This window comes from Idiotropiscis lumnitzeri, chromosome 2 (assembly GCF_059441095.1).
Source record: "Idiotropiscis lumnitzeri isolate Australia: NSW breed Sydney's pygmy pipehorse chromosome 2, RoL_Ilum_1.0, whole genome shotgun sequence".
Classification (NCBI taxonomy): domain Eukaryota; kingdom Metazoa; phylum Chordata; class Actinopteri; order Syngnathiformes; family Syngnathidae; genus Idiotropiscis; species Idiotropiscis lumnitzeri.
In genome coordinates, this window is record NC_142392.1 from 5,636,598 (window position 1) to 5,775,950 (window position 139,353).

The following is a 139,353-nucleotide window of genomic DNA, read 5'->3' on the forward strand; positions in this document are numbered from 1 at the left end:
TTTTTAAAAATAATCAGTCGTCTGTTTTTTTATTTTTTTTTCAATGACAGGGGAAAAATATTCTCCCCTTAAAAAACAAAGTAAAATACCAGAAAAAGGAAAAATCCATAAAACAAAAAAATACTCTGAAAATCAGAAATTAAAAAAAAGAAATAAAAATAATAAAAACAAAGCAAAGCCCCCCAAAATATTTTTTCTTCAAATGAATGCAATATCCTTCCATATTTAATAAAGTACTGCTAATTAAATTCTACTTTCCGCTGATTTAGTCTGAAAATACAAATAGTGTACGTTGGCTGAGTTTTGCACTCCATTACCCACAAAGCCCCGCGGCCGTTGGCCCCGCCCCCTCTCACCTCTCCTTCGCACTAGACGCGCTTCTGCGGGGCTCCTCAAGTCCACACAGAGCTACAGCAAGCCAAGAGGAGCGCTGCGCTTACAAAGAAAAGTTTCACCAAAGGAATGGCCAAGTGCGAGACGAGCGCTTTTCTTTCCCTCGCCACCATTATGCCGACGACAACACGCATGAGGATTTAAAAAAGGATCTACTCGAGTCCGCCAGCATTGCAACTTTGGAGGATTTTTCGCACTCTTTTGGGGATTTGTCGAGCAAAAAAAAAAACTTCTGGGGAGTCTTCAGCGAAAGTAAAAAAAAAAAAATGTATTCACCCACGCAGCCGCGCACCTTTGCGTGTTCCGTGGTGTTTTTCCTGCTCTTTTGGGGAACACTTTGCAGGACCGGGGCGAACGCAAGGACGTGTCCCGCGCCGTGCGCTTGTTCGGGGGATCTCGTGGACTGCAGTCGTCTGAAAAGAGGACAAATGCCAAAGTCTCTCCCGGAATGGACAGTTCAACTGTAAGTTTCTTTTTTAATTTCCCCTCCTTCCTTTTGTTTGAATTGAAAACTCGGTGAGTTTTCCACTCAATTGAGCAGTGGAGGGCGAGTTTGGCACTGAGATGATCCACATTCCTTTCCCAGTGAAAAGTGGCTGGCTTGGAAACCACATGAGGAGCAAACTATAGCAAAGTCTAACCTCTTTGTCCCTTTTATCTTATTCTGGCGAAACTTTTCAAAGCTCTCATTAATCTAAATCAGAATATGTTTAACAGATGTTTATTTATGGATGTGGGGCTCCTAGGGGCCACGGAATGTTTTTTTGTGTGTGTGTGTAAGGGAGAATCATTGTAAACTAATATTTTCGATGCACGTTTGGGATTATGTTTTATGAAGAAGAAAAAAATCCAGTTCTGTTGTCAAGTGTCAATATCGCAACATAAATCATATGGAGTGTTTTTTTTCCCAGCAGTGCGATCTGTTTCTCATTTGTTCACTTGGAAGCAGCCAAAAGAGCAAAGACAACTTTACTGGCAAGCAATGTTGCGCTGTACTTTACAGATAATTAATCTTACTGGATTTTTTTTTTTTTATTGATCCACATAAAGCCATCTTATTTTTTTTTTTATCAGCCCGCGTTTGGTTACATTTGATTCGAGGCCTTGCCCATTTGAATTCTTCAGGTTGAGAAGTCGCAGCTCTGGAAACTTTTACGTTTGCCAGAGAAAATAGACCAAGGCCACCTCGTAATCAAGACTGGCCTTCCAAAGGAAATAAAAGTTTTACATGGGGGAGGGGGGGTGAATTCTTTTCACTCTGGTATGCTAATTTACGAGTGGCTCTCCGGCACATCTTAAACCCCTTAAACTGGTGGGGCCCCTTTGTTTTCCAGCACCCCATTATTTCTGCTGAATTAGCAACACCAGAGCCATGGTACTGATTAAGGAGGGGCACGTAGGATTAGTTAGCAATAACACGGGGGGGAGGAGGAGAAAGGGAAAGCAGGCAAGAGGAGAAAGAAGAAGCCATGGAAACGTGGGAGGTTGCGTTCCAACATCGTCAAGATGCCCTGTTCCCTTTACAGACTTGAAAAGCGTATTAAACAGTGAGTGGTGACATGCACCGTCATCGACTTGTGCTCTCAGCATTCCCTAAATAGTACTCAAATGCGCAGTTTGTTTTGGTTTAGCCGGGGATTGAAACTCACGTTTCTAATTACAGGAACGCAAAAACTGTTATTTCAAGAAAAGAGTACTAAATGAGAATGCAACATTTATTTTGTTTTAATGAGGATAAAATAATTTTATAAATGTTGGGCAGTAGAAAGAAGGGATTGGATTTAACTATTGGGGAAACAATGAATTTTTTTTGTTTCAATTTAGTTGAAGCTGCTGATAAGCTAAATAGTTAGCTCAACAGCGCCCCTGCTGATCAGACACGAGTAGTGCGCTCCAATTCGCTTTCACGGCATGGCGATCCTCGCGAAATGACATTTCGTTCACTTTCCGACTTAACAAGCTCAAAAGTATCCTAATTATGACCACGCAGAAGCACGGAGCATATTTCACCCAATCATAGACTTGCTGCAGCGTTATCTCCGTCGGCAAACATTAATGACAGCTCTTTGACTGAGGTGTAACTCCTTCATTCGCTTTTCAGCTCCTGATAAGAGTGTCGAGTGGCGCGTCCTCGCATATTATGCAGGCCGCGGCCTGTATATGCTTTGTTATCTCGCCGTACTCGTCGGCCAGCTTTCTGAGGGAAGTGGAAGTGTCGAAGCTACCCGGGGTTTATCTAGGCCTTTGTGATAGGACACCTTTCTGGGCTGGAACTAAAACAACAACAACAATGCACAGCTGCGTTCTTTGAAAGGCTTTTTAACGGCAAAAGGGAAACACCAAAACCAGGCCGCCTGAAATGTCACCAGAGGTGTTCCAAACCTATGAAAGTGTCGCTTTTCCCGACATTGTGAATACAGGACTTAGGCTCCTCCCCCTCCTTCCAGTGTAACTTGATGGATTCCAGATGAGGGAGGCAGCACTGGGGGGAAGGGGAGGTGGAAAGAAAAAAGGGGGTCTGGCACCACGGTGTTGATCGTGCGCAGCCGCGTCAATAACTCGACGGCTTTATAGCGCACGAGGCCCCGTTTGGCAGGCTCCTCGCGCCGGTTTTCAGGCGCCTCTTCAAAACAAGGCCAGAAAAAAAAAAAAAGCAGCAAGACTCGCGCACCCCTACCTGACTCGCGGCCAAGTACAGCTCGAGTTAGGCTGGGACGAATATGAGCTCCAAAAAGAGGTCCCTGCCAAAATTAAGATCTCATGGGACGTAATTCCAGACTAAAAAATGGCAACCAGGTGGCCTGACTCGCTTCCCAGACAGTTGACTGCACACCTTTGTCGAGATTTTCCAGAAGGTACGACACGTTTGAGCTGTTGTCTCTATCGAACAACTCCAAACATGAGACAAGTCCTACCGTCCAAGTCCAAAAATCCATCGCCAGGTTTGGACTTTCTCGCGAGAGCAACGTCGTCCCGGAGTAGCGGCTCCGTTTGTTGCGTTTGGCCAGATGCGTCAGCTCGTCCTGGGGATGAGGCGAGCCGTTTGGCGTGCGCGTTCTCTCCTGTGTCAGAAAGACAGAAGGAAAAACATGAGCAGAATTAAGCCTTTTTCTTACTACGTCTTGGGCTCAAATGTGAAAGAGCGGCCAGTTTGCTCCGGCACATGGGAGACATTTCTGACAACACTTGAAAAGAGTGATCTGCTTCCTCTCTTCACAAGGTGTCCGTTTTATGATTTCTTCTGGCACATTTGTTCGGATCATAACGAGTACAACCCCCCCCTTACGAACTTTAAGCAGTACAGGGTTGATACCGGAACAATCCGATTGGACCGAGTGGCAACGTTGAGAAACTCCTGAACAGTGTTGCCATGGTTACCTTGCAAAAGTAACAGTTACTTTACCGATTACTTGCTTGAAAAGTAACTGATTACTTGATTCTAAAAGATAAATTTTAGAGTGGCATTCAGAAGATACCGACGACCTTGCTGAGCATAAAATGACACCCGAGAATAATTTTTCATTGGAAAAAAAATAACTTTTTATTAAAATTTTGGAATTCACTTAACACAAATGGGCTACTTGTTTTTAATTCAAAATAATAAAATTTCTATTTAAAAAAACATTTAACATTTATAACACAGAGCGATTAAATTTGAGCACCTACAGGCCACGCAATCCGGTAGCGTTACCGAAGCTAAATTTCACTCTGTTGACAGCACAGCGTCGAGCTCGCAACAAATATTTTTCTTTTTATCTGCAAAAACTCAAATAATAATGAGTGTATTTTCCAGCTTGGAAACGCAAACCTCTCTCCTTCCTCCATTGCCGTTTATGGACACGCGAATCGTCAATGCGCCGAAAACGATGACATCACTCCCTCGGGGAATGTGAATTTGAATACTCCTGCAATGCATTTCACGAGTTGCATAATATACATTTATTTGTTTCATGACTTTAGTGAGTACCCTCGTGCTATGAACAGGTGTCTTCTTGAATTTGATTATTCACAAACTATTCATTTGACAACACGTACATGACGAGAGAAGTATTTATTTAAATCTTGCCAATTCTTTCATGACGGCATCCTGCAGGCAGATAACTGCAACTGCCCGTGGCGATGGCCACATTCGGAACTGTTGATGTGACTTCCATGTGGAGGCAGATACATTCGACAAATGCTGAATCGCACAACACGGCGCAAATATTTCCTCGGAGAGATCTTCTATGTTTGCGCTGTTAATGCGCAGTGTAATTACATTTGTGTAGCGTCTGAGTAATATGGCCCGTGGTGTATACTTTTCCCTTATTTTTCTTCTCTCTCCCCCCTCTTCGCAGGGACCTGAGCCATAACAAATTGCAGGTGCTCGACAGCACTTTGTTTTCCAAACTGCGACATCTGAATGAAATGTAAGTGTGGCGGCTGCCGCTCGGAGCGTCCTAGAATAAACACACAACTTCTGTCACTGTCTTCGCCGTGCCGCATTTTTAACTGTCTTCTTTTTCCCTTTCACAGCAAGCTGAACCACAACGAACTGGACTCGGTACCTGATTTGGGGCCGTGCGCGTCGAACATCACCACACTGGTTCTGTAAGTAAAACCAGCGAGGGGGTGGGGGTGGGGGTTGGCGTGGGGTGTACTCGAGTACTCGGGGCTGTCACTTGTCGTGCTGCCTTTTTTTTTTTTGGCGGAGTCGGTTCCCAGACTGGGCAGTCGCAGACATGGCAGCTGGCCCCAGACAGGTCACATGGTCAAAAACAAATGCCAATGGAAATGTTTTGTTTCGTGGCTCCTGCTGCTGATGTATTTTTAACCCGCCAAGAAAGATGGGAATCTGTAATGGTGGCTATTCTGGACTAAACTGTTTCCATTATAAGCGGTCCAAACATGCATGCGGCAGTCAAGTCTGCTGGATTTAGAGCCCCTGTGAAGATCACCCCCCCCCCCCACCCACCAACTCTCTATTATCTCCAAGAGATACCAGGACGTGCTCTCTCGACAACAGGCGATAATATTGTGTGAAACCTCGACAATCTTCTTTTGCTTTCTTTGGCACGTCTCAGCGAACCAATCGGCGTGAAGTTATTTGGGAAGAATGTATCCGTCTCCCGGCTTGATGAAGAGTACGGCTCATCAAGCCCCGACACGAAGCCCTGCGGCCGCCGTGGGGCGTTCACTTGTCAATTTGTTTTCACGTTTATTGCTCCAAATGTCGCCTGCAGCTGTTCGTTTTCATCCGGTACAAAAAAAATAGACAGGATGGACTGTTTTTCAGATTTTCAGTTTGGGAGGAACATTTATGCTGCAGGGCCTACCACGATAGATTTGTCATTTTGAAACAACTACATTGGATTAAAATGGGAGGAAAGATCTCTATCGGAGTGTCGCGTTTCAATTGGAGTGTCGAGTTTCAATTGGAGTGTCGCGTTTCAATTTTTGGGCGGATCCTTTCAAGCCAAGTGCTGCAATCTCGTCAATTAGGGAAAATTATTTATTTCTTTATTCATTTTTAAATGCACTGCGGTACAGAAAATGGAAGGATGGAGTCTGTTTTTGTCTGGTGGGGGTGTGTGTGTGTGTGTTTAAAAACAACACTGTTGACCTTGAAAGTTGCTTATTGAGCCTGCAAATGAGCCTGCATTGTCAATCCAAACTGTTCGCATCTGGCGGTGGCAAGATCATACAGTAATTCTTTTCAAATGTGTTGAAAGCAAAATGAAATGCAAGAGCGACCACAAAGCAGAATAAAATAAATAAATCTCTCACTGGCGTTCTCACCGGCTGTGTTGCGTGACACCCTCTTCTTCAGATTCGGCTTTTTTTTTTCTCTTTCCCCTCCCTCTCTCTCCAGTGGAACATTTTTCCTGAATTTCTCTCCCTCCTTCAATTTCTATGAGCTGGGAGGGTAGTAAAGGAGGGGGGGGGAAGACCTCAGGGTATCAAATACCACCTATTCAAACAGCCAGTCAGACATAGCGGCAGCTCTCGTCGACATCCTTGACCCCGGCGCTTCGAGTAAAAACAAACGGCAATAAGCCAGCAGCTGGTAGTAATTGAGTCCTGATCATCTTAATTAATTGAACAATTTCCCAGGAATTTATGGAGGGGGTCTACCCCAGCCCCACTGAATCCCCAAGACCATGTTGCAACAAATGACCTGTCGATCGCAGGTCTGATTAGAAGTTCACGAGGCTCGGTACGCTTCCCTGGGGGGAAAAAGGAAAGCAGCTGAGGATGATTCTGGCCACCGGGTGAAACTTTTGTCATTTCATACTCTTCAAAACTGCAAAACTGATCATCTGTTAGCGTGAGATACGCGCCGGGAGGAACGTTTCGATGGCAAGTCCTGGTTTTCATTACAGGCGCCACTGCCGAGAGAGCGAGTCGTCGGATGACTCCTCAAAACTCAGTTCTGCTTCCAATAGGAAATGCCACACACACACACACACACACACAATCATAGACTGACAGTTTTAGCAAACGCAACCTCAGTCCTAAAGCGCTCCCAGCACTAAAAGTTGCAGCAACATGTACAATTGGAGCCCAGTTGTGCTACACTTTTAAAGAAAGTTTTAACCTGGATGTAGTGTGAGTAAAAAAAAAAAAAAAAGGACCACCAGTTGTGACTAACTTTAGCTTTCTTGTTTGACGTCAAAATTGTTAGCATCCTTTTTTGATTTTCTGGGTCAAAGACTCCCCCGTTGGAGGACGCAGATAACCCCGAGAGAGAAACTGGAAAGACTGGTTCTCTCGAGCCTCCTTCTCTCAGCGGCCGGTCAAAAGGGAACATGAAAAGTGAGATACAGGTGGTGTGTGGCGCTTTTGTTTCGGGGCCGGGGGCTGCGGGGTGTGCAAAGCCCGTTGCAAATCTCCCAACAAAGGAGCTGCCTGTGCAGTTTTATTGGTGACAATGATCCTTTTTTTTTTTTTTTTTTTTAAAGATCAGGATACGACCTAGTGTTTAGGAATCCGAGCTGGTCTAAATTCACAGTACATGCGACTCCAAATCTCCTCAGCATCTTGGAGCAGCTCTCTTGCACCCCACAAACTCTCCGGGCTGCCGTCCATCCCCGGGGCTCCTTGTTCGCCTGTTGCAAATCCTCCCCTCGGTGTGTTTATATCAAACCCAAAGACAAGAGCATTCCGATGGAAAGAAAATTTCAGAGTCCTACGTGGAGCATTGGCTGCTTTCGGCGCACTTGATGGAAACGTTCCCACAATTAAATATTAACGACACCACATCCCGAATTAAACTGACATTATAAAACTGTCCTCGCTTTACTTGCTTGAGGGGGATCAGAACGCTGGTCAAGCAAGGTGCATCTGGATGAGGGGGGGCGGGGGGGGGGGGGGGGTCTGCAAGCACAGCAATGAATACTGAAAACGAGGCCTGTAGTCTGGGACATTGACATTGGAGGGAATTCCTGCCCCGCCCCCCTTTTTCGCTCGCTCTGCAGCAGAGCGCGATGCACAAAGAGGGCACTGTACAGCCTCTGTTTATAACCGTGCAGTCGCTGCTCTGCAATTTAGGAGGCGTGCAGCTCAGGAAATTGCTGGCCTCTGCCAAGGCATGCTTTCACTGAGGGAATGGTATTCATCAGCCAAGTAATTGGCAGGTTACTTTTTTGTTTTTAATACCTTGTTAGTAATTACCTTATAAACAAAATAACACATCACTAAACAGAAGAGTTGTTTGGCGCTCCGGCATCGATCACATCGGGTAATTTGTGTCACATTGGGTGGTAGGCGTTCGCGCCGTCATTCTGGTTAATAACCGCCGGCTAATTGAGGAACTCCACTGTTTGTATTTGCGGGAACGCGAGACGTAGTCAAATAGGCAGGATTTTGGTCATTTATTGGAGCGATGGCGTGTGTATTTTCAGAGCAAACAACAGGTTCTCCAAGATCGCCACCGAGCAGCTCAGGCCCTTCCTCGCCCTGGAAACGCTCGACCTCAGCAACAACAACATCGTGGAAATCAAGGCCAACTCTTTCCCCGCGTTGACTCTCAAGAACTTGTGAGTTTTTTGCTCATATTGATTTTCATTTTTTTGGTCGTACGTGAAGCACACTGTATTTTCTTCCGCTCAGATTCCTCAACAGCAATCGCATCTCCTCGCTGGAGACAGGCTGCTTCACCAATCTGTCCAGCAGTCTTCAAGTTCTCCGACTCAACCGCAACCGGCTCTCATCTATCCCAGCCAAAATCTTCCAGCTGCCCAACTTGCAACACCTGTGAGATTCCCTTTTTTTTTTAACTTGACAAGTACAGGTTTGCGAACTGATTGTTCGGCGAATTATCTAAAGTCTTTCGGTGCGTGTTTCAGGGAGCTAAGTCGCAATCGAGTGCGCAGGGTGGAAGGTTTGACGTTCCACGGTCTGCAGGCCCTTCGTTCTCTGAAGATGCAGAGGAACGGCCTGACTCGCTTAATGGACGGGGCCTTCTGGGGTCTCGGCAATATGGAAGTCCTGTAAGCGCTTCAACGGATCGATCTGGGTTGTGTTCTTGAAACTGTTCCGAGCCGAGTTTTGCGTGCGGTCCCGCAGGCAGCTGGACTACAACAACCTGACGGAGGTGAGCAAGGGCTGGCTGTACGGCCTGCTGACTCTGCAGCAGCTCCACCTCGGCCACAACGCCATCAGCAGGATCCGGCCCGACGCCTGGGAGTTCTGCCAAAAACTCGGCGACCTGTGAGTCCGGCCCCTCGCTTAATTCCCTCATTCACTCCGTGAACTCCCAACACTTCTCTGTGTTGGCCTCTCCTCCTCTCTGGCACCCCCGCCTGCCCTTCCTCACACTGTAGCTCCTCCTGGCGCCAAGAACAGCGCACGCACAAATACACACAAACAAAGCACTGTCTCTTGTGTTTTACAAACAAAAGAACGCTACTTTTTAAACGGATTTTGCACTAGCCAGTCAGTCATCGCCCCCCCCCCCGACAAAAATATGAGGCAATTGCTCGATATTACATTGCCTTTGTTGTGACTGTTGTTTATAGCAGAAGTCTCTTTTTTTTTTTTTAGGTTGTTATTTTACACCGAAGGTGGTTGTTGTCATCCCCCCCCCCCCTTTTCCTCTCTTTTCACTCACTGTTATCACAAAGCGGCAAGTAAACATGCCGCCAGTCGGCTGGGAACATACCCAGATATCTGATTTGCTCTCGGCCTAGCATCCTATCAAGAAGCACCGCTGTTGCAAACTTTGATGTCGTCTCACTCACGTTAAATACGAGATAACAAAAAGTCAATTGCCTTAATGTGAAGAAACCGGAATGCGTTATGGGGGATTCTGTTCTCATGTCTGCGTCTTTTTTTTTTTTTTTTTTTTTTCTGCAGCAACCTCTCTTCCAACCATTTGTCCCGACTGGAAGAATCCAGCTTCGTCGGACTCAGCCTGCTAGACGAGCTTCACATCGGTAACAACCGCGTCAGTTTCATCGCCGACGGCGCATTTCGAGGGCTCTCCAGCCTGCAGACATTGTGAGTTACACATTTGGATTGAATATATATTTTTTTTAATACAATATTCAGGCTCAAAATTGTGCCGTAACCACAAAAAAATGTAAGGACTCGCTCCAGCAAGACTTTTTAAAATCTGTGTTCAACCCCCAATCTGCCCCCCCCGCCCCCTGTTTTTTTTTTTTTTGGATTGTTTTTTTTTTAATAATGTGTTTTTGTGTCTGCTTCGTTTGAAAAAGGGATCTCCGAGATAATGAAATCTCCTGGACCATAGAGGACATGAACGGGCCCTTCTCAGCGTTGGACAAACTGAAAAAAATGTCAGTTTGATCATGATTGGTCAAGTTTGGTGTTGAAATGTGATCAGGATTGATTTTTTTTTTTTTTTTTTTGCACAGATTTCTGCAAGGAAACCAAATCCGCTCAGTTACCAAGAAGTCTTTCTCTGGCCTCGATGCATTACAGCACCTGTGAGTCGCTAGTATTATCTACAAATCCAACTCATGGCAATTTTTTTCACCACAATGACCGACTTCTGTTTTTTCTCTGCAGAGACTTAAGCAATAACGCCATCATGTCCATCCAAGCAAATGCTTTCTCTCAGATGAAGAATCTACAAGAGCTGTAAGCTTTTTTTTTCCTTTCCTATTTAATCAACATAATTAAATCAATGGTAACCAGCCATATGCAGTTAATTCCAAACAAATTAAATATTTCTGGATTTTTTTTTTTTCCTCTCTCCAACCCCGGCAGGCGTCTCAACACCTCCAGCTTGCTGTGTGACTGCCAGCTCAAGTGGCTTCCAGTCTGGGTGGCAGAACAAACCTTCCTCCCCTGCATTAATGCCAGCTGCGCCCACCCGCAGATGCTGAAGGGCAGGAGCGTGTTCGCCGTCGGCCCCGAGGAGTTCGTGTGCGGTGAGCGAAGCGTTTACACTGGAGAGCAACTTTGCCCACACGCCGTCACGCCTCAAAAACAGCCATTTATACAGCCCCTTTTCCATTTATGAACTGACCCAGTTTGTTCAATATTTTCCCCTGACTCCTGGATGAGCAAATGAGTGCCGTGAAAGCAACCTGATGGAAATATACTAACCTTTCCGCCTACCGTTTTCTCCCCCCCCCCACCCCGAGATCCTCGCTTGCCCCCGTCTTCAGATTAACTCATTTAATCCCAGCCATTTTCACTAGAGGAAACCCCTCAATCCCAACGTTTTTCTGGATTTGGACTGATTTTGTGAGGTCAACAGAATATTCTGTTCTAATGCTATACAAGCACAGAGCTATGATGCAAAAAAAAAAAAAAAAACTAAGACGTATAAATACGTCTTTGGGAGGCGGGGACTACGTTTTTGAAAAGGTCTTTTGGATTGGATGAGTTAAAAACCAGATTAAAAACCTGAAACAGCAAATGAAATCCGTCCCGTTTCTCCCACAGATGATTTCCCAAAGCCGCAGATCACCATTCAGCCCGAGACCCAGTCGGCTCTGAAAGGAGCGAACGTGACATTCGTGTGCTCGGCCGCGAGCTCCAGTGACTCACCTATGACGTTCGCTTGGAAGAAAGACAACGAGGTCCTTAACGACGCCGAGATCCACAACCAGGCCCACTTGAGAGTGCAGGGAGGTTCCGGTGGCGAGACTGAGGTGACGGAGTATACAACCACCCTGCAGCTGCGTGATGTGCAATTCTCCAGCGAGGGAAAATACCAATGCGTCATCTCCAACCACTTTGGATCGTCTTACTCCACCAAGGCCAGGCTCACTGTTAATAGTAAGTCATCAAAGGTCAGCCGGGCCAGAACGTACAACAATCCAAATCTCCACCACGAATCTGATTTCATGTCAACTCCCGTATCCAGTGCTTCCTTCCTTCACCAAAATGCCGATGGACCTGAGTATCCGCGCCGGAGCGACTGCCAGGCTGGAATGCGCGGCAGTGGGTCACCCGTCGCCTCAGATTGCCTGGCAGAAGGACGGAGGCACCGACTTCCCCGCCGCCCGCGAACGGCGAATGCACGTGATGCCGGAGGACGACGTGTTCTTCATCATGGACGTCAAGACGGAGGACATCGGGGTTTACAGCTGCACCGCTCAGAACATTGCCGGGGCTATTTCCGCTAATGCTACGCTAACGGTTTTAGGTGAGAATGGAAAAAGGCGTTTTTGTGTTTTGAAATAGTTCCCCCCATCATCACGTTTTTATTTTCCATCCCTTTTGATAGAAACGCCATCTTTCCTGCGGCCCCTCATGGATCGCACGGTCGCCAAGGGCGAAACCGCCGTCCTCCAATGCATCGCCGGCGGTAGCCCCGCGCCGAGACTGAACTGGACTAAAGACGACAGCCCGTTGGTGGTGACTGAGCGCCATTTCTTCGCCGCTGCCAATCAGCTCCTCATCATCGTGGACGCCGCCGAGGCGGATGTCGGGAAGTACACCTGCGAGATGTCCAACGCTCTGGGCACTGAAAGGGGGAACATCAGACTGTCCGTCATACCGAATCCCAACTGCGACTCTGGAGTGCAAGGCGGGGTCGGGATTATGGGCGGAGCCGGCTCGGATGACGACGGCTGGACCACAGTGGGCATCGTCATTATCGCGGTGGTGTGCTGCGTAGTTGGCACCTCGCTCGTTTGGGTGGTGATCATCTACCACACTCGGAGGCGTAACGAGGACTGCAGTGTCACCAACACAGGTGCGTGTCGCAACCCTTTCTTTAAAAGCAATCAAATCGACGTAGCGTACATCTCAACAGATCACGATGACCAAACTATATGGACTTGTGCCTCAGATGAGACCAACCTGCCTGCAGACATCCCGAGCTACCTTTCCTCTCAAGGCACCCTGGCAGACCGCCAGGACGGCTACATCCCATCTGAGAGCGGCAGCAGTCATCAGTACATGGCGTCATCCATTAGCGGCTTCTACCTGCAGCCGAAAGACATGAACGGTACGCGACACCGCATCTGCTTTGAAGCTTAACTCGTTCACTGCCATTGACGGATTTAAAAGTCAATTAAAACTCATTCACATTCTGTGCAGGTCTTTGTCAGCTGGATACAGGAAGTGAAGGCGAGATGGAAGCAGCGTCCATTGATCCTCTTCTCTGCCATTACCAAGGTCCAATAAGCACGCTGCTTCGCCGGGACTTGTACCCCACTGAACTCTCTGAGGTCTACACAGGTCTGCTGGGCTTTTCACGTCACGTGCACCACAATATGTATTCAGCTTGATTCAAAAATGTCTTTTCTCATCATCAGGGTGTTCTGTTGACCCAAGACCAGTTTGCGCCGAGTCCTACAGTGGAAGCCTGACCAGGTCCAAAAGACGGGACTACCTACTCTCGGAGCCCTTTGAGCTATGCTCCTCTACGATCCTGATGCAGGTCCCCAATGCCGGCCTCCATCTTGGCCCCTCTCACCAGCAGACGGGCCGCCGGCCGTCCATGGAGGAGGCAGAAGCGGCCAACTATGGTCGACACGATGAGTGTCCTCCTCCGTATAACAGCTTCATGGGTAGTTGTCCCGCTGAAAAGCAACAACCTTCCTCAAGGTGTCCCACCTGGCTTCGACTCATTCATTTTTCTCATCTAGGCACATTCGGGAAGTCCCCCTGGAGGCCTCAGCAGGATTTGTACCCAGGATATGGCCCACCTCCATCGACGTGTAATAGCCCCCACGAAAACCCTTACGCGGCCGCCGACGCGGATTCGGACGGCGAGGGGGACGGTCGCAACAAGGACTCGGAATCGGAGCAGAGCCGCAGCGTTTACGAACTGCCTTTTGACAGCAACAGGACTGATGGTGTTTCTCAGAGCGGAACGCGCTGCTAGCTGAGTGACATTTTGCTCCTGTTTTTTCATGAAGAGACAACCAAATCATTTTGAAAATAATATTTCTACCTCACTGAATGGACTGAAAGACTCCTGAAATGTGCAACAAGTGAATGTAAAGGAGGACATTGCGACAAAATAGCGCAAGCATCTATACGAAGGCTTGCGCTTTTTGTAAAGGGCTTCAGTTTAATGAAATAGATAAATATAAACGTTTTATATAAATATTTTATATTTTGTAAAATTGTATATAAACAGATGACATTATTTTTGCTTAACGTCACGTATGGGAATGTTGCAGCCCTGCCAGTTCAGTTATTCCAGGTTTTTTTTTTTTTTTTTGTCATTTGCTTTCAATGAAGCAATGTTTTGCACATATGTAAACAAAATAAAAAACACATGAATGTGTGCTGCTACATTCACTGGATTGCGTTTTGTAGCGTCGCTTGCAAGGCGGCGTAGTGCTGGTTTTGGGAGTGCTTTTTTTTTTTTTTTTTCAGACCACCATGCAAGTAAGAGGTGTGTCAGCCCCCCCACTTAGCAACTATTTCAATGTTGGGTGGCATATTTTATTGCAATGTTATTTGCTGACTTGCAGCCGAAGAATTTATTTAAAAAAAAAAAAAAAAAGAGAGACGCTGTTTTGCTTTTTTTTTTTTTTTTTTTTTTAACAGCAGTAAGCTAAATGGTAGGAAACTGTTGAATAATTTTTTATTTTTTTTTTTTTTTTACCATTTCAAGTCATCCAAATAAAGTGATGACGTTTTTAAAAGGAACCAAAGCGATCTAAACGCTCCATTTTTAATGAATTAACATTTTAAAATTGTATTCGAAAATACAATTTCCGAATCGCTTCAAATAGTCGTGATGCAATTCATAGCAAGCAACATTCTGGACAATACTTAATTGCCTAGGACGTGCTTTGGTGTTATAACGCCTTAATTGCAACATCATGGCACCATGTAGCTTCGCCTCAGCTCGGCTTTGTTTGGCCAATGACTCATTCGCCTCCCACCCTCATCTGCCAGCCTCCCTCTTACTCTGCAGTTTGTTGTTTCAGGCCTCCCTCTTCTTCAATTGGGGCGAAGGGGAGGGGGGGGGGTGTTTGTGCACCGGGGGGGTGCTCCTTGTTGAAACTTGCTCTTAGAAATGGTCTTTCTGCTCCTTTGGTTCGTAACCACGGAGGAGAGCTTCTTCCCTCGAATCCAAGTCTTGGGTTCCCGTCTTAAATGCAGTCAAATGTTGTTTGCGTCTTCTCGATCTGTGTTTGGATTCGGCCAGTTTCGATGGAAATGTGCGCAAGATGTGCCGCTGCATGTCTCATTTAGCTCTCCTGCTCACGGTTTGTTGAAGTCCACCTGGCCTCGCTGGCTTGTGCGCCTTTTACCCCACTGGAAAGGAATGAGGGGAGTTTGTTGGAAGTCTTGCCAGGGCGTTGGGAAGGCGGCGATTAAGGCAAGATGCTGGCGAAAGCGTACACCCCCAACACCTGGGAAACATCTGCTGGCGGAGGAACACTCGAGAAGCGAGCCACACCAGAGTTTCACTGTTGAGAAGTGGAAGCCGACTCAGAGAGTGCAGAGCTTCGGGATACTAATTTGGCATTGTTGGCCCCCGAAATGGGTGGTCAGTCGAGCCAATCAGACGGCCGGAGAAAGTCATTTCGAGAGTCGGCGCCACGGCAAAGCCGCATTGCGATAAAGGGGGAAGTACACCACAAGACTGAAGGGGCGGTTAATCGTGAATATCACAGTTAATAAAACAAACAAACAACTGTTTCAGGGCCTTGTCCAAAATGAGTGATAGCTCTATTAAAAAGTCATTTGTGTGGACGTGGTTTGAGTCTGGAGTCTGCCAAGTTAACCTGGCCCCACAATTATGTCATTACATTGATTTTCTGCATTTATGGACCGGCTGTTCGGGTGAATCGGCGCTCTTTGATACAATGCGCGACCGCCTTTGCACACGACAAACTGCATGTTACAATTAGAAGGGCGGCCATAATGGTTTATTTGCTTGGCTGTAAAAGAAAAATTGAGAGTGTAGTAGTTGAAGGTCTTCTCTGTGCATTTTAAAAAGGGGGGAGGGGCAAGGGAAAACACGGTCCGGTCCTAAGGCTAGCCCTCATCTCGTCCACCAGCCAGGATGTGAACGCAAAACGCTCTCATGGCCAGACGCTGAATTTTTGCAGCTAATTTGTCTTTATGATTGCCAGATGTGGTGACACGCCGACAGATGTTGATGATATCAAATAGCTACAGGCGACTCGCACAAATGATTATTTCTCAGTTCTGACGCTGAGGAAATCTGCCGGGGGGGGGGGGGGGGGGGGACCTGCGCGTCTGACTTTTACGATCTCTGAGCTCGTTACGACATTCGCGAAAGGTTCTTTGGTGCTGAAATACAGATTTTGAAAAACGAGCCCCCCCCCCCCCCCCCCCAAAAAAAAAAAAAAACCCGAGCTGCCGGAATGCGAGGTCACGCTCACTTTGAGACCGAGCCGATGACGGATAAATCAGTGAAGATTTGTGTCATGTCCGCTCACGGTTTCGGTTTTGCCCCGTCGGAGACAAAAGCATTTGAACTATTCCGAGGTTATCGTCGAGCATGTGGGAAATCGCAGAAATAGCCCACACTCGGCGCAAACACCAGCTGACTTTCGGTGGAGCTTGGAAGCTCGAAGCCACACGAGTCCCACGGTCGTATAATATGTTCACACAAGTTGTCATCAGAGGGACTCGAGAAAAACCCCATCGGACCATCTCTTTTTCAATCCCCAACTCCAGCCACCGATCTTTGTATGATTAAAAGCACATACAAGGACTTTGCATCTCGCAGATGTTGCCATAAATCACCAGTTGGCCCCGCCTCTGCAACTGGCTGCCTGACAAAATGCTCCGCAATAATTCCGGCCCCCACCCCATCCTTCCAGTAAAGAAAAAAATAAAAAAAAACGAGGCAGACAAGAAAGAGGAAAAAGGCAGCGACTTCTCACCAGGCTGCTTGTAACTCTTTGACAACTATTGTAAAGTCGCAGTCATGTCAGCACAGGTGGAAAATTGGAGAACCATAAAACTCGAAAGAGGGGGAGGGGGGAGACAACTTTCTCTTTTCCAATAACGTCCGAAGCGCCCTGCTGAAAGTGTGCAGGCGAGGGGGTTAGGAGTTCGAGGGGGGGGGGCTTCTCTCTGTGACTAATTCCACACAAATCTGAGGAGCTAAATCACTTGTGCTGCCTGCGTGTCTGGATGGTCGTCACTAAACATAATGGCTGAGAATGAGTCCACGCTGTGAATCATAATACTCTCAAGGGCACCGAGGGAAAAGCGCTGTCTGTCCGCGCTTTCAAAAAAACTCCAGCGAGTCTTCATCCTGCTGCTTAAAAACCTAATATATAACGCTACCAAAACAAAGACGAGGATTTGGCGGCGGTTAGTGGACCCAAATACGGGAATAATTTTTTAATTAACTGCAGGCCAAAAGCATAAAGAGGAATGGGATGAATAGTGAAAAGAAATGTAGGAACTGAAGACAACCACGCTACTCAACAAGACACATGGGAACGGAAAGATGAGTGACTGACGCGAGCGAGCTTGAATGTCGACCTAAAACTTATCTCGACGCTCTCAAGTTTGGTTAAACCACACACAGTGGGCGAAAATGATTTTTTTTTGCCCTGCCTCAGCCTCTGACGTGGATTTTGGCCTGTTTTGCTGCCACTTCCCCCTCACCGTAATATCATTTTATTTTTATTTGTTTGTTTGCTTTAATTTGATGAAATTATTTTTCATATTTGGCGAACATCCTTTCAGGGAACGTACCGTTTATTGGTTGATTCATGCCGAAAGTCCCCACCAACTTTTAAGGGACAATATCATTTTTCATAACACGCTTAGCTCGGCCTGGGTAATTAACTATAAACTGGGATTATGATTGTATTTGTTTACGTATTACAAGTTTATTTTTTTAAATGTTGATTTGAACTATATTATGGAAGTTTTTAATGGGTTTTTTTTCATAATGATGTCATGGCACCATAATAAAGAGCAGTTCTTGTGCCCAATTTCCATGTTTCTTCCTTAGCGGGAGTTTTTGCCGTGCCTCTGTCACTAAGTGCGTGATTGTGTGGGGTTCACAGTTTAAAAAAAAAAAAAATCAAATTGACTTGACTGCATAGTGACCAATGGGACATGTTTGACGTCTTGTAAGATGATATGCGAGGCTGTAAAAACACGTATCCTCATGCACGCATTTCATCTATGGGGATGGCATTTCTTGCATTTACGAGACATTTCTGTGGTGCTGTAAATTTAAAAAAAAAAAATGTACAAATCGGCTTTATGGGAATAGCGTGTGTGTGTGTGCGTGAGAGAGGCTCCAAGTATGTTGTAGCTCTGTCAGTCAGAGCTCTGAATGGAACGCAGTCAGCTCTTGAGGTTTTCGGGGGCGTGTGTATTTAGAAGGGTTGGACCGAGGTGTGAGGCCTTGAAGTGATGAGATTGGGGATTTATGAGCAAGACACTGACAACAAAACACCCGAGGCCTCGCTGCCTGCCTGCACCTGGTGCAATTTAACAGTCTTTGTTTCACTCTCTCGGCGAGTTTTACTCCACTTTCTTTCAAATGTTTCAAACTGGGGGTTGGTATTTATGCAATGCAGTTATACTTTAAATGCCAAACCAACAAAACCACGAGATTTTCCACATGTTGTCCTTCTTAAATAGAAATTCCTCAAAAGATCAGAGATGCCAAAATATGAATAGTATACGTGTTCCATAACCAAATTAACCCTTTTGGAGCTAAACTTTAGACTTCTACAATGCAATTTCTGTATTTTATTATTTTTTTTCCATTTCAAAGCCACAGGAAAAGACACAAGGGTGTGAAAGGTGACCTTGCAGGTTTGGTTTTCACTCCAGGAGGTTCCCGCTCCCCCTGTCAACACGGTCATACTCTTCGGCCTCTCGCGTTCCTCGTGCGTTGAGACAACGCGGCTCGTTTAGCTCATTGGAGGAAAAAAAAATACATTTAATTTGAAATGAAAATGAACAAAAGCATTAGAACAAAATATCTCGCTTTGACACACCACAGTATTCAGAAAATAAAACATTAACAAGGTTTATTCATTTATTTATTTTTTTCAAGTTTGGCGGGCCGGATTAAAACGTTTCACGGGCCGCATATGGCCCCCGGGCCGTAGTTTGCCCACGCCTGCTTTAATTGGTGGTAGGTGTGCGATGACGACCATGTAACGCGAGCTCGAATGTGATTGGTTAATTCCGAACACATCAACATCAACAGGTTTGCGCAACCGCATCATTTCCGTCGTTTATTTTCACTTTCTTACAAGGTCACATTAATGGTGGTATGGGAAAACCTTTGAAATCATTTATTTTGGTCTCATTTCAAAAAAGAAAATGTGAAAAGATGTGTACATAAGCCAAGGTAAATAAAGCTGTTGGCCCTCTCAGTCATCAGTCGCCACCTGACCTATGACCCCTCGCAGAATCAACATTTGGCTAGTGGGTCACACGCTGGAATTGAGTGTGTGCTTGACCCCCCGAGACATGCAATTAAACTCCCATTGGCGAACAAACTGCGGCTGTTTGCGCTCGTCACAATACAGTAAAACATTTCGGCGGATAAATTGAGACAAAACGCGGCGTCAAACGAAGCGATCAGCGTTTAAAAGGTGGCTTTTCTTGAAAGCGAACATCTTTCTCAATCGGCTCGCTTCACGGAGCCTCCTCGCTAGCATAGTCCGTCACCCGCCACATGCGTCTTTGAAAAGGCGTAAGTGATGCTGTCTGTGGGAATGATGAGAAAAGCCTTGTGTTGACAACGCGCAAACAAACACAAAAGGTTTTTAATTTCAGGCCGAGTCGCCTGTCGACAGCTCAAACAAATGGAAGCAAAAGAAGGAATGAGGGGGCTGGGGAAGCGAGAGGAGAAAGACCAACATGACACGGTGCTAATCAAGCCTCCCTTCTTTAAAAAAAAAAAAAAAAGGACCATCTCGAGCCTTTTGTTGCTGACTGAGAGCTCTTTGTAGAGGCTCAAATCTGATAACAGGGTGTGAGTGTTTTCCTAAGTGAACCTCTCTGCTGTGTGTGCTCAGATCCGGAACGCATCAAATGGGGTTTGCGGTGCCTGCTGAGCCACGTTAAAGAAGCTATTATCGCCCCCCACCCGCCCCCCAAAAAAAGGCACATAAAAAAAATAATCGTCTTGTTCTGACACGGCAATTAACTCCTATTTGTCAAAGTAGGATTAGCGGCGTGTCCTTATCTGTGGCTCGTTTATTTTCAGTTGCTTGTTGTGATATTATTGCTTCAGTTTTCAAGAACTAATAGTTCGGAATGTGTATGAGTAAAATTAAACGTTGATGCATTCTCGTTGAGCAGGAAATTTTTTTTTTTTAATTTTTATTTAAGGCGTCGTTATCGCGCCGATACAAGCCTTATTTTAAGGTATCGGGTACTCGCGGGGGTTGCTGATACCAGTCACCGATACTTATGCCACAAATCAGCAGAAACGCCATTTTTGTCATTGTGTTGAATTCAATTTTACTCGTAGTCTGTGTCAAAAGTATTTAAAAAATGACCAGCACTGTTGAGACCGTTTCAACTATTTTGATCAATTACAGGAAGTTCAGCAAAAGTTTTTACGATTTTGAACTGAATTTGAGAACGACTAAAACATTCGGAAAATGTCCGTTTAAAAAAATTCAAAATTAAAATGAAACAATGACATTTATCAGACTTTGTGGTCTGGGTTTGATTTGCTTCAAACAATAAAATAGCAAAGACATGATATCAGCAGAGCATATATCAGAGCAGAAACATAATGGCTGTTTCAGAAGCCAAAATGTCAGCCCAGCTCCGTGAAAGAAACTGCTGAGAATCCAAAAGTAATCCGTCACAGATTTTGCATATCTGTGTTTTGGAGGGCCCACCCAGAAGAGCAATGCCAGCCCGTTTGCCTTATTTCCTCAACTTTTCTGCGCTGAGAAAGTACCGCACGCTCCATATGAGAACATGGTATCATCTTCCAAAAAAAATGAAAAATCCAAAAGATTCTCCCAAGTTTTTCCACCGAAGGTGCCAGCGGCCGCCTTGTGGTGTCTCCATCAGCGTCTCGTGTAATGTCTCGGGAGCGTTAGTGAAACATAAACAAGGCGCCGGCTCCACAAACGCTCCTTCTGAAATGGCGCGTTCCTTTTTTTGTAGACATTTGCATGCTTCTCGTCGGGTCCAATTCAATAAATACCCTTTTGAAGCCACGCACTATTTTTAAGCTCACTGCAACATGTGCGCCACGCTCGGAAGGGGGAAAGCACTCGTGATTTACGGTTCTCATCTGGTATGCGGGCTTTGAAGGAGACTCGCAGGGTTTCAAAGGGTTTAAATGAGCATGAGGCACAAATGCAGAATACAATAAGTTTGGAGGTAGAGATGGCGAGAAGGAGAAGGAAGAACGAAGGGAGGGAAGGAAGGAAAGAGGAGGAGGCCTGCCGAGGCTGCGTCTATCCCAGCCTGAATTACTATCATTATTGTAATGACTCGGTAATGTTTTCTTTCCTGGCCTAGTAATTGTTAGCAAGCCTGCTGTTCAGTCGCGCAGGTGGACAAATTGCTGCCGAGGATTACTTTCCATGATGGAGAGGGGAAACGTAATCGTTCACGGCGTTGAGGCGCAAAACGAGACTTTGGTGGCTTGTTGTGGGACAAATGTTGTGTTCGGGATTTTACTCATTGGCCACAACGTGCGCAGAAAGGGATTTGTTTATTTAATGACAGACCGAGTTAAAAAAAAAAAAAAAGAAAACAACTCGACATTTATAATGGGTCATAAAATCCATATTCCTTTGACAAATGTTGGGATAGGAAGGATTCAAAACGGAACAGGCCATTTTGACAAAAATAGAGCAGACTGTGAAGCCACTCTTTCTTGTTCTTTAATAACGTACATGGGGAAATGAATTGAGATTTAAATCGTATTCATTCTACGTAAGCACAAGGGACAAAAAAATGAGATGAAAATAATACGATTTTTTTTTTGTTAGAACTGGTGGCGAAATTAAAAATTAGAAGCAGTTTCGAAAGCCTAGTTATTTTTTTACTGATGGTTGTTGTTCCATTTGTTGTGTTTTAGAATTTGTACTATCATTGTGTCAAACGATTAATCGGTCAATATTAGCGCTGGAAAAAAAAATAATAATAAATTTAAAAAATGTTTTTTCATGATTTTTTTTAATTTTTACAATATAAGATTCAAATAATCTTCACAAGGCCCATCCCAAAAAAAAAATAAAAAATAAAAAATTAAAATGCCCTTTTTTTCACCATTAATCAGGCAATTAATTGGACATCAGAATTGTATTTTGCCAAATATCGGAATCGACATCAGCTTAAAAAATAAAAAATAAATAAATATTATTTTTGGTCCTTTTGAGTAAATAATTTTTGGAAGTATTCAAATTTGAATGCACATTATTTTCCCTGCGACATACGAACAAAACACGCCAAAGATCTCCTTATTATGTCTTTCCAGCTAATAAATGACATGTGGGTGAATGGACACCTTTTCAAACATTCAGCCTTCAAATAAATAACCCGCATGAACCTACCACCCACTACCACCTGCGGCCAACTGTCCGTGACTCTTAAAACCAGCCAGATGTTCCTTGATGTAAATCCCACACGGACCCGCACAATCAATGCAAATGAGCCTGGCGATGGCGATTAGGAGCCGAGCCATACGATGGCAAGTAAGAAGATACGCGGGCCGGAACTGGTCGGACAAAAAGTGGAAGCAAAACTTCCTGGCTCCTGCTTAACAGAACCTCTCATCGCCTTGGTGTTTTCATACACTTCCCACAATGCCTTTCAAAGGGGAAAACGCCCGGACTTGTTGCTCTCAGCAGTTTTAGAGCGAGGAGGAGGAGAAAATGGCAACGGTCCCGCAAGACAAAACCATTCTGTCAGATTTATGGCCACAGCTGCTCACTCACGACTTGCGTAGAAACCTTTTTTTTTCCCTTTACCAGGGAAAAACTTTTTTTTTTTTTTTTTTTTAAACCTCCACCAGGGAGTTTTCATCACCTCTTTGTTTTAGTTAGATTACATTACATTTTCCTTCAGTTCTCACTGGAGAATGCATAAAAATTCCCAGCGGGTCGCAATGTAAGATTGTTTGCCCTTGGCGGAGGTCTGCGCTCTTGTGAATGTCACAGACATCAAAAGTTCCAATATTGGCGGCCTCACCAGACACATCCCGAGGCACATTTTCATCCCCATTAACATAGCTGACGTCCGGGTACTTGGTTTAGAAGCTAAATGGCATACTGAAGGCTTTATTATTGATGTGTCAGTTCGTCAGTTCACAGCAAAAGTTATTAGCCTACATTTGGCCAGAATCTGTTGAGGACAACTGAATGAAATAGGCCATCAAAATGTCCGATTGCAGCAGGATTCCAAGGCCATTTTTTTTTTTTTGCAACAAACTGTGAAAATGATCAAGTCGCCGTGACAGAAGCTGCGGAATATGCAAAAAAAAAAAAAAAAAATACTCCACAGGCCCACTTGGCCATATGAGGCAATATTTGTGCAAAACTCTCCCTGACTTGATGCATGATAAGTGCTCAATGTTGCATTGTTGATTCGATATTCAGACAAAACGATTCAAGTATTTCTTTCCCCAGATGGTGCTGGGATGACTTCGTAAAACGGCCCTACTGGCACGTGCGCATCAAAAGCAGAGGATTGTCTCGCTTTGAACGCGCGGCAATTACCAGCATGAAAGCAGCGCCGCATATGTGGCGCGCATACGCCATGCATTTTAAATCGCCTTGACAACCAGGAAAAAGCAGAATAGTTTCAAAAGCTGCTATTTTGCTTGTAATTCAAACGGAAATCTATTCATAGATACCCGACCTAAAGTAAATGAAAAAAAATAGTTAAAGCGTTGATAACTTGTTATTTTTAGTATATTTCAAGTCTAATCAGATATCAGAATTTAGTTCAGACTGGCGTAATGTTTTTTTTTTTTTTAATTCAATCTATTTGTTAAGAAAAGTTCAGTTGTATTTAACTTTTAAGTACAATTCAGGCCACCTCTCCAGGGTTCAGGTCAGGTTTCTGGCAGAAGCGAAGCCATTACTCAGCCAACTGTGACTCGCGCTTTGTCTTCCCCGTCCTGATTTTTATTCATGATGACATTTTTAAAAGTGCTTCTCAGTATTCGCATGGATTTGATTATCCCATTGTTTTTTTGTGGGGTATCATGCGTTAGACTGCCAAGTCATGCCTATTATCTCTCATTACAAGTTCACCAGCTTCATCGAAGTACAACCATGTGAAACCGCGACTCAGGCCTCCCTCTTGCGTGAACGTGCAAAAAGAAGTTTAAAAATGGCTTGAACGTGACCGACGACACGTTTACGTCCTCCGTCTACCCGTGAGCAAACATGCAGTTTCCATTAGAAGTGGTTTGCGAAAATAAAAAAATGCCATGCATCTTCACAAAGAAGGTGATGGGAGAAACAGTATTTGGAGGTTTTTGTCTATTACTGCTGATATGGACAATTTGAGCCCGTGGGGAAGTTTTCAACATAAACGCCAGGAAAAGTGACATTTTGACATTTTTATAACAGGTTTAACAGACCGAAATGCGTGACGCTCGCATTAATAAACAGCACTTAACTAACTTCACATACTTTTGAGAGGTTTGAAACACATGAATTTAGAAACTAAAAAAAAAAATCATTGGAAGAAGTATGACAGTGACCTCTAGTGGTCAAGACTGGATTTGACTTTGTCACCAATTTGATTTGGAAGCAAATATACTTTATATGACTCAATTTGTTCAAGGTCACCCTGACTGCTCCATAAATCAATCCTGTGACCTTGCAACCACAGGAGAACAACCCCCCCCACCCACACCCCTCTTCTCCAAACTGTTCCACTATGCTGCCTCATCTCTCATCCGCTGTGCAGGCATCCGCTCGGTAAGGACAAATCCGGCCGATTGCTTGGACACTAATCTGGACTTGCAAACACAGGAGACGGCGCGAGGGTTCGAGCGTGAGTGACTCACCTCCGGGCGAGCTGTGCCTCCTCCCCCTCAGTGGGCAGGAAATCCCAGTGGCTGCCAGTTTGGTCCACAAAAAATGGGGCAACGGTGAAGAAAAATGTCCCTGATGTCCTGGCAAGCAGAGGAAGGTGACATTTTCATTTTTTTATGTCCAGTCTCCAGATCTCTAAGCAGCTATTTTAGCAATAGTCCCTTTTAACACCCATGAAGCATTAAAAGAAGCTGTGTACCAACCAAAGTTGGATATTGGTGGAACTGTGTGTGCTTTCACATATCATTCAGGGAATCACATGACATGGCATTATAGAGTGTCAAATGCTTTGAACACATTATGAATGAAGTTTGCACGTGCCCCTTTCACACAGCCTGACATCTTGTTCCTCATTTCCCCATGCATAGAAACCAAAACAAAAAAGGTGGTGCATAACTTCTGTTAAAGTTTTGATTCTGCATTTTTTGCAGCATCTCTAAATGTAAGAGGTTACTACTGTACTTACCACTTGTACCTCCAACGGTGAGTCTAACACGAGTGCAATTTACATGGAACAGGACCAGTAGATAGAAGGCTGAAAAATTGTAAAAAGAGGCCTCATTAAAGGATCCTTCACTTTTTGTTGTGATTGGTCAAATGCAGGTAAAATTTCCTATCGGTTGGCGTTTTGGTTTTTTGTTTAAATGCGCTTAAATGAGAACTATGATGTCATCTGGTTCCATGGTGTAATGGTTAGCACTCTGGACTCTGAATCCAGCGATCCGAGTTCAAATCTCGGTGGAACCTGACTTTTCTCGTTTCAATCCATTCATTTTTGGTAATCATCCATTTATTTTTTCACAAAACATTTGGCATTCCAAAAATAAACCACTCACATTTGTCCTTGTGAACTGTCTACTGAGACTTCTTAGAAAGTTAGCTGAAAAAAAATATGCTCTGGGGGACTTATTAATGAGCCGAAAAACGCTCTGTTCTTACCTCTGGACATTGTCCAGGGGCAGTTGTTATGCTAATCACGTCGCCTCTAATTAATACCATGCATATTATTAGCGAAAGATATAAAGATTTAAATGCCAGCACACGTTCATTACATTCGTAGAAGGCACCTTACTAAAAGCTATTTCAGCAATGGACGTTACCATAGTGGAACAATTTGTGGAGCTTGAAAAGTCCCACAACCGCCATTAAATCTTAACAGCTACGCGGCATGTCACTATTCAGTATTACACAATTAACATGAAAGATACTAATAAACTACAGGTGTTTGCCTACTGTTTCAGGTCATTTCGTCACGAAATCGAATTCATCAACAGCTCGTTTTTTTGTTGCCAGCCATCTTAGAACGGTATTGACTGCCATCTTGTGGCGATATTATTGCACTACAAGATGGCGGCGGCAGCTACTTCCCGTACAAATACTTCCGGGGTCATGCGCGATATCAAAACAAAAATAAAATTAAATAAATGTACAATTCTTGTAATATTAGATGCTATTATAAATTTATAGATTACACGAGTATAATATATATTACATTTAAAAATGTTATAATGACCTCTAACTCACCTATTAAAATAGAATTAAATTAGGCCCGTGATTTTCCGTCACTAAAAATAGTTAGTTCGATTAAAAACTAATTTTGTATAATTTTAATCCAAGACTATTTATATAATTTCAATAAAAACTTGATCCTGTGAGTAATTTCTACCATTGTGTTACTTATGTCATTGTATAGCCTCACTTTGCGGTACACTGTGAAATTGTTTCCAGAATGGCACACAAATGCCTAAAAGACAGTCTCTGCCAACTTTAAACGCCTCCTTAATTAATCCTCAACTGGCACTCATAATTACCTCATTTGCATGACTGGCCCTCCCATGGTGGGCCCCACGCAGATCTCCCCTGCTGCGGAAGTTAATTGTCAGGTTCGACTGCTTGATTTGGGGCATGCAAATCGAATCCGCCCCCGGAGAATTAGCGCTGTGAATTCTAATGATCTCAACTTTTTTTTCACCCCGCCATTAAGCATTGCCTGTGAGCACTCTAATGAATTAGGTCACTTTACTTAATTGTTACAGTTGCCTAAACCATATGTAAACGTTGGTTTTCCTGTGACGGTTATAAATCATTTTGGCCCATTTGTGCAAATTACTTGCAAGGATATTTCAGATAAAAAAAGTTGGCACATGCGGAAATTCAGTGCAAAAAAATAAAAAATGAATAATGCTTCAAGAAAAGGTTTTTAGATGTGACCCTTGTGGGACTCCAAATCTCATTTCCATGCAATAAAGGAAAGAACTTGCACCCTCCCTGTCAATATTAGCCCGTGTTTTTTTTTTGTCGTTGTCCTCGTCGGGGTAAAGAGCAGTCACCTGCACTCCAATATTTAGTTTAAAAACTTTATGCTCATGGTGGGACAAAAAAAACAAACAATCTTGGCTATTTTGACGAGCCGAGATGCCATTTTGTCACATGCCCGGCTGAATAATTCAAACACTTTTCCACAATTACCCCCATGGAGAGGAGACACCTTCCAAACGTTGCACAAAGGCAAGCAGGTTGTCCTCACAGTTAAATCTAATTAACGCGATGAATTCATTAGCGCCGTTGTGGTACGGCAACATTCAGCGATGCAAGCGCATCGTAATTAGATCACAATGGGTGCCGTCTGCTTAAATAGGTGGACTAATGAATGTCTCCTCGGTGGCACTTTTTATTACAGCGTCTCGTCCCTGCGCAAGCAAGACTCAATGAGACGGATTCAATTATGTGTATCGGTAAAAAGAAGGACAGCAATTTGCTTGTCAAGTTTGAAGAGAAGCGGAATGTTTGAAGGAGCAGCTTTGCGGTCCGAAAGTGCCCTCTAGAGGACAGATTAGGCACTACAGGTTTTGTGTGGACAAACCTTTAGGCCCGGTTATTCAAACAAGTAGAATAAATGTATGAATGATTCTATTGAAAAAAAAATTGTGTATTTTTTTTTTAAAAATGCGATATTAATTTCTTAATTTTTGGGGCCACTATGCCGATAATAGACTTCAAAATCTGCAACTTGTGTTGCTTAAATGTGACGCAATGGGAACAAAGCTGCAAACAGAGCAAAACAATGCATAACGCATGAGAGGTTTGGGGTGCCCGAGTTAAACAAATATGTTTCGTAGCAAGCATTTGATATGTCGGCAATTCCACTCGTAAATCTGTTGTTTTGCACCATTTGTTTTGTCAACTAATCCAAATCGGAGTCTGATTCTCCGTCTGTTCTTTTCCTTTTTCTCCAGAAGCTTGTTGTCGTCGTCTCTCTCTAAGCTCCCTTAAATTAAACCTAATCATTTTTGACTTTTTTATTTATTTATTTTTTAATGAGAGCATAATTTGGAGTCTATTTCTCCGGCGAGTGACAATGCGATTAGGATGCGGAGGGTGTCGTCTTTGAGATAGAAGAAGAGAAAGCTCATGAAGAGGGATTATGAGGCTAATTCCTCCTAATAACTTTTTTTCTGCCTCTCATTAGTTTGCCGGATTCTTTACGGCGCTAAAGTCCAATGGACGGTGTCGCCAATGACTTTTTATGGCAAGATTGGAACGAGTTCATTGACGGAGAACTCTGACTTGTTTTCCGAAAGTTGGATATTAAAGACTTTGAAGAAGTTTTGACTTTAATTCGCTTTTTTTTTCTCCACTTTGATTTTTTGGTATTTACAGAAAATGAGTGAAGATCACTGCAATATATATATATAAAAAAAAAAAAAAACAAAGACTAGAGTCTTTTCTGGTATTTGGCTTCCAAAATGACTACTCTTGATCCCTTTATACAGAATTAAAGTCCAAAACGTGACAATGAATGTTTCTTGTTCCAAGGACAAGTTTCATCCTGACAATCCCTTTTGAAGGAGACATAACGCCCCCTCAAAATTAAAAAAAAAATAAATAAAAATCCAGCAAAACTTTGTGTGCCTTACTAAAGATTTCCATAATACCGATCCCTGTTCTCATAATCTCTCTGGGCGAACTTGGCGTCCTTCTTGCTGTGCGGGATTCGACCGAAGGGCGCGTGATCGTTGAAACACGTGTCGAAGACCTCGTCCACGATTTTCTCGGCCTCCTGGCGGTTGATTTTCCTCACGGCCAGGATGGAGCGCAGGGCGCGGCCTCGGACGCACTCCTGGCCGAGCAGACGTCGCGGCTTTAGAAAGAGAGAAGGCGGCCCAACGTGGGTGGATTTGAAATCAAAAAGGTACCTGGTGATGCCGCTTCATTCCAAAGTGGAATCGGGTCAGCTCGTTGGAGAAGGAGCAGTCGCCACTGAGGTTGGCCGCACGAATCTGATACAATAACACAACAAAAAATTCATTGACCAATGCCTGAACGGTGTTCATATGAAAAACTGAAATGCGATATTGAAGAATTATCCCTTTCAGTTTTATTGCATAAATAATGCAAACGGTGGGTTTTAAGCTTGTTTTTTTTTTCTCTTTTTTTTTTTTAGTTTTATAAAAATATGTGCATGTACGTTTTATTTTACCCGTGAAATAAAACTAAAATAAATTATTTGTTATTTTTATTTTATTTAATGATTAGGACTCATAAATGTTACTTCAAATATTTTTTTATTATTTTACAATTATAAATACATTATTTATGGATTTCATTAGATATCAATTTTACTTTAATAAAAAAAAATATTTTCCTTTATTCATAAAACAAGGATGATTAAGTGTCATATAATAATTATTTCAATTGCTTAAATTTATAATTCCAAAATTATTTTTTAATTAAAATTTAAAATGACTGCAAATGCAAGTAAAAGTTGCATTTTATGATTTTACTTTTTAATGAAAAAAAAAGTAAAATAGTTCATTTTACTCTTTATTAAAGTAAGAAATAAATGCATTTAAGTTACATTTGATGCTGTTGATTTTGAGTTTATTTTTTTATTGAAATGACAATATTTCTAAAAATGTAATCCATTTGCATTTATCTCATCCCCAAATAAAATATATGTATGATCAATGACAATTTCTCAGGATTTTGCCCAGGTTGCTTTTGTCGTTGTTAAGCTAGAAGAGAGAAAAATCGGAATTCTGCTCAACGCTGACCTCGGAACATGCTAAATGTCTGAAGTTGTTAAACCAGTCCACGTGGGCCCGACAGTGGTCAAAGGCGTGGATAAGCTCGTGCGTGACCACTCGGTTCATGTGCGACTGCTGGCGGATATTGTTCTGACACAAGACAATCTGAAAAAGAACCACCAAAAAAAATCCATTTAAAACAATGTGGCTGTTTTGGTTTAGAATTCCTCATTTAACCAACAACTGTTTTTACTTGGGACGTCGCTGCGTCGAATCCGCCGCTGACCGTCCCGTCGCAATCTTCGCAGGCAAAATGGCGGTCTCTGAACACTGTACTGGGCCAAACAGAGAATACAGTTCACATTGAGAAAAAGACAAACTGGTGTTACGTATTCATCACTTCATCTTTTGATGTTTGATGAACCATTTAGACTGCACTTCTTTAACACTGAACTTACCCGGACACGATACACATATTTACATATACAAAATAGTATTTTGTTACAATTACATTTTAATTCATTTACTCATTCCTCAATGATGCTATTTTTTATTGTTTGCACTACATTCTTAATATGAGTGCTCATGAATGCAACTTACCATCCAGAGTTCTTCATGGCACTGAGAAGGAGTTTGGCATATGGACCTGAATGAAGCATATCACATATTATTAGCTATTACATATTACACAGTAATACATACAGTATACATTACATTATGCTAACAGCTAGGTGGCTAACAGCAGCTTCTATATAACATGGTTACGTTTATGAAAAACATCACAGAATATTATTTAAAGGTTTTAGTTGTTCCCTGTAAGATGTAACACATGAGTTACTTTTTAAATGAACTAACGATGGTGTTACTCACTGTTTTCCACGGCTAATTGTAACATGACCTGACACTTGTGGTTGAAAGTGAACAAACTATCTGCGACGGAGTTCTTTTTGTACTTTCCCGCGTTCCTCTCCGGGAATGAGCCGTATCCGTAATCTTCATCTTGCTTCGTCTGGCCCATAATGGAAAAAAATAGTCGGCCCCGTTGTAATATTTGTGAAGTACTCCGGGCTAGCCAGCATTAGCTAGCAGGAGAGGTCATTGCTGGGTGGTGACGTCATGCGTAAGCGTCGGGTCAAAGGTAAAATTAAAACATATAACAATAATTGTAATAATTAACAATATTTTGATGAATGATATAAACTACATTCCTAAAATGTGTTCCGTAAAAAAGAAAATTAATTAAATCAATAGCTTCAATGCGCAATCGCGGCAGCGCAAAGCATGCTGGGAATGTGCTGTCATGGCTCCATGACAACAACATAGTCAGATGAGTTCTCTATTTACAACTGCTTCATTACCGCTGCAGTTGAATCGGGCTTGTAAACTGTAGATAGGAGGAGAAGGTAATGTACAGCGTTAAACTTTATTGTATCCGATCGATTATTTAAAACGTATTTATTGACTATTTCGCATTGTTGTTAGCTCGTTAGCGAAACGAGCATGAATTGAAACTCATGGTTTCTCCGGAAGTGACATCATAGACCAAATCAAACATTCTGTTATAATTATTCGGAATTCATGTCTGTCTCGCAGGGGAGAATCAATGGCCGGGCCAAACAAAGCACTCGAGTTGCAAATGCAAATGCGGCACAATGCAGAAGACCTGCAAAGCTTCATGAAGGAGCTGGAGACTTGGGAGACTGATATCAAGACCAAAGATGAACAATTGAAGAAAGGCGAGCTGGGAGACGCCAAGGTTTGTCCCACTGAAAGTCCCTCTCGCATCTATACTTATATGGCAGATCAAATTAGCAGCTTTTCTCTTTGTTTTATAGCCAAACCTCCCTCCTGTCCGCAACAAGGACTACAAAGCAAAAATGAGAGCGAAGAAGAAGATGAAAATGGCCAACGGTGACTCCAAAGCAGAGGGCACAGACACCAAGAAGCCATTGAGGATCAGATCAAATGATTATCTATCGTGGGACAAATTTGATGTGGTCAGTCATTAGCTGTTGACTCACCTCAAGTATGTGCATCCTAAAAACATTTGTTTTATTGCTAGGCCAAAGCTTTGGAAGAGGTGGATAAGGAGGAAAGTCCCCCTGAGTCAGACTCTGAAGAAGCAGATCAGGAGCGAGCTTTAGCAGAGAAGGAAAAGGTAACGGCCATCTCAAATGTAAGGCATCCCCCCAAAAAATAACACAGCGTTATCATCAGGGCAACACATTTTTCAAAGAGGGAAAATACGACGACGCCATCGAGTGTTACACCAGAGGAATGGCTGCGGACCCTTACAACCCCGTTCTCCCCACAAACCGAGCCACCGCCTTCTTCCGCCTCAAAAAGTCAGCATTCACATTGTTGTTGCTGTTGTTTGAGCACATGCACGCTAACGGGTTTGCCCCTTTTTTTTAGGTACGCGGTAGCCGAATCAGACTGCAACCTGGCCATCGCTTTGGACAGCAACTACTTGAGGGCGTTTGCCCGGCGAGGAGCGGCCCGCATTGCGCTGAAGAACTACGACGCCGCTTTAGAAGGTGCGCTCAAAATAAACGATCGGTCGATTCTGCAGAACGAGTATATTTGCGGTTTAACGTGTTGTGTAATACACAAAATTTCTGCACAGATTACCAAACTGTGCTCAAGTTTGATCCGGGCAACCTGGAAGCACAAAATGAAGAGAAGAAAATCCGACAAGTGAGCTGGATTTATTTGAATATCCAGTTAGCAGTCGCTTGACTTGCAAGTGTGCTTTGCTTTGTCAGATTCTTGGCCCTCAGGAAGCAAGCGAGGAAACGTCGCCTCAGCCAGATCCCGCCGCCGACCTGGAGAGGCAAAGACTGACAGAGGAGCAGCAAAGACGACAGGAAGCGGTCGTGCAAAAAGATAGAGTACGATCTTTCAAACCCTCACACGGCCGCTCGATCCACGTAATTCTGATCATGTCTCCATTTGGCTTCCGTCAGGGTAACGCTTACTTCAAAGAGGGCAAGTTTGACGCGGCCGTGGAGTGCTACAGTCAAGGCATGGAGGCGGACTGCTTGAACGTGCTGCTGCCCGCCAACAGAGCCATGGCCTTCCTCAAGATGGACCGGTAAGAAGCACCGTTGGCTTTTTTCTGTTTGACGGGAAACCAAATCGGTGTTATCTCAGGTTCAAGGAGGCAGAGGAAGACTGCACCAAGGCCATCTCTTTAGACAGCACGTACTCCAAGGCGTTCGCTCGCCGAGCCACCGCCCGGGTAGCTTTGGGGAAGCTGGAGGAAGCCAGGAGAGGTGACGCTTGTACTTTTTTATGAATCGGTCTTTAAAAATGAAAACTGAACACGATTGGGAAACAATGCAGATTTTCAGGAGGTTTTGAAGCTGGAACCAGGGAACAAGCAAGCTGAGAGTGAACTGCAGAAACTCCAAGTTGTACGTTTTTACCTCCTCCTCACTTTCCACACATTTTATTTTGAACTGAATCCTGTTCCCTGCATACTTCATTTATCAGGACGACGTTTCCAGCGGCCTCCTTCAAACGTCCGACGGCTCCCAGAGGAGAACGGTGCAACCTGTGGACAAAGCGGCTCACCTGCGCTCCACGGTGAGATACCCACTCGCCCTCTATTTAAAAACGAAAACGAACGAACCTGCACTGAAAAGTAATTACACTAAATGCGAATTCCAAAACCATTCTAACCCTCTTCAGAAACCGTTGAGGAGACTCGACATCGAGGAGGTCAGCGGTATGGTGACGGTACCCGATGAGGCGAAGGACCATGAGGGCCGGTCGTCGTCGCCGCCGCCGTTGCCCAGCGCAAAGATGATAAAAATCCAGGATATGTCGGCCTCACATCCGTCGTCCTCCGACCAGTAAGTCAAACCATCTCGGTGGCAAAGACTTTATTTTATTTTATTTTATTTTATTTTATTTTATTTTATTTTATTTTATTTTATTTTATTTTATTTTATTTTATTTTATTATAATTATTTTTATTTATTTATTTATTTTTTTACAGCGGAGCTCCTACAAACAGACAAGACCAACACAAGCATCCAGTGCAAAGCGTCGCTCCCCCTGAATCGTCACACAAAGCCCCCTCGATAAACCTCCCACCCCCACCCAGCAAAAGTTTCCAGCTCGAAGCCGACCTGCGCATGATCGGAAACCAGCCGGAAGTGGTTTACAGATACTTAAAGGTGGCATGTTGTTCAGAAAACACGATTTAAAGCCAGCAATCACTAACTGATTTCTTGTCTTTTTTTTCCCCCAGCAAATTAAGCCAGAGACATACGCGCAAATTTTCCAGAGCTCCCTCGAACCTCACATCCTCAGTCAGATCCTGCAGACGCTACGGGATTTCTACATCCGGTGAGTTCATTTAACGCCAAGTCGTATCGCATTACACAAGAATCTAAAAGGCACTTTAAATATTGAATTCATTAAATATTAAGAATGACTGTTAGAATCGAAACATTCAACGCTAATGTCGAGTTATCTCATTTTTTTTCATTGGGAGGAGTTGATGTGGGTGTGATGCGCCAAACTGCCAGCAGAGGGTAGCATTGAACCATTTTTGATCCCCGTGAATTATTTTTTTTAAATAATTTCAGCCACATTTTGTGCAGGAATGAAGCTGCGGCCGTCACAGCCGACATTCTGAAAAATCTATCGAGCGTGAGGCGCTTCGACACGGCCGTCATGTTCATGTCCGCCTCGGAGAAGAAAGGTAGGACGCATTCAACTTCTTTTTATTCCCGTTTGTTATACTTAAATGTTATTTTTCTTCCTCCTCACTCAGTGCTGAAGGAAGTATTTGACTTCCTCCGTGAAACGGATTTGGACACATCGTCTATTGCAGCCCTGCAGAAGAAGTACGGCGTATGATCTGTTTCGATGGAATACAGTTCAAAGTCATGCTTGAATTAAAAAAAAATAATTAAAAAATATTTTGGAACTTGCATTTCTTTGCACATACAAAATCACATTTATTAAAAATAAGCAGCATACTAAAATGTTCCTATGCTTAAAAAAAAAATAAAGTCTTCCCAGAGAGAAAAAACATGCATCAGGTCCAATTTAAATTGTCCATACGTGTGAATTTCTGTTTGTCGATTTCTGCAACTGGCTGTTAAAGAATGTTAAAGTGAAGTTTCCCGGGAGTCCTTCGGAGACCTGAAGGTTAATATCTCAGTGACCGTGTGTCCTGCGAAATCGAAGCGAAGGTCACGTGGGTTCATGTTCACAAATGTTAGAAGGGAAGCGCTCGCTTACGTTTCCACTGGTCGAGCGTCAGGTCCGTGTTGTCCATGGTTTGGTCGTACGGCTGCGCCTCGGTCTCCTCTTCCGTGTCGCGGAAGTCGGCGAAGAAGGGCGAGTCCAGCGCATCCGAGGCGCTCGCCCGCTCCTCGGGGTCGAGGAGCAGCATCTTTTCCAACACGGATACGGCTGCCACACAGAAGAGTTCATATTTTAATTTATTTTTTCGTCTCTCTATGAATGGAGCTTGTTACGTACCGTGTGAGCTGGCTTTGGAGAGAATGCAGTGCAGATCCTTTTTGGGTACTTTTGACAAACCTCTGAGGTAGTTTTTGGCCTGTAAGGGAAATAGATTTTTTGTACATATTAAGAGAACCGTCTACTTTGTTCTTATTCAACTTTAATGTCATTTTATTTGAATTCTAGTTTAATTCTTGTCATTATTTTTGTGGGCCTGATAATTTTAATGTAATGTGCTTGTTTATTTTTAATGTCACTTTAATGCAAAGTAATTTTTCTTCAACGTAATTTAGATTTTATTTAATTTTAATTCATTAGATGCTTTCTTTATTTTGGGAAATTTAATGCAAGATAAGTTAGTTATGCTTTATTTTTTTTAATTTATTTTAATTTAAATATTGCAGAAATACTTTTGTAGATTAGAATTTAATTTTACTGCAATTGTACATAATTGCAATTTAATTTTGGTTTAATTTGTATTCCATCAAATTTTATTTTTCTATTTTTTATTATTAACTTTGAATGTAATTTGAATTCAAGATTATTTTTACATGTAATTTAATTGAAACGTAACCTAACTAATGAACCTCAATTTAATTTAATTCTAGTTAATTTCAATTTAATTAAATTTTTCGGTCTTATTTTAATGACGTCATTTACTTTAATGTCATTTTTGATATCCTGTCAGCAAGTGTCCCAATACTTTTGTCCATAAAGACTGCGTCAGTCTTCCACACTCACATCTTGGCTTTGTAACTTCACCACAAAGTCAGCAGACGGGGTTCCGGTGATTTTCATGATTTCTCGGAGCTGGTCCAGGTCTGACACACGCTTGAGGTCAAGGTTCATAGTTCACTTATTTTGCTTTTCATCTTAAGTAACACTTTCATGCTCATTTCTCCTGGATACGATCGTTGCCCTTGAACAGCGGCTTCCCCAGTAGCATCTCCGCCATAATACAACCAGCAGACCAGATATCCACTGGAAAAAAAAAGATACCAAAAAAAAAGAAATAAGAACAGAAAATAAAATACAAAAGTGGACCAACTTTCCACAGTTCCACAGGGTTCAATTTTGGGGCCCCTGCTGTTTTCTTTGTCAACTCTTTTTATGTTATTAATTCACATGTCTCATTTTTACACTTTATATGCAGAGATGGTTGGTTATTTTTATATAAAGTTGAGTTGAGGTGACAAAAACCTGTTTGGGTGTAGTGCATCCAGTTGAGAATGACCTCGGGGGCTCTGTACCAGCGCGTCACCACGTAGCCCGTCATCTCCGCATCGGCCTGCCTCGCCAGGCCAAAGTCGAGAATCTGAAGTGGTTGAAATGCTTTTTATATTCTATTATGTCAGATAATTCCACTTTTTAAGAGAGTTGTGTGTGAAGACAATTTACTCGACCTTTAATTCACAATCCGGGTTGATGGCGAGATTTCCTGGTTTTAAATCCTGAAATGAGTTGGAACACAAGATTAACTGTGTGGACTGCACTGGATTAACATATTTACTATTAATTATTTTATTTATTTATCATGAATTATTTTACTATCCATTGCATGTGTGAGCTCCAACAATTGAGCATTTTGTTAGCCAAATAGCAGAATTGTCCAAGTCATTTTAAATTTATTTCAATCAATAAAAAAAATATAATAAATGACTGAGCTTGTCAAAAAAAATTCTAAAAGTAATTAATAAGGCAATTATACTACTTATAGAACATTTTCACAAAAAAAAAAAATCACAATAGAATTACGTAAAAGGCACGGATAAAATTACTTAATTTCCATTTTATGACCCGATTTTTGTCTTGCAGGCATAACGCCTTAAACATTTAAAGCATCCCGTTCTGTTTTGAGGTGAGAAAGAAAAAGCTAACATTCTAGTGTGAGAATTGGATTAAAAAAAAAGGAGTTTGGACTCCACCCACGCAAAAATTGCCTACTCTGAAAGGTCACGTACCCTGTGGATGATCCCGGCAGAGTGGATATACTGAGGAGAGACGAGAAAAAGACTGGTAAGAATTGTAGTTTGCAAACTTTGACTAAAAATGACGACTTCAATGACACTGAGGCGCTCACCTTGAGTCCTTTCATCATCTGGTAGACGAGGAACTGAACTCTGTCCTCTGATAGCCTCTCCAGCTTCATTAGTTTGCCCAAGTCCGTACCCATGAAAGGCATTACCAAGTAGCTGTGGGGATTTTAAATTTAAAAATAACTTTTATTTCTTTATTTATTTTTAAAGGCATGACGAATTGGAGCTTACAAGTCTCGAAGGCGGTCGAGGGAAATGTCCGCCGCGAAAACATCAAGTAGCCCGATTACCTAAACACGATAAAAAAAAGGGAGAATCAATTATTTTATCAGGTATGTTTTGAAGAAAGTGATTTCATCGATCTCACGTTTTCATGCTTCATGTGTTTGAGGAGGCGCAGCTCTCTGTAGGCCCTCTTGGCAAAAAGTTTGGACTGGAAGGGCCGGTGGAGCTTTTTGATGGCCACCTGCGAGCCGGATCGCCTGTCCCACGCTGAACTGAAACGATAGTTGAGTGATTCTCAGTGTGTGAGCTCCCTCTAGTGGCAGGCAAAATAATTACTGAATTAAATCTTTAACTGCATAATACATTAAAGGGGCGTCAATGTTTTTGTTTTTTGTTTTTTTTTAATCAAATGTTGTCAAGTTCAGTTCAGTATTTAACTTGCAAGTACAATCCAGATACATTTAATCCTTAAAAAAAATTTTTTTTTAAATTTTTATTAATCACTGTCATTGATGTTAATCCAAGCTTCAGCCTCCGTGCAGATACGCGCTAATGTCAGCTGGAGAGAGGTTCTTTGACTTTTAACAACAATGAGGCTGGGGGTGCCTTTCTTTGTGGACCCCCTCATCCCCACAACACAATGCAAAGTGGGGGTCCTTCTTGAGCCAGCTGTGTCTGAGTCGGGGGAACCAAAATTGGCAAAAAATATTGCTTTAAAAATTTTAATGATTCTCACCAGACAGTTCCGTAAGCGCCCGTCCCAACTTGTCTCAGGTCTCTGTACCTTTCCGGGACTTCCCACACGGTTCTGTTGAGGTCCTGCCGGTAAAAACCCGTTCGGGACCCTCGCAGAGCCATCCCCGAAAAGTTGGAGGCGAGGAGATTAATCCGCTTGGGTTCTGCAGCGTCTGGGATGCTCATTGGGATGAAAATCCAAGAGAAAACTCCAAGAAAAGACGTGTAGTCTGTCCTGCGCAGAAGTTTGGGGGGCAGAATTCCTCCAGGGGTCTTGCAGCTCGACACAACGACCCCTCAACCCCCCCTTCCCCGACACACAAGCGCGTCTATTGTGACCGTCGGTCGCCCCGGGCAGTTTATGGGTGTGTCAGTAATGTGGGACAAACATCTGCCTTGGCTATTCTGGTTGACTGCATTTTCAGAGCGAACCTTGGAAATCAATATTTAAAATCTTACATTGTCTTGGGTGGATCAATTTATTGATTTTACCATGTCTATTCAATATAAAGCATATTCGTTTGAACATATACGCTCAATTGGCTGTTTTGGGCGCCCCCTGGTGGCTTTTTGTTGATATTGACTCACGTTGAAGTGAGTTGAGTTTTTGAGCCATTTTGTGGCATCTACGCCGTGTGCGTGTGCGCGTGTGTGTGTGTGCGTGTATTAGTACATTTTGTTTCTTATAAATTCTAATCGGCCATCCAAAATGCGCTTTCTGTCATCACAAATACACACGGAGTACACAATTATGACATAACAGCCTTCATTCAAGATGATGTCCTAAAATTGAAATGGTCTGACAATTAAAACATTTGGTCCGTACAGCGTGTTCATAAGAACGGAAATGCAGAATATAAACACATTTAAAAAAAAAAAAAAAAAGGATGAAGCATGTAAAAATGAGAACGTCATTTTTTTTACATTCACTTTTGTAGCCGCTATTCAGACGTGTACAAATATCCGACATTCAAACACAAAACCTTCACCCTGAAAGTGTACAAGGTCCTCCTCGCTTTGAATTCCTTAAAAAAAAAAAACGATAACAAGTAACACGTCATCAAATATTCAACAATGATTAGCAATTCCGGCAAAGATAACAAGACTCGGTGGATATTATCGTGTAAACAGACCTTTTGGCATATATTTATATAAGATTGTTAATTAAAAGCACAGTTGGTGTTTACTTTTCTGTAAACTGCAGATTATTATTTGAATACGCGACTGATTTATGACGGCTAGAATTGATAGGGATGCAATTCCGCTCTTTCGGTGATATTGAACGTGTGCTCTTAATGTACGATATGTTCCCGTTAACAAGCTCATGCAAGCCGCAAGTCGGAAAAGTCTATTTTTTTTTTTTTTTTTTTTTTTGTCGCGATAATGAGGAACCAGATGGTGTTGTGTTTTCGCTTTGGAAATCCTAGCGTGCTTTTTTTTTTCACGTCCCGCTTGTGGAATCTGTAAACACTTTTGTAAAGTTGCTTTCTCGTATGAATCACCATCGAAAGTCGCGTCGTTCCTCTTTCAGTCTCGCGCAGGGGGGGGGAATCATAACAGGAAGCAACTTTCGGGATCGGACCTTGAATCTTCCCTGTAATCCTTGAGTCGAGGTTTGGAATAACCGAGGCGGCTCACTGTTCCACCTGAAGGCTGCCAGTTTTGCTGGCAGACGCTTTGAAGCTGTTCACCTCTGTAAACACCAACTCTGTCCACAAGGGGGAGAAAAATCCAAATCAGGAACGATAGGGTGCACGAATGCGTTCCTTGTGGAATCCCACCTTTCCATTCCTCGAGAGTGCGGTCTTTACTCTCGAGGGTTTGGTCATAAGGCGGAGCTTCGGGTTCGTCATCAGGGTCATGGTACTGCGAGAAATACGGATGGGCCAGAGCCTCGCTGGCCGAGATCCTCCCATCGCAGTCCAGGACCAGCATACGCTTCAGGAGATCGACCGCTGCACGCGGAAGGCAAAAAAAAAAAACAATTCTGGGAACGCTAATATGAACGTATGTTCGTAGTGACGGAACGGAGTGCTGACCGAGTGGATTTGCTCCCCGGAAGATTTTCTCCAGATCTTGCTGAGGCATAAAAGGCAGAGACTGGATGTACTTTTGTGCCTGCGGACACCAAGTCAGTCAGACACAGCAGAAACTCTTTTTTTAAAGTTTAAATAATAAAATACGACAACTGGTCCCTGTGCATTTTAATACCATTTTTTTTTAAAATATGATTTCCGTACAAAGTGATGTCACATCTCACATGCTCAGAGCAGATCTTCTCCAAGAGGTCCGGGGTCGGCGTCCCGACCATCTCCATGATTCTCTTCAGCTGGTCGATATCTTTTTTTTTCGGAACAGAAGCCGGTTAAAGAAGCCGAGATCAGTTCATCAAATTGGTTTTAGCACTGCTTCCCCGACACCGAACACAACAAATGGGCGAATTCAAGCCCCTTTGTGGTGACTCCTATTCACTCCCACGGCTCCTTTTCTGCTTCGGAGAAGAGATTGTCATGCAAATCTAAAAGACCGCCGTGGTGAACTTTGCAAAGATAATGGAGGGTGGGGGGAAAATAAAACAAACGACCGCCGGTTCTTCCGACGCTGATAAAGGATACAGTCAGTGCCGGGAAAAAGGACTTTTCCCTTCAGCAGCTCTCCCAAAATGCATCCCACCGACCAAATATCAACTGGAGGAATCAATAAAAAGTGAGAGGAACAGCACAATTAAAAATAAAAAAATAATAATACAAATAAATAAATCAATAAATAAATAAATCTATAAATCAATAAATCATTAAATAAAAAACTTAATAAAAAATAAATAAATAAATAAATTTTAAAAATAAAATAAATGAATGAATTAATTAATAAAACAAACAATAACTAAATAAATAAATGAATAAATAAATAAATTAATAAAAAAAAACTAAATAAATAAATAAATAAAAACTCACCGTTTTGATTATAGTGCATCCAGTTGAGCATGATTTCTGGCGCCCGATACCAGCGAGTCGCCACGTAGCCCGTCATCTCGTCGTCCGTCTGCCGGGCCAAGCCGAAGTCGAGGATCTGTCGGGTGCGGCGCCGGCGTTTAAACGACGTGGAGGTGCCAAAAATGTGAGCGTTTGGACTTACCCGCAGCTCACAGTCCTCATTCACCGCCACGTTACTTGGCTTGAGGTCCTGCCGATAAGAAATACGGCGCCATTGTTGAGACGCCGGGCTACATTTCAAAGTTTCATACTTGCTGGAAAGTGAATTGATGGTCAAAGTGACAGGAAGTGGAGGCACTCACTCTGTGAATCAATCCCGCTGAATGGATGTACTGTTCGCCGACGTGCATGAGGAGATAAATGACGAGACAAGGGTCAACAGTGCAGTTGGCCATACACTCGCGTTGAACACGCTCGTCTACGGGGAGGCTGCTTTTGGCCGTTTCCATGGGAACGCGCCAGACCGAACAGCTGGAGCCGTCTATTTTTAGCATGCCGCCGAAACAAATCGCTCAGTCTATTTTTTTTATATATAAGAGCACATTTAGGAAATGTTCCAAAACTAACATGTTACTTTATTATTTAGGTTTATCAACCGTGGCTATTTATGAGAAATAATACAAAAAAAAATAGTCAATTAAACAATTTTATATACACGGTGTATTTAAAATATTTATTTAATTTTTTTTTTTTTTTTTTTTTTTACAGTAAATAAAATAATTTACATTAGCAAAATACAAAGGTTTGTTTGCATTAAACAATTATTCTATTAATTTGTAAAATTATTCATGCATAAAAAATAAAAATAGTCAAGTCAGCAATTTCTTTTATGGAATAACACATTCGTTAATTTATTTTAAAAAAACACTAAAAGATAAAAAAGAAACATTTCTACATTTAACAACCTTACATAAGTGAATTATTTCTTTGCTTTGTTGACGTAAAAAAGTCAAGCAGAAATTTAAAATGTAAATTTTTATTTTATTATTTTTTTTATTTATTATTCATGATTTGTTTTGGTAAATAATTTAATTAATTTATAGTGAATACAACAAAAATATCAATCAAATAAATCATGTATTCATAAAATTTACTGTCGATTTTATTTATTTTTATGAACAATCCAACGGCTTCATTTATTAGAATTCAGTCGACTACAACCAAAAGGAATATGTACTTTATCATTAAAATTAACTTTTACAATTTAAATCTTGACTCGATTTTGTTTTCCGAAATCGAACTTGGAATTTCACAAACCTCTCCCTCGTAGCGCGGAAACGCACCTTTAAACCACGCAGGAGCTGGTAAATCAAGAACTGCACGTGCTCATCGGACAACCTCTGGAATTTGACGATGTTATTAAGGTCTGCGCCCATCAGGTTGGTCACCAGATAGCTAAAAAAAAATTATTAAAAAAAAAACCTGGTTGACAAACATGGCGATAATACACGGCCATATTCGATTCAACAATTTACAGTTCATTGAAGTCCGCCAATGCTGCAGCAGGTGTGAAAACGTCCAGCAGGCCTATTACCTAAAGAAGCCGGAACATTTCAATCAATAAGAGCGCAGGCAGTCGAGCTGCTCGGCTTATTTCGCGACACGATGCACTAACGTTCTCATGTTTCATGTGCTTAAGCAGCCGAAGTTCCCGGTACGAGCGGCGACTGTGGACCAGCGACTGGAAGGGCCGCGACAGCTTCTTCACCGCCACCTTCTGCCGCAGGACCACGTCGTAGGCGGAACTGGAGGGGGGAAATTGAGATTTACTAGGTCAGGCACTGATATTTCTGACTCCGGGGCTGCAAGTCACCCGTCGTCACTCCAGATGCCCCTTAGTGGGATTTCGGCCAAGCTCACACATGCCATGTCTCTGCCGTGATGCCATTTTCCCTACACGGAGCGTCAGGCTCTCAAGTGTCGCGCATCGGCATCTCATTTATTCATTTGCAGGATGACGATGACGGTTGGTTCGATTTCATTTTAATTGAATTGTGCAGCCAGTCGATAAAACGAGCGGTTATTTTTAGGAAGAATCCAGCAATTTTTCGCATGCGTCGTTTTACATGTACTCATTGACTACCATTGACGGAAAAATACGTCATTTTTTTTAACTTGTAGTGAATGAGTTAAATATGCATATTTCTTCAATTGCTATAATAAAACACACAATTCAAGTAAATCAACGTCAAACCTGACAAATGGAACATTCGCAGATGTATTTATTCAAAGTCGTTTAACTGAGAAGGATATATGACAAAAAATACACCAAAATATCCAACCGATTAGCTGGCTCTAATCTCGTTGCACACTTGAGTACAATGACAATAAAGGGATTTCTGATTCTGATTCTGATTCTGACACATGAGCAGGGCAGACAAAACTCATAAGAAAGTCAACAAACGAGCAGGAAACAGCGGAAACCCAAAATAAATATATGAATTATATTCAAGCAAAAACAGACACTAAGCAAACTCACGAAATTGTTTTAAATCGTTCAAGGTGAGGAAACGGTCTTGCGAAAAGTGTGATTCAACTCGGTTTCACAACAAAGAGGAAGTATTAATCAGGCCACACCATCGCGCACAGGATTTAAACTTTGAAAAAAAAATTGTGAAATTACACAAAAGGTATGACGTTAATATAAAAATGTCAAGAGGAGTAAAAGTAAATGATTACTTTTCTATGTGACTTCAGGCAATTTAGGCGCTTTAAAACTCAAATTATAGATTCATCCAACCACAGTCTTTAACTAACGTCCCAATGATGTCCCTTAACAGCTAAAGCAAACTGAAATCTGTCATTCTGTCTACATCTGAACTTATTTGACACTGTCAGGGCTGGGTATCGCCATAGCAACCATGAGATCCATCTGGCACTCAAAGGGTTTTAATGCAACATCCAAGAATGCATAGGATTCATTACTACAATGGAAACAAACTATGATTCTTTGGTGAATGTCATGTTAAAAAATAAAGGTTGCTTCATTTTGATGACACAGGCAACATGCATGCAGGCATCTCTGGGCTGCAGCCTCGCCCCTGCACACACACACAGACACACGCAGACACACACATTGATACACACTCACACAGATACTCACCACACCGAACCGTAGGCTCCGGAGCCAACCGGCGTCAAGTTCTGATATCGCTCCGGCACCTCCCACACCGTTTTATTCAGCTCCTGTCGGTAGAATCCCGGCCTGGCTGACATCTTTGGTAGCTGACAAGGCAACACAATAAAAAGGGAAAGGAGGAATGGAGAAGGGGAAACGAGACCGGTAGTGGGGGCTGCCGTATGCTCGCTTCTCGGAGCTGCTGTGATGATGCACCGGCCACTTGCAGCCTGTCTCCCCGCCCCCCTTCTTCCCTTTGTCTGTCGGTCTTTATTCCTTTTACACCATCTGCCGGTGGAAGGCAGTGCATCACGTTGCGATCAAGAGACTAATGTATTTGATTGCAGGCTGTGGACTCGCGTAACTAAATTGAAAATAATCCGGTCCGTGTCGCTTTTGGTCATTTGATATTAACGTTTGCCGGTGTGTTTATTATTGTTATTTTTATTATTATTTATGTGACGGGTATCAACCATTTTCTCTAACTAAAATGAGCATTTATGGATTTATGGTCAATAGGGAATCTAAATTAAATATACGAACCGTATTTCGATTTGTGTCTCGTGCTATATTCTATTTTAGTTTTAGATTTTAAAAAACAGTTTTTATCCTTTACCTAACTAGTTCCAGAAAAAAAACGAGAAAATGAAGCTCTTTTTCAATGTTGGTGCTTCTATATTAAGTTTAAAGTTGTTTAAATAATAATTTGATAAAAGATCAAGTAAAGGATCACCATCCGTTTTTCAATTGCCGAAAACGAAAACGAAAAGTGGGATTTAGCGCGTTCCCGTTATGTGGTAATGACAACACTGCCATCTAGCGAATGTAGGATGGATTAAAAAAAAAGTACATTTTGAATTTTAAACACAAGAGAATATACTTCTACGTGGTAAAACATAACAAAAAAAGAAGAAGAAAAATAGATATAATTATATACATTTAGAATAATATAATTACTTAAATAAAAGTTACTTAAAAACATTCACAGGCGATTTTTGGTAATGACGCATTTCTGGCGCGACCGCATGCACCTGGTTTTTAAATTCGAAAAAGACATTTCGAAGGCTGGGTTGTTCAACGATTTCAAAGGCTTCTCCTCAAATGGACGCCTTAGACACATAAACCGTGGTGAATTTGTACAGGATTAATATGAATTTGGAGTGAGATAATTTTTTTTCGGAAGTGACGTACCGTGACTGAAATGCGGCCTTCGTAGGACTCACGCCTTGACTATGGACGCAGGCTTATGACGTCAATAAATATATGACTGCCCAAATTCACATTAATTCTGTACAAATTCACCGCGGTTTATGTGATTTACGGAGGCTAAGAAAATAAGGGGGATCCTTTAAGAACCCTGCTTGTGAATTGTCTTTCTAGAAATTGAAAACTACTCGCGGTCGTGTCGCGCCGGATGTGACATATACAGCTGAAATGCGGCCTTCGTAGGACTCACGCTATGACTCAGGATGAAGTGATAGACGTCACTCACGATACTTTTGTCCAAATTCACGTTAATTCTTTACAAATTCGCCACGCTTTACGTGGTATATGGAGGCTACGACAATCAGGGGGAGCCTTTAAGAACCTGCTTGAGAATTATCTTTCTAGGAATTGGAAACCACGAGTGGTCGTGTCGCGCAAGAAGTGACGTAACGTGACTGAAATGCGGCCTTTGTAGGACTCACGCTATGACCATGGACGCAGTCACATGACGTCACTCACGATACTATTATCCAAATTCACATTAATTCTTTACAAATTCGCCACGCTTTACGTGATATACGGAGGCTACGACAATCAGGGGGAGCCTTTAAGAACCTGCTTGAGAATTGGCTTTCTAGAAATTGAAAACCACTCGTGGTCGTGTCGCGCAGGAAGTGACGCCATGCAAGTGAACTATGCGGCCTTCGTCGAGCTCACGCTTTGACCATGGACGCAGTCACATGACGTCACTCACGATACTATTGTCCAAATTCACATTAATTCTTTACAAATTCCCCACGATTTACGTGATATACTGAGGCTACGACAACCAGGGGGAGCCTTTAAGAACCTACTTGCGAATTGGCTTTCTAGAAATTGGAAACCACTAGTGGTCGTGTCGCGCAGGAAGTGACGTTTTATAGCTGAAATGCAACCTTCGTAGGACTCACGCTTCCACCATGGACGCAGTCATATGACGTCACTCACAATACGCTTGTCCAAATTCTAATTAATTCTGTACAAATTCGCCACGGTTTACGGGATCTACGGAGGCTACGACAACGAGGGGGGGCCTTTAAAAATCATGTTTGCGAATTGCCTTTATAAAATTTGGAACCCACTCGCAGTCGTGTCGCGCCGAAAGTGACGCCATGCAAGTGAACTATGCGGCCTTCGTAGGGTGACCTTTCTATTTTACTTCATGGATTCCAACACGGAAGTGCATTTTGCGTGTACTTTCTTCACTTGTTTTGAACCCTTTGAGCATTGTAGCATAATCGCTCGCTAAATCGGAGCTTTCAGTGACCTGACCGTGTTCCACAAGGGCATTAATGCTCCCGAAGATCGTATACATTAATGCAAAACAGATATGGGTGCTATATATACGCACACTGTAGAAAGTGCAGTGAAAATGGCATATTTTTGCATATTTATATACCAAGCCTTAAAGCTTCAGCCCACATGAACAAGGTAATTTTCATTTCATGGACTCATATTTGCTTTATTTTTTTTTTTTAACTTCTTTACTTTTAGAGTTGGCGTGAGTGGCGTTAAATTTTAGTAATTTAATAATCCAAAGTATCTCAGGAACTACAGTCTATTTTTCCCCTAATATTAAACACCCCCCTCCCCCCAAAAAAACATGTTTTTTTTCCAAACTAATTTTTCATGTATATTGTACATTTATGTACATTTTTTTAGGGTTCCATTGTTATTATCTTTTCCAAATGCATTTCAATTTTGGCTCTTTATTCAGCTTTAGAGGAAATAAACAGGTTGTTTAAAAATATTGGATAAATTGGTCCCTCTTCTGATCGAATCAGTGATCGGTTATTTTATTTTATTATTTTTTTTAAACTCACTGATGAGTGATCGGCTCCAAAATCCCAATAGTGTAACACCTATCATTAATAAGTTAATCCTTTTTTTTTGTATTACTTAATTTCTAATATTGGTAATTCTGCTAAGAAATTTGGTTCGGTGCTCATGTAATCAATTTATTCATTCATACTTTCTCACTTGTTGTGACTTGTCCTCTTAAAATATTGAGCCGCTCTTCATTATTGATGATAGTAATAGCACGCCATTCATTATTCATTATCAATTGAAGTCCAGAGGGAAGCGGAAAGGGGCAGAGTTGAGGCGACATAAAACTTCAGAAAGCATCCGGAGGTACACTGGCCTTCCTCCGAGGTATCGTTCTTCCGGAAGGGTCGGTCCCATCTCTCACGCGAATGTCAGTGCATAATTGAGGGTGGTGACTTCGAAAGCATAGTTATGCATACGTTATATGTCATGCTAGACCCTGCCTACCTTTTCTAAGTCCATCTCATTCATTGTGGATGGAATGGGGGGGGGGGAATGCACAGCTATATTTGGAGATGTGATGTCACAAGTGGTTTGAGAGCAACACGTATAAGTGTCGGCGCGTTGGGAGGCAGTGTGGCAAAGCTCCGGACTGCTCCACGAGAGATCGGACTGCAGGTGAGATCAGCTACACAATGTAAGTTCATAAATCGTTGGGTTCGTTACATTTTATTGATTTTTTTTTTTTTTTTCGTGTCAACTTCCACTTGACTTATACTAAATGAACTTGCATTTATTAAATATCTATATCTATTATTTATTTTTTTAATAGTTAAAATATGAAAGTGATATACAGTTAAGATTTTTTTTTTTATGTTAGGAATTTTTTAAAATATAATAGTCATTGTAAAAAAATATTCTGAATAAATTTTCCTATAAATTATGTTGAATTAAAACAGTTTGTTCCGATGGAATAAATATACACTGTACAATATTTACAATATTTTGATAATAGTTGTACTTTTTGGATTTTAATTTTCTTGTATTTATATTTGTACAAAAAAAATTACATTCTTGCAGTGAAATTTATGAATAAAAACAAATTATTGTGTAGTAACTGTAATAATATAAATAATTGTTGCCCAAACGCCAAAATTTGATTTATTTATTTATTTATTTTTACCATATTTTTTCATGACTACTTGATTTGAATAATTTTCCAATATTTGCATAATTTGTATTATTCCTTAATTGTGAATATTTTAAAAAAATGTGTCTAACAAGTGTCATTTCTCTTTTTCTTTTCATTTACAAGGTCATTTAGCTCAACATCTCATATTCATATGTTGCATATTTCTGTCTGTAATGATGCCAAAATTTTAAATTCCAATTAATGACAAATAATCCAATTTTTTCCCCGCTTGCAGATCAATCACAAATCATGAATCGCTCGAGAGTGCCTGCGCTCATCTTAATTCTGTTTGCATTGTCGCGTTGCATCGCCACTGCTCCGAGCAACAGGTGAGCGAAATGAACCCGCTGGAAACAATCCCGTTTAAAAAAAAAAAAAAAAAAATGTAATACTTTTATAGCCAGCAACTTGTAAGACATGGAATCGTACGTTAAAATTGTGCAAAATGGTGTCTGAGGCCACGAGTGAAACGACGAGAGGTGATTTAAGTGGCCACTTTTTCTCCCCCCCTTTGGGACCGCAGTTCCAAGAGATGGTCATCATCTTTCTGTGCGACGCCGTTTCTCATTTGTGATTCAGACACTCCAGTTCCAGCTCATTCTCCGAGGACGAGAGTACTCCGCCAGATGGCCACGAATGGCCCGTGTTCCCCTTCTCCAACCCGTTCCTCGGCCTCATGTCCGCAAGAGAAGTCCCGGATAAGAACAGGTGGATGATCTCTGTGAGTGAAAGTGCGTTTTGGAATCTCACGTCGTCTCCTCTTGTCGTTTTTTTTTTTTTTAGTCATCCCATCCAGAAGAGAAAGTGCAACACGGCCACCTGCGTCACGCAACGATTAGCAGACTTTCTGGTGCGTTCCAGTAACACCATCGGTACCGTGTATGCGCCGACCAACGTGGGATCTGCCACCTACGGCAAGAGGGACCGACTCCTGCCTCCCAATTACTACTTTCCTTTCTAGCACTTTCTACACACCCATGACGATATCATGACGACCGTACCATGAATATGAACCAAGTGTTCCTGTTTCCTATGAAATTGAAACATCGTGTTTCCTTCCAGTTGCTTTTTGTGCTGTTCCACAGTGGCATGATGTGAAAATAAAAACAATAGAAAGCACAATTCCTATGAAGTTGATTATTTTTTTTTTTATAAATGCACCGGTTGAATTGATATCATACTGGAGGCTATTTAAAGACTTTTTACTGGAATAATACTCACTCGCCTTACTGTATTTATAATATAATATAATACAATATAAGATGTTTCATAAAAAATGACATGATTAATTTGACCTTAAATTTCCCTGGGGGATGATTTATGGGATTTTAATAAATCAAAGCATTTTCTTTGATGTTATCAGCCCCAAACAATGAGAGGAATTTGCGACAGAATTTTTGGATAACCCAAAAAGTTAGTTCGTTCACATCATGAGGTGACTGAAATAATTAAATTGGATGCATGATAATATTTAAAAAAATATATATCTAATGCCACATTCCTACAGGAATGTTTGCCGAGTTTGTAATCCCACAGTTTATTTATATTTAATAAGAGTCCTGTTTTTTTTTTCCAGATGGGGTTATTTCGGGTAACATAATGCACATCGAGAGGGGAAATATGATGCATGACATTAACCCGTGTTGGATTACCACTGACCTGATCATCTCAGACTTTGACATCTATATGGTTAAAATGGACATAAAAGGTTTTTGCTGGTGAATTAAAACAAAACAATGCAGTCACAACGGATATCATGTCAAGATCAGTTGATGACTTCATGCAAAAAAAAAGACAAATTACCATGCACTTCAGCCGGCATCCGTTGTGGAGATGTTTATATCACTGCGCTAATGTAGTCTGATGGAAGTGTCATGTCTAATTCATGCACAGGTGGCCCCATTAATCTCTGACATTACAGGTGCACTTGTCAGCTAAATTCAAACAATGGGGGTTGCCTCGTGGCCAGGAATAATGAGAAGGAATATTTAACATAAGCTTTTTAATGCAGGAGTGCTTCGCTGGTGTAAAAAAGGAGATGAGAATATACATCAACACACTGTTTGATGTCATTTTTACATTTTTAGGAATCATTTATATGTTGAATATGGTAAAAGAACAGTGACAAAAATGAAAAATATTCGTACTTGTTACTCACATAGATATCATAATATCCTGTATAATACTTAATTCACAATGCTGTAAACTAAAACATCATCGTTTTTTTAAAATTCGCGTAAAACATTTGACTTTACCGCTTGCCGTAGTTTTAAAAACACGCTTATCGCTTGCCGTAGTTTATGTAAACACGGAAGTGAATTTTAAGCCACCCTCTTACTAGCGTGTCGCGTTCGAAAGAGTCTTCTAATTCACAATCGGACTCGCTTAAAATACATTCTTACAATTATAGTTGATGAGTCGAACGTTAGCTTAATTAGCTTTAGCATGGAAGCTAAACTACGGAAAACGTTCAAATTTGTCGTCGTCGGCGGTGGCATCGCGGGGGTGACGTGTGTTGAGCAGGTGATATTTTCGCACCGATCACGAATGCAACCGCACGAATCCTCTTCTCAGATGCATAATTGTTAGACGCGATCGTTGAATGTGTGTGTGCGTGTGTGTGTGTTGACAGTTGTCATACAGTTTACCGTCAGCGGACGTGGCCCTGATTACCGCAGGCCCCCACATAAAGGCAGTCACCAACTATAAACAGGTCGGACAAAGATGAAATACTGTCAGATCTTACTCGAAACTAACAGACATACTCCCATAAATGTAATTGATGAGCACGTGGTGTTTGAACGCATCCTTGTTGACACGTCTTTGCTGTTTGAAAGGTCGCCAAAGTTCTGGAAGAGTTTGATGTGGAGGAGCAACCAGCCAGTGTTCTGGAGGAGAAATTCCCCAATTTGACCGTCATTCACTCTGCTGTGAAGACATTGCACGCACACTCACATGTAAGAAATAGTCGCTGCACACTCCAGCCACAAGATTGTTTTAATGGCGACTAATTGTCAAATGTCTCCACCTTGTGGCAAGAAAGTTACATTACATGCAAACTCAACTCACAAATTACATGCCTTTATTGTGAAAGAAAATCGTAATATACTCACAAAAAAAATCTCATATTTATTAATTAATTAATTAATTTCTATATTTATTTATTTATTTATTTTATTTTAATTTCCAGTTGGTGGAAACTGCAGATGGAAACGTTTATGGCTACGAGAAGCTGTGCATCTGCAGCGGGGCCCGACCGAAGCTGCTCGCGCAGGACAAGCCGTACGTGCTGGGCATTCGGGACACGGACAGTGCCCAGGTAGCTACCAACTCTTGTCATACTCTGGGATATTTATTTATTTATTTATTTATTTTTGCCTCTGACGTGGCTCTGTGGAATTCCAGAGGAGAGTGAACTAATCAGATACTGAAAGTAGGTTAGACATATACAAAATCTTCCCCGCCCATTTGTGTGATAAAATTCCAAGCAAATACGCAAAGTTATTTAATAAATGAATAGTATCTGGAACGGGACATTTTTAAATCTTAATCAGAAAAAGTCACGTTCCAGTTCAGCGTGCTCGCAGTAACGCCTTTTCTTGTGTTTCAGGAGTTTCAAAAGCACTTAACGAAAGCCAGGAGGATTGTTGTTGTTGGAAATGGAGGGATTGCCTTGGAATTAGTGTGAGTACGTGTTGCATGTTTATCTCCACATGGACCCAAAAAATAATTTTCACAATTCTAAAAACCAAGATGCCACAAGATGGCGGTAAATAACTCTTATTGTCTCGATGAAAGTCCGCAACGCACTCCAACATAGTTTCTCAACACAAAAATGGCGGCAAAACACTATTTTTGTCTAAATAAAACTCCTCAATTTAGTTCCTTGACACACAATTCCAGAAGGGAGCAGCCAAACACTTTTTTTTTTCTTTTAGACAAGAATTGACGTTTCACAAGATGGCGCCAAAGCACTACATTTATATTCCACTTACACAACTTTATTTCTACAAGTGAGGCGTGTCTAAATATGTCCCGTGTAGGTATGAGCTGCAAGGCTGCGAGGTGATCTGGGCCGTGAAGGACAAAGCCATCGGGAACGCCTTCTTCGACGCGGGGGCGGCTCGGTTCCTCATCCCGTCGCTGAGCGCAGACAAACCAGACCGGGCGACCCCCTGCAAGCGGGCTCGCTACACCACCGAGCACCCGACAGCCGCAGAGGCTCAAACCTTCACCGCAGGTCTGGATTCTTAAACGAGCTTTTTCCTCATCCCCGTCGCTCACGAGCGTCTTTGGTTTCCAGATCGACACATGCGAGGGCGCGGCTCCGGTCCGACGGAACCTGGCAGTGCGCTCGGTCCCGACTGGCACCAAGGACTCGTTCTCAAAGGAGCGGAATGTGTGAGGACCTTTGCAAAGATTTCTTATGGAATCTCAGCCTAAAATATTCTGTGTTTGTTTACGTTGGAAATAAAACTGTCTTCACCTTTTTTTGTCCGGGTTGCAATCAGGCGTCCCGCAAGGTTTCAGTGGAGTATCAGTGTGAGGTGGAAACGATCTTCACCTCTGAGGAGATGCTCAATTCCCAATCCCAAACACAAAGACCCGATACCGGTGAGAACTAGATTTAGACAGGACATAAAAAGTCTACACACCCCTGAGACAAAGCTCAATCATTAAAAAAAAAAGAAAAGTAAAACTAAACAAGTGAGAGAATGTGGTTGCAAAAGTGTGCACACCCTCAAGACCAAATAAACTTCAGCTGTTCCAGTGGCCTTTTCCTGACATTCTCCTCTTCTTCCAGAAGGAACCTGGCCCGTTTACGTCCTGCTGACCAACGGCAAGACGTTTGGCTGCGACTTTGTCGTGAGCGCCACGGGTGTCACGCCGAACACGGAGCCGTTTCTACACGGCAACAATGTACGTCCACTCATTTGCATTTGAAGTCATGATTCTACTTGCGAGTGCGGGAACTTTACTTTGGGACTCATCAAGTGATGCATTTAAAACATCACTTCAAAAAATGTTGGAACTGATTTGTTAGTGATCAAATGAAACATAAATATGTATAAGCGTGTTTATCGCGTTTTAGGCCACTAGATGTCAGTAGAGGACCAAAGCAAGCTGTATTTTGTGCAGCACTTCATTAATAAAATGCATTTTATTCAATTAATTTATGATTATTTTTTACATATTTCAAAAATTAAAAACTCCATCATTCAACACATGATTTTATTCTCGTCAAGTTCTCCCTGGCAGAAGACGGCGGCCTCCGCGTGGACGACCACATGGCGACATCGGAGCCGGACGTCTACGCCGCCGGAGACGTGTGCACGGCATGCTGGGAGCACAGTCGACTGTGGCAGCAGGTAAGCCGGCGTCGCATTAAAGAACCAACTGCACACTTTGACGCCACGGGCTCTTGCACTTTTTTGGCAGATGCGTTTGTGGACGCAAGCGCGTCAGATGGGCTGGCACGCCGGCCGCTGCATGGCCGCATGCGTCCTGTCCGAAGCGTTAGAGCTGGACTTCTGCTTCGAGCTCTTCTCACACATAACTAAATTCTTCAACTATAAGGTATGTGGGTGTCTTGGAAAATAATTTAATTGCAATTTTATTTATTAATTTATTAATAATTGTTTATTAATATTTGTATTAATATTTTATTAATTTTTTTGTAATTATTTTTGTAATTTTTAAAAAATTAATTTATTGATTTTTTTGCCCTCACTATAGGAAGTCTTTGCATTTTTCTTTATTTATTTTACTTGCCACTTCTTGGCCGTGTCAGAAAAAAAGTCCTAAAACTAAGTTTCCGCGCAGGTAGTTTTACTCGGAAAGTTTAACGCGCAGGGGCTGGGATCCGACTATGAGCTGCTGCTGCGCTACACCAAAGACCTGGAGTATGTCAAGGTGAGATTATTCAACTGAACAGAAAGCGTCTGCAACACACAAATCCAAACCTTTTTTTTATTTATTTATTTATTTTATTTTTTTTGCAGGTGGTTCTACAAGGCGGCAGGATGGTCGGCGCAGTGCTCATCGGCGAAACCGACTTAGAGGAGACTTTTGAGAACCTCATCTTGAACCAGATGGATCTCACGCCGTATGGGGAGGATCTTCTCGACCCCAACGTGGATATTGAGGACTACTTTGATTGAGCAAAAGGAACAACTTAAAAGAGGACATTTTAGGTCATGTACTGTCGTTACTGAGTAATGAATGATCTGTTTTGTTCCAGGGAAGTTAAGTTGGATATTTTTTAAATGATTGATGACTAGCCAATGTGTATGAAGCTAAAATACACATTTACCTTAACTCATTCACTACCAATGACGGCTAAATACGTCAAAGATTTTTTTTTTTTTGCTCTTCTTACTCGGCTGGTAGTGAATGAGTTACTTAACATTCACTGCCATTGACGAGTATAGAAGACAAAAAAAATATATATTTTACCTGCTTTGGAAATTCACAAAATTTTTAATCCCAAAGCAGAGACATCAGTGTGCACATAATTTCAAGTGGAAAAGTAGGATACTCAGCTCACCTCTCTTCATGACTATACAAAAAAACAAAAACACTATTGTTGCTAAGGAGATCACATTTCAATCCAAACAGCTCCTCCGGTGCCTCGGCAGGCCTTTTAACAATCGAGGATATTAATCTCAAATAGTGCTGCTCATTGTTACCCGGGTTATGTTGCTCTTGGGGATGTTTTGTTTAAAAATCCCCCTGACACAGACCTGCTTAAAAAAAAAAAAGAAATGACATGAGAAGTATTAAAAGCCAAGTGGGAAGATTGATTTATGTAAGCTATTCAATTCGAGTCGTCCGTGTTTTACTGCATTATGTTACCTTTTGGGTCACTTGTTTTCCAGGTCAGTTCAACAACTGGAACATGCACTCATTGATTTTTGTGGCTCTTCCGTTGGCTAATCGAGGTTAATTGCTGGTTTATTACACCTAAAATTTCCAGTGAGTATTCAGGGGAGATACTTTACTTGATTAGTTAATCAGCAAGTAGGCTAATCACATAGCTTTGTGTCGATAGCGTACAAAAGGGAGTTAAGCTTGCGTTTCCTCAGCAATGGGGTAATCTTGAGCTCATTTGTGCATGACGATGTCACAAAGAGCAGTTTGACTCCTCGAGCAAGGACTCACATGTTTATCTTATTCTTATCCAGAAAAAAAAAGGTTTTATTATGCCGGGTTGGGAACAGGGCGTTCAGCTATGGTAAACATGCTGATTCAGCATCATGACGTGGTAAAGAATGTGTTGCTATGAAGTTATGTCATGCAGATGTATCCTGCTTTTCAACTTTTTTTTTTTTTACGTTGCCATTTAACCGTTACATGGGTCAAATTTGACCACATGCTTTGACAACAGAAATACCTCAAATGTCTATTTTTTAAAAAAGTTTTAAGTGACCCAAAACTTGACAAACAGCCCTCAGAACTGTTTGTGTTTCCGCCACATTTGTGCAAGTTCCTGCAGAAACTGTTGGTATTTTAAATTCCCAAATCTTTTCTAAGCGCATCTTTATGTTAACATGCACACAAGATCTGCATGTGCAAATATAAATACACTTTGCCTTTCCTTTGAAACATCCCCTAAAGGTCACGCATGCTCACTGTGACTACATTGTACTTGACCCAGAACATACTTTGTGTGCATTAAAAGCGAACAGTTAAAGGGTTAAAAAAGCGTCACGTATGCCCCTAGACATCGTGATCCATTTATGTAAAGTGGATTTGCTGTCTCTATGTCCGCCTACTTGGCTGTGTAGCACAGCAGCTGACATTTCAGACGTCGACACTTTGACGCAAAGCTCGCCCCATTCGAAGTGACGACCCGGAAGTGACGTCCCAGCCCGTCGCGTTTCAGCGGTGTGCGCGTGAGTGTGTACACCAGAGCGTGCCGTGTGCTGTTACGTAAAACACTCACCCTCGAACTAATGATCGAACTAATGAATAAATTGATGGATTTTTAATTTTAATAAGGTTTGTATCCACCTTAAAAGGCATACATGTGAGTGTAAACACAAATATTTAAAGGAATGATAAAAGTGGGTGTTTGTGTTTTTACGTCGGTGTACGCCGTTTTATTAATCAAGCGCTCCTCACAGCAGTCGTCTCCCGTCATGCACCGCGGGAACTTTTCCTGAAGTGGGCGGGGGCATGTAGAGAGGCGTTGCCGCATTCTGTCCTCACTACTGAGATTATATGCAACGCACTGTCACAAGGTCTTCATACATCGTTTACTTATCGCTCGTATTACCACCCTTGTTACGATAATCACTCAAAAAGAAAAAATGGCGAACTACATTCACGTACCCGAAGAAGCCCCGGCCGTGCCGAAAATAGACGTGACAGTTGAGGAGCGAGATTACAGAACCGGCGCGTTGAAACTGGTCAAGGAGCTGAGACCGAGCTGGAAAGCCTCCGAGGTCAAAATAAAGGTGAGGTTTATTTCTTTTTTGTTGTTGTTTTTTTATTCGTAACAAAAAAAAACATCATGGCTATAAAGCAATGACGCTATTAAAGCTCATGGAAAGCGCCTTCAAGATAGCGGAATGGCTCCAAACGACAACTTCCCTGATTAAAAATGGCCACTCCGTAGATACAACGCCGCATTTGCGTCAGGAATGAATTTGTAACAGATTGTGACTTTTAGTTATGTTCGAGAAGCGGGCCGTTTTCGTCTCATTCTGCGAACACTTCCAAGTCACGATAGAAACCTTCGAGAAGCTTTCTCCAGTCTACCGTCGGTCACTTTATTAGGAACACCCGCCACCCTCTTACCCACCAACAAGAGTTGTTTTATGTTCAAAAGTCATGACAAAGATGAATTATTTACATTCTACCATCTATGTCTGCCTGTCACTCTACGTCGCTGGCATAGATAGACATAAAATGCGTTATTTTGTGATCCACATTCATAACAATCATCAAACTGTCTTTTTTCCTCTAGGCAGAAATTAGATAATAAGTTGAAATGTACCTTACCTAACAGTGCCAAGTGTGACTAGATTATTTGCCTTTGTCACCTGCTTTGGAAAAAACAAAGGATCCAGTTTTTCCCCCATTGGTCAGGACAGCACTGTATTAATATTTGACAGCAGTAAATAATTTGCAGAGTAAACAAAATACTCAAGGAATTTTCCAAAGGTTGATACAAGCTGGATAAATAATTATTTCGGAAACATGAACAGCTGACATGCTTTTTAGCGCAACTACTCAGACAGTTGTTGTGGCGGGTGAGGGGGGGGGGCGTGATGTCAACACAGCCAGGATGGGAGCTGGTCACGAGCCACGACCCTCTTTTCCCATCTTCATCAATGAAGCTAGTGGAGAGCAAAAATGGGGGACTCAGCAAATGCCGGTTGTCGCGTTTGCATGAAAATAAAATTCCTGTCATTCCCAGTCGATGCCTCATCGAGGCGACAATCAGGGCTGGTATGTTGACACCCCCGCCGCAGCGCAACTCCCAACAAATACTCCCGGCTGCAAAACAGAAAGGCTTGAATGGAGTCCAACGTACATCCTCAAGTTATGTAACTTTTGTTTTTTCTTTTCTCTCTAGTTCTTCACTGACGGCATCACGAATAAACTGCTGGGCTGCTACGTGGGCGTGGCCATGCAGGACGTGGTGCTGGTTCGTATCTACGGCAACAAGACGGAGCTGCTGATCGACCGCGAGAACGAGGTGAAGAGCTTCCGGGTGCTCCACGCGCACCGCTGCGCCCCGCGCCTCTACTGCACGTTCAACAACGGGTTGTGCTACGAGTTTCTGCAAGGCGCCGCACTGGAGCCGGAGCACATCCGCAGCCAGCCTGTCTTCAGGTAGCTCCGTGTAAACGCTAAACAGGTTTAAAAATTGTGGGGGGATTTTCCACGGCAAAAAAAAAAAAAAAAAAGGGTTCAAATGATGAGCCTTGTAAACACTAAAAGCCGCGCTCCAGTTATTTTGGCATTCACGAAATCTCATTGTCTACCCGACCAGGCTCATTGCCAGACAGCTCGCCAAGTATCACGCCATCCATGCTCACAATGGCTGGGTGCCCCAGTCGGACTTGTGGCTGAAGATGGGCAAGTACTTCTCGCTCATCCCAAAGTACTTCGCCGACCCGGAGAAGAACGCCAGGTGAGGCTACAGATGAAAGCGCTTTGATCGTTTGTGTGACGTCACAGTTGTGTCAGATGAAGGCAACTTGACGACTTTCAACTCAAACTCATTCACTGCCATTGACGGGAATAGCAGTCAAAACGTACATTAATTTTTTTTTTTTTTTTTTTTTAACTGGATATTTATTGACTTTCAACACAATGTTCGTCTCCCGCCAGGTTGAACACGGAGGTGCCCAGCCCGCATTGTCTCCGAGAAGAGCTGGTGCGGCTGCAGCAGAGCTTGTCCGTGCTGGGCTCGCCGGTGGTCCTGTGCCACAACGACCTGCTGTGCAAAAACATCATCTACAACCAGCAAGCCGGTGAGTCGTCCACGACGCGCGGGCGGGCGTCTTTTGCGTATTTTCCGTTTGCGCGGCTGCTTTTTCGCGGTGTGTCGAGTGCAAGCGCTTGCGCCTGGCACGTTTCACTCATTGCCGCTTGCTGGGCGGGGTTTAGCGGCGCTGTTAGGCGGGGCCATTCTCACAGCGCCTTGTGTCACCACAAGAAATAAACGCCACACCTCTAGAACTTATTTTTTTAAGTCATTCACTACCAGCCAAGTAAAAAAAGAAAAGAAAAAAAGGATCTTTGACGTCTTTATCCGTCAATGGCACTAAATGAGTTAATCCACAACTAAGCCAACACCCATGCACGATGTTCGACATTTATGAAAATGATCACGCAATGGCTGAAGAAATTCCAATTCTGACATTTCAATTCCATTTTTTTTTTTTTTGTCGCGTCGCCAGAGATTAATTTGTAAAAGCAGCAAAAGGTGTCCCGCCGATCCGGTTCCCCGTGGACCAATGAGACGGGAGCATTGGAGGGGTGTGTCAGGGAGGGGGCGGGGGTGCTTTTTTTTTTTTTTCCATTTCTCTGCTGTGCAGCAATGCCTGATGTTTTCAACATTGTGCGAAAAGGCAACAAAGGCAAATGGTGTTCAAGTGAGCGAGCATGTGTGAAAGATGTTTGCCCCAACCTTTTCATCTGCTGCACAGGGGGGGCTATAGCCACTGCCTGGAGGTGTTCAGTTGTGTCCCGCTAGGACCCACACTCCACCTGGTAACCCACCTCAAAGTGTCTTTCTCTCTAGTCCAGCACCACCTGAAAAAAAAAAAAAAAAAAAAAATCAATGTGTTAGGGCAAAGACAAAAAAAAAAAAAGTCCCTTTCATTTAGCTTGAACGCTAATTCTGTCACAACTGGACATGTCAAAGCAAGGGTTTGTATTTTGAGAGCAACCTCATGACTGAATGCTTCCTTTCCTTTTTTTTTTTCTATATCACATTACAGGCAGACTAATAATACAAGTAGATTAGAGACAAATGGCCTGACGTCTGCATGAAGTCTTGTTATGTAACGGCGCTTGGCTCAGAGGTCACACAGCGGCTTTCTTTGCTTTATTTATTTATTTTTTTTCAAATGTCATCAAAGTGCCTTTTATATGTCATAGCTTATTTTTTTTTTTTTTTTACTGCTCCTCTTTTACGGCCCCCTGCTGCCACATTCTCGTCAAACCCATCTTGGCAAGCGTCCCGCTCTTCCGCGCATGTGTCCAAAGCAAACAATCTCGCCCGTCTTTCCTCTTTAACTTTGGTATGCGGCTTTTCGCCCGGACTTTTGCACATCTCAGCTGCCGTTCGCCGAGCTGATAACTCAGTTTGAGATGACTGACAACCAGCTGCTCCCATTTTTTTTTTTTCATTTCTCTTTTTTTTTTTTGTCAGCTGTAACTCACACAAAAAAAGCTTCTCAAAATGCAAACTCTTTCTTGACCAAATCGCCCCTACCCCACCAAAAGAGACGATTTTTATTTCATTCTTTTTTTTTTTCTGGCCAGTCCAGTTGGACAGGAAACAAACCAATTGACAGTCTGACATTCTGAGTTATCAAAGGGACACACCAAAAAAACCCAAAACACTGCATTATCATTATTTTGCAGAGCTTCGCTTGATTCTGTCTAAACAAAACCGCGTCTCCTTGCAGGTAACGTCAAGTTCATCGACTACGAGTACGCTGGCTACAATTACCAAGCCTTCGACATTGGGAATCATTTCAATGAGTTTGCCGGTAAGTCTGGAATAAAAGCGGACAGTACTTCTCGATTAATTTTTTTTTCACACTATCTACCACCCAATGATATTACGGTATTACGAAAGATAATTTTGAGAAAAAAAATTTAATTAAAAAGGTCACACAGTCGTTGGGGAATTATAATTTACTGTATGACGCAATACTTGGTGATTTTTTTTGGGGGGGAAATCTTGCTCTTGACAAACATGAAAAAAAAAAATTGTAAATTACTTTATTACGCATTAATTTCAGATTTTTTTTTTTTATCTTACAATCGACCAACACTCCACATATTGGAAAAAAAACCCAAACTAATACTAAAACCAATATAAAATCAAAATGAAAATGTCAAATTTGAGACTTGTAGATTACTTTTATTTGGCAATACTTTGTGATCTTTTTTTTCTAATCTTGCACTCAACTCCACATAAAAAAAACTAATACTAAAACTAATAACTAAACTAAAACAAATAGAATTAAAACGTACTGAATTCCAAATGAAACTAATAACTAATAAAATATTTATTAATTTATTTATTTATTTAGATATTTATTTAAATATTTATTTACTAATATTTTTTTATTCCTTCCCGAAACAAATAACTATAATGAAAATAATTTTTTTTCATTTATTTTATTTTTGTATTCCTCCCCAGGTTTGAACAAAGTGGATTATAGCCACTACCCGGCGCGGCCGTTTCAGCTGCAGTGGCTCCGCTCGTACCTGGAAGCCTACAAGGAGCACAAAGGCCAAAGCCACGAGGTGACGGACAGAGAAGTGGAGACGCTCTACGTGCAAGTCAACCGATTCGCCCTGGTAAGTGCTTTTATTGCCACGGCCACTTAGCCGCTCCGCCGCGTTCGCAGGGCTTGCCCGAGTAACGCCAGGCGATTACTTTTTATGTACTAATATTACGGCGAGGCTGAGATGGGTTTGCTTGCTTGTTTGATCTCATTTATACAGAAACAAACAAAAAAAATCACAGGTGAGTTGTATTAAACCAATTTAGCAAATTGTTGTGGCAAATGCTTAGGAAAAGGTTTTTGTTTGTTAAGCAGGGCGAACTTTTTCTTCAGAAAAAAAAAAATTATTGAATAAAGTCTGTGGTGATTGAAAAGAAGAGATCGTGAATGGAGGATGGGCGCGCGGATGGATTGTGTTTCAGGTGTGTGTTGCCGTTGCTACGGCGACTTTGACTCCCTTGTGATTCGGGCCTTAGCGCCGGTTTCCGTGGCGACCTTAATTCCCGGAAGCTGACATGAGTGGAGTCATAGAGTTGGTTGGCTTGATGGAAAAAAGGCAATCGCGGCGGTGCGATTTGCCAAACGAGATGGTCAAAAGTAGCGATTTATCGACGTGGAATCCTCTTGCCTCATCTTTATTTTTTATTTTATTTCTTTTTTCCGGCAGGCATCACATTTCTTCTGGGCTCTCTGGGCTCTGATTCAGGCCAAATTCTCCACCATTGACTTTGACTTCTTGGAGTAAGTCGCTTTGCACTATTTACTGTCAACACCGTTTATAGATCTGACTGATTTATTTATTTTTTCTTCCTTCTAGATATGCAGTGCTGCGCTTCAACCAGTACTTCAAGATGAAACCCGAGGTGGCTGTGTTGAGCCTACCCGAATAAAAAGCGCCCACCCCCCACCCGTTCGCCCTCCTCCTCCTCCTCCTCCTCCTTCCTCCTGCTCTTCCTCCTGGCCTCCACGCCCCGCTCAGTGCCTCTCTTACGACAAGCGTAGAGCGCCCTCTAGTGGCGCACGCCGGAAATACCTTTTTCGTTCAGTGCCTGGCGTCGAGGTGGAGCGCTCGCTCGACTCGCCTGCAAGTTAAACAGGAAGGTAGCGCACGCATTGACTCAACAACCCGCTCGAATGTGAAGTGTCCGATTCTGTCTGCATCTTGAAGGCGCACTGGAGAAAAAAAAGGGAGCCAAACACTCATCTGATAGCTTGGAGACGCCACAAAAATCACGCCCATGGAAGTGCTCCAAACGCCCGCTCGCTCGTGGCTTTTTTTTTTGTTTTTTGAAACAGTTATTTCTATAACTGATGTGTCAGAATAGCCATGTAGTCATCCTCTGTAGGGGTGCGTGTGTATTTGTAAGTGTGGGTCACAACAGAGTCGGGGGAGGCTAAAAAAAAAAAAAAAGAAATCTGGCAAATCAAAAAAAAATGGCCGGATTAGCATTCCGCGTTCCTCATGCTGCTCTGGGTTTTCGTTTGAAAATTGGGAGCACTCAGACAAGACCAAAACTGCTTGAAACATGTAGCAATCGTTCAGTGTAGACTGAGAAAAAAAAACAAAAAATCAAAAGTGTGACGTCACATGTGAAGTGCCGCTCAGGGGGGGGGGGGGGGTCAAAACACGCTGTCGAATAAAAAAAAAAAGATAAAATGGTTGTTATCGACACACGGACCAACAGACGGAAAGCATTTAAAAGAGGCGTTGGGGCGGACTCGAGGAGAATCTCTTGGTTAGTTGCACCAAAGTTGAACTTTTCTGTTGTAAATAATGCACGTTAACACTTCCGAGGGTGTCTGAAAAACTAGATTAGAAAAACAAATGAAGCGACCACTGCAAAATAATCAGTTACAGATGTGATTTAGACGTTTTCAGTAAAATGAAGATTTTTTTTTGCTTTTTCAATAAACTACTGACAACTCCCAGATACAAATATTGTCATTAGCGCGTCGATTTGTAGCCTTTTGGGTCTGTTAATTCTTTTTCTAGAGCTGTGTAACAAGTTCAGCTTTTAAAAGTAAATTGAGGGCTTCCTGAGTTACTACAATTTCTAAACGCAAAATGTTGATTTGTTTTCCTTCCACAGTTGACAAAATAGACGATTAAGTGGTTGGTTCACCTGTGAGCTCTTTTTTTTTTTTTCTACTTGATTGTGAAATAAGTTTCATTGTTTATGCCAGTAATTCGAAGGGGAGCAGATCAGACTTAATGTGAAATCACAAATCAAAATCAAAATGCACGTGATCTTTTGAAACATTTTTAGGAACTGTGGTCACACTTTTACCATCTCAAAGGCATTTTTTTTAGATCAGTTTTTATTTTTCATGTGTTCCCTGGCCATTGTAGTATATTGTTTATAATGTACAGTTAACAAATGTAATATCTTTGCTTATTTGAATGTTTCTCTTTTTTAAGATCATTAAAAGTGAATAGAAGTGAAACTATTTGACTATAAATACTGTAAACAAATCTAGAAAATAATAAAATGTATTTACTCTCATATGCTCATTATTTTTCTTTTAATACAACCTTAACATGTTTTTTGTTTTTTACGCGAAAGGTTCTTGTAATTACACCATTTGCCCGCCAGGCGGCCTCATTGACCAGATTTTGAGAGAGGCAATTGTGAGCAACGCCTCCATTCACCACAAGATGGCAGCAGAGTCACGTAAACATCAGGTGCATAAATTGGTTGATCAAGTACGGTATTTACACAAATCTAAAATTAACGAGTTAAGATTTATACTTCCCACAGAGAGCCGTGACACAAGTATAACATTTAAGTGTAATTAGCCATGGCAGTCATGACAGGATAATGTCAGACATTTTTATTTTTTCGTCACAGACATTTAATTTTTTATTTTTTTTTTATTTTTATGGCCGACATTTTAAGTAATAGTATGCACTATAGTCGTGTCCCAAGAAAGGCAACCCTGTAACTAAAATCTAAAAAGAGGAAAACTAGTGAGCAGATGACGTCATCAAACCCAATTACGTTGACAGCCGGTGTGACACCTGCTGAAGGACGGTGAGTCCGCTCGCTTTTTAATTTTCATATTTTTATAAACACTGCCACCCGTAAAGTTGTGCCACTCCAACCGACGTAACGTCGTTGCTCATGATATGTATATTAATATTGTCTCCCATTATATACCTTTGTTAAAAAAAAAAAGTTAGCATAACAGCTAGCATCAACTTCAACGTTAGTATGATTAGCAACCCTCGTCTTGCAAATAGAGTCATACAAAAACTAAATTAGTCATTTACAATTGTAAAGAATCCCGCAATAATTTATCCGAGGTGCCTGAGTATTTGTGACATTGAAAAAAATATTCCCCAAAAATAAATGATGTCAAATAAAAACGACTCATGACCTGTTTTACTTGAAGACATAACAACATCGAAAATAAACTGTCCGTTTTCGCTAAATATTGCTGACTAACTTATTTCACATTTGTTCTGCTGTAAAAATGACTTTGCACGGAAAACGCATTGACATTGCGCAATAATGCTCAGTTCAATTAAAAAACAATCTAAAACCTCTTATCATTCCCCAGTAACAATGTAAGACCTACTTTTTTTTGGTCTTTTTCAAGTCTTATGCATTCAGACAATTATAGCGGTGCATTGCCAGCTCACTTATTATGACTATAATTCAATTATCTCCCTCCTCCACTCATCTGCAAAAATATCACAGACATTAATTAACAACACAATCCAATGTCTTTTCTCCCTTGTTCTCCTGCAAAGATTGCACAACTATTCTTCCTCAAGTATGCAGAATACATTCAGTGTATGGTTTCTATCCTGCATCCACTAGTCAACATGCAAACTTAATGGGAGCTAAACAATAATGAGCACAGTATTAATTGCAAAGGGGTGGTGCACACTACTTAAACCTGATGAATGGCCTCCATTAAGCACCGTAGGACACACATTAGCGGCCCACACGATGGTACTTGCCGCAATTGGCGGTGATTTGCAGCTACCGTGATCTGGTTGAGTGAGACAACACGGAAGCGGAGCAAAAACATTTTTTATTTTTATTTTTAGCAAGCACAGATATTGTTGAGGATGTTTTAAAATGACTTTGGCAATTTTGCAGCGAGATGTAATAATCACTTTTCGACAAATTGTTCATCTGGAGTGCCTGTCCAACTGTCAAGTGTGAAATTGCGCAACCCACGATGTATTTATTTGTGCGGCTGATCCTGATTTAGGGTCCCTTAACAGATTCGTCGTCCTTTAGTATTTGTTGAACTTGACAACAGTGAGAAAAATTGGCTTTTTTTTTTTTTTTTTGCCATTTTTTTTTTGAGGAGTCTGTTTGCTTTTTTTTTTGCAGATTTTAATTTGTCAAAATCACCTACAGAAGGCTGGGTGAAGATTCACAGCCACCTTCAATCTGCTGGACTCCACCGTCTGAAACCTGCTCTCATGTCCAAGCCAAAGAGGTAAGCAGAGCTGCACTTTGTTTTGCCAGATGCAAATATTAGCCATGGCTAACGGCGTTTCTTTTTTTTTTTAAACTCAGTTACTTTGAAGATGACTTTTATAAAGTCCAATGACAACTTAGTGTAGTTTTCAAAACCTTGTATAGAGTTGCTTCTTTTTTTTTTATCCATACAGCATTCCGACACAGCTTGCCAAGCTCGGCGGCACATTTCGATGATGCGGGAGGCATAATGGGAGAGGATCAGCGAGCTAAACGAGGGGGCTCAAAGATACCGAGGCAGATTAGCGGCGCTTCCCACAACGCAGACAGCTGCTCATAACCACGTCGGGCCCTAAAGATTTCGCTTCCAGATTAGCGGGCGGGCGCTACAATGCCATCGCAGCTGCCCATAATACAATAGCGCGAAAGCGGTAAGTGGGAGGATGAGTGCGTGCACTCCAGAAAAAAAAACGAAAAACAAAAACACGTGTTATCATCACAAAAAGGGATTGTCGCCTTCAAACGCTCGCACACATCCCTCAGGATCAAACGGGGTTGTCGTCACGTCGCCGTTCTTTTTTTCTTCACTTTTGCCTTTCTCCTCCTGCTCAGCGGGGCCCACGAGCTCAAATAGCGCTCATCCTCTCCGTAAAGCAGAACAACAGCTCCAGCCCGTTTGTCTGGAGTTTCCAATTCAACGCGCATTGTTCGCTTGCATTCTCACAAGAAAGAAAATGTCGGGCGTCGCGGCTCTTTTGTTGCTTATTGTCGGTTCCCAGACGGCAAAGCGTCACATTTATGAGGCAACAATGAGCAAGAATGCGCCGAGAATGAGATTGGGCTTTCATCGGAACACAGAGGTGGCCCAAAGTTAAAAAAAAAAAAAAAAAAAAGTACAGAGTATGGGATGACTTCCCCTTTAAGTGAAGTCTAGAAAGTCATTTTTTTAAAATAATAACAAATCAACCGTCTATGTTCGATGAAGTCCAAAAATACTTTATTTTTTTTTAATATAACTTTATTCTTTCAAAGTTACCGTTAAAACTGCGCTTGAAAAACCAGTTGTCATTTTTATGCTAAGCGGTGTTGTCCGCCCAAAGTAATTTATTAACACTCGTAATCTTACTTGGTTCCTTTTCAAATCAAGTCATCAGCAGTAAAATGAATAAAGTAATAAAAAATACAAATATAATCAGTAAAGTTACTTCCAAAATTAAGTAATCAATAATGCAACTGGGTTACTGTTACAATCAAGTCATCGGTAGAGTGACTACTTTCAGAAAAGTTACTTACTTTCCAGAGCAAATAATCAGAAATGTAACGCGGTTAATATATTTAAACTCAAGTCGTCGTTAACTAAGTTGCCTTCAAAACCAATCAGGAAAGTAACTTAAGCAAGTAACCACTAACGTCAATTGGTTACTTTTAAAATCGAGTCGTCTGTAACAAATGAGTGATAAGCTCATTCACTTGCCAGCCCAGGAAAAAAAAAACAAAAAAAAACTTTTTTTTTGGGCTTTTACACCTGTAATTGGCAGTGAATACGTTTTAAAATCAAGTAACCAGTGAAGTACCTAAGTTACTTTTTCCACGAGTCATATTTATTTATTTATTTGTTTTGCACATCAATTGACTGCCTGTGCATCCAAACAGCAAACGATGTGAGCTTAGTAACAGAGTTGACATTTTTCAAGAGCACTACCTAAGTATTTGTACTCCATTACTTCCCACCGCTGCCAGAACCACGCAAGCCACGGCGACCGACGCTTTTGAGTATCCTATTTTGCATTTCATCGCCGCAGGTGCTCTTAGGCGAGGATGCAAATGAGGAGAAAACACAAGCATTTTGTTTTAGTTTATTTAGTTATTTATTTATTTTATTTATTTATTTTTTTTTTTTTGATGCATTTACCATCCAAACCCCGAAATCTTCTCATCGGCGCACGTGCACAACCAAAAACGCCGCGACCCCAAAGAATCCATTAGCGCACTGCGAAGCAGCTGGCCAATCCGTAATTGGACCAAAGCGCACCTGAATGCGACGTGAACAATCTAAAACAAAAATGTTTCTCAAACGTTATTTATTTATTTATTTATTTTTTACAGTTTTTGAGGACAAGAGGCGGCAGCTGCGTCGTCACACCTGAGACCGTCCGTGTCAAAGACAGGTAAAACGGTTCTATTTTACGCATGCACGTAACACAAATGGAACCTTTTTACATCTTTTAATGTGTTTTGAATCTCAGTCTTTGGTGGATTTATTCTTTACATTACCCCCCCCCCCCCCCCCCGCCCCCCTTTACACACACCCCCCCAGCCATTTTCTCCATACTTAGTGAGTCAGTTGGACTAATTCCTCAACAGACGTGCACTTCATGAGCTGACAGATGAGTTGTCTAAAGCGACAGTTTCTATGGAAGCATTAGCGCTTTTTTTTATTCGTGTTTTTTATTTATTTATTTAAAAAAAAAAAAAAATTTTAACACCCATTCTGCCTGCTTTTATCTCGTTCCTGGCGTGCACGTCATAAGATTTCCCGACTTGAGACAGAGAGGGATTATTGTACGGCAGCCCGATTTGTCACTGATGCTATGGTCAGTAAACACCAAGATGCATTCACTGCGCACAAATGCAGCGAGTAAATCTCCGTTTGTGCGTCCCAAGAGAAATCTGCGTTGCGACCCGTAAATAAAAACTATACGGATGAGATGCTTTTTTAATAAAATAGATATTTTGCAGCGGGAATCCCAATTTGTCAAGCTTAGTTTATTGATTTATGGTCCAAATTTGGTCCTTGGCAGAGTCAGATTTGGAAAAAGAAACATGGATTATTGAAAATGTGATGTAACGGTTGGACTTTTAATAACCATTTATGTTTTTAATTATTATCTCAATTAGTTTGGAATAATTTTATTTCTCTGATTGAGCCCGTTAAAATAATTTTTAATTAAAAGAAGCGCACACAACCAACTAAACTAAATGTGCTTGAAATACTCCCCAAAAAACTTGGGAAAAAAAAAGAAGTTGAAATGTGCCTGTCGTTCCCCGTCCGGCCGATAGATGTCAGCAATGACCCGCTTAAGAGCCGCTTTATATTTTTGGTGGCGAGCAGTGAGCGAGCATCTCGAGTGCTTTGCAGTTGGAGACGGTACAGATGGCAGGCCCTGAACGCAACACTTCTGCGCACATTTCACTCTTCGCAGAGTGATATCAAAGTCAACTCAAAATGGAGGCTGTTGCCATCAACTTGAAACAAATTCTCGCACTTCCAACAAAATTGAATTGTGAGTGAAGTCGCTGTGGATTTTTTTTTTTCTGTTTTTGGTCAGCGTTCAAGCACAGATGTCCCCCCCCCCCCTCCTTCCCTCTGTATATAAATGTGTGTGTGTGTCTGTTAAATAAAAACTCACATCCTCTTAAAACATTTCAGCTGTGGATTTTCATGGATAAATGCGTACAATTATAAAGGTTTTAATCCAGATTGCATTCAGACACACTTTATTTATTGCAGCGTCTAAATCATGGATTGAAAAATTAAACTCAACAACAAATGTCCTAGATTATGTCAACCGTGAGCCTGAAACGGCATTATCGACTTGTCCGTTTGCCCACAAAGTGTCAAAATTAATAACGCCGTGTACGTAAATGTAATACAACTCAAGTGCCCTTTTGTGCTCGCAAAAGCTTACATCAAATTTCCCATGTGGACTCAAACTGTGAATTAAAGTGTACAGATTGCGCCAGTGACGTTGCCGCAGCGACTAGAAGAAAATATACTCAAATAAACGAGTATTTGGATGACATCAAGTCTTGCACAAAGCAAAAAAAAAAAAAGCACCTCGGCTTCTTTGATTTTGAGCGGCACACGTTTAGCTTCTGATCTAATGTTCATAATCATCTCTGGGTGCGGTTGAATTTATTTATTTATTTAATAATTCTCATTAATATTTGAAAAATGACTTTTCAATCAAGAAAAATTGAACTGTGTCGTATGAAATTTACTGGTATGATAAAGTGTAATTTCGGCCCTCACTGTCGCACCCGTGCGTCGATTGTGTGCTTTACAAGGGGCGTGGCCTCGTGAGTGACATCACAAGCTGGAGTAGGAATTATTTTTGCGATTTGCGTGTCCCATTCCGTAAAGTCTTCTGGCCCACTTGCGACGGCGTCACAAGACATTAATTCCTCCAGCCGCGCTTGACTTGATGTCGGAACTTTCATATTTAGCAGAATAAAACTCAGATAACCGATTTAATCGACTGATTAATTATTATTATTATTTTTTCTGGTTGCTTAATGCTTGCAGCAATTGTGAATTACAAGCGGAATATTTGACTGTTTTAGAATACTTTGTCTCTTAGCGTTTGATTGATTTAACAACGGGGAGAAAAATCGACAAAAATCGGCAAAAATCGCCTTTTTTTTGCCCCTCTGTGTATTTTAATGTTAAATGTGTTAATTTAAAAAAATACATATATAAGTAATAAAAATAAAAATCAGCAAAAAAAAAAAAAAATCCCGACATTAAAAGCGCTAATATCGTCCGATTAATCGACTGCACCTCAATTTATATAATACCGTTAATCCCCGTCATGTTATTATTGCTAATTAAATTTCTTCACTTTCTCTTTCTCACTATTTTCATTCTATCTGCACCCGACCGTCCGATTCCGACGGCAGCCCCACTCCGAGTCTGTTCGAAGTTTCCATGAGCGATATTTTCAGTTGGTCTCTCAACGTGTGAGCAGACCTGCTCCGTAATTATGTGAAGTGCCTTCAGATACCTGGCGTTGGAAATTAAATGGAATTGAACGTTAAACACACCATAGTGTCTTTCGAGGTTGTCAAAGGACTTCAATGTACTTTCCGCTTCACAAAACATGTTTACACTTGAGTTTGGGGTCAGTAACAAGAGGTCATGTGTGCCTATTTCCCCCCCCCCGGAGACACGTCCTCATCCGATTGGCTGTGAGGAGTTTACTTTGGAGGGTGGCAGTATGCTGCGTTTTCTTGTTGTTTTTTTTTTTTTTTTCTTTCCTCACCCCCCCTTCCTCATTCCCACTCCCAATTAAATGTGGAATGCGGCGCTCTCGAAGGCCATTTGAAGTGTGTTGTGTTTGCATGCGGCGGAGTTTGTGTTTGCGTTGCTTTCATCGACACACACAGAGGTCATTCATTGTGCGAGCATGCGGGTAGGTGAGACGGCACCTTATCTGTTTATTTTCCATTTGCGTTTGACCTCCCGGCCCAACGACTTTTTCGGAGAATGCAAGGCGCGAAACATTTAGATGACTCACGTTCTGCAAAAAAAAAAAAAAAAATAAAAAAAATAGCACGCGTGGCATAAAAGGCCCTCTTCTTTCTTTCGGCTTGTTTTGTTACCGACGCGAGTTTTTTGGGAAAAAAAGAACAGATGTCATTGACTGTGAGATATTTTTTTTTTTTGGACGAAAGAATAGGGGGAAAAAAAAAAAAAAACAACAACACGGATATTAGCACCTGGACTCGAATGTGAAAAGGAGACAGAAATAAAAGCGAATTTGAACTTAATGAACATGCATTAGTGGCCTAGAAGTGCTTTCATCAGACTCCTTTTCAAACATGTTTTCACATCCCCTCAGATGCAGACATCACAGCCGCAGCGAGCGTGACAGCGCCGAGAGAGAAAGTCTTTATTTGGTCTGAAATGGGTCTCATCTGAAATAATGAAGATGTCCTTGAGAAAAACAAAGAGCCCCCTACAAAACAGGCTACTTTTCCACGCCGGCGATGGAGACGGTTGATAATTGTTTTCAAGTCTGCCGCCGCTCTGGAAATGAGTTTGTTCTTGTTCGGGGGGGGGGGCGATTAAGCCGAACCGGTCCTTCCTTTTCGCTCACCTTGTTTGCTAACTTTTCTTGACATCTCGGCGCTTGTCTTCTACCTGCAAACTATCAAGCTGTGTTAAAATGTGTGCTTGTGACAGTCGTGCAACTAAAGCGCAGGGCTTTTTTTTGGGGGGGGAGTATTTGAAGGCACGTTTATGTAATAATCCTGCCTCCTCACTATATGCAGTGTTGATGTACTTACGAGCTCAAGTTAAAGTTTTTCATTGAAACTATTTTTCTCTAATATGATGCGTAAGATTTTTTTATTTCTCCATTAAAAAAAAACATTCGTGACAATTTAACTATGTAATTACTATGTAACAAGTATATTTATTACAGGGGTGGGCAAACTTTTTGATTGGCGGGCCACAATGGATTCTAAAATTTGACAGAGGGGAGCAGATGGATGGAGTAGATTAATTTTAAATGAAAGTGAACAAAAACATTACAACAATATATATGTATAAAAAAAAACCACAGTATTTAGAAAATAAAACATTAACAAAGTTTATTAATTGAAATTTTTTTCAAGTTCTGCGGGCCGGATTAAAACGTTTAACGGGCCACATGTGGCCCCCGGGCCACATTTTGCCCACACCAGATTTATTATGATGGGTAGCATAGTGGACTAGTAGTTTGCATACATACAATAATACAATACAATCAATTTATTTTAATTCAAAAAAATAATTACAACATCAGCAACTAAGCAGAAGTCACCAAAATGTTTCTCTGATAGTATAAAGAATATATGCCTTTGAGTATTAGTTAATATCTGCATACGTTGCTCAAAATATTTCTTTCCTTGAACGGGCGACTATCAATGCTAGCTAATGTTAGCATGTCAATGCATTCTTGTTCCAAAGTAAACTTCAACTGGAAATTGTCATTTATTTATTTATTTTTTTTTATTAATTATTCACTATTTGCCAAGAAGCTGCTTGTAGTTGAGCGGATTATTGAAATGAAATTGCCTGAAACGACCGTCCCTGACCTCAACCTCATTCACTCCATTGAGGCCGAACCAGAACAGAATTTAAACTCATTTCTCCGGCCGTCGTTGCCATTTGTCCACTTAAACCCACGCATCCTCTTTTCCTCCCATCCTTCCTGACATTGCGCTCGCTCCACGTCTCCGCTCCCCGGGTTCCACTCCAGGAATCCCATGGTCCCTGGAGAACCCGTCCAAACCCCTGCGTGGCTCGGTAATAATGGCGTCGCTTATTTAGAGCAAATTTTTTATTTTTTTTTTGCCCGTGAAATCTCAGTGTGTCATTACAGTTCATATTGTTAATTATGCAGCAAATGTCCCCGAGGGAATATCACGGAGGCCACTACTCCGCTATGTGTCCATATGGCGCTTAATTAAAAGTTTTCTTAAGAATAAATTGCATTCAATTCAATTAAAACTGTAATGTCATAGCAAAATAATGGGCCGAAGCCTCCTACGACGCGCAGCTCAGAACACACATGCAATCTATTCGGTGTGTTTTGCAATGGGAAAAGTGGATATAACCCCCCCCCCCCCCCAAAAAAAAGCCCCCTAGTAGAAAATATGCAAAAAGCAAATATCACCAAAGCCTCCTACATGCCACCGAGCCCCAGGCTGCAACTGCGCTTGAACACTCGAGCTATTTCCAGATTCCACTCTTGGAAATTCACACCATGACAAATGAACCATTGGAGTTTTGGAATTCCTATTTATCTGCCGCGCGCAGAGCCACTTGATTTGGGTGTGAAGAATAAAGGAATTATACGGACACAAAAAAAAAAAAATAAAAATAAAAAACAGGCGACTTAAGGGATAAATGATAAAAAAAAAAAAAATAGATTTGTGTGTCAGATTGAGGGTGTTATGGGTGGGCGTGTCCTTATCATCTGGATGCTCTGAGGGAAAAAAAAAAAATAGCATCTGATATTAAGCGTCCCTATTCACAGATGTACTCCCACCAAACCCTGCGGGATTATTTCCAAGAAAAGACATTTCCCTTTGAACGCGGTCCATCGTCATCGCCACCAATATATCGGGATTTAAAAAAAAAAAAAAAAGTTCCCGTGTTTATTTTTACCGCATATAAGCAAGTCCGAATTTAAACTTGTGGCAGAGAAGGTCCCCAACTACTGAAAGCTTTCCGTACCTGTGCATGTTGTTGTATGGCTCGTAGGTGTTGACGTAGCAGTTAAAGGTTCATATTAACAACTATGCTAAATGCGTTAGCCAGTCTGAGGCGTTTTCCATTAGATGTTAGCCGTAAGCTAGTGGCGAGTGCGCAATATTTAATTGCCTTTTGTTTTCTGGGTCGGTTTTTATCACAAACTCCAACTGGGAATGACAAACGGATGCTTGAAAATGTGCGATTTGGAGGGTTCAAAGAAATAAACATGATGTCAGGCATGTGCAAACTATGGCACGGGGGCCACATACGGTCCATAAAATGTTTAATCCGGCCCGCCGAAATTGAAAAAATGTAAGTAAAATAAAGTTGTATTGTATTAGAATGAATAAACCTGGTTTTATTTTCCCTGTAATTCTGATGTGTCCCCACTAGGAGGCGCACTCGAAGACAAATATATATATTTTTTTGCAATGCTTTTGGTCATTTAAAATCAACGCATGTTTTCTCCCTTTACTAAATGTATTTTTTTCACCGATAAGGTGAGGTTACCAAAAAAGAAATCCATCTTGTCCCGGTCCGTCATCTCTGTCAAATCTTAGAACCCATTGTGACCCACGAATCAAAAAGTTTGCCCACCCATAGATTTTCAGTTTTTCCACCCCTCTCACCCACCAGATTAAAACGCAAACATCGTCATCGTCCGAACCCGATTGCATGTGACGAACGAACTCTTTGCGCAGTACTTCTGTCAGCCGCGAGACGCTGACTCCGCATGTTGACGACGCGGCGTCGGCCGGTTGGGGAGGCAGCGATGACTTTGCCCTCTTTTCGCCCTAAAGCGTCAACAAAGTGTTTTTTCTTATTCGAAACACACCATCTTGGCTCCGGCGTGGTCTTGGCGGCGACACGCGGCGGCGTGTGTGTTTAAGTGTGCGCGCGGCGCGCCGCTCGCTCGCTCGACCTCACTCGACAAGCCCCGTTGACCAGCAGCCTACAGGTAATTAGCGCGCACGGGGAAATACACCGACGGCGCGGTGGTGACACATTTAAAAACTATTCGACGCAATTAATGTGACCTATAACACTCAGAGCAGCATTCAAGCATATTTAACCACAAAAGGATCAAACTGCGGGGAGGAACGTCCAAGTTTTCTCGTATTTTCATAGATTTTATCCTGATATCCTGTCAACATATTTTTATGCGATTATTAACAAATGTTCAGCGTTGGAAAAAAAAAATAAAAATACAAAAAAAAAAAACCTGTCTAGTTTGTTTCTGTCTCTTTGTGTAGTCGTAGGGTTAAGCTTGAGCGTCTTGTGGGGAGTTGCAAAAAAAAAAAAAAAAAAAAGACTGGAAGAGTCACAGAAAGGTATTGCGCAATAAAAAGTTGAAGGAACATGAAACGACGTTCAACGGCATTTTAATCCATTCCAAAATGTAAACTTTTCATTTTTAATAAAAAGTGGAATTCTGCTTCAATTATACCAAAAGCCAAAAACTCCCGCGCGCTTTTCTCTTTTTCTTTTCATTTTAAGGACGCTCTGTGCCACCAAAAATAAAATAAATATATTAAAATGAAGCCGTGATCTCGATTTTCGTGACCTCGCCCCGCTCTCGAGCCTCTGAGGGTCGCAAACGTTTCAACTCGTTGACTTATGGTCGATTCGAGCCCATTGAGAGAGGAGGGTAAATATTGACCGATTTTTAAAAAAAAAATTTTTTCCCCCCTGTCACAATGCAAAGTTCTTCTTCAGTTCGGCTCTTCGAAGCCACCCGAACAGATGTGCATTCACGCGTGTGTATGTATACAGGAATGTTTGCGCACAGTTCAGCGGGGTTTATGGGCACAAGTGCGCCTTCATAACTCGCAGTAGGATGTGATGTTGATTGCATTACCACATGAACACGCATACTTGGCGATTGTCCCGCTCCCCTGGGCTGACTTTTTCTTTTTTTTTTTTTTGGGGGGTGGACCGGCCTCCGGATCCTCTCGCCACTGGGAAAGGCATCCGAGGGACCGGGAGGACACCCCGCGGCCCAGTTTAGCCTCCTCGTTTCGGGTTCAGGGCACCTGGGTGGCTGCCCCTCGACTTTCCCCTCACGAGATGTTGATGGTTTCCGCTGCCATTTTTTTTTTTTTTTTCAACCACATAAACAAACTCGGATTTATTTGTCCCCAAGTATTTTCGGCATGTTTGAAGATAACACATTTGATTTCCCATAGCTCTTTTTTTTTTTTTTGCAGGGTCTACTAAATCCTTCTAAGGACATATCAAAAGTCAATGACTTAACCTCAACGGGCAAGTTAAAACGTGCGGCTGTTTATCCGATTTTTACATCAAACAAGCAAACATAAACTTCTTTTGTCCTTTAGAAGTCATCTGCAATTGTACTAAAATGTTCCAAAGAACCTTGTACAGTGGTTCAACATTCAAACATAAGACTTCAAAGAATGTTTGAAGTGGAAAAAAATACAATAAAAAAAAAGAGGATTGTCAAACCATAGTATTGTTTTTTTTAGATTTTTCCCTTAAAAAAAAAAAAAAAAAGGTTTCTGACCAAACGTAGAGAAAACGCATATTTTTTTTTTGACAGCTCATATTATAAAACAACAACAAGAAAACTGAGAAAGCTTTTGCCATCCACCCAATGAACCGATTGCGACGCATACTTTGTTTATACCATGCATATATTTTGTTAAAAAAAAAAGCCAGACTTCAATCATGTTTCCATTTCTCTCCCTCATGATCAACCGACATTCACCTTTGAATCTTTTTCCTCTACTCAAAAGCTGTGCTGATCACAAATACGAAGCAATGCAACGCCGCCACCTGCAGGGATGTGTTAGTCATAGCGGCGGTTTGCGAACCTAAATTAAACTGACGAGCTGGGTGAAGAAAGGTTAGGATAGATATAAAAAAATAAATTAATAAAAAAATTAAAAAATGGAGAAGTTGGGTTCCTCTCGACAGTTACGTATTAATTGATTTTTTTTATTATTTAAAAATATTTTTTTAATTTAAGGACACTTTTTTTTTTTTACTTAATTTTTGAATTAATTACTAATTTATTGCGTGATGCTGCAGCAAGTTGAAAAATGAGACACAAAGAATGCAGCTCTTTGAACGGAATTCCGAAAAAAAAAAAAAGTCCATAAGAGCAAATAAGTACAATCTGTCTTGTCGTGAAGAGAAAAACTTTTTGTCAAAATTGGAACCGATGGCAGACTTGTCGCAAACACCCAAAACGATCCATCTGTTGCTCTTAGATCCTTCATTATTGGCACTATTGATCAGAGTAAAACCTCCCCAAAAAAGTGCGAAAAACTAAAACTTAACCAAAATAGCGAGAAATCCTCGCCAGTAATTGGCGCAAACTTTCAATTCCGTCCCAAATGTGACTGATAAACACTCAAAAAGTTTTCCCTTGAACGCATTCGAGACCTGCAAGTTCAAATATTTTTTTCTTCCTTACCGCTAAACAACACCTCGTTCAATTTGTCGCGAGTGCCTTGCGCCGTATGACTCATGTCACGTACAAAATGTACTGCTGTCAACTCGCTTTTCAAACTGTCCAAATGTGGAAGTACGGCGAGCTGCAGCATGTACAGAAACGACACACTCACACACTTACGCATGTGTGTGTGTGTGTGTGTGTGTGTGCATATGCATGACTGATGCACACACACACACACACTCTTTCTTCTTGTCTCATTGGCAGGCTCATGTCCCATCTGCTCTCCAGGGGAGCTGACAGAGAGATAGTTGTCATTATAGAACATCTCCAATCACACACACACACACACACACACACACAAAGTAGACCCCCCCCCTCGCCACCACTCACACAAGAAATCATGCACGTTTACTTTTAAGCAGTCCAACTACATTCTTCTCTGCTAATTGACTGTCATAACAGCGACGGGGATTAACTCCCAGTCCAATCCTGCCCCCCCCCCAAAGCACGATAAAGGATGGGGGGGCCGAAACGGGCTGGATGAGGGTCTCGTGCCACGCTTTTCTTATTTGTTATTGATATTTACAGGCAACCTCAGTGGTCGCATACCCCAACCCCCCCCCCCCTGTCCTCGCTCATCATCACCCATGAGGATTAGCGTTTAATGGCAGGCAGGCAGATTTACGGCGGAAGCGAGCCCCTGTCACAATCTCACAGATTAGCCGACGCTTTGTGATGGGCTCGCTCGGCAAGACGCGACTTGGTCTCGCCAACACTTTGGCGAAGAAGAGAAAAGGAGCTTGGGGGAGCAAGTTTTTTTTTAATTTATTTTTTTTTATGCTGGTGGTGCACACCGGGTGATTTTTTGCTCTGGAAAAAAAGTTGTATTTTTTTTTATTTATTTTTTTTTATTTGGATCCCAAATTATTCACCGAGACGTTTTAAAAATGATTTCTTTCATTTTTTGTGAGTTTTATTTTTAGTCTCATTTTTATTATTTTTTTAGTGTCAGTTTTAATTTTTTAAGTGATTTTTATTTTTTATTTTTTAGAAAATGCTGGGTTTTTGTGTTGTTTTTATTAGTTTTATTGTTTTATTTTTTATTCTGACTAATTTAAGACATAATTATTTTCTTAGAAAATTATTAAAGTATTAGTTTTAGTTTTTTGATAAATGCAGTATTTGTCGAGTGCAAGACTACAATTCTTCTTCCTTCGGGAAAAACGAAATATCAAAAATAAATGTTGAAAATTAACCGCCATTAATTAATTTACAAAAATGAAAACAAATGCTCTCCATGTTTTGGTTAGTTTTAAAAACACAAGATGACGTTTCAGTCTGTTTTTGTTTTCTAAAAAAGCATCCTCTTTTTTTACTTTATTTCATTAACAAAAATGGAAACAACTTTATTTAGAAATCCAAAAGATGTTCAGTTGAACTTTGCCCGTTGTCGATGATCCAAAACCACATCAAGCGTTTTCCCATCGACCCTGAAACATTCCTCAAACGCTCCCTGCGCGGGTGTTAAAGTCAAGCAAAAAAGCATAAGTGATATGACACAAGTTGTCTTAACGTCGTCTGCGCGGCCGATTCAATCAGAAATGCGTTCACAAAGCCGAGCGCTCCTGTTTGGGCACCAAATGAGAGCATTACTTTTTTTTAATTTTTTTTTTTTTTGTGTACATTACAAACGTGTGAAGGCTCACATTAGTGATTCACAACACCTGGCACTGACAGGGATGAGAGGGTGGCAATGCGGCTGATGGTACTGTGCTGAATATTAATGCTGCCTTTTTGGACTCGCCGCTAAATAGTCCACCTGATTTTTAACATAAAGACTTTAAAGCATTCACCGTCATGCTCGGTAAAGTAAATGTACTTTTTTTGACTTGTATATCCGTCAATGGTAGTGAATGAGTTAAAAGCGAGCTTTTATCTGTAACTTGGGTTGATTTATAAGTTTGTCGAAACTTTCTCGAATGAATCAATTTCGAATGTGATCTTAACTTTTAACGCTTTTTTATTTTTATTTTTTCAGGCAGTCCACAAGCGACTGTTGGTCTTCGACGCTGCTAATATTCAGGTAAAATGAAATCAACGCCTTTAATTCTGTTTTCGTTTTATGTATTGATATCCCAAAAGTGGCTATATAAAGTCTACACCCCCCTGTCCATTTGCGAGGATTTTGTGATCATCACACTACAATAAATAATTTCAAAACTCCACAGTTATACAATTTTTCAGAACACAAAGACAGAAATACTGCTTTGAGTTAACGGTGTGTAAAACTTTTTAATTACGGGCCCACCAAAATGTCAAAAGAAGCTCAGCTTCTATTCTTTGGAAATCACATCTTCTCTCCCTGGATGACGAGCTCGCTCCGGTGGCATCTGTCTGCTGCTCCCCAGCTTGTCCGCGTGTGATCACTTCGTCTCCGACTCCCCTCCGCACTTTATCTCCTCGTCTCAGTGCAGCCCACACCGCCTCCACCTCCATCAACCCCCCCCCCCCCCCCTACCTCACATCCCCAGACCGCCGCTCGGCTCCCTCGCTGCCAACTCACTGTCGCTGTTAACTCCCATCGCATCTTATGTATTGCCAAAGCAGATTGTGTTTGGAGGGCAAGCAATTAAGGGGGAGGCAAGCTCAAAACTGTAATGTAATTTTGGCTGCAATATTTACGGACAAGCGAAGACGTGAGGGGTGGTCGTGGGGGGGGCAAGCGGAGATTGCTCGCTGAGAAGGGCTTAAGCGGGCGGGATGCGGCGGAGTCAACACCGTCGAGAATAATGATCCCGGGCGCAGATTTAGCGGGACGGAATCTGGCGCTTGGCTAATTACGAGAGGCCAAATGTCAAGCCTGCTCGCTGTCAGCTTGGTGGCGAGCCGCGTCGCTTCCATCGCCGTCTCCCGCTTTTACTTTTGCGAACCCCCTCCTCGCCCGCCGTTTTGACTTTTTTTTTTTTATGCATCTCATTAAAAGACATAGACTTCTTCAGTTTAACGAATTTGGATTTCAAGTTTGGTTGATTGGTAGATCATCTATTAAGGGAAAATCATGTGCAGTGCCTGCTGCGACCAGCAGAAGCGCTGCCGGCCCAGTCTCTGGCCTGAAGAAGAAAAATAACACGACCTGCACGCGCCAGTGCGAGACGGAGCAAGGCCGAAATTCAATCGTGGCAACAAAGGCAAGACTCGATTTTCAAGTAAATAGCAAATAGGTAAAAAAGGCTCCAGGCTGATCTAGTCTGAGCAGAATCCTCTTAGTAGCGTCGTTCCCTCTACGAGAGGTCGCGGGCCTCCAAGCGTTTGTTTTTTTTTTTTCATCTCTTAACCAGACGCAAAGCGCTCTAATCAAATATCAGTCAACAAACATCGTCGCCGGGTGCTTTTCAGACAATTCGGGCTGTTTGAAAATTTAATTATTCCGTATTTACAGTACAGCTGCCGGATATAACAACAAGGTGAGCGAGTCAAGGTTTCCCTTTGGCGTTCTGTGCGGGACAAAATGTCATATTGGGTTTGTACAAAGACCTGCTGTTTTTTTTTCCATTCCAGGGCCGGGGCGAGACGGTGCAAAAGGTGCGACCCCGCCCCCGCGGCTTAGGCTACATTCTCTTCAAGACCTCTCAGCGAAGATATCCGGCGGTGAATGGAATGAGCTTCCTTCCCATTCGAGGCGAGCAGTGAATGAACGGTTCAGGAGGTGAGCACGGCTCATGTAAGGATGAAAGAGTGCATGTTCAGGTGAACGGATGGCGGTCCTGAACGCCAATCGCAATCGGTCTTGACGTACAATGTGGCGTGTCGGTCGCGCTCCCAATTACTCCGGTTCAATAGACTGGTTCAAACACCAGAGACCTCCAAACCATGTGTACTGTACATGTTAACACCCCCCCGCCCACCCCCGCCCCGAGCCGCCTACGCTCAGAACAGCCTACAAACATACTGTATGTGCTTTTATCACAATGCGGTTTAAATGAGTCCTCAAATCGCATTCCAACATGCCTTTGAACGGGAAATATTTACTTTTCACATTTTAAAAAAACCCATTCTGAAATATTTCCGTGATGATTTGCCTGGCATTATATGCTGCTGGCTGTTTGAATATCAACAAACAACTGCAGTTTTCTAACAGACGTTAGTTGAACTTGGTGGTGGACACGTGGACGCCGGCTCCATGTTATCATGATTTTTTTTTCTCTACAATACAGTGTTGGGGGGGGGGGGTTGATTTGAGATCAGAGTGATTTGAGTTACAAGCATCATCCTGGATTTTGTTATTAATTTAAAATGATTTCATTCAATTTGGAGCGCGTTTGTGTAAAAAAAAAAAAAAAAAAAAAAACCCTTTCAAATACTTTCTGTAATTTTTCCTCACACTCTCGTTATCGTTTCAAGAAAAAAAAAAAAAAAAAAAAAAAAAGTTAAACAAACATATCATCCGATGAGTCGGCTGGAGATTAACGTCGTCTCGGGCCGCGAGCTGCAAGTCACCTCCCTCAAGTGACGGCGACAGACGGAGGTGATCTTGCGGGGAGGTGCGAAAGTGGGGACAGTGTGCAGGGGGAACCCCTACTGGGCACGAAGACGCACGCCCCCGCACGCGCACACGTGTCAGACGCAGCCCCGCAGTCCCACCTTTGACACTAAGCTTCCAGAAGCAGCAACTCGGGCTCATCCCCGCTAACACAGACTGGCAGGTGAGGCTAAGCAGCCTCTCTGTTCTCCTCCACTCTTCTCTGCCTTTCTTTCCTTGACTTTCACCCCTATTTCTGTTTCCCTGTATCCATCTGTTCATTCTCTTGAACACAAACCCACGCCAACCCCCCCCACCCCACCCTCCTCCTCTCTCCTCCCTCCCCACCCGCCTCGCCTCTCTTTTCCCCTCTCGGTGGCTGCGGGCTGCAGGTTGAACTCATCTGTCAGGATCAGAAAGGGGCTGGAGTGACGGCAGACTCCTGTTCCGGCAAGATAAACAGCCAGCGCAGATCAAAAATATTCTCCCGGAGAACACACACACACGCACACACGCAGATATTCACGCACGCACGCCCACACGCGCGCACAAAAGGCGTCGAGATGCGAGGTGTTAGCGCCTTGTCAGCTTAGAAAAAAGGTGCAGCATTCCAAATTCAGGAGGAACCTTGTTATTCACGGGGGGGGAAAAAAAAAAGTTTGAATCGGACCAAAACATTTGGCGGGAGAAGCAAAAAAGCGAAGTGACAAACACATTTTTGGAAGAGCCTCAGAGACGTTGAGTGAATATCGCGGCGAGAACATTATTTTGCTGGTTTGTGACTTTTTATGTGTTGAACCGCCACCATCTGGCTTGGAACAAAAGTACGTACTGTGGTACTTCAATACCACTTTAGTTGCATTTTGTTTGTTTTTTTCGACGTACGCTATTTTTAACCCATTTGTTGTGGAAATAACACGCTTTATGCGTCCTTAAAAGTATTTTTCATGCCAATTTAAAAAATGTTTTCAAGCATGTCAGGTTTTTTCCGATATTTTCATTTTTTGGGTGGGAATTTTGACCTGTGACCTTTGAGGAAAAAAGAATTCCACCTGTTGCTAAATCTAATCCTTAATTCATAAATATTTCTAAAAATATTTGCATGTTGCAGATTATATTATATCAAAATTGCTAGAGAAAAAATGAGAGCAAAAAAAAAATCATTAAGGAAAGTTGACTTGCGTCTCTCACAAATTTTTTTGTGTTGCTGGCTTTCTGTTCTGTTATTTGAGTGAACCATTTTCCAGGTTCAAGAGAAGTTCAAAAAGTCCTCCGATAATTACTCAGGAAAAATGCAAATACCTGAAAAATATTGCGTGATACCGCCTTGCTTTAGAATGAATTTGTTGACGTGCACTTTCTGCACAGTCCATTTGAAATTTTGCGATTAAAACATTTTTAAAAATCCAAATGAGCCATTAATCGACAAAATATTATAAAAAGACGTCCGATATATCGTCAGAAGCGACGATGGGAGGGGGGGGGGGGGTTGGGGGGGTTCAGAGCCTCACAGCCGTTGACTTGAACTGAACATCTGAGCGCGATGCCAAGATTCCCAAATGTTCCATTTGATGTTTGAAGCCTCGAGTGGGAAGAAACACGGCAAGAAGCGGAAGGGGCGGAAAGCAAAAAAAAAAAAAAAATAGGGGGGTTGAAGGAGAATGAGACGGGAGGGAAAAGAACATTAGCGAGGGCCATGCCAAGTTCGGGATCTGCCAGCCCGAGGTGAGCGCCGTTGCATTGTGGGAGTGGGAAGAGATGGGAACGAAGGGGAAGAGGAGGAGGGGGCGGGGTGTCAGGTATGTCTCTGTTTCTATCGGAGCGCTCCAACATGTGCTTTTTCTTTCCCCGGCTGCTGCTCGCCCGGATAACAAATCATTCCCTACAGCGCCTTCTGCTAACCTCGTCATTGCTGTTAATAACATTTGGAGATGCTAAGCTTGTAAATTAGTGAATCTGGACCGAGGAGATATTATTTATGCTTGTCTCCTGTCCTGAAAGACTTGTCTTGATGGGTAAATTGTGTTTAATTCTTGGAGGAAGCCTTTTTTTTTTTTTTTTTTTTTTTTTTTGCTTCTTTCGCCCCAGCGTGAGATGAGATTAATCCCTTGACAACCTTTGCGGGCGCACTTCAAAATTGCTCCCAAATGTCACCGCGAGATTTGCGCAGGGGAGGAAACGGGCGGCGTGCAAAAATGGGGACACATCCAACATCCTCCTTTACACACACACGCACACACACGCGCGTATGTCTTTTGCATGTCTTTTAATATGCTGCCTGCTTAGACAAAAAAAAAAAAAAAAAAGTCTGGAGCGCCCCCATATGCAGACCTACTGTGTATCCGTGCATTTACCTTATTAGATTCTTCTGATGACTTTTTACTTTTAATTCCGACACCTGAAATCAGATATTGGTACTTTCTAGTCCTTACTTTATCTCGTTTTCCGTTTTAGCAAATGACGAAATAACATAAAAAAAAATAAATTAAAATAAATGCAAATGTACTGTGCTTTAAAAGTTAAATACAACTGAACTGTACTTAGTTAGTGATTCTTTCACGTTCTGGTTACTTGCCCCGCCCCCCTCCTCCCCCCGCCCGCTCCGGATTGCCTTTTCCTAATCTGTTTGCCCCAAGTGAGACTCGCTTCCTGTGTCACTTTTCCGACCACGAGTATGTATCTAAGTGAATCTCCAGGCTCATTTTCCTACTTGACAACTTGACCGGGGCGGACGGGTCCTGGTGCCGTTCCAACCTCCCCGGAATCCCGGCCGAGGGGCGACGGGCAGAGGGGCAATCGCTTTCCTAAAAGACCCCCGAAAGACGTAGCGAGTGTCAACCCGCATCCGTCGTTCCCTCCTCCTTTTCTTCCCTCCTGAGGTTTGTTTATTCCTGTGTGGTCCCCCCCCCGCCCCACGGCCCCTCCCCAGCCCCCCCTCGGTCATCCTCCCCTCACAGCTGTGATTGCCGTGGAACACACGAGCCACTCGCCATTTTCAGACAATCACCAATCCGGAGGGAACAATTGACAATTAGGATCGAATTCCGTCGTTGAAATCAGGTGATTAAATGAGCCGAATGAAGGTGATTCCAATTTTAAAACATCAATGCAATCGTTCATTACGGGTTCGTTAAAAATGTCATAGTTGGCAACGAAAATCGTCAAAGTGAAGGATTACATTTTTTTTTTCTCCCCCGTCTGCGTCAAAGCAAAAGTTGTTTTGCGCCGGTTGAATTCAAAGGTCAGATTTGTTTCTCTGTTCATTTTCAGCGCTCCACCTGTCACAAGGTCCATCTTCTTTCAGGGATTTTCTTTTGTGCCTCCGACAAAGAAACCGATACATTTTATTTGAGCGATACCTGACAAAAGATGACCGCGCCAGCCGAGGTCGCGACGTCAACTTTTGTCGGCGTTCTTTGAAAATATTTTCCGTGACCGCGTTGCACTGAAAAGAAGAACAGGATGAGGTTGAAGTTTTCAACACTCCAAACGAAAAAAAATAACAGAATCCATAAACGGAAGAACCAGAGTCCTCTATGTGTGAGCGTGTACGTGTGACACAGGTACACGGCGTCTGTCTGTCGCTGTCTGCATGGATTTGACACTTTGGCGAGCGCAGAGAGAAAAAGCTGTCCTCCCGCACCGCCGTGTTTATTTATTGAACAGTTTGGAGACGGCCGTACTTCTGTCCGTTAAGTGACAGTTGGCACGGTGCGGCGGAAAAAAAAAAAAAAAGTGGCACAAGGCTCCATTTCAAGACTGACTGATTGGCAAAGAAACAAGGACACAACCAAATCCACTGATCAGGATCGGTACCGTGTTCTGTGAACAATTGAACACGCTTCATATTAAATCACTTTGAAATTGCGGTTCCCATTAAAATCCAACATCGGGTCGAAGCAGCGAGCTGCCAGTGTAGAGTTAACGTTGGAACGTACTTGTAGGCTAAATACTACAAATGTAGCTTGCGCATGCACAGGCAAAAAAAAAAAAAACACAAACTACGTATTTGTGAGGACGTTCAAACATAGTCATGATCACTTAGTATTTGCCAGTCCAAAAACAGCAGTTATACATCGCCGTATACCTTATACCCGTATGTAGCACCAATGTGACGTCCCTAGCATGACACATGAACAGGGTTTGGGTAACTGAACCTGAAAAGGATTTTTTTAGGAGGCCCACGTCTAGATTAACGTGCACTGTGGTAAAAATGTTCTTTGCAGGCGTTGCTGTCAAACAATAGCAACCGCACGGAGGACGTACGGGGATTTATAAAGTCTCCTAAAGTCGCATTTTGGCATCCGGGTGAACGTTGACATGGCAAACAGCATTTTAGGTCAAGCTATCCCGCAGAGCTGGAGTGTTCTGGCGTGCTCGTGTGTCAACGTCAAGCTCCGTCTGTGTTTATGGGCCCGTGTTCATTTGCGGTCACGATTGGGCTCTCCTGGGCCTTGTAAAGAAACTCGGCGCGCGGCGGCTTAGCTACGCTCAGGCTGCGCGTTTATATCCGCGCACCGACGGGACAAGAGGGACAGTTGATGTCTTGATCCTTAACGCTAGGTACCGACCCATAAGAGGTGTTTATATTCCCCACAAAATATTACTGGGAGTAATATTTAAGCAGGAGAATAAGACTTTGCAATAGTTGCCGGTCCAGTCAGTCTGTAAAGTTACGTTAAAAAAAAAAACGGCCAACTTCCTGTGTCTCTTTTTTTTTTTTTAGATGTTTTTTGTGGCTTTCTCATGGTAGACTTAATGAGCAAGTTTCTTGTTGAGAAGTGAAACTGAATTTTGTACGCATTTTTAGTTTTGCTGAATCTCTCGTTTTTTTTTTTTCCCTGCATGATTGACTCTAATCGTCAAAAATTCTTCAGTCCTCTTTTACGGACAATTACAAACAACGGAAAGTTGGTAAATAATTACCTTTATTCATTGTCCTGAATTGCACTCGTGGCTAACGTGCCGTTTAAACAATCACACCAACCCCCCCCCCCCCGACCGCCCGTCCTGATTTATCTTCAGGAGTTATGGACCTAAATCTACTCCTAATACGCAGCTCACCGAGGGCGTAATCCCCGAGAACATCAGAATAAATCCATGCTAGATCCGCTACATGCAGACTCGCGGCCGGAGCCAGCCAAGGCCATTACGGCCGCGGCCTTGGCTGGGGGCTGGTGAACGGTCGCTAATGGGTCGTCGGCGAACTGACATTAACGCCATTAGGACACCTCCATCCAGGAAATCCTTCTTACCCGCACGATACGGTGCAGCAGCTGTTCCCAGTTGGGCCTTAAACCCGCAATCCCTCGCCATCGTGATACTTCCTGTCTTTTGCGTAGCCTCGCCGTCACGTACGGGTCATTTCAGAATTTTCGTTTTGGGACAATTTGAGCATTTTATTTCTCAGAGCTGGGCACTTGACCCTTTTTTGCCGGTCAGTCCCCCGCGATCTCTGTATCGTTCCGGCCTCGACTCGGCCTGATCCTTTCTTTGTGTACTCGATAGTTATTTGGTGTTTCAAATAATTTGGACATCTCCAGTTAGATTTTTGTCATTGTTTCAGCATTTTATTCATGGATTATTTGGAATTTCACGGCAGCAGGGGAGGGGAGAAAATATTCACCAATTCTGGATTGACCTGTTTCCAGCTGGATTGTCCTGGATTTGTCCCAACTGCCAAAAGTGCTAACAATTCCAGCCCGGGGGAAGGAGGAAGACGGAGCCAGCTGGTGCAAAATGTGGTTACAAATGCGTGCTGACAAGTTTTTTCTGTCCGCCCTCGTCTCGAAAAACAAAAATAATGCGCAAAACAAAGCAAGTTGGTCTCAAGTGGGATTCAAAGTCAACTGTCAGGACACATGGCTGTCAGCTGTGGCTTTTGGCACCCGTGTCGCGCGTGCGGGGGGAATTCTTTGTGGCGGCGAAGAAGCATCCAAAGCGAAGAGACAAATAAACGGGCTTTTAAATCTTGGAGCGAAATGAAGCGAATGAGGCGATGGAATTAAAATTACAAGCCCCCTCGGTCTGTCTTTCCAGGGGCCAACGAGGAGACAATCTCCGAGACTTAGCGGGGGGGGGGGAATAAGGCCCGGCGGACTTGTCGGTTTCCTTGGCCGGACGACAGTTTCCCGGCCCGGAGGGGTCAGCGGTGGGCTGTCTGAGAAGCTGGCAGCCACCGGGACTCCGGGGGGGGGCTGTTTTTGAGGAGTGCGTTTGGGGGGGGGGTCTTGTGGCTGCTTGGCATGCAACGGACACCGACGGCTTCCAAATAGCGACGCTCCTGCCAGGGCCCACCGAGCCCTCACGCATTACACCACACGAGGAGAAGCGCTCCACGCCCGGAGCTTGCAACCCCCCCCCCGATAGATTCCAAAGAAAACCCACTGGGTGCGTTATTTATTTCGCCGACTGTAATGTTTCCCAACTCTCAATACTCCAAATAATTATGTCTTGCAACACGGGCTGTCAGGAGAGTCCATCAACAATCTCCTGAGTGCTTCCACTCATTTCTTTTTGTGTCCCCGATGACCTTTTTCTTGCAGCAGTTTAGCGAGAAGTTGAGCTTTTTTTGCAGCTCTCACAAAAAAAAGGCAAATTTTAGTCCAAAGTGTGCAGTAGGTGAAATTGACGTACTTCTCTTTGACGACTTTTTATGGATTTCTTATAAAAACCTGAGCTTCTTAAATAACATATCTTGACTGCCCCCCCCTCCCCCTTTGATAATCCTGCCTCCATTTGCATTTGCGATGCCGCTCTCCTTTTATTTACTTCCTGTTCTAACCCCTTTTGCACGCTCCGCTATTTGTTTTACCTCTGGCCCGTCTCTCACGGCGTCCCATGTCCCCTTTTAATCCCTCTTAGCGCGTCCTCGCCCATCTCCCCGCGCGTACTCCTTGTCCCTCTGCCTCTTCGTGTTGCCGTATCCCTGAGCCGATTCCCTTGTCGTCGTCGTTGCCCCCCTAACCCTCCCCCCCACCCGCATCGTCGGCAGCCCCTTGTATTCCCTGCCTCGGCGCTCATCCGTTTATCACTGGCCCTTGTTCCGCTAATCCCCGAGGGTTTTGTTTATTTGTGTTTCGAGCTGCTTTTACAGCTTGCGACTGACCCCACCTATTTTCTCACCAGTCATTTGAACAGCAGGGCTGCTTTGCAGCTACGCCGCCAATTAACATATCATTAGCATAATATTTGCATGTGTGCATTAGGGTGTTGATGGGGAGAGAGAATAACAGTTTTTTTTTTTTTCTCCTTCCCCCCTGTGTGCGTGTCGCCAACAAAATGATATACATTTCATCGCCGATGACGTTAAAGCGCCCACGGGCTGCGCGCAGCGAACATGTTTTCAAGTTTGCTGTGAAAAGTTGGGTCCACCTACACGCCGGCAGCTGACGAGCCATCCGATCGCTTCCTCTGATCGTCTTACGCCACCGTTTCTGTCTTAATGTTTCTTCAGTCACTTGCGAAGTACACCTGCACTCTTATCATATCCATCAAAAAAAAAAAAAAAAAGTCACGCGTGCGAGTGAGAGACTTTCATCCTTTGAAAAGGAGCTATTAGTTCTTTTTCATGGCGAGTCGTCAAACTTTGCCGCGATGCTCCACGCCCACACGCAGTGAGGAAAACGGAACGTTTCCTCAATTCCGCGTGGCCCATCTGTCTAGTACAGGTGGTGCAAATTTGCGAGCCATCGGACAAGAGCGCTGTCAAGGATTCCTGTAAAATGAGCATAAAACTGGCGTGTCACTTTTTTTTTGGGGGGGGGGGGGTCTACTTATGATCGACTTGCCAACCAACTTCTCTAAAATAGCTGCGTCAGCCAAAAAGTTTCACCATAGGTCTTATTGCATTACTTTTTTTTTGTGGTTCTCCTCATGATAGGATAAACAAGCGAAACTGATTTTGCCGTGAGTTTTCTTTCGAGGAAATCTGTAAATAGTCATCCTGCTTCCTCCAACCAAACTTTTGAGTCATCATGCCTCCTTAGACATTTTTGGTGTGTCTGTCTTCTCATGTTAAACGTGCCTACCAAATTTTTTTCTTGTTTAAACTGCTTTCAGGGACTTTATTTTCTTTGAAAGATCCCTCTGAATAGCCAAAAATGTCAACTTCAAACCAAAATTGAGGATTTTGAGTCTTAAGACTTTTTTTCTCGGTCTACTCATGACAGAAGTTTTATTTCGTGTAATGAATTTTTGAGTTTTTGTTTTAAGGCGCTCTGCAAACGGCCAGAATTCCGCTAACATGGCTGCTCCAACGCAAAATGGCCGAAATTCTGTCTTCTTAGACTTGGGTCCTTAAGACTTTTTTTTGTGGGTCTTGACCAACATTTATGCGGATAAGTAAAAATGACTTTAGGGGCTAAATTTTATTTTTAGTTTTTTGACGGACCCCTTGAATGACCCCAAATGACCTAAAAAATATCAGCTTTTTTTTGGATCTACACCTGATAGGCATGTTGAACAAATTTGGTGGTGCAGAATGAAACTGTCATCAGAAGCTTAATTTAAAAGAAAAAGAAAAAAAATCCATTGGGCGTGAATATTATTTAACAGGGAGGAAGGCGCTCGTACACGAAACTAAAATGTCATTTGATGGACAGGAAGACGAGGGCAAAAGTAGGCCAGCCAACGGCGGCGAGAGTGACGCTGCAGAGACGATTTTTTTTTTTTGGCGTAGGATACGCAGCCAACTTCTTGGCTCCTGATCCGGGATCAGCCCCCGCGGGCCTCTCTGCTACGTCGCGCGCCACGCCTGTCCCTCACACGCCGCCGCTCTCGTCACATTAGGCTGTCGCTCAAAACGCCGCCGCTCGGCGACACCTAATATCTGCTTGCTCACGTTCTATCATTTTTTTTGTTGCTCATTTGAAGGCCCCTCCAGTTGAGCCTCGCGCTTGTCGTCGTGTGACATCGTAACATGCCAACGTGCAAAGTATCTGGCGGGCCATGCGCCAAAATTTGAATCTTCTAATATTTGTGTTTAATTTTTGTGTCGTTTGGGTCACTTTCGATGACAGGATGACATTTCGAGTATTTTTTTATTGCTGTCAAATGTTAAACAGTGCATTCCACCTGCGTACATATTTCTCTTTTATTCCGCATTGCGGCGTCACATAATTTCCGTTTTATGGCTTGAGTGCTTGTGTTTTCTTGATACCAGACCATTTTATGGACTCTTAACGCATCATTCACTCAATATTAACGGCCTTCTTCTTCAGATGAGCACTGACGGATGTTTTTGCAGCTTAGCTACTTCGCCGTAATCATTTTTTTTTTTTTTTTATGAGATGTTTATGAATGCGTCGCGCTTTTAACGACGCATGTCACGTTGTCGGATGGCTGATTAAGCGAGAAAAGGGAGGACGAAAAAAAAAACTCAACATGATTATGATTTGTAATTTAGTTTTTTTTTTTTTTTCTCCTGGACGTATTCTATCTGACATCAGACACTCTTGGGTGGTCACCACTCAATCCAAGTGGCAAAAAAACATCCGGCATCATTTAACAAGATCCAATCCAAGAGTGGCATCAACATTTATGAAGATCATAAATCAATGTTTACTATCGTCCTGTGCTGTCCTTTTTATTGTTCTAATAAATAGCTGTCGAAATTATGCCGCGCTAAAAAACAAGACCACAATATGACATGCAAAGTGTTCCATGATGATGATGATATTTCTCTTCCTCAAAATAATCTTATTGGCTCACACTTTTGCCAATTCCACAAAGATAAAATTACTTATATTCAGTTTTTGGCCGTTTTGCAACAACAATAGCAATTTTTTTTTTTTAAAACACATTTTAACATAATGTGGCGTTTAAAAAAAAAAAAAAAAAAATCTGAATTTTGCCAATTTTTCTCAAAACTTAAATTCATGTAAAGGTCAAAATATTGGAAAAACAAATGATCAATATAAGATAATTTGCGTCTTTATTGTTGTAGGCATGAATGAACCCCCAAAATTTAGTTCTCTTCTTTTTATATATTTCGCAATTTTCGATTTCATTAGATTAGGCTGTAATAAATTTTATATTTAATTTTTATTTATTTATTTTTGGGCATACAATGTGGCCGAGGCCTTTTCTTTTTTGGGCCCAGGCTGCTCTTGCCGCACTCGGGTCGCTCGTCTCTCGTCACTCGCCGTAATCCCTCCCCCTCATGAATACATTAACGCCGCAGCCTTAAACTGCGCTTAGCTGGCGGCTCAGCGTCACAGCACATCCTATTACCGACTTTAAATCATTAATGTGACATCGTTTTCACTCCACCCCCCCCAAAAACACCCACCGTTTTGTTGCCCAAACTACCCAAAAGCATCCTTGATTGTTTATTTATTTATTTATTTTATTTAATCCAAGAAATCCAAGCAGGATAAAAAACAAATTGCAAATCAATACAAATGCAAATATGTGCCCACTGTAATAGTTTTGCCGCTTTGTTTCGAACCATTCTGATGGAAATAGCCGAGTGGATAATTGCGCTTTAAGCCGAGCTAACTCCTCCAGTGCACCTTGGGCTGTGTGTGTGAGATTTAAACTGTGAGTACTTTCTGTACAACTGACAATAAAGAGGAGGGAAAAAAAAGATGTGAATCCCCTCTCTTGCTTCTCAACTATTCACACATAAACCTTTTTCTCAGGTTTTTACCTCCAGGCTGCCTCTGAAAAATTCATCACGCCCAGAGAACAACTAAGTCCTTCACTTACTGGAGGAGTTGCCGATCTGTACCTCTTTATTGCATCAAAAGGGCATTTATGTGTGTGTGTGTGTGTGTGTGTGTGTGAGGCTATGCTAATGAGCAAAAATCATCTCCCTCCGAGTGCTTTCAACTGTGCTTTATGCACAAAGTCTTTTTTTTTTTTTTTCGAGCAGGGGGGGTTGCGAGTTGATTGGCGAGCATATGGATGCAGTCGAGGAAGACACGATTTTCACGAGCTCGCTGAGTGGGGTTGTGTGTTTTGCAACCCGTGGAAAATGGGAGCATCAATGAAAGATTGATCTTTACATTTTTTTTAATTTTTTTTTTAACCTATAGGATGCTCTCTTGCCGAGAGCGTACATAAGTGTTTTTCCTCCGCTTTGGGTTTAATTAGGTTGCCAACTGGGCTTGATGGGGCTTGCGTCACTACCAGTGTCTCGCGGCCTTAGTTGGAATGTCGTTTAGCGCAGAATTAGATGGACCTCAGATCCCATTTTGAAAACATCTCTCATAACCCATCTTGTGACATCATATTAAAAAAAAAAACGCTCGGGACTGAATTGGCAAAGATACGCACAAGCATTAAAAGAGCGCTAACCCGAAATCATGTTCAATCGTTAATTTAATATGCAAAAAAAAAATAAAAAATTCTTGATTTACTATGCTGTGATTGATTAAAAGCAGTACGATCATCGACGGCACCAGCTGACCAACCAGACAAAAAGCCTTTATTAACTTTACGAACGCAATTTGGGTTACATCATCATCATCTCTCCCAAACACTTTTCCAAAGGTCTCGGAGCCGTGCGTGATGCAATAAGTAAAACGTTGAGCTGACTAAGCAGCATAACGAAAGGTAATGACAGCCCCTTCAATCCATTTTTATCACTAATTACTCGTAATATTATCTAAAAAAACATCTAGGCTGACGCTTCTTGGACAGTTCAAGTGTCCAAAAAAGGTTGATTCGTTAATCAATAATTATCACCCATGCTAGGGCTAACACATGTGTCCTGGCTGGCCCAGAAACATCACTGATCTGTTGTTGCCATGGTAACACGAGAGATGCTTTTCTCCAGACGCAATGTCACATGTCTATGTGTTTCATCCGAGTTCGATAATTCGTAAATTTTGTAATGTTTGTAACAGGAACAGTAACATTAGCATCAATGCTATTGGCTAACCCAACGCGTGTCCTGGCCGGTCCACTTCAGGTTGCCTTGGTAACAACAGAGTTCCGTATATGACAACGCACCGTGCCTTTCAAATAAATTTGAATACCACTTGGGCATATACCAAAAAAACAAACGGTAAATTTGTCACTTTGTCCGTTGCTAACGCTAACGTGTGTCCCGTCTGGCCCGGCATCAATGCAGTCAATTCAAAAGGTTTCATAATGCCGCTTTCATAAGTTTGCAATGCATTCCGAATTAGCCGAGCCATTTGTGTATGTTGTCAACATAAAGCGTTAAGAACTGACCCGATATGCGTCCACCAATATAAATCCAGCGGTGTCAGTATTGAGAAATGACGAAGACCGACACACAAGTTTTACCGAACACATTGCCGTCTTTATTAGAGCCTTGCCTGGCAGTAATACTGAAAAAAGTGAACTTAGAACAGAAGGTGGTAGCCCACAGCTTTTTTTTTTTTTTTTTCAAACCTCTTTTTTTTCCCTCAATTTTTCATTGTTTCTTTAATAATTTTCTTCATTTTTGTGTGTGTGTGTGTGAGAGTCCTGTGACTCCTGTGGCATGGATAAACATCAATAAAAGAGACAGAGGAAGAGAGAGGAGAGAAAAAGAAAACAAATATACAACTTATATTACACTGTGTTATGCACAAAATATAAATCTATAACTCTATGTTATATTTACATAATTATCTTTCTTGATTTTTTTCAAGTTGAGATGGTCAGATATTTTTTTTTCTTTTTTCGTTGTTGTTATCGTTGTAATTCCGACTTTGTTTTGAGCTCCACTCATGACTTTGATTGTCATAAATAATACGATCGCCTTCTTCATTGTCTCGATGATTGGGGTGCGGGGGGGTCGACCTTGCCAGCAGGGATGATTGACGTCCTGATTGCCCCCCCAAACACACACATATGCCCCTCCCCCTCCTCCTCCTTCCCCGCCTCTCTCCAGCATCATGGCGTGATAACAGGGCTGGCTGTACAGCAAAGTCAAGTCATGAGAAGTCATGGCTCTGTGGAGCTCAAAAAAAGCAACCCCCCCCCCCCCAAAAAAAAAGGGCTCCTCATGGAGTTTAAGATGCCGTACGCACACAGCGGAACACCATTGGTGGGGTAAACACTGCTTTCCTATGATTAAAAAACAAAGCACTATCACAAAAAAACAAAACAAAATATATGTACAGAATTTAATCGAAATATATAAAAAAAAAAATAACGAATGAAAAAGACAGCATAGGACTTGTTTGGTTGTCTTGAATAATCTCTTAAGTGTGTGTGCGTGTGTTGTGTAGATGTGGATTCCAGCCAATGATGTTCCACTGCGTATCCGGCCGAGCTAGTAAACATCTGGGCTTGGAAGGAAAAAAAAAAAAAAATCTTCACATTATACATTTAGAATAAGAATTACAAATAAACGTCATAATAATTATAATAATAATACAAAATATCATGTTCTTCTTTTCTCTGACTAGAGAGTCTGAGTGCTTTTTAAAAATGGGTATTTCCGACGGGTTAAGTCTTCAGCTTGTCCGAGCAGGATTAATACGAAACGTCGGAAAAACTCAAAAGGGAATAAAAATTAAAAAAAAAAAAAAAAAAAAAAAATGGGATGTCGTTTGCATCTAATACCTACAAGGCTAAAATAATGTCATAGAAACCCGATATAGAGAAGAAAAATAAATTATACTGTACATAACTTACTAAACATAGCTGACCATCCTTATAATTATTGTTAATAATATTAGAATAGAGGCAGTTTAGAGAAATAATAAAAATACAGTATTCAAATACAAAACGGAAACACTGACTGGCGGCCCGCTGAGGTCAGCTGGGGGAAAACACAGAACAGTTGCGCGCGCGTGTGTGTGTGTGTGAGACATAGTTGATAAACAGCAGTTAGTTTCTTGTCTTTTTTTTTTCTAGCATGGAAAAGGGGCCAACCCTACACACACACACACACACACACACACAGTTGCATGGTTCAAGCTATGTCGCACTGCTGTTGAGCTCGTGGAGGGGGGGGGGGGAGAGACGGCGCGAGATGACAACGGGTGGATTGTCTCGCAAACACAGTGCTCGTTGTCGTCGACCCCGCCCAGCAAATTATAAATAAAGCAAAAATCAATCCCTCGCTGTCCTTGCTTCCGTGGCGGCAAGGCGGGGAGTTTTGAGAGAAAAAAAATAAAACTGCAAATATCCAGAAATAGATCTCTTGTCAAAAATAAAGGTGGTGTCTTTCAGGTGCTTCACAACAAACTGGGGGGGGGGGGGGAAGAAATGTCTCTTTTTCCTATTATTCTTCAAACTTAGCACAAAAAAAACAAAAACAAAAAAAAAAAACAACAAATCACATTCACAAGCCACTTATTGGCACCGTGTACCTGAGTGAGAATATTATAGAACCGAGAACAGGAAAAAAAAAAAAAAAAAAGCAGTTTTTTTTTCTCTCTTTTAAAAAGTGTCTCTGGAGAAAAAAAAAAAAAAAGGTCCGCCATCTTTAAAGTGTCATCTGTTTTGGCCCGTGACAGGTCCGCTGCTTTGCGACTTTTTTTTGTACAAACGGTTTAAAAAGTCGCTTTTTTTTTTTTTTTTCTTTCTCCCCCCCCCCTCGCCGGAGTGACGTTCCTCGTGGATGCTCCTCGGCAAAGTGTCGGGCTGGCTGGCTTTGTCTTCCTCCCGGATTGTGTAACAGTCAGTGTGGGTGACAGTCCTTCGCTTCAGCTGATTGGTTGGATGCTGGTATCGGGACTTTAATGGGAGGGGCTTTGGGCTCTGTGACGAGTCCCCAAGGGGAAGATACGAGGGGTCAAAAGGGCGATTTTTTTAATTTATTTATTTATTTTTTTGATGAGGGCTCCTCCTATTGGGCGATGTGATTCTCGTTGTCGCTGGCGTAGTCGGCCTCCTCGTCCTCGTAGTCAAAGTCGTCGTAGACGTCGCCGTTGCTGTCGTCTAGCCGCAGCTCCTCCTCCTTGACGCGAGGCTCGTCGCCCTTCAGGCCGCCCATGTGGGACGAGGAATGGTGGTGGTGGTGGTGGTGGTGGTGGTGGTGGTTGGCGTTGGGCTCGGGGCTGCTCGACATGCTCGAGTGCTCCGAGGGCATCTGGGGCGACGGCATGCCCGCCATGGAGAGGGCGCCCGGGTAGACCACGCCGGCCGACGACAGGGGCAGCTGACTCTGCTGCCTGGAACGCACGGGCGGAAGACAAATTCAGGACATTGCTCATTTCCGGTATATCCCGTTTGAGTTTCTCCACTGACCCCACGCTGAAATACTGCCTCATTTCCTGCCGCCGGGAGCGCATGATGGCCTTGTACTCGCCGATGCGCAGCTTCTTGCCGTCCACCAGGCACGTGCGCTTGGGCCGCGGCTTGTACTTGTAGTCCGGGTACTTCTCCAGATGCTGCTTGCTGAGACGCGCCTGCTCCTCGTAGTACGGCTGCTTCTCCAGGTTGGTCATGGCTTTCCAGCGCGAGCCTTGGAAAAGAGGAAGGTGGTGCGGAACGTTAAACGAAGGGAGCTCCTCAACTAACCTCAACGTTGTTCCTTGTCACTCAGACTGGATTCAAATGATTTTTTTGGTCATCTACGACAAAAAAATATTGATGTTTTTTTTTAATAATATCTGTCCGTCAAGTGTGTAATTTCTCACTCGATCCCTCGCATATCCTCGATACCGAATTCCCGAGACCAATTAACGAATTATTACCGGCTAATGATGACTCACGATTAACATAACAAAACGAGGGCGGGATGACAGGACGCTAAAGATTTGCCGACCGGGCTTCAATTGAGCTTGCGTGTCAGTCACCAGTGCAAGACGGTTCCACTCGGGGAAAGTGGGGTTAATGAGAGGACGCCAGGTACTCATCCGCCACTAATGAGGGTTGCTCCCGTCAGCGCCGCTTTGCTCGTGGATCAGAACCAATTGTGTGCGTGTGTGTGTGTGTGTGTTTCCCCCGAGCGCAGCCTCGTATCTGTTCTGAATTTGCGCTTGACTACTGTATGTGTAATGGCTAAAAGCTGTCAGCACTTGGCCGTTCCCATCGGTTCTGCGATCTGTTAGCAATTGAGGTCGAGAGAGATACAGAATGACTGGAGAGAGAGAGAGAGTGAGAGAGAGAGGAGGAGGAGGCTTATTAAAACCAGATTTCCCTGCGTTATAAAACGCTTAGGAGCTCTTTAAAATGTCAAAGCCGATCCCGGCGGTCCGGGGGAAATGTCAGGCGGCGGCGCGTTGCTTGTTTTATGCATAATGAATTATATCATCATTTGTCTGAGGCGCGTTCTCCCCGGACGTTTACGCGACACCGTCGTTTGGAAGGAAATCACTGCGAGTGTGTCTTTGGTGGACAGTCAGGAAGAAGAGACTTTTTTTTTTTTCAGTGGTGAGAGGTCAGGACCAGCAATGATGATACATTGGCAGGTGTGTTTTTTGGCACTCGGGTTGGTCGCTTTTCTGTATTTGATCTCATTTGCATATTGAGGTTTCCTCTCTTTGCGACGTGATCGACTATATTAAAGTCTCTGCGTTGTTTACCGAGGATTTTGCTGATGTTCGAGTTGTGCATGTCGGGGAACGCCTGCAGAATCTTTCTCCGCTCGTCTTTGGCCCACACCATGAAGGCGTTCATGGGCCGTTTGATGTGCGGCTCGCTGCTGCCGCGACCCCGGGCCTCGCGGAATATCCGAGAGTCGGACACACTCGGGGAGCCTAGAATCAAAAAATGGAGGAGGGAACGTAAGGGCAAGTAGGCTAGTAGATATTCAGATATTTCCAAATTTGATGTTTAAATATAATTGTAGGCTGTTATATGCATGCCAAAGCTACAGGTGGCGCTGCAATCACAATTTTAGCAATAGTAAAAGAAGAATTCTGTGCGCAAAAAGGCATAAAACACGCAGTGAATTTATACAAATAAAAATCGAATTGAATTAAAGACAAATAAAATCCCCCCAAAAATTTGAACATCTTTAGCTTGACTGGCGTAACTTAAAAAATATTTATTGTGATGCTGAATAAAAAATACAAACAAATAAAAGAAAATGCAAGGAATGGATGGTGTTAAAATTCAAAAAAAAAAGTGGAAAAATAATCATCCAGTTCATAGTTTTACACATTATTTTAATTTACACACATTTACTTATTTTAAGTAAATAATTGAAGTGTATTTCTCACTTATTAGTTCCAATCTAAAATATTGCGCAGCCTTAAGCTGCTTTCACGTCTGACCAAAATGTCATAAAGAACAAATTATTTAAATAAATATATTAAATTATAATATAAAATAAAACAAAATAAATAATACATAATAAAAAATATATCAAATCAATATAAAAAAGTAAAAAATAAACAAAATAAAAAATGATAAAAATATCAAAAATATATGAAATAAAATATTACACATGACAAATAACGGCAGCGTTGTTTACCGTCAGAGTCGCCGCTCATGGTGAAGTCTAGCATGGCGTGGCTGAACTTGTCCTCGGCCTGCTGCTTCAGCTGTTGACTCAGACTCTCCAAGGCCGCCTTGTCCTGCACACGCAAGGCCTGGGAGTCAGTGAGCGGGAATTAAACACTTGGAAAATGCCTTTGCGTTATGACAAAAAAAAAAAAATGTAATAAAGATGCACATGAGGAGAGTGAGTACGCGAGCCGTGCAATCAAGCTAATTGTCCAAAAAGCATCCGCGTGCATGTTTTGAATACTCCCGGTTTGAATGTTTACGACTCTTTTGGATTTGCAGCCATCTGCGTGAGCCGAGCGCGGCGGCTCGCCGAGGGTCGACGCATTAGAGGGGCTGCGAGGCCACGCCGCCCGGCCCCCTGGGTATTTATTACAGCCAATAAAAGCCTGATTTACTGCACATTTACATGCTTAATGTGCGCTGGAACTTGACGACGCACACACACTGGCAGCATTTTTTTTTTTTTTTGCTCCATTTTAATTATACGACTAAGAGTGGGAAGCAACCCCGTGTTGTCTTCTACAACAACCTTCCAAAAAGTCTCCATTTAGACGTGACCCGAACAAGCTGGCTGCCTGGATGCAGAACGGGCAGAGTGCTAATCACGTATATTCTTTCTATTTTTTTGCTCCAAACAGTTTAATTGTTGCAGATAATTTCCCCCACGTTTTCAGTTCAATAGAGACGAGAGCCATTTATCTCTCTCGAGTCATCTTGCGCGACAGATTTGGAAGAATTATCTGCATGTCAAACAAGTGATCGGACCTCATTGCAAAGGGGGGAGTGGGGGGGGCATAATGTCTTCCACACGCTCAGATATTAAGATTAAATATGATGCCACACACACACACACACACACACACACACACACGCGTGCGCGGCTTTTGTACAGGAGGGGATGAAGAGGGAGACAGAGTGGATGGCAGCCTAGTCTGACATTAAGCCCCAGCGCCGTACACGAGAAAAGTGGATTGAGCGGCTGACACGGGGCGCCGAGACACAAAGTAGCGACAAAACTAATCCCTCCCGGAGTGTCAGAGACGACTCTGTTGTGGCCGGGTTGGGCGCTCAGGCGGCGAGGCTCGACGTTGGCGGGGCACAAAGCCAGAAAAAAAGGAGGGTGGATGGCGCAGAAGTTAACGCACCGGCTGAGAAATCATCGCGGGCGTCACTTTGGATAAAGCTATCGATGTCAGCGACGTAGCGTGACAACCGGAATGAATAATATGGTCGTCCACTAGAGGGCAGAAGCTACAAAATCAACCTCATCCTAAAAGATCATGTGAAAATATTTTTAAAATGATTTTGGAGATTTTTTAACTCTAAAAAAAAAAATGTGCCGGATGTCAATGATGCCGCTTTTAGCACCCATGCTCACCCTGCATGCTTTGTGCGTCCGCGTGTGTTTGTGCCCCCCCCCCCGCGCACCAGCCACGCGACTACCCAATGTGTTGAACAAATAACCACAATGTAGCCACGCTGCCGAGGAGCCGGCGCCGTCACTTCGCGTTAACGTCCCGCGGATGCGCCGCCTCGACGCACACACACGCGCAGCTCGCCAGTGCATGCTTAGGATTTGGATTGAAATATTTGAATTCTTTCAAAACGTCACTCGTATTGCAAGTGTATTTCAAAATGCTTCAAAAGTGGTTGCATAAATGTAGCGTTTGTGTGTTTAAGAGTGGGAGCGTTGGGCTGATTTTGGTGAATGTGAAGGTGCGAGCTGCGGCCAACAGCAGCTCTTGTGCACGTGTGCTTATTATGTACTTACACTGATTTTTACACCAAATTGGGCATGAGGTGAACCGTCATACAGCGGGGGAAGACTGCACAGTGGTAACTTGACTTGCGTGAAATTTCTGTTTTAATGCTGATATTTTGGCAAATGTTCGAAATCATCTCAATTGGGTCTGTCAATTTGGAGAAAATTGAGTGACTGAATTGTTTGGAAATGATTACTTGGGCTGGGCGAGCGTACCGAAACTAAGGTATTGAGTCCTCGTGTAGGCTGCCGATACAACCAGAGATACTTAAGGCAAAAAAAAAAAAAAATATATAAATATATATTGACTTTCGAGCTATACTGTGGCAGAGGCTTTGTTAATGCGTTAGATAAAATTTTCCACATCAAAAATGCTCGTGGTATCGGTGCCTAGTATCGCAAAGAGTGAATACCGGGTCTGAAAAAGAAAAGTAGTATCAAACATCCCTAATAGTCATTTCTTTACCTTGTCGGAGCGTCCGTTGTTGAGTCCGAGGCTGCTGACGGCCGCCACCTTGGCGTCGAGCACCTGCTGCTCCCGCTTGAGCTGCTCCTTCATCTGGCGGGCCTCGGCGAACGCCTTGGTCACGGCCTCGTGGTCGTTCAGGTAGGCTCCCGAAGACAGCGACGACAGCAAGTCTGCTGAGGCGGGAACGAAAGCAGCCAGGATGACTATTATTGGATGTTAGCGACATTTTTTTAATTTTTTGCTTTGGACTTTTTAATGAAGTGAACGTAATTCACATTTGGCGCTGTGTTTATGTTTAAGGGAGGAGGCAGGGGTTTTTTCAGCCAGAATAAATCTTCCCTGTAGCCATGAGGTAAAGACATTAGCATACACTTGAGGAGGAGAGGGGGAGGAGGAGGGGAACTGAATGTGAGTCAGAATGTGCCCCGAGCTGGCATGGCTTCAAGCTGCCTCCATCCGTACCTGCCTTCAGACTCAAGCATGTACAAATGTGCATTCAGCTAAAAAAAAAAAAAAATCTTTAATTACACTTGCGTCGCTGTCCAGAAGAGCAGCCAGGTAACCCCACAAAGTTCCCCCATCACTTGCGTTCGTCGCTAACAAAGCGCCGCCGCTGGCTTATGGGGCCTTTATCGGCGCTAAGCCGCCCCCGCTAATGCCATCTCAGGCCAGATTACCGGCTTCAGATTGGTAATGACAGCGCCGTGAACTCTTTTAGAAGTCGGGGAAATCTGGACGTGAAAGGGGCCAAAAGAAGAAGGTGATGGAATCGGCTGGCAGTCAATTTTAATCTCCCAAAAAAAAAAAAAAAGGGTGGGGGGTGGGTATTCTTCAACACATCAGTGTGTGTGTGTGTGTGAGTGTGTGTGTTCCAGTGACAGTGATGCCAACCATCCAGACAAGTGTATGTGACCCAGATAGAGGGGGAGGGTTCTATTTCACCACACACATTTTTCCCCTTCTAAATCTCTCCCGACAGACGAAAAGCATTTTGGACCACAAAGGCGCTCTCGACAGGACGGTCGCAAAGGGGGGGGGGGGGGGGGGGGGTGAACTTTCGTGACAGTGACAAACACTCGCAAAAAAAGTGTTTGAAATTGAAGGCAGTGACAGGCCTTCAATTTGACTTGAGATGGGAAGATGGATAGGTGCAGAGAGAGCGAGTGCGAGAGAGAGAGAGAGAGAGAGAGAGAGATGCCTCCGGGTGTGTTAGGCCAGAAAATGACAGCTGGAAGATGTTGAAACCGCGTGGACTTCATCACCGTTATACCTTGCCATATTAATATGACTTGTTCGGTTATATGAAATGCATTATCGTTGAAAATGAATTGAGAACATTCAGAAAAAAAAATATATATATATAATTTTTTTACTTGAATTTAAAAGGATTGACAATAGCAGCAAACTGTTGGCAGATTATCCCATGTGCGTGCAGCATCACCGCTAAATGCTGCTGCACCATGTTTGCTTTGAATTCCGGGTTAATTGACTGCTGACCTCAAAATCGGACTGGCTTTATATTCCATTCCATAAAATATATAATAGAAATAAATAAATTCGAGCATTTCCGGCTGATAAAATTACAAGAATTGTAAAGGATGACTTTACTATTCTGTCAATTAAAATGACTGAAAACTATTTAGCTTGTGCAATTGCAATTAAAATGAATAAAATAAATAAATAAATATAAAATTGACTTGCGCAATTGAATTAGTTTTACAATTATTTAGATGATTAAAATGCAACGGACGCACATGAGGGAGACACTCCAGAAAAATGGCTTCCTGTTCCATAAAATATGGCCGACATGCTTCCCATAAAATGCTAGAATTCATCACGCAAATTGTATTGCCCCCCCCAAAAAAATGCCAGTTGGCTCACATTCAGTTTTTCATCGCTACTTTTCAAAAAAGATCTGACTAAAAACACACACACACACACACACAAATGGCAACAAACCCACTGCCGCATCAAAACGAGCACGTCTAGACTCTTTTCCAATTTGCCGGGCCCTCCAATCCCCTCTGAACCTGCAACAAGAACCCTAATACGCCTTCAAGCCGGAGGAACAAATGCACTGGTGACCGGCAACAGATGGCCCCGGCGCGGCGGCGGTGGCTCATCACAAAAGCGTCCGAATATTCCGCGGGGGATCACACACAAACTTTAAACAGTGTAATCCATTTTTCCCGAACAAAAAACATCTGGGACCGCAAATCCACTAATCTGATATTAAATCCTCAGATTTGTTGAAAAACAGTGAGATTAGCCAAGAAGTCAGATGGAGGGGGGGGGGGATTGACGGCCTATTGCACATGGGAGGAGTGATTGTGTTTGAGCGTTTGAGTTGTGTGTGTGTGTGTGTGTGTGTGTTGTCATTGTGTCATTAACGCTGAGTGTTTGCGCTGTCCTGGCTCATGTAAGAGGCTTGTCTAATCTCATTGGTGATACCTCCTGTCTGTCATACGTGCCTCGCTTTATTATTCCCCCGCTTCCCCAAAAAAAAAATAAAAAGAGAAGGGTGTTAATCCCCCTTCCATCTTTCTCCCCTCCCCCATCACCACTTCATGTCTCTCTGTCTCTTTCAGTCACTAATAAACACGTAACAATGCAGCAGGCCCCGGAGGCAAAATAGTGACACGGAGGAGGGGAGGAAAGAAAAAAAAAAAAAAAAAATACAAACACACTAATTATAGCCTGTTACATATGTGAAGTATTTGAACTATCAGCGTGGCGTGAAGAATGGATTAAGCGCACAAAACGGTGATTCATTGATGTCATATTTCACGTACGCGTGTGAGGGTGCATATGGTCGGGGATGATTACGCGCAGCGACAATGGCGGCACTTGCAAGCAAGAGTGCTATTTTGGTCACGGGTGCCAACAGCACATCCAGGAATGTCGCATTTAAAAAAAAAATGGAAAAATTGGATTCATTGCGTGGCTCAAGTGAGACAATTTGAATGTGCGTCACGGCAGCCTTGAGAAGAAACCAAATGCACGGGGTCAGATATCCCATTTCCTCACATTTATTTATTTATTTTTTTTGTAGAACACGTACAGTGGCTTTTTTTCGGGGTTATAATTATGTTCCAATCTGATTTGCATAATCATATATTTGAGTAAGCCTGCTTTTTAAAAATGGATCACTGTAACGATTTGGCGCAGAAGGGGGCGGGTCAGCCATAAAGGTGAATGCGTACATAAGGATTTTCAAGAATATTAAAAATATGCGAGTATTTACGGTTAGTAGTAACAATTTATATTTGTGGCAGGTGTGTTTTGGAATGTACAAAGAGTTGACCAACCTATTGAGCTGACTCTGGCCGGCGGTCCTCCGATGCTGGAGGGGGCGACACTGTGCTTCATGGAGCCGGCGGGGCCCAGCTTGGCGGCAGCGGCAGCGGCAGCGGGGACCTGTGGGGAAGTTGGGGGGGAGTTGGGTGACTTGCTCTCGGATGCCTTAGGCTTGGCCGACAGGTTCAGTGGCTGTGCACCCTCACTGTCCTGCAAAAACCAAAACAGCACAGTGTCGCCCGCTGTGACTACAAATTTGGGAGCGGGAGACGGAGCTTCTCGCCGCTGGCAAAAAATTATAAAAAAAAATAAAAATGAATGGAGCCCATGCACAGCAATCTGAGGCAAGTCTTGGCTGGACAGATGATTCGGTGCATGCCACTGGCCAAACTGCTCATCGCGAGCAGGATAAACGAGACATTGTGGTGCAAACTGCTGACATTCACATGCAAAGTCCGGTCGAGCAAGTCCAGTTGCAGTCAAGCCACCCGTCCAAAACGGGCTGCGATGAAATTTGCACATGCCGCATGCAGGCAGGCAAGCCGTGAACAACATGCACCAAGTTGCTCTTCCCTGAACTTTTCCGCACAAAATGATTTCGTCTTTCAGCAGCACCACTTCCGTGCCCTCCAACAACGGGCTTGTTCCTCCAATAACGTCACGCCGGTGACCACGGCACCATCCTCCCAACCGATCCATCACATTTTATGTGCGTTGGAATCGCGACCACCGCCGTATATTACGATGCTATATTTTAAGCGCGCTCGTTAATCTAAATGAACGGCCCGCCGCTTGCCGTCGACGACGGCAAGACACCTCGGCCGAGGGGGTTGCTATCCCCCGTTTATCGCCATGGCGACGTCACCCCTGCTGTTGACCTAATCCAATCGAGGGGTGGGAGCCTCAGGTGACAGGAAGCGTTCCGCGTAATTAAAACGCCGCCACGATACATTTGATATCAAATATGGTGTTTTCAAATACTAAAAAAACGGAAGAGAAATCTGCTTCTTTATTTTTATTTTACAGTAATTAGTCTAATTGCTGCTTAGGCCGAGCGCTACAATACAGTAGATTCAAGTCCTGTATGGAGTGGGAGGGGGGGGGGTTTCTCTCTCCACTCATTAAGGCTGACTTTCACTGATTCCCACTCCTTAAGCCTCATGAGCCCCTCACAACTCAATTAAGCGCCCCCCCCCCCCCCGCATGGGTACGTGCCTGCATGTGAGCGGCACTTTGGAAGAGGCTGCATGTGTGCGCTGAGGCCTAACCGGATTGTCCTTCATTAGGAGGAGGAGGAGGAGGAGGGGGGGGTCCTCACGAAATCGACGAAGACCCCCCCCCAAAAGATGCCTTCAGTGAGACAATGGGTCGAGGAGGAGAGATAAAAAAAAAAAAAAAAAGAAAAAGAAAACAAGCGAGCAAGGATCTTCGCAATCCTGACCCATATTATGGTGGGCTTTGGCTGGGGGGATGCGTTTGAATATTTATTACAAATAGATAATGCCTCTTTCCTCTCGTACAGTGGATGAGGGAATTTCCTCCCCGAGCCAAGCCAAATCCGATGGTGGGAAGGTGGCCAACCTGCATTATGCCACTGTGGAGGAATTAGTTGAGACAGTCAAGCTGAGAGGCTTGGACCGACTTGTTGTGTGTACATGCGCGCGCGAGGACATTGTTCAACAAGCTCGCAAGTCTTGTGTGTGTGTGTGTGTGTGTGTGTGTGTGTGTGAGGCCTCCAAAGCTTCTGGAAGGCTCGGGAATGTCGAATTAATACAATTGCTTTTGTGTCTCTCTTGGCTGATGAAACAGTTTCAAGCGTCGAGACTGAAAACGCGCTGAGTGACAAAAGAGCCGAAGGGACCGAGGTGTGTGCGTGTGTGTGTGTGTTTTATGTGCCATACATATGCACAACTATTGAATTTGAATGCCCAATTTTACATCGGTTTGCATTCCAAGTGCACAAAAAGCTTTAAACTGATGTACAAAAAAAAAAAAAACCCTCTTTGACTGCCCATTTGTCATATTAAGAAGATTTTTCACGTGTACCTGTTTCTTTTCGAGGAGTGAATGAATTCTCCATGTTGCCATGGAGGCGCCCAAAAAGCAGTCAGCTCACTTGGCAGAGTAAATGATCAACAGTGTTTGTCTTGTTTTTTTTATTTTTTATTTTTTATTTTTTTATAACTTGAGCAGTTTGTGGCTTGAATAATGCATCTAGAAAGAATGAAAATTATATATTGTTTGGAATGAAAAGAATTGCACACAGTAATTGAATTGGTGGGGGGGGGCACGAATGCGCCCCCCATGATGCATCATGCGCACATTCTTTTTTTTTTTTTTACAGTTTTTTTCTTTTTAAATAGCAATTCAAGTAAACTATTTATTTTTTGCACTGCTTCCAAATTCACCCTCGTTTTTTTTTTCTAGCACATCATGATTTTGTAACAATAATTTATTTTATAGTAATATTTATGAACCAAGGGTTAGCTTCAGCCACCAGTGGATTATTATATATATTTTTTAAATGTCATAGCTATAAATTACAACGCATAGTGAAATCCGTATTGTGCAAGCTATAACTCAAAGTTCAGGCAAAAACAAAAAAAATATTGGGAAATGTCGACTTTTTTCCTTTTTTTTAAAAAAATCTGCATCAAAAATACATTTAAAACTATCTCAAATTAAAATATGCTGTCGACCAGTGTGATTTGAAAGCAAAAAAAAAAAAAATGCTTCTCTTGCTTAAGTAAATGTATACTCATAAATAGGTCGGAATAACAATTCCCCCCCAAAAAATTAAATGAATTGTAAAAATCTTTAATTAGGTCAATAATGTTGTGACAGCGCAGTAGCCCGATTCTTGTGCTCCATATGGCGCGTACGCTACACACCCAAAGAGGCAGTCTTGCGTATAAGAACGCTGCGTGTATGCTGCAGTGATTTGTGCTAGTGTGCACTAGTGCGCCGTGGTGTCTTCTTCAACACCTGTGTGTGTGTGTGTGTGTGTGTGTGCGCGCCAGTGTCTCACCCGAGGGTAAAGCACTTAAGCGATGTGTGCCTGAGTCCAAACAGCTGTGAGCAAAGGCAGGCAGCGGGTCTCTAAATGACTCGAGACCTGAGACAGAGCCCACAGGGGGAAAGGCACCTCTGAAATATACATGTCACTCACCCGGAGTGAGCGAGCGAGCGAGAGAGAGAGAGGGCGGTGAAAGAGCGCATGATAGAAGGGATGAGCGGAGGAGCACAGCGGTCACTTGGCCATTTGGGCTCCGCGGGGCCCACCGGGGTCCAGGCGCATGTCAGACGCTCTCGCTGGGCAGGGGGAGGTTATTACGTCTGCCTCCGCCACAGGCCGCGGCACTTTGGGGTCAGCCCAAGTCCATATATATGCTAATAAGACGGGGGAAGTATGTTTGCGCTGGAGATGATGTCGACGCGCGCGCGGGATGTGACCCTGCTTGTCAACAGAATCATGCGACTTGTTCTCGTGAGAATTCTCAAGGGTGTGTGTGTGTGTGTGTGTGTGTGGCGCATTCAATACTGAAGGGAAATTGGGAATATCCCACTCGGAGTTTAGAGGGCCTGACCTCAAAAGCACACGAACAAAAATGAATTCAAGTCGTTATTTGAGAGTCCCGCCATCCAAACGGCCATTTCCCATGTGGAAAAGTTGCCGTTAAATTGCGATTTGTTTAATAACCAGTAAATACACATAAATAGAGTTGATGTAGGCTTTTATAGGCTTTTGGGGGCATTTCCTTGGGCGGCGACATTGTCGCGCGGCATCACAGGACTGAATCTGGGAGTGTTCAGTTGCGGTATTGTGAGTCCTGTCTCAAACAACAAAAATCCGGGAATAATTGACACCCTCCCAAAAAGGTTTGCAGTAGCCAATAGGTGCCAGTATTTTTGTAGTTTTATATTTTTATCTTGGAAAAGAACCAAAATTTGAGGAAAAAAATACAAAACAAAAAAATAATTGCATGTTGTCTATTTAAATAATCCACAATTTACAAAAGTTGCTAGCTTGATGCTAACAAAAAATGGAACTGCTATTAATGTTGTTATAACCTGTTAGGCAAACAATATTTAAACACTCACAGGCATGTATTCTTTATCCTCTGCAAAAAATGACATCACTTCAGCTTACTGTGCTCAAAAGACATCTCCGTGTATTAATTTTGTGAATATTATACTGCCCCCTGTGGCCAAAAGCGAGCACACCAGAAGGAGCACGACAATGTCATGTACAAGCTTTGTCAAAAAATTAATTTAATTTCCAATTAACTACACTAAAAAAATATGCATGCCATGAAAATAATGCCTTTAGATGATTATCTTCTGAGGCAACAGAATATTTTCAGTCTCAACTAACGCTGAGTTTTTCCGACTAAACCCACATAAGGACACTTTGGTCCTCTTATGCACGGGTAGGAGAGAGCGTGTGTGTGCGTGTGCATGGATGGCTGGTCAAGGTCCCGAAGGCTGACCACATATTCATTGAATTCCACTCGGATTCCCGCCGCCTCTATTGGCCAGCCAGCTGAGAAAATGGCACAAACAGCAAAACGTCCATGCTGCGTTGTGCTTGGCTGACGTGCTGAGGTTTTATCAGGAAAGGTGATTGTTTGATAAGAGAAGACGGAGAAGAGGCAAACTCCAAACAAGAGCGTGTTGGGGGGGGGAGGGGGGTGCATGCATGCGCACGTCACATTAAAACAAATAGTGTCAGTGTTTGTGTTGTAACGCTAGAAAACGCCAACATACACGTTTTTATTTTATTTATTATTTTTTTGACGTAGCCCAACCGCGTCAATTAATGTAAATGCCGCCGGTGATTGTGTCTGTAATTCTTGATATGATTCGCAGCAAATGTTTTCCATGTAATCAGGATCCTCTTGAAGATGTTTGAGCACAGCCAACGATGCAACTTGGCCAATTTTCGCTCAACCAAAGTGGGTGGAGGGGGATGCTGCACCAGCCAAAAAAAGACCTAATTGAATTTTGGGGCTGTTCCATTCACCCCCCCCAAAAAAAAAAAAAAAAAAAAAACAAGAAAAAAAAAAGCTGAGATTTGTATTTATTTATTTATTGTTTTCATAAATTAAATTTGGAGGAGGAATGCACTCAACAAAGTGCCCTTCGATTTAATTTATTTGAACACAGCCCTGTACTCAATGTACTCAAGCTAAAGGCGGGTTAGTAATTGGATTTCCACGCTAATGTCATTTTTAATTGTGTAATTTACAGTAACCGGACTGTAAAATACGGAATTTAATGCTTATTATCAACCAAATTAATTTGCTTCACCTTTTGTTTGCTCTACAAATTTAAGATTTTTAATATTGAGCTCCAGACGTGACATGCGGTTATTTTTTTTATTTGATTTTAATTGTGGCCATAATATTGAATTTAAAACACGTGCTTAATATTGAGAAAATTTACAAAAATCTTTTTTTATTTACATGAGTTCTTTTGAGAGTTTTGACGCAGTCCCCGCCATTTATTCAGGGGTGTGTAGACTTTTGACAGCCATTATTCACTATGTTGATTGTGTTAACACGAATGAATACTCAGGTTAAATACATCTAGGACTCCTTTTATTAAATGTGTGAATAATTTTTGCAATAGGTGGTCACCCTTTGTTGAGGTCGGTGGGCTTCAGCACGCGCCCTCAAAAAAAAGTGTGCACGTGCCTGCTTTTAAATCTTGTAAGACTCACGTTGATTGTTTGGCCGTTTGTATTTTTTTTTAAATTTTATTTATTTATTTTTTTTTTTTTTGATGGCGTTCATTTTATTGTCTTTTTGTTGTCTGCTCACTTCATTTTCTTTAGTTTTTAATCAGTTGCCTTTGACTGTTTTGTTTTAAAAAAAATGCGATAGAGATTAATTGAATATTATTGTTTCATGGTCGCAATTTTCACATTTTGTGGTTTTATTTTTTTAAATTTTTTTTCGGGCTTCTTTTTTTTTTTTTTGATAATTGGATTTGGGTAGCTATTGCAGGATTTTATTTTATTTATTTATTTTTTTAAATATTATTTTGACAGTCTGTCAAGTGGCCTATAGTGCCCCCTAGAGGACACTGAAGTCCAGCCTTGGCAGAGGGTCGCTCAAAATCACCACTGTGAACACATATCGATCCCGCACATCCACTGGCTTTTCTAGCGTCACCACACAAACACACTTTCTCATGTTTACCTTGGTCTTGTTTGGCTGCGGGGAGCTGCGACCCTTGTCGCTCTGCGCGTGTGTGTTGGTGGGCGGGGAGTGCGTGCCCAAGTTGGCTTGGGACGCCAGGCCGTGCTGCTTGGCCCCGGGGGAGACCTGCATGGCCGCCAGCTGAGCCGCGTACAACTGCTGCAGTGTCGGGAGGAAAAAAAAAAAAAAAAAACAGAGAGGAGGAGGGGAGAAAGGAGCAACATGAATAAATGAATACCGGAGCGGGCGCAAACAAAAAAAGAAGAAGCGGTCAGCTAAAAAGCTGAAGAAGAAGAGGCCATTAGTGGCCGGGCTTGTTTGTGCGACACAGAAAGGGACATGACTACTCTCCCGTCTTTGCTTTGCCCCACGGGAGCGGCGCTAACAGCCTCTCTGACAGGCCCGGCGATGTCCCCTCCAGGTGCATCGTGGGAGAACGGGAAAACATCGGGGATATCGAGGTCACGCCGTGTGTGTTGCTCAAGGTGAAAAGCCCCAAAACTGGAGACGCTCCTTGCAGCAAGGGACACGTTTACACTGCTTTTTTTTTTTTGTGTTTTTTTTGTGGTAATTAAATCAGCTTTATAAGTGGAACAAAACACAGCTTGCCACTATTATCGACGCATTTAATTCAACGGCATTATGTTGTTGCACTTTTCATGCAGTTGCAATGAATAAATCTTGGAAGGGTCTTCAGAATTGCTCAAGTCCCTTTCATGTGGCTTAATACAAATCTCCAAGATGGCGCTTTGCTTTTTTTTTTTTTTTTTTTTTTTTTTGTCGCTCCGGCTTCTGAAGAGCAAGAACGCGCTCGCTTTTTTGCGGGAACGAGCAGATGTTTTTTTTTTTTTTTTTTTTTTAATAGTTAGGATTGTTATTATTTATTTCTGATTTGGTTTTCTGCGAGGCAAGCATCCAGCTTTTTTTTTTTTTTGTCTATAGTTTAACTTGCATCCTTCTGTCGGGGCTTGGCGGCCGGCCACCTGCGTCAAACAAAGGCTGGTTTATGCAAATGGCCAAGGAAGAGATGGCGTCTTTTTCTATTTTCGCCATCTTTCTGCCTGTTTGCGACTCTCTCCGTCAGCCCCCCGACAGCCGCCGTAACTCGCGATCCCCTCTGCTGTCTTGATACAGACATTTGTCTCTCTTTAGACAAATAAGACGGAGTGAGTCAATCGAGCTGGCGTGCGTCGAGGCAAAGTCATATTTGAATGTGGACTAATCTGCTGTCTGTCACTGACAATATTCGCCGGGAGCTTGTCAAAGCGGGAAAAATAAGTGCAAAGGTAGTGAACGGCTTCCCGTGGCAGATTTTAAAGCGCTACAATATACGGTTGTCGGAACTTGAAACGAGCAACGGTATCGGTGGCTGGTATCGTCCGCTTTTACGAGTACCCAATAGCGGGACGGCAGCGGGTTCTGGCGGTCCGGCGAGATCGGATCAGCCTCAGCGCTCCCACCCGCCCCCGCACGTGGCCCTCCCACCGGCCACACCCCCCAGCGAGCGCACCACGGGGCGCGATGTGAGCGTGCCCCGCCATATTCGGACCAGTGCTTCAAAGGCCGCTTCATTTGCGGACCGAATTGAGTTCCATTACAAGGCCGGCGCCCGTCACTCAAAGCTTGCTCAATGGGCCGGCGCGCAATTACACGCACACACACGCGCGCGCGCGCACGCCCACACATGCGCTGCAGAGGGCACTGCCGAGTACGCCCAGAGCGTCGCCATAACGGCGTGCATGTCAACAAACAGGAAGTGACAGCGCAAAGCCCCCTGGGGTGACTGGAGGAGCACAAGCGCGGTGACACACACACACACACACACACGGTGAATCAACAAATGAGTGGGGGGAAATGCAATCATAGTTGTTGGATGAGAATAAGGAATTTGAAATGTCACTCCTCAGACGTGCGCGTGTGTGTGTGTGTGTGCGTTTGAACTGTGACAACCATCTCCTCGCTTTGCTTTTTTTTTTTTTTTTGCTTCTAATCCCCGAATGCAATGCCACACGTGTGTGTGTGTGTGTGTGTGTGTTCTATTGACAAGAGCCCACAAGCTGATGTGAAAAAGGACTATGTATTTTTTTTTTTTTTTTTTTAGTTTCCTTCTCATAGTTTAAAATCAACAAAACAAAAATGAATGTAGTTGCACCCCTTCATTTAAAACATCGTCCGGCCATGAGCTGTGGTCGACAGCGGCCGTTCCTTACGTGTCTGTCCGTTAGATGAACATTTTTGTTGTCATGTGTGTGTCTTGTCATCATAGTGGGTGGCAATCTTTGCGTGTGTGTGTGTGTGTGTGTGATGCTCCTCGGTCAATAATCTGCGGCTTTAGTGAGATTAGCAGCACCCCGCTCGCTCGTTGTCATCAAGAGTGCGCCGGGAGCTTCAATGAGGCCGCCATTGTTTCGCCGGACACTGAAGAGTATTGCGCGAGAATTTGTAATGGATTCCTCGCTGTCTGTCTTTCGGTCTGTCCCGCTCACGTGCGATGGTCGGGCCGACTGAGAAGCCACAAAGTCACTTGAAGTTCCCGATATGATTTGACTTGTGTGGGCGTACCTAAATGAACGCCGAATATCGACTCACGAACGTATCGCTGATTGATTTCCCGATTGTTGTCTCTCGATACCCCCTCTTCCTGTCCCCCCTTCCGCCCGCCTGTCTGTTGCCCGCCTGTCGTCCATTTCTCCGGTGCACAGCGCGGTAATCCCGGACAATATGTTCCAACATCTGCCTCTCCATATGATGCCTGACCCGCGCCATTGACCCTCTTTAAACCACACACACTCACTAACACACCATTCGCCTCTCGCTCTCAATGACTCCACCTTTTTTTTCCGCGCGCTCTCGCGTCTCTTGCATCCCCCCCCCCTCCCCATCCCGCCTAAGTGCATTTGTATCTGAGGGTCTCGCTTGTCCTTCTCGGCCCATTTGTGTGGATAATATCAATAATATCAAGGGTCAATAAGGGAGGCAGATTAATACAGTCTAATGCACAATGTCACACTCATCACCCCCCCCTCCTCCTCCTCCTCTCACCCCCCCCCCCCCCTCCAGATTAAGATGCTAAATGCCAACCTTGTCCACTCGGTTGCGTTGATAAACCAACGTTAAGCCGCCATTGAGTGAGAGAACGGCTCCCATTTGTACTAACGCAGAAAGAGCTTTAAATCGTTAGGAGATTAATAAAAAAATGTTTTCTCCAAACGGCGAACCACTCAAAGGATACTTTCTTGTTATTATTGTAGCTTTCAATGGATACTCTCACGGGAAAAAAAAAAAAATCAGGGCAAAGGGGTCGGTTTTCTGCACTGGTTACCCGACTTTAAATTTTTTTTATTTTTAACAATCGGGTGAAATTGCATGCACGGCGTCAATAAGAAACGACACAAAAGAGCACATAAATGTATTGCGTTGCTACGGCGACCAGAAAACCAAGACCTATCCAATGAGATGATCCCCTCCCATATTTAGACTCGGTGAGCCCGACCAAATCTCTGACAAAGCTTTAATCTCAATGTGAGTTTGTGAACCTAGATGGATGAAAGATGTTTTTTGTTTTTTTTTTCCGGACAAAGTCGAGTTTTTAAGTGAGTCACAACACGGCGGAACATATGGGCAGCTAGATTGCAGCAGTGATCTGAGGACATTATTCCCGGGCTCGACCCACAAACACACTCACACGCGCACGCACTCAGACGAGGCATAATGAAATCAGCGGTGGCGCTGAGAAACGTTTGCGCTGATAGAATTTCACACAGCTTTGCTATTTCTCCCCGTAGTGCCTCACATATGGACCCGGCGGCCGGTTTGGATGAACAGGTGCACATGTATTGTACGATACCACCGCTTGACCTTATACACCCCCGAAGGCGTGAGCGCTATACGTGTCGGGACAGCTGTTGATAATAATAGATCACGTTCATATACGGGATGACTGCGTGAACTTTTTGGTCGGAGGTTCAAGCTACATAATGATAGCGGTTGACGTCCGTACCTGGAGCTGGAGGGGTCCCAGGCCCGGTGTGGCGGCAGCAGCCGCAGCCATTGTGGTGGGGATGAGCTGGAGAGGGTACGGATCACCTGTCCAAAGAAGATCAGTTTAGTCATCAAGGGGGTGATCGCACTGTGTGGATTTTTAGATCGCCGATTAATCGGTTTAATTAGTTAAAAAAAATGCGTGCAAAAATCTGAATCTGATCTCACCCGATTTTATAAATTGAAGTATTCCACTTGGATGAAAAAAAATATTGACTGCCTTGCGCTGACCTTTAACCTTTTTACCTCGAAAAGTGCCTATTTTGGAAGTGAGTGTGTTATCATGCGCTACTGTCAAGTCATAAAAAAACAAATATTAGCTGCAACCACTAATTGCTCCATTTTTTTTTTCTTTACAGGAACAGTGACTCCTCCGAAGCTCTTCTGCAAGGTAGGGTGTACTTTCCCCGATATCAAAAGCCAATCTCTCCTTTCGTACATTCCCCGATCACCCCCACGGCAATTTTCCGATTGTGAACATTCCCGCCATTTTGCAACAGTCGCGCTTTTTCTTGGACTTTTCTCTCCGCGAGAACACGAAGCACACACGTGATTCACTGGTAGCTGCTAAATCTCTCGTTTTCTCCTTGCCCTCTCTCCTCTAAACCTCAAGCGCCCATCCCTCCCCGTTTTTTTGCGCAGCTGTTAAAGCTGCCCTTTGTGCGCGCGGCCCTTAATGAAAAGCCTGATTGTGTGTCTTCCTCCGCTAATACCCTCTGACAAAGAGCGCTGAGGTGAGGGGATTCTGATAAAGCGGGCCGCGGTGTTGTAATTAAGAGCTGCCGCCACCGATTGCACCGCTCTCCTCCTTTTTTTTTTTCCCTTTATTTTGGATTTTTTTTTAATTTTTTTTTTTATAAACCTCGACTGTCTGTTGTCTACCGGACACTCCATTAGGTACACCTCCACCAACTTTCTTGCATTGATTCACACTGAGATGTTAATTCTAAGGTGACCCAAATATTGGCAACACCTTTCAAATATTTAACGTGTCATCACTGGATATGACGCGTACATCCAGCCAGTGCTGATAAATGCCGACGGGAAAAAAAAAAAAGAAAAAAGGAAACGTGAATTATTCGCGATGGCGACCGTGCAGGTGCAGATAGCTGTAATTACTGGGCAAGAGAGTGGAAGGGGGCCGCTAATGTACTTAATTGTCATGCAAAGTCAATTCAAATGTGTTGAATGAAGTCTCTTTTAATAAAAAAAAAAAAAAAAGGGGGGGGGGGGGCTTCTTCGTTGCAACCCGGGAATGTTTTGACAATTTAGAGGATGAGATGTGTCCTGACATGAGCCAAACTTTCCTTTCCCTGACATATTTTCCCATATAACTCTCGTCCTAAAATATATTTTGTAGGGAAAAGGAGAGTTTTTTTCTTTTTTCTTTTTCCCTTGCAAACCAATTTGTTCTCAAGACAAACATGAGCCGAACGGATATTGGTGCTGCTCCTGACGGGTCGCTATGACAAAAGGAAGGACGGAGGAAAACAAACATGTTGTTTTTGGAATAGGAGCCGCACTCACTGTTTGCTGCGCTTCAATTTGTGAATTTGTACACTGCTTAAATCCAGTCGGACCAAACTTGCACTCGGAAAATGTGAAGCATGCTTTGGTATGGCAGCGCGGCAGTACTGTGTGGTGGTTGTTCGTTTGTTGTAAGCAATCATTTTTTGTGGTGTGATTTAAGAGTTTAGTGTATTAATAGCGCAGAGGTCTTTTGGAAGACTTGCAGAGTCATTAAGAGCAAGACAAAGAGGCAGAGAAGGTCCCCTACTAAGTCCGGTAATAGTTGTTATATGTATTTGCTCTGTTTGTATGCGTTGCTGCTCAAAGTTGTTTGGCGTTTTAAAACAACAGCACCTACGCTAATTTCCGTTAGCCAGTCTATGGCGTTTCACATTGTTGTTAGCATGATGCTAACCGACAAGTCGATACAAACCGTTGGTGGTGTTTCCACGTTTTACTCCCTTTTGTTTCATGTGACACTTTTGCGGCAAGCACACTCTGCCTCGTATTTGGAGTGTTGCTAATGAGAGAGGAAAAAAAAAGTGGGCGGGGTCACACTTGGTGGGTGTGGAATTTGCCCCGCTGTCCCGTGTTGTCCGTGTTCAACTTTATTAAAGCGCGCCAGAGAACGTAAGACATGGCAAAAGCCCAGCGTTTGACCGCATCTTTAGGTGGGCTTCAAAGCTGTGGGCGGCTCTAATTAAAATGAAGCAAACTTGTTTGGGAAGCTGTGAAATTCTAGAAGTTTTTTTTTTGTGTCAGTATTTATTTTTTCTGTTTGCCATATCGCATCCTTGGCTTTCATTCTCGTGCGTGTGTGGGCTGCGTTGGAAACCAGTTCTGGCTGCGGCCCGTGTTAATGTGGGGAGAACCTGGGGCAGGTCACATATACCCCCCCCCCCCCCACCGCTCCCCCTCCCCTCCACTTTGCGAACCCCCCATGGAGCATTTTATTCCCAGCATCTCCCTGGCATGTTCCCACTTCTCTCTCTTTCTCTCTCTCTCCCTCTTTATCGTGGTAAACAACACATTGCCACACAGCCGGAGCGTGATAGCCCAAAAAAAAAAAAAAAAAAAAAAATCATGTTGCTTTTGTAAATCGAAAAATAGAAGACAAATGATTGCAGCCAAAAGAAGGAATGAGGGCGATAAGCAAATGACAAGCGGTGCTGTAGACTCCTGAACATAAACCTTTTGAGTTTTTAGTTTAAAGTAAAGTAGCCCCGCCCCCCCCCACACCTTAACTCCGCCTCCCCCACTTTGTTGAATCTTAGAAATTGATGCCACTCACTGCATCCCGGTTTGTAGTTGAATCCGGGGGGCATGAGGAAGCCCTGCTGGGCCGCCGCTGCCGCCAGGGTCCTCTGGTCCGGAGGGAAGACGGGAATCATCAGTGGCGGGAGTTGGCCCTGGACCTGCTGAGGATGCAGGGAGGGGAAGGGGGGGGGGGAGCGTTGGAGAGATTGAAGGGAGGAGGGAAAAAGAGGATGCAAACGGGTCGAAACGTTAGCATTTATCGCACTTTATTTCTTCCCACCTCATCATGTATCGTCGTTTATCTATCTGTGCCAGCGATGTATAGTGTCATCATGCATATGGAACACACACTTGACATAAACACACACACACTTTCTGGAGTGTGGACAGTTCCCTAGCAGCTGGCCTTTTCCTTGCATTTGAAAGACACACACACACACACACACACTCGCTCGGACGTATCCATATCGCCGCACTCTTCGGCAGACCGCCACGCGACTTCACAAGGTTCCGTCAGATTTTAAAAGGAGAGGCGCCGCCGCCGAAGAAGAAGAGAGAAGAAAAAGTGCTCCGATCGGGCGTCTTTGGCTGAGGAACCAAGAGAGAGCGAAGGAGAAGAGACGGGGGAGTCAGAAAAAGAGAGAGAAGTAGGAGACAGATGGTTGCACAAAGCAGCGCGCTGCCAAAAAACAACGCACAAAGGCTCGTGTGTATGTTGGTGTGTGTGTGTGTGTGTGTGTGTGATGGACGGACGTACAGTTTGAGGACGGCGAGATGGGAGAAAGGTGACAGAGGGACGACGAAAAAAGACGCAAGCTGCTTCTATGGCGAGAATAGGACCGATACCAGAAATTGATTCTCTCTCCCCCTCGTTCCTCCCTTTAAACAGTTGAGCTCGAAAGCGGAATCGAAATACTCTTTCTAATCGTTTCCATCATCCGAACAAACGCTTCCAAAGGCCTTCGATGAGTAAACGCAGCCCATTTCGCTTTGAGGTGATTAGACCTTTGACTCGGTGCCTCCTCGGCGTGCGGGCGCTTTGACGCCGGTGACATCCCTGAATAGGATAATAGGCAGGTAAAAGCCGTCTGATGTGGAAAATGGATGTGAAATGGCGGCGCAATCAGAAAGATGCGCCGCGGTATCATCCAGTCTCATTTGAGTGATATGGGCACCTCAAGTGATTGTTGAGTCGTAAAACACTCGTGCGCGCGCGTGTGTGTGTGTGTGTGTGTCCCCGCCCCCCACTTCTTCCTCCCGTCCATATCCTCCCGTGTGTCGGCATGCCAACAACACTGTAATCAAACTATCTCAGCTCAAGGGAATAGTGCTCTCTTCAAGCGGCTCCTGTTTACACTCCCCACACCCCCCGAAAATAAAAAACAATAATTACACCTTTTTTTTTTTTTTTTTTGGTTAACCATAAACCACGCTGTTTGCGCGGCGATCAGAAAGCGAGAGGCGTTCCAGCGCGGCGCTCGGACAGGCCCCCCGCGGGGACGAATCACAGGCAGAACAGTTCCGCTTTGCCTTTCAGGCCTAATTGGACATATGCTGGAGTGGAGCTGGCTAGGGATGCTGTAATGCGCCATAGGGAGGAGGAGATAGGAGGCAGGAGACGAGGAGACACACATGGGCGACCGACCGACATCCATCCGTGCGGCGTTTCGGAAGACAATATCGCATAAGATCCATTCACTGCCATTGACGGATAGAGACGTCGAAAAAGTACATTTTACCTGGGCTGGCAGCGAATGAGTTAATAGCTCTTTTGATTTCCCGCCTCTCTTTCCGTCCTCTTTAATCGGAACGCACTTTAAATGAAAGGAATTAGCCGACGACGCTGGGGCACAATGCACGAGATTCTCCACAATGCAAGAGGAAGATCAAGCGTTAGCGAGGAGGGAATCATTCCCAAGCCATATGTTGCTGTAATAATAGTCAACTTAACAGCTGTTGGGCTGCTCAGTGGCACAGCGCGCAAGGCAAAGTCACGTGGGTCAACAACCACCGCATGACGGATCGTCATCCCCCCCGATTTTGAATTGGACTCCATTCCTGCGGTTCAGCACATCGGGGCTCCTCGGTTGTCTCACTCCGAGCTCGCAGTTTTAAACGCGGAAGGGTGCAAGCTATTAGTCTAAATAATTGATTTATTAAACGGAGCTTCCCAAGACTCCCTCTTATTCCGGATCCTTAACAGCATCAGAAGGAGTTAATTTGTTTGTGTTTCCTCATCTGTATTGAGCCAAGGCACGTATTTGACATGAAATTATCAGAAATGCCACAAAATGGCGCTGGTGACATTATATATTTTTTTTTTGCGTACAATAAAATGGCCTTCAGAATCACTAGATGGGCCGATTATGTTTTGTTGTTATCGTAATATTTTCCGGCGCACCTGTATATAAGATGCAGCAACTTAAAAAAAAAAAAATAAATTAAATCAAATTAAATTACCTTGTTTACTGCTTGTACAGAACAATTTTGTACTGTGAATGCACATAAAGCGATTGTTAAAACTGTGCCTTTTAACACGGCAACAACTTTGCAAATTCAAACAGAACAGACCCAAGAGAAAAAAAAAATCCACATTTATTTCGCGTATTTTCAGAACTATAGAGCGCCCCCTACTGGCGAAAGAAAAATCCACAGAAAAGCCGCACCGCTGTATTAGCCGCACGGTTCAAAATGGAGGAAAAAAGTCTCAGCTTATAGTCCGGAAAATACGGTAAGATATTATATAAGACAATTATTGACTCGCGATCCGAATCAAGAGGTGCATCAAGTCAGGTAAATCTCCTCTTCCAAATCCACGGTTCGCAATTCCAAAGTCATTTAGGAGTTCTGGAACAAGAGCGAAAAGGATTCTCCTCCCCGAGAAGCGAGACGCGAGAGTTTGACAGATAGGAAAAAGGAGACGCTTGTGCGAGAAAGCGAGGCCACATCCATCAGACAATCTCCACATCTTGTCGTAGAAAGGAAGAAGCGCATCTGAAAACAGCAGGCACTTTGGGGAATAGCACTCTCCTCGGCTTCTCTTTCACATCGGTCCCAAAGTGAACATGAAAACCTCACAACGGCGCAGACAAAACATCACACCGCCGCTTCTGTAGACTTTGGGCGGCATTGAGAATGAGGAGCTTTTAATCTCGCCAACCCCCTCCCCCCCCACACCCAAAAAGCCATCAAACAAACAGAAGTCGTCTGAAAGAAATACAAATGGACAAACGAGGAGAAAGCGTCTCTAATCAGCGCTAAATGTTTGCAAAAAGAAAAAAAAAAAAAAGATCTGGAAAGAAAGTGAGAAGTTTCACAGGGCCACGGAGGACAGGAGGAATCGTCCTGGCGAGAGAAAAGTTCTCGGCGGCGAACAGAATGAACAAGAGAAGGCGGCGCGGCGCAGGGGAGCAAGAGTTGAGAATAATTGGCAGCGAGCGGAGACTGCGTTCGCCGCGCGCCAGGCGGCACAGCTTGAACTTAAAGCGCCGTCGCGGCATAATGAAGATGTGGCCGCTAATTAACATATGGGGTGCGAAACAGGTTGGTTGGCACGCGGCGTGCTTTGCAAAAAAAAAAAAACTCCAAGGTAAAGTTATTATTGGGGAGTAATTAGCTCTGTGAAGTTAATGCGCTGAACAATAGCTGCCAGCGCCGCACAATATGGCCCGCATCTGAGCTCGCGAAAAAGAAAAAAAAAAAAAAATTGCCCCCGCTAAAGTGCCAGTCCCTCAGCTAAAATCTGTTGGCGGCCATATGCTCCGGCAATTAATGCAAGACCTGGATGACCTTTTCCTGAACGGGGGGAGAGAACCAATAATTAATTTGAAGCGAGAGAGCGCCTAATACCGCTCCATTAACTTTCTTTGTACGGACGCCCGGCCGCTCTACGGATTGCAGGTACATTGACGGACCTTATCATTGAGGAATCAACCAGAGCTTGTTAGTTCGCCTTCTCTCCATTCGGACACGTTCGACGCGGCTCATCACGCTGCCCTCGGTCGTAATTTGAGTCTGGAATAGCTATAACGGGAAGTTGTTGTCTGAGGATTCAAATGTCAGAATTTTGGACAATCCTATTCTTCGTTGGAAAAATTGATTAAAATAGCATGACTGTTCCCGATTGCCGTGTCAATGAGCTTCGCTGAGTTCCGATTCAACCTTCTGGACAAGTGACAAGACTTTGTTCCCCTTCTATCCTGTCATCCATTTTTTTTTTTCCCCCTTTCCCGAGGTTCCTCAATCCTGTTCCTCCACCGCCAGGTGTCCTGCCTGTTTTCCCATCTCTCCCTGATTCAAATGCAGACCTACAGAATCAGAATCAGGACAGGACAGGACACTGGACCTCGAGGAACAGGATTGAAGACCTCTGCTGTAGACAACCACTCAAACTCACATTCACACCTTTACCTTTAACTCCATTTCTACCAGCTGAGTAAAAAAATGGCTCTTTGACGTCTTTAGCCGTCAATGGCAGTCAATGCGTTGATTGCTCGAACGCGGATTTTTTAAATGTGCGCGAGTCTGGATTCGAAACCACCCACCTCGAACGTGCTAAGCATTCATCGTGCCCCTAACGAGAAGACTGTCTGTCGGGAAAAGCCAAATTGCACCAGTCGCTGTTTAATGGAGGAGATTAAACAATTATCCAGGCGATTGGGTTAGACTGTTTCGCTCCCGAGTGTTCCGGTGTGTGCGGCATGTGCGAAAATGAATGCAAGCCTTTGCTGAGCTTCCGACGACACCGGCTTGGTCGAGAGATTGAGTTAGCAACGCGGGTTAGCCTTAATGGACGGCTTGTTAGCCGCTGTCGCCGGCGCGTCTGGCCTCTCTTAAACCAGTCAAAGCGTCAGTTGGCTTTACTCATTTTAACATTTTTTTTTTTCCTCTCTCCCCGTCCACCCCCCATTACGCTTTCTCGTCTTGCCTCTAAAGCGGCGAGCGAGCGAGCGAGCGGGCTCGATGAGATGAAAGACGAGGTAGACGAGGGGCGAAGTTGAGACGCACTAAACCGTCCGTTTTGCTCCGGTGACTTTTTTTTTTTTTTTTTTTTTTTGGATTCATTAGCCGCGGAGACGTCCGCGTCGCGTTCCAATACACCGTCGGCTTGTATTCTCTCGCGCTCTCAACATAAACTCCAGACGCTCGGCAGGTGAGCCCCTTTTATCCCCCGCCGCGCTTCCCAGCGTGGCGGCCACCGGGGGGAGCCTCGGAGACAAGTCGCCTAATTAGAACGAGAGAAGACGAGAGGGGGCATGCTCACCCTTTCGAACTTAACAAGGAGGCCCCCGGCAGGAGGGAGTTGGGGGGGTAAAGAAACATGTGTGTCTCCACGCGCACACATGGTCACGTTTTGTCCGGAGAATAATTTCTCGTATCGTCGTCGAATGCACGACGTAAGGATCACTTTCCCCCCGGCTGGTGCTTACTTAAGCTCGGGGATAAATCGAGATTTTGTTTAAGATTAATCTAATGAGGGGCCGAGGGTGCGTTTATGGTTCCACGCATGTCTAGTTGGATTTTTAAAGCTCGGCTTTAGTTAGCCTAAACCTCAAGACTTTACAGGATTAAGCATCCAGCGATATTTTGATTTAGGACTGCCCCAGTTGCAGTTTTGAAGTTACGAGACGTCGCATTAACTCATTCACGACCAACCGAGTTAAAAAAAAAAAAAAATAAAAATCTCTTTGACGTCTTTATCCGTCAATGGCAGTCAATGAGTAAAGCGACAATTCCCTTTCCTGGAGAGATTTTGTTCATGTTAAATAACGGTTCGGAAACTCCGACCCGCACGTCACACCTGTTCCTGTTTGGCCCTGAAAAAAGTGACACCTCACTTCTTTGGCGTCTGATAATTGGATAAATTAGTGCCCGAGACGGACTGCAATTGACCTCCACTGTACTCTCATTTCTGACAATGTTTGTCTAATGGCTCATTAGCGATGCTAATTCCAGGTAAAAAAAAAAAAAAAATCAATTAGTCCAAACTACAAACGAGTCAAACGCTGACTTCCGGACACTAATGAGCACTTATACGAAGAACGCGTGCGAGGGGTGAAAATTAAGCGACGCGGTTGGATCACGTTCAGTGGCCTGAATAGTCGTCACGCATGTAGCACGCTCGATTCTGGGGCTATAAAAAAAAAAAAAAAAAAACTGTAAGAAAAAAAAGTCCAGCGGATGCGAGGACAATAAATAATTTGTCCTCCTTTTCACGACGATGTGTGCCACTCTCCTCTCTTTTTCATGAGCTTGATCATTCGTTTCATTTCATCACCTCGTCCAAGTGGACGCTTGAAAGCATTCTTCGCGGGCCTTTGGGAGTTTAGGGCCTAACGGAGCCAACACACACACACATGTGCGCTACAAACTCAGAGAGACACAAGAAGGGACAGCTGAACTCGGCCTCGTTAGGGGGGGGGGGGACGCAATCACAAGGGGCTTATCATACAGACACAAAACACGCACGCACACCCCAACATCGTGAACCTGGTGCCCTCGCTCTGGCAGGCCATTGTCGTGTTGGGATTGCGCGGACAATCTCTTCATGAATGATGAAGCAGCGCGTTTTCGCCACCGGCTCTTTGATGCCGAGCGCCCGTTTGATCATCGCGCATCGTTTTTCGAGATACGAACGCTTTACGGATGCCTACGGCTGCCCCCTCGCCCCCCCCCCCCCCTGCGCTGTGTGAGAGGCTATTGTTGGGGGGGAGGGGGAGGGGAGGGGGGATTTGACGGAGAGACGCTTGTTTGGGAAAAGGTTGCAAAGTCATGGGAAAAGAGCGCTTTGTCTCGACGGGGTCGTGAGGGAGTGAATCACGAGCGGACGTGTTTATAGCTCCACACACACACACACACACAGCTGCCGGCAAATGCACACATATACGCGCGCGCATTGCCGCGTAGCCCGAGACGCGCACAATCCGGAACAAGTCTTCGCTTAACAACGTACTTGCGAGACACAAGAACAAGCGGGAACAATTAATAATGGAACTCACACAAAGCTAATAAACACAGCTGCTTTAGACTCCCAAAAAAAACGCAATCACAAGGCCCCTTATCACGCACACTGTGTATGGCCGACTCAAAGGAGAGAGGGGGTGGGGGTAAGACGGGATGTGTGTGTAGTCCGTCTTGGATGGGGCGGCTCAGTGATACAAAGCGGGCCTTTCTCAGCTCAAAATTCTGTGTCATCTGCCTTTAGAAAGGCCCGGGCTATTAGTTCCGAGCCACCTGGACTAACATAGAGGCTCCACTGTCGCAAAAAAAAGGGACAGTACTTCCATTTTTTTTTTTTTTTTTTTGAGTCGCTTTAGCTCAGTCCCGCCTGAATTTGTGCAAACACTGCTGCATCTGGCCCGGCTGAAACCGTGTGAAACTGTCGCGTGCGGTTCATGAGTTGCCGATCGTTAGCTGGAAATTTGTATTTGAAATTTGAGAGAGTGAGAGAGAGAGGGCGAGAGAGAGAGAGAGAGAGAGAGGGCGAGAGAGAGAGAGAGAGAGAGAGAGAGAGAAATGTACCTGTGGCTAAAAAGCTAAGCGTGGAGAGTCTCTGTCTCAGTCAATAAATAGGTCAATCCCTGCCAACAGCATCTCAAATATCCAAATTCTCTCTAATTTTCCCCCGTTATTTCGTGTTTGTATGATTATGACAAAGCTGCAGTCTTCAACAATCGCGGCGTGTTCACGTTAAAAAAAATTAAAAAACCGCTAAAGTATATTGTCGTTTGCCGATAAGAACATCATGGGGCTCAGTTGCCCCATTCGACGAACGCGTTTGCTTGTCACGAATGGCGTGATTGAAAACTGACGTGACTTTTCATCTCTCTGGCATGCGGCTGTTTAATACGACAAGAAAAGAAGCGTTGATGATCTGCTGCCACGGTTTTAGTACCGCCACTCACCAATTGGCACCGCCGGCGTGTGAGAAACGCTGAAAAGCCCCTCCGATTTCTTATGAACTTCCGGGGCCACGCAAACACGCGTTTATGAAACATACATGCAAACGGCGGCCTCACCTGGATTTGCTGCTGCAGGAGGTTGATTTTGTGCTGCTGCTGCAGGAGCTGCTGCTGTTGCCGGGCAATCTGAGGACAAAAAAAAACAAAAAACGGCACATTATTAGAATATATAAACCGTCTGCATCAGAGGCAATGAAATATTCAAGAACGGGACTCATCTGCAGCCTTCGACACACTTAGTGACACAAGTCCATCTGTCGCGATTGTTGCGTTAGGACACACAGGCGCAGGTGATTTATTTATTTATTTTTTTCCCTGTCGTGTACCTTAAAAAGATGCTGAGTCACCAATGACCATTTGTGAACGTTGCTTTTTTTTTTTTTTTAATCTTTCTTTGCGCTTGGAATCTCCATCCCGACAAAACGGCGTCGAGGAAAAGGTGTTCCCCCCCCGATCTTGTTGTGGATCGGCGGCGTACCTGGTCCTGCTGCTGCTTGGCCAGCTCCATCTGCTGCTTCTGTTTCTCCATCTGCGAGGCGGCCAGCTTCTTCTGCTCCTCGTGCGCCGCCAGGAGCTGCTCCCTCAGGCTGCTCAGCTGGCCGATCATGCCCATGAGTTGGCGCTCTTTCTCCGCCAGGCTATCCGGGGTACCTGAATAATGGGTAAAAAGAGGCGTGGAAAGTTCATCCCGGGTAGGATTGTGGGAGTCGGGTCAGAAACAACAAAGTCGTGGAAAGCAATCGGTGGCCTGTTGCTCTCGCGTTATATACGACCGCTTTGGGGCTTTTGGGGTCCCTCGGACGGAAGGTTGTCAAACCAGATGTTGACTCGTTACTGCCCGAGCACATCCATCATTGTCTTTATTGCTTCGTTTACGTTCAAATAAAAATGAAAAAATTGTTAAATCCGCTCGAGTCGAACGACAAAATGAAAAGTTGCTTTTAAAATTCATCAGAACGGTCGCGATGGAACTTTGTGTGTGTGTGTGAGACAGAGAAGGAAAGTGTCTGGTCTGTGTTTTCCCTGCAGTCAACCCGCCTTCTGCTCACATTTAGCATGGCCTGACCTTTGACCCCTCAGATCCTGACATACCAGCTCCATTACACACACACACACACACACACACACGTACACGACTACATTTCCAAACACAGACCTAAATCATTCAACAGGATGTAGTTAAGGAGACGCACAATCAGCGCAGGGGTCCTCGCGTCCCCTCGTACCCCAAACACCCCCCCCCCCCCCCGGTTAGCCCCGCCCACCTCCTCCGAGTTGAAGGTATACCATTTACTACGCGTGTGAGTGACGACCACAATCGTCCATTGTTCTTCAGCTGCTACCTTAAAGAGGGCCACATTCCTGCGCCAGTCAAACCAGATGACGGCCAGAGAAAAAAAAACAAAAAAAGGGAGGGGCGGCGGTGTTGACCACCTCGCGAGGGGGGTTGAAATGAAAAAGAACGGGAGGAATGGAGGTGAAGACAATGTGCTACACGGAGTCTGACCCGACCTTTGACCCCGACGGGAAGGTGAGAGTCATCCATTTGTCCTCCCTGTTGGTAGTGGTCCTTAACCACCAATCCCCCCTCCCTCCTCCTCACTCCCCCTCACTCCGTCCATCCGCCAACAATGAACAATAAAGGCAACTGTCGGCAGCGCTTGGCTGCTGGAAAAATAAACAGGCCGCTGTCCTAACGTACAGACCCACCTTTGTCAAGCCAGAAAGAGAGAAACGTGTGTGTGTGTGTGTGTCGCCCAAGCTGACCAAGACAAGAAAGGGTCCAGTGTTAAAAAAATGTCGGCCTGTTCAAGTAGAAGTTTGGGGCGGGCGGGGGGGGGGGTGAAGTGAGAGGGGATAACTTAAAGGGTAGCGGGGTGGGGGGTGGTAAAGGTGAAACGATGGATCAAAGGAGGCTTTCTTGTCTCGAGGGGGGTCAAGCACACACACACACACGCACACGCACCCCCATGCACAAATCGGGGGGCGCTTTTTGCGCACAAACACGGCCGACGTGTGTGTGTTGAGGTGTAAGAGCATTCCTTTCAGCGTTTCAAAAAAAAAAAAAAAAAAAAGTGTGTGAAGATGAAGCTGCTTTTCTTTCTTCCCCTCATCAGATGCGACGCTTTAATCAGTAAACCGGAGCAGACGGAGAGACAGAGAGCCCCCCCCCCTCTCTCTCTCTCTTCCTAGAACTTCTCCGACGACCCCCCTCTCCTCCTCCTCCTCCTCACATCAGCTTGTTTCTTCAGCTGCTGCGAGGACGAATCGATCAGCGGCGTCTCCCCCGTCCGTCCGCGTGGTGATTATTACAGACTGAGCTCGCCTAAAAACCCTCAACATAATTAACCAATTTGTAACAATGCGATGCTTGTCGCTCGGTTTTCGGGGACCTAATTAATGACCGAGCCGCGCCCCCCGTCCCACCCACGAGGGAAGGAGTGGGGCCGAAAGATTCCGAGCGAGTATATTCGCATGAAGGAAGCAACCCAGTTAGGGTAAATAAGTGGATTGATTTAAGTGTAACTTGATTTTCCCATTCACAAAGCATGATACAATTTACTTTTGCCTCCAGGTTGGTAGGGCAGAAAACCCGTCTTTGACCGCCAGTCTTTTTAAAAATTTTTATTTTTTACTTCAATTAAAAAAAAAACACTTTATATTTTAGTGATAGACCGATATGCTTTTTTTCAGTGCCGATACCGATACCGATTATTAGTCGTCATGGAAGCCGATAACCGATATTTCAAGCTGATATTTATTGGTAGGAAAAAAAGGGGGAAATGGTGTAAAATTCCCAGGCTCATATATTATAGTTAAATTTTCTATTTGTTGTGCGTTGTAGGAGAAATTTCGGCAAAGTCTGTTGTCGTGCGTGTGAGTCGAGGTGAAAAAGCAAACAGGCAGCTTACTGCTGATTGGCTGCCACCTGCTACTCAAGGAAATAATCAGATGGTGTTATGGGCTTACCAATCTGCTTCTGCAGACAGGGCCACCAGCACACCAGAGAGAGAGAGAAGTGTTCTGCAGCGAGCCAAAATAAACCGTCTTTTAATTTATCGGCCTTTATAATAACTTTCAAGGCCGATTCCGATTATCGGTAAAATGCCAAATATTGGTCTGGCCGATAATTGGTCCTTCACAATTATATATACAGAATTGCATAGCTGGGCAGTCCGTCCATTTTTGGGGCAGGCAGCCGGTGGGTGACAAATTTTAAAAAAGGGTTCATTGAACAAAACTGGAAGGTAGATTTTAGTCCGGCGCACAAATCGTCGCTCGTGCGTGTGATGAACCGACTCGCGTAATGGGCAAACGACAAAAATTGCCTCAGAACGCGTCAAAAGCGCCACTACCAACTGTTTGTGTTCGAAGAGACGTGAGGTAGCAGTGAATTTTTGTTTCATTTTTTTTTGGAGGGGCATCGAATAAGGCCGGAAGCGTACCGAACTCGCGGCCTGAGGATGGACTGACTTATTACAACTAAGTCAAACTCGTGATGCTAATTAGAGGACACCCCTCGGTCGAAATATTTCCAATCTTTTTGAGGTCGCCCATCATTTATGTTCAGGCAAAACCGCAATTCAAAAGCAATGTTGGTTAACGGAGCGTCGTCGTGTCTCGCTGGACTGTGTCCCTAATCAAGTGTCCAGTGAGGCTCTCGCATAAAAGCTCCGCTTCATCAATGCCAGCGCGGTCAAAAGGAAACACTGACAAAGCCACTCATATGGACTCCTGATTTTGCCCCCAGCTGTTGCTGTGCGGGCGCTACGCAGGACGCCCGCCCCCCCTACACGCAAAGGTCAGCTCAGCAGGGTGCTGTGTGGGTGAAAAAAAAAAAAAAAAAACGGCGGGCGGTTTGATCAATGAAGTACACCTTGACGGCCACGGTGCTCTGCGAGGCTCTTTGATGACATATCTCGCTTCCTAATGAAGCGCCGGCGCCGGCAAATGTTTCTCTTTTTTTATATTTTGCTTTGGCTCCTGCATATTCTCGTCCCCTTCCTACCCTTCGGTATATCAGCCCGGCGCTCTTATGGTTATTAAAAGAACATGAATAGCTTCCAATTTTTTTTTTTTTTTTTTAATAATAGGCCTTATTCACAAATGGACTCATTTGCCCTCAACAAGTTTTTTTTTTTTTTTTTTTTTAATTTGCACATGAACATCAACGCAAATCCTTATTTGGGCAATCGGACCGTATTTCATGCCCTTATATGGGCATAGGAGCATGTTCATATCAATTGATTATTCATTATGAAGTTGTGATTGTTTCTCGTCCTTATATGGTCAACAGGAAGTGTCGTATTTTCCTAATATGTGCACAAGGGGCGCTTTAACGTCTTTCAGAAAGCGCTGCAGTGAATTGGAAAATGATTCCGATTAAAAAAAAAAAAGGATTCAACAATCCTGCATTGAAAGATTTCTGGGAAATTTCAGAACAAACAAACAAACAAACAAACAAAAAAAAAAAGAAAGGCCTTTTTGTTGCCCGTCCCGCCATTTATAGGTTGTCGGAGTCCTCATCGCATGCAACGAGTCGTTCTTTTCTATAACTCTTGCGGACGTCGTGTTCAGACGTTGGGCCTCAAAGTCGTGCGACGTCTCACCTACCTTTGATTTCGCCAATGTGCCCTGAGCCCATGGCCAAAAGTTTGTCCTTCCAGTCCTTTGACAACAGCCTCTCAATGCTGGGCGCTTCTGTTCACGGCGATGAAGGACACATGGAGAGAGCGAGAGAGAGATTTAGTCGGCTGGCCAATATGACAATAAAGCACCTTTAAAGTCCATTTACTGTAATAAAGGCAACAGCGGCTCAGCCTAATGGCCGCATCAGCAGGAGCAGAGAGAGAGAGAGAGAGAGAGAGAGAGGACAGGAGAGGGATGCTGATAATCGAGCGAGAGGAAATCTGAGGAACAAAAACAAGTGCGCGAGAGGTATGGGGTGGGGGGTGGGGGGGATGCGAAGCGAGCCGGCGCAAGACAAAGCGAGGGACAAGTGGAGCGCGCGGGGAGAGGAAGTGCGAGAGGCTTTTTGCCTCTCACCTGCTGCTAGAGAATCATTAGCCCTGTGGGCCCTGAGACAAAGAGGGCCTTAATGCACCCGCCACAATGGACACATTATCAGCCGGCGCTTTGTTTCTCCGCCGAGCCGCGCTTACGCGAGCGCCTCGTCGCACAAAAAAAAATCCAACGCGGATGTTTACCGAAAGAGGTGTCACGCTCGAACGCGCGAAACGAAGCGCCGCAAACTGAGGGATCATTGTTTCCCAAATTCAGGCCTGGAAAGAAAATAAGGATATTTAGAGGACGCAGCGTCCATGATGGTTGAAGTTTTGATCTTTGAATGTTAGTCACAGCAAGAAGAAACAAAGCTCAGATGTTGACAAGTGGAAGGACAAACAACAAAAAATGTTTTGAATTTAGTGTTAAAAAAATATAATAAAAAAAAAAACAATTTTTATTTAAACTTTTATTTATTTATTTTTTAATTTAAAAAAAATATATTGACCGTAAATCAAATGAAGCATCTATTATATATGATAAGCTTATCTACTTAAATTTATTAACTTACTAAACGCGTTGACTTCATTTTAGCATTCGCTACAGTTCACTCCTACTGTGTGCCTTTAAGGGGCGTGGCCTACTTAGCGCTGCATTACACAATACCTTACTCTCTCAATTTATTATTATTTTTTTTTTTGCCCAATTCACTCACAACTCAAATAACCCCAAAAAATAAGTTTGGGCTTTCGTCTGTGAAGGTCTCGCTATACATCTATATTAGAGTTGCGCTCTGATGCTTCATGAGTGAAGTGAGTGCTGAGACAAAGGGGAAGCAATCGTTATTTACCGGGAGCCATCTGCACTTGGGATGGAAGGTCTTAGCACCGAGAGAGTTTTTTTTTTTTTTTTTTTAGCGCTACGGGCTGCGGGGAGGGAGATTAACCCTGTCAGACAACGCACACACACACACACACCAACACACACACACAACAGCCACAAAACAAACACACACTCTCTTCAAGCATATACTGCTGCGCCGCGCTCACAGATGAGGCAGAAGTTTGTTTGTCCTTGGATTATTCCCGTGCCACCACCTCATAAATTGGAATGACGTGACAGATGTAAGGAGGAAAACATCTTCATCTTGCTGGTGGGGCGACAGCCTGCCTGTGTACGTCGACTGTCTTTTTATATATTTATATATATATATTTTTTAACTTCATTTTTTTTTTTTTTTTTATTTGAGTTGGAAAATACATCAAAGTGATCACAGTTGACGGACATTTGACTTGACACTCAATCACCAGTGCGCATCGATAATCGAACGCTAATCGATGATGTTAATCGACAACTATTTTAACAATCGATGAACCGCTTTGAGAGTTTTACTTTAAATGGTCCAATATTTTCAGATTTGCGCAGTCGTCCTCATTTTCTCTGTGTTGAATCAAAATAAGACTTTGCAAAACAACGATCGACAGTATAACCGATTTTCGGTAAGTGAATCCTAACCTGTGCGTTTGTGAACTTTCTGCGCTGTCAATTTAAAATGCCCTGTATTTTTTTTATTGTATTTTTTTTTAAAAGGTGATATAATTAAACCCAATTAATCGAATCATAGTAAAGCATCAAACGACTAATCGATTTTATTAACTGTTAGTTGAAGCCTGTCTAAACTCCGATGTATAGCACGAAATTTGATTTATTATTATTTTTTTAAGTCTTCAGAGTTACAAATGACAATTTTGCGTTCCCGTACCCAAAAATAAAATACGTCTCTTCCGTAGGTTTCCTAAGCCCCACAGCCAAACGCTCACGATTCATACCCAAACACGACAACACCAGCGCCGCTCACACCCGCAAATACACCGAAGCATGTCCTACATACTGCCGCGACCTCTCCAGAGGCCTGAATCAACTCCTTCCCCGCCGACTTAGTCGAGCGCTCGATCTTTTCACGTCCGGGGGGGGAGTTGCCGATCAATCGAGAGCTTCACGTGTGCCCATGAGAAGGAAAAGCAGTGCGCTGCCATGTTTCCCTCCCTCTCTTGACAGCTGTCTCACCATCACCCCCAACAGGTGCTATTAGCCCCCAGCGCCCCCCCCCCCACTCGCTCAACAATGACAGAGGCTTTTAAGCCAAAGAGCTTTGACAAGTGAGAGGGACCAACAAATGGCGGCGAGTGCCCGTTTGCCCCGCTCGCTCTCTCTTGTCTCCATCTCTAGTTAGTATTTTTATTTATTAACGGGGCTGCGGCCATTGTCCCAAGTGACAGGCCGGGGACCACTTTAACTATTAATAAAAAGCCAAGAGGCTCTTTCATTGTGCAGACGATGGCAAGGAAAAAAAAAACAAAAAAACGTGGAAAGGAGACAGGAGGAGAAGAGGCGAGGAGGCACGCCGCACTGCAGCCTTCGGAGATGTTGATTGATGATGTGGACCCGGCACGGAACGAACCCTGGATAAACACAATCCACAAATGGACACGCGTACTGTACTCTTCCGTGTGTGTCGGTTCCTTCAACTGTGACCTCTTTGCCCCCTCAGTTTGCTTTTTGAGCTCCTCATAGCTGCCGGATGACTTTTTTGGCCCTGACGAGTCCGTCAAGTGGTTTTTCAAAACAATATATTTTACGAAATTTCCATTTCATGTTGTAAATGGTTTAAAAAAAAAATCTTTATTGTCAGTGATGTTTTTTTTGTATTTAATTTAGAATCGTTTCTACATGATTCCAAGTGATTGTATTTATTTATTTATTTTAAATAAATGAGCTTGAAAGTTACATAAAATACATATATTTTTTATGAAATTCAATTTAATTTTAGTTTATTCATTCAACTTTATTTCTTATAATTTTCTTTGACGAGCGTGACAGTTGCATTAAAACACATCACCCACTTTTTAGATGATATTTTACCTCTTAAACTAATTTTATTTATTTATGTATTATTATTTTTTTTAATTTCCAAATATTTTTTTTTGTTTAAAATAAGAAAAAAAAAAACCTTCCAGGTAGCATATTTTTGTCATTTCATTTCAAGTTATGCGTTTTCCACGTGGTTAATTACGGTTTACTTGACACATGCTCCACTTGATGTCACTTTCTATTTCATTTTAGACTCTAATTGAGCTCGACAGTTGCACGAAAACATAGCAACCGCTCCCGACTCGCGACGCTTGCCAGGAACCACATCATGCAAAAGGACAGCACAACACTTTCCACACACACACACGCACACAAATAAAATAATAACTCCCATTTTTTTTTGTGTGTGTGTGTGTGTATTTGAGCTTCCCCATCCGGCTTTCGGATCTGACAAGCGAGTGAGAAAGACGGGTGGCGGTCCAACTCCGGAACGGTGCCATCTCTCGTTTCTCTTTCACGCTTTCTATTGTTCGCTCACATGTTTTTTCGCCCTGAGTCACCGCAAGTGGCCAGCTCCGTTTTTCCTATTATCTCATATTTATGAAAGGGAGGGAGAGACTTGGTGAGGTGGAGGTGGAACGATGGGGGAGCAGGAGGGGGGGTGGAAAGAGTGAATAAAAAAAAAAAAAAAAAAAAAAAGAGAGTCCAGGGCTTCGGGTGCACAACAAAGGGGCCTCTGTGCCAGCGCCAGACCCAGCCGGGCTCTGAGGAAGACCAAGGATGAAGGAGGGTCCACAGGAAAAAGGCCCTGGCTTTGGACCCCCCCCCCCCCCCCCCCTCTCTCAAAAAAAAAACAGGCTCCACATTGACTTTCCTTGGCAGGCAAGATGCGGCTGTGACTACCCCACCTCCGCCTCTCTCCTCCTCCCGCCACTTCCTTCTTCATCCTCCCTCGCCGCCTTCCCGGGCGGAGCAGGGGTCAACGTTGAATAAGCAATTATCCAAGCGGTGGCGGCGTTTGTCTAGGCCCCCCCCAACCCCACCCCCTGAACACTGAAGTATTGAGACGGCGGCGCAAATGTGACAAGACGCAGACATCGTATGTTTACGTACGATGGCGCGATTAGATTAAGAACCCAGTTCGGGCGAGAGCTAAATCTTTGCGACTGTCATGTTGTTAACCGGGTAAGTGTGTTATCTTAACCGAGTTAAAGACTGAATCAGAGCGAGTGGAACTAGGCAGTGATGCTTTTTTTTTTTTTTTTTTTGGACAAATATACTGTTCTGCTAAATCCAAATCTGCGCTGACGCCATTTTGGCATTGGGGAAAGTTGGCGTCTTGAAATTTTGCGAGTGAAACTATGATGACCTCAAAGTTGACTAATTTGGAACGGCGAGCCAATTCGCCAGGTTTGACCAACTCTTCTTGCTTCGCGCTGTCAAAACTCCAGACCGGCTCTTCTGCGTGGTGGTCGTGTGCGCGGCGTATTTAAAAGATCCGATTCCGACTGAAGCATTTGCTTCGCAGTCTGGCTCGCTCCCCTTCCAACATGCTCCCTTCCGAAAATGATGATGTTGTTATTTTGATGATCAATTCGTGTTTGGTTGAGCCGGTCCATGTGTCTGGACACATTTCCATTGATTCCCTCTAATGGCGGTCCAAATCGCTTTGCCAAGACGAGGGGTAAGGAGGGGGGGGGGGGAGGGAGGGAGGGGGGGGGGGGTAAGAAAGAGAAAGGAGCGCTGTAATATGGCGGTTCGAGAGGGAGAACAGACGTATCGCCAAAAAAAAAAGCTTTTTGTGTCCACCTTTGTGAGGTGAGCAACTCGCAGCACCAATTACTGCCTTGTTGTTGGGGGGGGGGTCGTCTGTGGAGCGGCGCTTGGCAACAGTCGCCGCCACGCAGGGGCCCCTGTGTAAACATCAAAAAGCCCTCCCCCTTACTTTCCGACTCCCACTGAAGCTGATGGGTGCGAGACAGAGGAGAAGCCCGTGAAGCCCCCCCCCCCCTCAGAAAGCGGCTCTAAGTTGAGTTCATAAAACGTCCAGGTACTTGGCAAGGCACCAGGGGGGACACCACGAAGCCCTCATACTAAAACTGTTTGACTTATCGTGTATGAGATGTAAAGGTGACATCACAGGGGCTCATCGACGGAGATTTCCGAGCGCAAGCGACTCTAGACCAACGAGCGGGAAGATGATTCCAAAGTTTTTAATCAGATCGGCGTCTTCATTTTCTATTTCTTGACATCCAAACAACCGATGTGTGTAGCACGTCTCTTTCTTCTGCTAATATTAGCTAGCCGCATCGGTTTAAACGTGACGTTCTAAGAATAGTTGGCGCGCGACGCGGAAAGTGAAAATTTCAGACGGTGTCAGTCAACAATTTAATAAATTGAAAATCTATTTATCTGCACACAGAGAGTTGTGCCCTTCACTCCGCTTGCCTTTGCCTAACAGATGGTGTTGTGGGTGCTTATGTCCAATTTGATTTGAACCAAACCCGCAGCCAATTCTGATACTGGCATGAAATCTCGGAGAGCCCGATCCATACACACACACTGGCAGTCGGAAATAGCGGCGGCGAGGGCGCGACATTGTGAAAGAACGATGAAGGGCAAAAAAATAATAATTAAATAACACAAATCTGGAGCGACATTCGAGAAAGTCGCCGGCTAACTTTGCGGCGACAAACATTTTTTCCCTTTCCTCTCACATTTGGATTTTTTTAATTTTTTTTTTATGGAGCCAAGCCGGCGGGAAATTAGCGATGTTATCTCCGGCGCTGTGTTATTTGCAAGAGAGGGAGAATGTTCCGTTCACACACTCGCTGGCGCACACGCCCCCTTTTCCCAATTATTGGGCCAACCTCGATTATCAGGAGGCGCCCGACGATATCTCGGAGATTTTTGAATCGGTGCTCGACTTAGTCGCCTTGATCGCGAACCGCAGAAGTTTGGCTAATTGCATGCTTTACAAATATTTCATAACTACGGAAGTTTTCAGTGTTGCGCAATGAGCCGTAGACTTCAGCGGTGAAGCTGCAATTAAAAATAAATGTCCTGCCTGCTACATAATTCAAAAATTCGTATTTAATCATAAAATTTATTGTAGCTTTAATTCAATTTCAAATCTAATTTGGGTCAAAATTCCGTTCAAAAACATCAAAGTAAAAGCTCCCACTCACGTAGGTGATGCGGGGTTGCCGTGGCGACCGCAGAGATTTTCCTCATCATTTGAACTAATTTAGACGTTAGTTCTTCATTTGTTTAAAATTCATCAAATTTTGGTCCAAGACACTTGAGTTGAAATTTTTGGTGTCAGATTGAGCTTTGAAATTCTCATTTGTTCCTGCTCGGGTCTTTAAATCCGCGTTTTACGCATTTTATTTGAATTTCAAGGCAAATTTTTTAGATTTCTCCTCCTGAGGTGGCATTGTATAATAGTTAAAGCACGCACATTTCTTCCTGTCAAACACATCTTGTTAAAGTAGGCCGAGGCGTGTGTGTGCGCGCGTGCCGGGGTGCGTGTGTGTGTGTGTGTGTGTCTTAGGCTACTGTAATGGAAAATGACACTTGCAATCTGTCTTGTGGCAATAACCCCTCTTCACTGCTCTTGTCTCCACTCTTCACGTGCACGGGCACACACACACACACACACACACACACACGCATGCGCATGCGCGCGCTCCACATCCCCGTCACACTGCAGTGGCCCGCGGGCCGTCCTTGTCACCGCGCGGCTTTATTGCATCACTTTAACGTGACAACAAAAGAAGACATTGTGTGTTGGGCCCTGCCGTGCGTGAGGGGGGGGGGGGCGTCCTCGGACGGGCCCACGCATTAGCGTAGAGACCGACGGCACTGGCCTCACACGCGCGCACGCACACGCGCGTTTTCTCTAGCGAGTCGTGACATTTTTCGTCTGCCTGTCAAAGCGATGGCAGGGAGACGGACAGCGCAGTGAGAAGCTCTTGACACGAACATGCGGCTTTGCGTCGGGGCCTTTTTTTCTAAAAACTTTGACAACTTCTGTTTTGGTGTTTGTATTTTTTTATGGTCCCTCCCTCTCTACTTGCGAGTGTTTATCCCAGTCTTAAAAAAAAAAAAAAAAAAAAAAAAAAGCCTACATTGTCCCGCTCAAAGATAAGGGCGACGGGCATGTGAGAACTATTAGACCGACGGCAACAAGAGTCCAAACAGCGCAGGAATGCTCGGCTGACTAGCATGTGTGTGTTCAGAGCTTTTTTGAGAATCATTTCCATGGGAAGATGACATTTTTTTTTTCATCTGAGCTAAGGGGTGGGGGAATAGGCGAGGATAACGGCGATGCCCCTTCGAGCTCATTTTGGCCAATGAAAAGGCAGATGGGAATAGAATTGACGCCACCAATTGAAATTATCTGCTATATTTAAGAAAATAAATAAATTAATAAATCCGATATAACCTGGACTGCCTTCCTGCGTCTCTTCTGGAACATTCCAGTCGCTTTCAGATCGCCGTCTTTCCCTGACAAGACACCCATGACTCTCTGAGTGGGCTAATTGTCTTAACAATGTTTAGCTGCGCAGATACCAAAGACTTCATTGGTGTGTGATAACCTTGGCCCATAACCTTGTTTGTGTAATTAAGCGAGCCAACAAAACACACAAGGAGGGCGTGATTGTTGCTAAACTGGAAGAAGGGGAGTGTGTGTGCGTGTGTGTGTTGTATAATGTGTGCCTTGCTTAGTCCCCAAAAATAGGGCAGGACATTTAATCAAATTCAAATCGACATTTTCAAACCACTTGCTTGTTTGTTTAAAAAAAAAAAAAAACTAAACATTGAAAAAACAAATAATTGCGATATTGAAGAGATAAAAATAAAAAAATAAAATAATTTTTCAAAAGCATTCAGCCCTGGTGTCCACGCAGTCAACTGATAAAAGGGAGCAAGGGAAACTTGCAAAAAAAAAAAAAGAAAAAAAAAAGAGGGCTCTGTGTTGGGCTGTGTGCGCCGCGCGGGTGTGTAAAAAAGTGTGTCAGACAAACCGTCTCAAACAAGCGGCCAGTGTGTGAGCGAGCGCGGCTTCTTGAAACCGTATCACAAGACCGTCCAGTGTGAGGCTTGCAGACAAGTATGACGACTCTTGCGGGGCGGGGGACTTCCAAGCGCCTTGTGCGATGCGCTCTTAGGCTGGGAATGTGCAAAAAGTGACCAGGCAATGGCGCAAAATAGGCAAGCGGCGGCATTTGGAATTTCAAATCGAGAACATGCGATGTTGTTCAGAAAGTTTTGATTTTTAGTTATTTATTTTAAAATTTGTACACCATACTGTATTTTATTTTGCATTTTTATGATTTTTTTTTATAGTTTTACATTTATAGTCTTTTAATTTAGTATTAAATTAATTTTAATATTTTCTTTAAAATCTGCATTTAATTATTTTAAGCAATTATTTTATTTTGTATTAATGCTATTCCTTTATTTTTAAATGTCTTTTGTGTTCAGTTTTTTTTTAATATTATATAATTTTTTAATTCTTTTTTGTATTTATTTATTGCAAAATTATTCACTCACTGCTAAAAATATTTGCAAAAAATATTTTTTTTTTTGCAAA

The 139,353-nt window shown here is 43.4% G+C and overlaps 9 protein-coding genes, 2 long non-coding RNA genes and 1 other non-coding gene across 26 annotated transcripts in view; 7 read left to right on the plus strand and 5 right to left on the minus strand.

Moving 5' to 3' along the window:
* Positions 1 to 356: 356 nt before the first annotated feature.
* Positions 357 to 14,026, plus strand: lrig3 (leucine-rich repeats and immunoglobulin-like domains 3). The gene is made up of 19 exons (XM_088288711.1): positions 357 to 856; positions 4,731 to 4,802; positions 4,909 to 4,983; positions 8,277 to 8,411; positions 8,485 to 8,628; positions 8,721 to 8,864; positions 8,941 to 9,084; positions 9,730 to 9,873; positions 10,092 to 10,172; positions 10,251 to 10,322; positions 10,405 to 10,476; positions 10,606 to 10,769; positions 11,290 to 11,625; positions 11,714 to 11,995; positions 12,077 to 12,547; positions 12,644 to 12,802; positions 12,895 to 13,035; positions 13,113 to 13,367; positions 13,446 to 14,026. Exons 1-19 carry the CDS (start codon positions 660 to 662, stop codon positions 13,682 to 13,684), a joined length of 3,327 nt encoding a protein of 1,108 aa, XP_088144837.1. The 5' UTR covers positions 357 to 659; the 3' UTR covers positions 13,685 to 14,026.
* LOC148341439 (uncharacterized) lies at positions 3,316 to 25,344 on the minus strand. The gene is made up of 3 exons (XR_015842164.1): positions 25,276 to 25,344; positions 24,782 to 24,889; positions 3,316 to 3,455 (listed from the first exon to the last, which is right to left on the minus strand). It is a non-coding gene; the product is annotated as an uncharacterized LOC148341439 (long non-coding RNA).
* A 140-nt stretch (positions 25,345 to 25,484) lies between these two features.
* Positions 25,485 to 25,556, plus strand: trnaq-cug (transfer RNA glutamine (anticodon CUG)). The gene has a single exon. It is a non-coding gene; the product is annotated as a tRNA-Gln (tRNA).
* Positions 25,557 to 28,402: 2,846 nt separating this feature from the next.
* atp23 (ATP23 metallopeptidase and ATP synthase assembly factor homolog) lies at positions 28,403 to 30,949 on the minus strand. The gene is made up of 6 exons (XM_088288712.1): positions 30,707 to 30,949; positions 30,437 to 30,482; positions 30,090 to 30,171; positions 29,864 to 30,001; positions 29,006 to 29,089; positions 28,403 to 28,929 (listed from the first exon to the last, which is right to left on the minus strand). Exons 1-6 carry the CDS (start codon positions 30,852 to 30,854, stop codon positions 28,726 to 28,728), a joined length of 702 nt encoding a protein of 233 aa, XP_088144838.1. The 5' UTR covers positions 30,855 to 30,949; the 3' UTR covers positions 28,403 to 28,725.
* Positions 30,950 to 31,110: 161 nt separating this feature from the next.
* rpap3 (RNA polymerase II associated protein 3) lies at positions 31,111 to 34,784 on the plus strand. Its single transcript, XM_088287528.1, has 17 exons — positions 31,111 to 31,239; positions 31,430 to 31,592; positions 31,672 to 31,833; positions 31,899 to 31,994; positions 32,054 to 32,181; positions 32,252 to 32,373; positions 32,463 to 32,533; positions 32,602 to 32,727; positions 32,803 to 32,930; positions 32,990 to 33,111; positions 33,182 to 33,252; positions 33,332 to 33,424; positions 33,530 to 33,693; positions 33,840 to 34,020; positions 34,095 to 34,192; positions 34,450 to 34,550; positions 34,623 to 34,784. The coding sequence occupies exons 2-17, from the start codon at positions 31,440 to 31,442 to the stop codon at positions 34,706 to 34,708; spliced, it is 1,902 nt and encodes a 633-aa protein (XP_088143654.1). The 5' UTR covers positions 31,111 to 31,239; positions 31,430 to 31,439; the 3' UTR covers positions 34,709 to 34,784.
* On the minus strand, positions 34,757 to 39,364 carry LOC148341443 (mitogen-activated protein kinase 12-like). Its single transcript, XM_088287536.1, has 12 exons — positions 38,318 to 39,364; positions 37,724 to 37,853; positions 37,588 to 37,646; positions 37,401 to 37,512; positions 37,282 to 37,311; positions 36,724 to 36,771; positions 36,521 to 36,635; positions 36,230 to 36,301; positions 36,062 to 36,141; positions 35,339 to 35,417; positions 35,096 to 35,269; positions 34,757 to 35,027 (listed from the first exon to the last, which is right to left on the minus strand). Exons 1-12 carry the CDS (start codon positions 38,500 to 38,502, stop codon positions 34,963 to 34,965), a joined length of 1,149 nt encoding a protein of 382 aa, XP_088143662.1. The 5' UTR covers positions 38,503 to 39,364; the 3' UTR covers positions 34,757 to 34,962.
* An 11-nt stretch (positions 39,365 to 39,375) lies between these two features.
* mapk11 (mitogen-activated protein kinase 11) lies at positions 39,376 to 46,509 on the minus strand. Of its 4 annotated transcripts, none has more exons than XM_088287533.1 (12): positions 46,488 to 46,509; positions 44,413 to 44,534; positions 42,925 to 43,054; positions 42,785 to 42,843; positions 42,593 to 42,704; positions 41,612 to 41,641; positions 41,452 to 41,499; positions 41,271 to 41,385; positions 40,932 to 41,003; positions 40,577 to 40,656; positions 40,356 to 40,434; positions 39,376 to 40,271 (listed from the first exon to the last, which is right to left on the minus strand). In XM_088287533.1, exons 2-12 carry the CDS (start codon positions 44,523 to 44,525, stop codon positions 39,868 to 39,870), a joined length of 1,242 nt encoding a protein of 413 aa, XP_088143659.1. In that variant the 5' UTR covers positions 44,526 to 44,534; positions 46,488 to 46,509; the 3' UTR covers positions 39,376 to 39,867. The 4 variants fall into 4 exon arrangements, with proteins under 4 accessions (XP_088143659.1, XP_088143658.1, XP_088143660.1 ...); XM_088287532.1 differs by lacking the exon at positions 46,488 to 46,509 and adding an exon at positions 45,884 to 46,016; XM_088287534.1 differs by lacking the exon at positions 46,488 to 46,509 and having other exon boundaries at positions 39,376 to 40,024; positions 40,098 to 40,271; positions 44,413 to 44,659.
* Positions 46,510 to 46,680: 171 nt separating this feature from the next.
* iapp (islet amyloid polypeptide) lies at positions 46,681 to 49,753 on the plus strand. 3 transcript variants are annotated; one of them, XM_088287541.1, is made up of 5 exons: positions 46,681 to 47,103; positions 48,003 to 48,117; positions 48,867 to 48,960; positions 49,211 to 49,339; positions 49,415 to 49,753. In XM_088287541.1, the coding sequence occupies exons 3-5, from the start codon at positions 48,881 to 48,883 to the stop codon at positions 49,590 to 49,592; spliced, it is 387 nt and encodes a 128-aa protein (XP_088143667.1). In that variant the 5' UTR covers positions 46,681 to 47,103; positions 48,003 to 48,117; positions 48,867 to 48,880; the 3' UTR covers positions 49,593 to 49,753. The 3 variants fall into 3 exon arrangements, with proteins under 3 accessions (XP_088143667.1, XP_088143666.1, XP_088143673.1); XM_088287540.1 differs by having other exon boundaries at positions 46,681 to 48,136; XM_088287547.1 differs by lacking the exon at positions 48,003 to 48,117.
* A 1,170-nt stretch (positions 49,754 to 50,923) lies between these two features.
* Positions 50,924 to 55,434, plus strand: pyroxd1 (pyridine nucleotide-disulphide oxidoreductase domain 1). Its single transcript, XM_088287953.1, has 13 exons — positions 50,924 to 51,154; positions 51,264 to 51,344; positions 51,469 to 51,588; positions 51,822 to 51,950; positions 52,242 to 52,315; positions 52,675 to 52,871; positions 52,935 to 53,032; positions 53,143 to 53,245; positions 53,436 to 53,551; positions 53,878 to 54,000; positions 54,071 to 54,208; positions 54,455 to 54,544; positions 54,634 to 55,434. The coding sequence occupies exons 1-13, from the start codon at positions 51,077 to 51,079 to the stop codon at positions 54,790 to 54,792; spliced, it is 1,506 nt and encodes a 501-aa protein (XP_088144079.1). The 5' UTR covers positions 50,924 to 51,076; the 3' UTR covers positions 54,793 to 55,434.
* Positions 55,435 to 56,812: 1,378 nt separating this feature from the next.
* etnk1 (ethanolamine kinase 1) lies at positions 56,813 to 64,118 on the plus strand. The gene is made up of 8 exons (XM_088288598.1): positions 56,813 to 57,090; positions 58,215 to 58,474; positions 58,635 to 58,775; positions 58,976 to 59,118; positions 60,784 to 60,867; positions 61,527 to 61,687; positions 62,282 to 62,355; positions 62,432 to 64,118. Exons 1-8 carry the CDS (start codon positions 56,944 to 56,946, stop codon positions 62,502 to 62,504), a joined length of 1,083 nt encoding a protein of 360 aa, XP_088144724.1. The 5' UTR covers positions 56,813 to 56,943; the 3' UTR covers positions 62,505 to 64,118.
* A 486-nt stretch (positions 64,119 to 64,604) lies between these two features.
* LOC148341448 (uncharacterized) lies at positions 64,605 to 81,216 on the plus strand. The gene is made up of 6 exons (XR_015842361.1): positions 64,605 to 64,646; positions 65,964 to 66,072; positions 66,248 to 66,484; positions 68,160 to 68,221; positions 79,533 to 79,577; positions 81,053 to 81,216. It is a non-coding gene; the product is annotated as an uncharacterized LOC148341448 (long non-coding RNA).
* Positions 81,217 to 94,583: 13,367 nt separating this feature from the next.
* Positions 94,584 to 139,353, minus strand: part of sox5 (SRY-box transcription factor 5) — a 65,890-nt gene continuing 21,120 nt past the window's right edge. The window contains exons 4-15 of one of the 10 annotated variants that reach the window (XM_088288966.1): positions 130,494 to 130,580; positions 126,358 to 126,530; positions 125,937 to 126,005; positions 117,953 to 118,076; positions 115,112 to 115,197; positions 111,112 to 111,270; positions 104,920 to 105,118; positions 101,609 to 101,784; positions 99,346 to 99,463; positions 98,453 to 98,626; positions 97,173 to 97,389; positions 94,584 to 97,096 (exon numbers count right to left, since the gene is read on the minus strand). In XM_088288966.1, coding sequence (XP_088145092.1) covers positions 96,772 to 97,096; positions 97,173 to 97,389; positions 98,453 to 98,626; positions 99,346 to 99,463; positions 101,609 to 101,784; positions 104,920 to 105,118; positions 111,112 to 111,270; positions 115,112 to 115,197; positions 117,953 to 118,076; positions 125,937 to 126,005; positions 126,358 to 126,530; positions 130,494 to 130,580 — 1,907 coding nt within the window. In that variant the 3' untranslated portion in view covers positions 94,584 to 96,771. Of the gene's footprint in view, positions 97,097 to 97,172; positions 97,390 to 98,452; positions 98,627 to 99,345; positions 99,464 to 101,608; positions 101,785 to 104,919; positions 105,119 to 111,111; positions 111,271 to 115,111; positions 115,198 to 117,952; positions 118,080 to 125,936; positions 126,006 to 126,357; positions 126,531 to 130,493; positions 130,581 to 139,353 lie in introns of all 10 variants that reach the window. The other 9 variants (XM_088288972.1, XM_088288970.1, XM_088288965.1 and 6 more) reach the window with 9 other exon arrangements.

Bases quoted from the DNA above. Each gene is read 5' to 3' on its own strand.
- rpap3 (XM_088287528.1), top strand. From the start codon at position 31,440: ATGGCCGGGCCAAACAAAGCACTCGAGTTGCAAATGCAAATGCGGCAC. The intron at 33,112-33,181 runs GTGACGCTTGTA...GAAACAATGCAG, and splicing joins GCTGGAGGAAGCCAGGAGAG to ATTTTCAGGAGGTTTTGAAG. The intron at 33,253-33,331 runs GTACGTTTTTAC...TTCATTTATCAG, and splicing joins AACTGCAGAAACTCCAAGTT to GACGACGTTTCCAGCGGCCT.
- mapk11 (XM_088287533.1), bottom strand. From the start codon at position 44,525: ATGTCAGCCAGGCCGGGATTCTACCGACAGGAGCTGAATAAAACGGTG. The intron at 43,055-44,412 runs GTGAGTATCTGT...TCCCCCCTCCAG, and splicing joins GGAGCCTACGGTTCGGTGTG to TTCCGCCTACGACGTGGTCC. The intron at 40,657-40,931 runs GTATCCTTTATC...CGAAAAAAAAAG, and splicing joins CCTTTTTCCCGGCACTGACT to ATATCGACCAGCTGAAGAGA.
- LOC148341443 (XM_088287536.1), bottom strand. From the start codon at position 38,502: ATGAGCATCCCAGACGCTGCAGAACCCAAGCGGATTAATCTCCTCGCC. The intron at 35,418-36,061 runs GTGAGTGTGGAA...TTTCCCTTACAG, and splicing joins TGAAGTTACAAAGCCAAGAT to GCCAAAAACTACCTCAGAGG. The intron at 35,270-35,338 runs GTACGTAACAAG...TCTGTGTGGCAG, and splicing joins CTCCAAAGCCAGCTCACACG to CCGTATCCGTGTTGGAAAAG.
- atp23 (XM_088288712.1), bottom strand. From the start codon at position 30,854: ATGGGCCAGACGAAGCAAGATGAAGATTACGGATACGGCTCATTCCCG. The intron at 30,172-30,436 runs GTAAGTTGCATT...TGTTTGGCCCAG, and splicing joins GCCATGAAGAACTCTGGATG to TACAGTGTTCAGAGACCGCC. The intron at 30,002-30,089 runs GTAAAAACAGTT...GTTCTTTTTCAG, and splicing joins TCGACGCAGCGACGTCCCAA to ATTGTCTTGTGTCAGAACAA.
- lrig3 (XM_088288711.1), top strand. From the start codon at position 660: ATGTATTCACCCACGCAGCCGCGCACCTTTGCGTGTTCCGTGGTGTTT. The intron at 857-4,730 runs GTAAGTTTCTTT...CCCTCTTCGCAG, and splicing joins CCGGAATGGACAGTTCAACT to GGACCTGAGCCATAACAAAT. The intron at 9,085-9,729 runs GTGAGTCCGGCC...TTTTTTCTGCAG, and splicing joins TGCCAAAAACTCGGCGACCT to CAACCTCTCTTCCAACCATT.
- etnk1 (XM_088288598.1), top strand. From the start codon at position 56,944: ATGGCGAACTACATTCACGTACCCGAAGAAGCCCCGGCCGTGCCGAAA. The intron at 58,475-58,634 runs GTAGCTCCGTGT...CTACCCGACCAG, and splicing joins CGCAGCCAGCCTGTCTTCAG to GCTCATTGCCAGACAGCTCG. The intron at 59,119-60,783 runs GTGAGTCGTCCA...GTCTCCTTGCAG, and splicing joins CATCTACAACCAGCAAGCCG to GTAACGTCAAGTTCATCGAC.
- pyroxd1 (XM_088287953.1), top strand. From the start codon at position 51,077: ATGGAAGCTAAACTACGGAAAACGTTCAAATTTGTCGTCGTCGGCGGT. The intron at 53,246-53,435 runs GTGAGAACTAGA...CTCTTCTTCCAG, and splicing joins AACACAAAGACCCGATACCG to AAGGAACCTGGCCCGTTTAC. The intron at 53,552-53,877 runs GTACGTCCACTC...ATTCTCGTCAAG, and splicing joins CGTTTCTACACGGCAACAAT to TTCTCCCTGGCAGAAGACGG.
- iapp (XM_088287540.1), top strand. From the start codon at position 47,995: ATGCACAGCTATATTTGGAGATGTGATGTCACAAGTGGTTTGAGAGCA. The intron at 48,137-48,866 runs GTAAGTTCATAA...CCCCGCTTGCAG, and splicing joins GGTGAGATCAGCTACACAAT to ATCAATCACAAATCATGAAT. The intron at 48,961-49,210 runs GTGAGCGAAATG...TTTGTGATTCAG, and splicing joins GCCACTGCTCCGAGCAACAG to ACACTCCAGTTCCAGCTCAT.